We start from the raw sequence: 144179 nt of genomic DNA on the forward strand, positions 1-144179 counted from the left end.
GCTGTACTATCATTTCTCATCCACTGCAAGGTTAGCTCTCTAGCTTTATTACATCATGAGCATTAACTCTCGTGTTCGGAAAGGATCTGTTTATCTCCAACATAAATTTTTTGTCAATGAATGAATTATGCATACATTCCACTGTTCCTCTCACAATATGTAACAATGAGGTTCATATCCATTGTAAAAAAAAAAATCTATTTGGCACAACAATCTCATTTGACCTATTCTTTGGTTCTTTCGGTAAAGTCACGTATAAAGATAAAATAATAAATTAAATAATAGCATACTACGACGTTTCGATTGCAACACAAGCAATCATCATCAGGTATTAAAAAATAGCAACAAAAATCTAACCAGAAAACTATAGACAGACATATAAGCAGACAGACATCATAAAGATACACAGAGAGAGAACACGTATCGGCACAAAGAGAGAGGTCGTCTCTGTGACGGGGCCTTAAATATAGAGAGGGGGCGGGGGTGGAGAGAGGGAGGGGGCAGAGAAAAAATGTGCATGTCAATGAGTGGACAACGACGTGGTACGGTACGCAAGTTTGAAAATTAGGAGAAAGACACACTAAAATTAAATAACCTAGTAAAATATCGAAATGTAATGTAATGCAACACAGAGAGTCGGTCAACACACAATTAATGCATAGCCCGGTTGATTACGTATTTCAAAGATTGCTAAGTTAGAATTTAAGTGTGAAAATTTTTGTGTCTCTTTCTCCTGATTTTCAAGCTTGCGTACCGTACCACGTCGTTGTCCACTCATTGACATGCTAATTTTTTCTCTGCCCCCTCCCTCTCTCCGCCCCCGCCCTCTCTCTATATTTAAGGCCCCGTCACAGAGACGACCTCTCTCTTTATGCCGATACGTGTTCTCTCTCTGTGTATCTTTATGATGTCTATCTGCTTATATGTCTGTCTATAGTTTTCTGGTTAGATTTTTGATGCTATTTCTTTTATACCTGATGATGATTGCTTGTGTTGCAATCGAAACGTCGTAGTATGCTATTATTTAATTTATTATTTTATCTTTATACGTGACTTTACCGAAAGAACCAAAGAATAATTCCTGCAGTCACGAAAGCTCCAAAATTAAGATCTCATCTGACCTGTCATGGAAAGTCTCTCTTACTAATCAGGCTAAAGCAGGCATTATAATAACTTGTTTTTATTTTTCGTGATAAAGCCTTCCTTCACCCTGAACAATTGTAATGACGACTTGATACACTTCTATTGAGATGGCACTTTATGGAAGACATGTTCACTTGACATCGGCGGAGATCCCACTGCAACAGCCCCGAGTCTCCCGCGCATCTCCCTTATATACCAACCGAGGCCACGCCCCCTTCCCGAACCGTCTCGCTGAATCTCGACGCTCGTTCCACCAGCAGACTCTACCCTCCTCTTCCGTCACCTGACCACGCTCCCTTCTCGATCATTCCCGTAGCCACCAGTCCATTCGTGCTCACAACTGATGCCCCTGTAATTACCTCCCATGGCCACCAGTGCATTCGCACTGTAGGCTGACTCCCCTGTCATTACCTCCCGTGGCCACTCGTACACTCACACCGCATGTAGGCTCTACTATTTTTACACAATTATGAACACGATAAAAGCACAAATTCGGCGCAGGATAGAATCCTGTTATCATATCTCGGGTGGAGCACTGAGTTCCTACCTCGCTGCACGGGCAGGATTCATTCAGAATTGCTCACTGAAGATCCAGCACTTACTGATTCACTCGAGTCACTTGCTCACCAGCGGTCAGTCACCTCCTTCTTGCTCTTCCATCGCTATTATCATAATTATCGTTCCTCTAACTTAATTTATTCATTTATCCACCCATTTTGAGTACTCGGTCTATCAGAAATTGTTTCATTTCATCCACATGGTGTTGAACCACCACACTGCAGGTCATAACAACACCACGCTCACACACTGACTTACACACTCCCCTATAAACATACCCACCCACTCATCCACTCACCCACTCACCCACTCACCCACTCACGTACAAACACACTCATTCACTTACTCACCAGCTCACTCATACTTACCTATTCACTCACTCACCAACTCATTCACATACTCATTCATTCATTCACTAACCACACTACAAGTCACAACACTTCTCTTGCTGCTTCTTTCCTCCCACTGCTCCACTTTGGAATTCCCTCCTATGGTCTCTTCTCCAATTAAGGACACTTGTTAATTCGTATATATTCCCACAATGATAGTGCTGTTTGTTTGCTGGCCGCTTGACGTTTTGTGATTTTGTGCCTCTTCAGCCACTGTGTAAAATAAAATCTGTTCTGTGCTTCCATATTCCAGGGAAGATTGCTAACGTGATGCAACGCTCTGCTGACAGTGAGTTCCAATATTATGTTTGTTTGGTGATGAGAGTGGTGCAATTATGTGTGTTCGTGCACGTACACAATTGTCAATATAGTCCCTAAATTTTATTTTGAATAGCAGTCAATTAGGGTTACATTAAAATTCTGAGTAGGTTAGCGGTATCGGAGCGTGTCGTAACAGGTAGCAGATGGTGGTGTGATGTGGAAGCATATTGCACTGTTTGTGTTTCATAATCTAAGCACTACCCGAGCCTGTGAGTTGCTGCTTTGTTTTATATCTTTCGTCAACAATAAATCACAATTGTACGTGTTTCCGAGTTAGGGAATAATTTGATGCATCATTGTCTGCCTGCAATGTAGATCAACCCGAAGTAAGTTAATAGTCGTGCAATGTTTACATTTCGTTTGTTACGACAGTTTTTAGATAGTGTGTTAGATCAAAGGCTAAAAAAACAAAACAATGGAGAAAATAGCTTGCCAATTATTTAAAGTGCCAGGTGAATGCAACGTTGGGCTTTTAATTCCGCGACTGTCCAGGTGGCACGTTAATTGTGACCTTAAATAATGTGGCATAGAATTTCCAGCGTGCACCACAGTGCTAAGTGGGATTTAGATGAGGATGATTAGATGATTCTGATTATCATTAAGTGCTGCCATTAGCATATGGGTCAAATGAATGTTAATCAACAGTAATTGCTTTGCCCTGCTGATCCCCACAATTTGTTAGATATACGTATTACAGTCACAGATTATATTTAGCATTCTTGTTGAGAAAAGCACGTAATGCCGTTTTCTGTTGTGACACGTGACTTTTATTTTTCATCGTTGATAAAATGTTTAACAATTACAGAATCGTGTTGCAGTATATTCTTGCGGCACGTAGCACGTCAATTACATTTAAAAATAAGCCATGCATCGCTTAATTAATCATACGTGATGCGATCAAAACTCTGCAGCGCAACAGTTCCTATGAGACCACTAGCTTCACTTTCCTTTAGGCTCACAATTTCTATTCCACGATATTTAATCTTCATTGATTGTCGCGGCGAATAAACGTAACAAAAAATAGTAAATAGTAAGACCTAAAAACAAGTAGCATCAGAGTTCAAGTCTAGAGTCAATGTGCATTCGAGCAGATACATGAATCAACTACATCTGGTGCAGTATATGCCTTTTACAGGTCTTCTTAATCAACACTCGTGATGAAATCAGAACATAATGGCTGACCCAGATGTTTTTAAATATTTTCAAACTGCATCAGTTGGTTATCTAAACCTTTATTACAATCCACGTAGATTTATATTTTTATGTTACCAAACTACATTAAGATAATATGGATTGGTAGTAACAACCATGGGAAGAGAGAATACAAGGTAATTATTTACCAAACAACTTTGGTAAGTTACTGTTAGGGGTATGAAAAGAAAGCTCAAAAGTGTGGAATTTACGGGTCCCAGTTTGTAACCCATTTTATTTGTTTAGCGAATGCAAAGTCCCTAAGCCAAGCGGTTGCTTCTGGTCCTGCTGTGTTGAGGGTGAGTAGTTTTCCGCTGAGTTTGTAGATTGGGCAGACTTCTAGAATGTTGGTAGATGGTTTGCTCCATTCCACAGGAACATGAGGGGATTGATATTATGCCCCATCGGTGGAGGTTGGCGAGGCATGGGTCGTGACCAGTCCTGAACCTGTTGAGTCTTTGTTTACAAAAGTTCATGTGCCTGACACCGTTGCAATCATTGAAGATTTGGTCCAACAAGGACTGAGTGCTGATGTACCAGCCCAGGTGAGACACTGCCTCACCAATACTTACTTAACCTGGAATGGGACATTCTACAAACAAGTTGAATGTATCCCAATGGGTTTTCCCTTAACTCCAGTTGTAGCCAAAGTTTTCATGGAAAAATTTGAGACAGATGCCATCCAGGCATCCACTCTACGCCCGTCCATGTGGAAGAGGTACGCAGATGACACGTTCGTGATCTGGCCACATGCCCGACCAGCTCTGAACCAATTCCTCAACCACATAAATTCCATACACCCAGCCATCAAATTCGCCATGGAGGTGGAGAAGGATGGCAAGCTACCATTCTTGGATGTTTTAATCGAAAAGAGACCAGATGGCTCAATGGGACACTCTGTCTACAGGAAAGCCACCCATATGGATGCCTATCTAAAACCTGACTCCCACCACCATCCATCCCAGAAGAATTCCCTCATCAAAACTCTACACCATAGAGCTTGATGTATTTCCGACCATCATCACCTAGCTAGTAAACTGGAACACGTACAAAAAGCTCTCAAATGAATGGATATTCAGACTATAAAATCCGTAAAGCTATCACCCCAACAGTTGGAAAAGAACCATCTGAGGACCAAATCAAAACCATTACCTTGCCATGCATAGCAGGAGTCACCAAAAATATTTCCAAAATCATATGCAAACACAAAATCCAGGTTAGATTTAACACAGGAAATAAAATTTGTGATCTGATCCCATCTGTGAAGGATGTAATCCCTGACATGCAATACCCCGGCATCTACAAACTAAGCTGTGTCTGCGGCAGTAGTTACATTGGGGAAACTAAGCGACATGTCTCGGACCGTGTTCGTGAACATAAGGCAGAACTGTAACATGGTAGAACCAATACCTCAGCCGTGGCTGATCATTGTTTTAATGCGGTGGGCTCACGCGAAATATATTTCTCTAAGACGAATGTACTTTGCAAACCCACTGGCTATCAACAAAGATTCGTTCATTAAGCCATCCATATATACAGACACAGACACAATTTCAACCGAGAAGATGGGTACAAATTGAGCAATCATTGGAAGGACGTTATCAACCAGTTTTAGTCATAACTGGCTGTGATGTTCCCATCCTTCCACCTTCAGATGTTAGTTGTTATTTTCGGCACTCCGATTGTACATTAACAGGTTAAATTTCTCATACTTGCACAGCCACCTTCTGCGATTTTCCATTAACATGCTAATCTCTCACATTAACATAGCCAGCTCAGCGTGCTCGCTGTGGAGGCCGCTCACTGATCTTACATTAACATGCAAATTTTTACCTGGCAGCCCTTTAATTAGTGGAAAACCCACCACCGTCGCGGTCGCCACCCACCACTTACATTAACATTAGCTGCCCGACCCATGCTGCTGACAATTGGACTACGCCCATTTCAAACCTTTATAAACAGTTTGCCTTTAGAATCTGACCCCCTTTTCCTGATGACGACTGCTTGTGTTGCGATCGAAACATTATAGTTTTTTGTTATTTTCCTTGAACCTATCTCTGTGACTTTACCGAAAGACCAAAAGATTATCTGGACCACTCCTTCCTGGGGAGGTTGAAACCAGGAGGCTTTTGTGTGGGGGTCGTAATGAGGTACTTATTTGCCAAGTCCAGTGACTCCTATTCATGTGTTCAGGTGAAATTTGTGTTGAAGTCGTGAGTGGGTGGCTGGGTCTTTCCAAATCGGCTTTCTTGAGGGGAGGTGTAATCTTTTGTGGGTTGAAGAGGTCCTCTTGGAGCAACAGGCGTGGGATGTTGCGGAATTTTTCAATCATTTTGTGGGTTATTGCGAGTCTCCAGATCTGTGTGGGGGGAGGGGGTGATGTTTGCCAGGACATGGAGCCAGGGAAGCGGCGTGGGTCGAAGTGTACTAGTGGTGATTCACAATAGTGGTGTTTAACTGTTGACTCTATGTGTGTGACGACCATGATAAGACAGGTGTACAGTTTTATGCTGCTGAGAATGAGAGTGCTATTGCCGAGGTGGTGGTAGTGGCACCGCATGTTGAGCCAGCTAGTTTGGAGATGAGGTTGTTCCTGGTTTGACCTTGGCTGCTGTTATCCTCAGATGCTCCTCGAAGGTGAGTGACCTGTCCAGGGTCACCCTGAGGTATCTGGGGTTTGTGTGGTGCTGTAGCTTGTAGTTGTTCATCTGGATATTGAGCTATTTATTGGCCTTTGCGTTTTAGAGGTGTAATACACTGGACACAGTTTTTGCAGGGCTTGGTTTGAGTTGCCTTCTTCGAGTTTTGCTATTTCCTCGTTGAGGGTCTGATCCAGGGTGTCGAAATTGGGAGCTTGCGTTGCCAGGCAGATGTCGTAAACGTGTATGCATTTTCAGGAAGTGGTTCCTGGGAGGTCATTTGTGTAGAGGTTGAACAGTGGGGGCCAGCACTGAGCCTTGAGGGTGACCTTTGGTCTGTTTCTTCAATGTGCCTCTCCCAGGTGAACTCTAAAATGTCTATTGCTCAGTAGTGTGGTGATGATTTTGTTGCCCGTTGGGGGAGGGATTGTGGCAACTTCATGAGGAGGCTACAACCTTCTCTGCTGTGATGTGGCCCTTGTGGAAACCAGCCTGTTCCATGCTGAGGACTTCTTCAGTGGCAGGGGATATGTGATGGAGAATGCAATGTTCTAGGATTGTATATCAGACTGATAGGAGAGAGATTGGGTGGTAGATGAATGGATGTGTGGGGTCTTTTCCTGGTTTGGGTATGGCGATGACTTTTACTGTCTGCTATTTCTTTGATATGGAGTTGGAATTTACAACCATGTTGTAAAACCGCGTCAACCATGTGAGAGTTCGGGCCAAAGGTGTTTAATTAATTCTGGTAGGATGTTGTCGTATCCTGCTGCCTTGATATTCTTTAGACCCTGTATCAACTCCTGGAGTTCTGTAACCTCAAAGGGGTCTGGGCTGCTTCGTCCTCTGTGCATCTGGAGTTGTTTTCTAAGGTCCCTCTGCACCTCTATTTTGGTGGTTTTATCCAGGGGTGCCTTGGCTATGGCAAACAGGTGGCTGGAGATCTGGTTTGGGGTGATGGGGGGGCATTTTTGGGTAGGGGGCTTTTGAGCAGCTCCCATGCAGCGTATTAAGCTGCCAGCACTTCCTGCTGGAGAGTTTGTAATCGAGCTCTGCTATGGTCTCATCCCATTTAGAATGGCGTGCAGCATTTAGGGACTCGATGATATGGTATGCTATTTCAGGGTCCCCTGATGCTTCATATTCTTTTAGAAGGGTAGCATTTTCTTTGTACAAGCATGGTATGTAGGTGGGTTGGTAGCTGTGGGAGACTGCCAAGCAGGCAGCTTTGTTGATGGCTCTGCAGGGGCGGTTGTATGCTTTGTCTACTGTGATATTTTGTAGTGAGATTGTTGGGATGCTGCACTCCAGGGTATGACTGTATTTTGTCCAATTGGCTTTCTGGAAGTCCAATCTCAGATTTTTAAGCTGTTGACTGTTGGGACAAATAGGCATGCATGAATGAGTAGGGGCGGTGGTGACTGTGCAGGAAATCATCAAGGAAGGGGGTTCCTTTGAGAGAACTGACCCAGCACAGGCCAAGTGAGTAGTCCCTGTGCCATCTTGCAGAATGTAATATCTATCGTTGGTTTGGGTCGTGTATGGGAGCCAGGTCATTTCTTGATGCCCAGTTTGTAAGTGCTTCCCCATCACTGTCTGGCACTGGGTAGCCCCAGGTTGGATGGTGGCTGTTAAAGTCCCCTACATATATGGCTGGGTGGAGGAGGGTGGCCAGAACTTGCTGTTCCCAGCTCGCGCTGGGGGCTGGTATACTTTGGCTATGTGGAACCCGCCAAGAAGGTGGGTGTTGCCAGGTGATTTTCTTGGGCGGTATCGGTTTAGACATAGGTGCCGTGGCTATGCTTGGCGTGTAGGTGGTAGCACAGGGAGGTCGTAGCCTTTGATGGAGTAGTAGCCAGCCTCTTCTGTTCCAATGTGGGTTTCTTGTAAGGCAGATGATATCTGCCTGCCAGTGTTGGACAGCAGGCACTTCAACGAGGCTGCGCTTGGTTGCCGACAGGCCTTCGACATTGAGTTGGAGTATTCGAAGGGCTGGTCTGACTGCAATGTGATCTTGAAGCGGTGTCTTCTTGGCTTTGTGACTTTAAGGCTAGTCTCATGAAGCTTCTCTTAGAATTTAGTCTGCTTATAGGATCATTCGTTTCCCCAGGCGGACCTGGGTACTGGTGGGGGGCGCGACATGAATGTTGATAAATTACCCCTCCTGGGACCCATAACTCAGCCCCACACCCATAGTAATCTCTCATTAGATCACAAATTACAATTGGTTTCCTATCACGTTATCATAAACATCATTATGTGGAAATGATATCGTTGCAATTACAAATCATTAAGGTAAAGATATCCTCCATCCGATGATTCCAAAAGTCTGGCCCATAAGAAATATCACTCGACAATGATTCCTTCCAAATATCTGGAAAGAAAATGACAGGCTGTGATATACGCGAGGTAGAATGTCAAAGTAAGGAGCTGAGAATGTTGAAGACTGAGGAAGCGCTCCTTCTTTACTGAGGATAAACTCATGATTTCCACACACATTTTCCACGCGAAAGGGTTATTTCCATCCCATGTTCTTCATGAACGAAAACAAATACTGCACTGCACTAGTCACTGTGTGCAGAGTACATCCAGCTGCGTGGCTCTGTGGGAAAGCACCTGACTTACAATGGTTGACTCAACACATCATCCCTACAGAGGTGCTAAGCAAAGTCCCACTTTGGTGGCAGCAAAGAGCGGTCGAAGATAATCATCCTCACCACATGTGTGAGGAATATTTCACCACTTACTCAGCCCTGCCAGTGGAGATGAGCACCACCCAGTGCTTGTGTAGTGTGGTGTTTATTCACGTGGACAACTTCATCTTTTCTCCTGTGTCACTTTATTCACAGCATCCCACACGGATGCTCCTCTTGTTCAACACCACGTACTCCTGTCGCGAACTCTTCCTCTGCTAGCCTGCTAGTTCAAGCTTACTCCATCTCGCTCCTCTAGCCTGTTACTCCACGCTCTCCTAGCCTATCATGGACTCTCTCTCTGTATACTCTGCTAGCTTCTCAGCCTGCTAGCTGATCACACTCAGACTAAAGATTCCGCTAGCCTCTCCACTGCTAGCCTATCGACACCCACACCTCCAACTTCGCCCGTTCCCCCAGTGGGGGTTCATCCAACACTGCTGGGGAGGATAAGGTGTGGAGAGCGAGGTCCCGGACTTCTCTTGAATCTCTTCACTGCTTCATCTCCAACCAACTCAACTCAACTGCCTCACATGTTTCCCTTATGTCCCCCTCCTCATTAAGTGCTCTCAGATGGCCCTCATCAAGCTGATGTCCTTCCGCCGTCCCTTGCACGTGTTCTCTCCCCTATCGCCTCTATCTCTCGCCTCCTTGGCGCCTACCCCACGTTTCCATTTGCAGCCAGCAAATCACTGCCTCTTTCCCTCAATTCTGGCATCTCTCCGTCTGCTGTCACCCAGGCCACCCGCCTGCACCTGCTTATCCTAAGCTGACCTCACTGTTTGCAACCCCGTGCTTGAATGCCACTGCTGTTTAAAAACCCTGCGCGCATTACACCACTACACTTGTTTAGCCATGTGGCATCTAACTTTGTCTTTCATGTTTTTTTTACGAAGAAGCTTTCCCAGGTTGAAAGTGGTTATACATGAGCTCTGTCCACCCATTATCCACCCATTTCCCTATAACAGGGGGGGGGGGGGAGCGGGGGCACATGCACACCCTTGTTTTGTTAATCCCTAATTGAGGCGCATTCGTCTAGGCAGAGCTGATTACCTGACCCGCATTGTCTCATCAAGCCCTACAGACCCACTACTTCCTGTGCACCTGGTGCAAGCGCGACCGTTATGATCACTAACATATCCTTGGTAATCACCCAGAAGACACATTCATTGTAAAGTCTTACATATTCCATGCCTATGCATCATTTTTCTAACTTGTTATTTTGGGTGCTAGAACTGGGCTGTAAGGGTGGGTTGGAAGGAGTTATTTTATCATGGTGAACTGTACTTTTTGAGCTGTGTAAATCGAGTTTGATACACATGTGCTCAGTGGTACAAAACCTCTTCTGAAACCAAACCGTTGTTTGGCCTCTAACTTGACCATTCAGTTCGCTATAAACTTCACGAAGTGTTTACATCACAGCCATGATCTATCTCCTTTTGGATGAAGGCCTCTCTCTCCAAGCTTTTGCTATCCCTTATGATCGTACAATCCATCTAGTTCCTACGCACGAGCTGATCTCATCACTCCATCTGGTCGACGAGGTACTTCCTGGCCTGTCGCCTTCTTTGGCTGCCACTTCTTCATCGGTCTCGACCACCACTGGACATCGTTCCTTCTCGCGACGCGACCTGCCCAAGCCCACTCATTTTCCCAACAGTCAATACAGTGGGTGTCTCTTGCATATGCTCTCCGATCCCCGTAACAAAAGCACTTTTTTACAAAAGCGAAAAAGTCGGCAATCACGAAGCATGGTGAATTATTTTCTGCTATTACACCGAGCCCAAAAGGAGAACAGGTTGTATATGTGTCTTGCCTCACGGCAGATGTGGAGCGCACGTTCACAGGAAGTTCCTGTTTTTTTATGCTAATTTTGGTCACGTGACCAGGAAGTCACGGTGTTAGATTTTTAGTGAACCACGCGGGCTTCGGCCATCTTACTCATAATTCAAGATGGCGGCACGCATCGCATCTCAGTGAAACCACAGCCGCACTTGTCCATTGTGGGAGCTTAAGAAGCATTGTCTGTAAGTTGTTTATATTCCTATAATATTGGCAATGGTGTTGTAATGTTGGAATGACCGTTATAGTGATGTAAATGCCTTTATGGTGCCGTTAAGTTGTTGTAGTAAATACGAGGCCTAGTTAGTAACGAAGCCTGCGACTTTCCTTATTGTGGATGTTACTTGTGATTTAGTAGGTCGAGTCAGACTTGTGCCTATGTTGCGATCCTGAGAGTAAAGATGACGAAGTATCTCATCCACAGTTTAGTGTTATGTGTAATGCTGTACTTTTGGGGTGCAGTGGGATGAATACACGATGTGGCTGTATGCAACGCACCGGCTTGTGCTTTTGTCTAGTTGTTCAGTGGTAATGTAGGGGCCTGGTCCGTCCAGGATCTATTGTTATCTAAGACAATGTTCTGATGCTGTGGTGTTCATTGTGTTGGTGTTTCCGGATTATAACAGATGCTGTATCTGTGTTTTCTCACCAGTTTTACCTTGTTACAATCAAGAAATGACGATTGGAGTTGGACGTTCATCCTGGCTCCGAGGGTTTATTGAACGCAAGGTTATCTACTCGACTAGCGGTGTAACGCAGCGCACAGTGAGGCCGAGATAATATGGATGCATTATATATGTACAGTATCGTGAATATATGGCAACATGACCGACGTACACAAACATTAGATGCAACCTTTAATACTGACACTTTGTTAGGTCTTGGACACTGGCTCAGGACTTGCAAAGCAGGAGTTGAGCACCTTCCCCATGCTCATTTGAGCATTAAAACACACACACTTTTACATAAAGTATCTTGTGCCGTCTGTGCAAGTGTATGCCTTGTCTTTGTATTCCAGTAATATCACATCTAATGTGTAAGCGCGTGCATACGCACACATTCAAATTCAGTTTCATACGATTGGACAAAGGCACTCCGTTGAAGAGAGATCCAACTTTGTGTAATTTGAGCATGTGGAGGGTTCGCGTGCCACAGTCAGGATACCAAGTACTGCTGGATTCTTCCTGTTGTGTAAAAGTATCTCATTGGGCTTCATGATTTATTTTTAATACATGACATGAGCTGCAGTGTTATCAGTGTTATTGCAATCATGATGCCCAGACCACCACGCAGTAGGACCTGCATTCACCCAGACACGTATCTTTTTAGTGGGCACCGTGGGATTTATTGATTTTTTTTTCTCACTTGGACTATGCCTGCTGGGCATGCGAATTGCTACTGGTGCAATTGTTTAAGCACATAAAGCAGCCTCCATGCTATGGGAAGAGTGTTGCCGTGCGCAGGCCAACATCCTCCTAGAGGAGACACTGCAATTTATGAATCATCCTCATTGAACATTAAAAATTCCTCTAACCTTAAAGACACATAAAATACACTGCTTTAAATAACGATGCCTTAAAATAGCATTTAAAATAGAATAATGAGCAAGATGTGATGAGTAAGTGCTATGTCATGGGAAGATAACAGTGGTTGATCTATAGACTGGATCCTTGCCTACGAATGTGAAATTTCGCCCTCTGCACCTCGTGAATTCCACTGGAGATGGGCACCGCCCAGTCACGTTGTAAGAGCGCCTGGACATTTTGATTTCGACATTGACTATTATTCCTGAAAATATCTGACCAAATTGATAAGTCAATTACTTTTATAATGCAAATTTTGACCTGTAAGACTGGGCCAATACTTTGATGGGCATATGAGATGCCTCTGTCACCACGGTGCTGCTTGAGAGATGATCTTGACTTTCCATCTCGAGGCCAGGGGTCGGAAACCTGCGGCTCCGGAGCCGCGTTAATCTCTTTAAGGACTGCTTTGTGAAGTAAATTAAGAAGGACCACCGTCTGGTAAACACCACACAGTGCATTGTGGCTCTTGAAATATTGAGGAGCCTTTTTACCGAAATTTAAAAAAATATCTATTCCTGTTATTTTGCTTGCTGACCCCTGCTCTAGGAAATGATAATCATGACATATTTTAAGAACCGATTCGAACATATGTTATAATTTTATTTTGCATGGATATAGACACCACAGGTTACATGTTTACATGTTCTGCATACTGTATACATATCTAACCAGGTGGCACCGTGGTGAACGTACTGTAACCCCGTGACCTCGGTCCTTTCCCACATCGCTCTCTCCCCCATCGCTCTCTCACCCTCTGCAACCACAGGGAAATTAACCTAATTGTTTTATAAACAAGGTTTAAAATATGCTTGAATTAGATTAGGCTATATACAGAGCTAACCCAAATACCGTTTGATATTTTCTATTTACTTGTGTCCATTTGTCCCAGTGTCTCTCTCTCTCCCTGCGTTGCTCTCTGTGTCTGTCCCCCATCTGTCCTCATGGTTCCCATTGTATATCTTCCTTTAACTCTCTCCGCGTGTCTCTATTGTCTCTCACCCCATGTATCTCTCTTCTTGTCTCTCTCCTTGTCCCTGTCTTCCTATTCCTGGCTTCGCTGTGCGTGTGCCGTATGAATATATGTTGCGCATTTGGGGAGCGGTGGCGCAGCGGTTAGTGCGCTGTGCTACGAACCAGGCGACATGAGTTCAATTCTCGCTCACAGCCACCACCTGAACCGGTGTTGGACCTCACCTAGGTCGACTTAGTCTCAATTGAGTACCTGGTGCGGTGTGTAAACATCGCGATTGGGGCGTTAAAGGTGGTCAGGCGTGGTGCTGGCCACCCACCTCCTCGTGTGCCGTACCGCGGCCTTCATAGGCGCTCGTCAAAAGCACTTGTCTCAACATGATCGTGCTTAGCATGTGTATGTGTATCTGATATACGCCATGTGTGTGCATTTAAAAATATATACGAATGTGGCTGTATACATGCTTTCGTTCCAAACAGGAGTCGCCAACCTGAAATGCTTGCTGAATTCTTTCAACTTATCGAGTAAAGCCACACACGGGTGTGTTTGACGAGCAAAGCTCAATATATGGAGCAAATGTGAGGACACGCAAGATATGTATAATGTGTATGTTGTAGCAATGTAAGTTTACGCTCCATAGAAGCCACTGAATGACGTGACCTCATTGGGTTTGTAGACCCTTTTAGAAATTAAAATCCATGGAATTAACGAACTTCAAAAATTAGAACAGATCTATCTGGGTTTTATCATATCTGGCTTTTCATCTGGATACATAACTTTACTTTAGAGTGACACACTGAGCCATGCGCTGCTAAGGGAGCTCCTGTCCTATTTGCTGCTCTACACGCTGCTGTCCCTGTCGGATTTATGGGTCAGCACTTCAGTCATTTGCCACCTCTTGCGTGGGTTGATGCGATTCAAACTATCGTGGCTAGCACTGGCGGAGCCAGTGGAGAGGGGGTAGGGTGGCACGTGCCCCCCCAATAATCCGATCGAAATCCTTAATTTCGATCGGGTCATTGGGGTTTATTAGTAATAAATCATAATTTTGCGCCCCACACTGCCATATTATTATGTGCCAGGGACTCTATGAGATGATAGGACAATAGTCTGCGTCCATAATTGGCAATAAGTAACGGCAAAGCAGTTATAAGTGACTCCGAATTGTGCGCAGTTGCGTATACAGTACACGACTTCCCTGAAGGCATACCTTCAGCGAGCGCGATGCCGATCACACACGGTTCGAATTCAATCCTCGATCGATGGCTGCGCCATCGCTGCACACACATCGAATAAAAAGCAAAGGACAATTCCTTACTAACAACTCCAATCATTTTTATTTGCTGGAGGGGTTGCCCCCCCCTACCTGAAAATCCTGGCTCCGCCATTGGTGGCAAGCATTGTCCAATTGAACCCAACTTGAGTGTTAATATTTATATTCACTCGCATTTCTCCGTAATGTGTCACCTCTATTTCCCCGGTTTTCCATTGATACATTTTTTTTTATAATTGCCTGGACCGAATAAATTATGCAAAATACGTGGTTGTGCCCCAGCAAGCGCAGTAGGAAAGTGTCCCTAATTACATACAATTAGCTCTCAAATCACCGGGGCAGCATACATAGAGCATGCGGCTAATAATACCCACGTGCAAGTGTTTGACAGCATACAGACATAGCAAAACAATGAATGGTAACTGCTGTTCACTTTACGATGGGATTGCAGACAAGTTAGGATTAATAGTTAATGTTAGATTACAGGAGTAGGGTAGAAGTGCTTTTTAGGACTCTTTTTGTCCGATGAAAAGTATAGCCTTCAACGTCACATTAAGGTGTGAAACTGCCATTATTCATATATGGCGTTCCATCTCGCTCAGAAAAATACATTCGAGCATTTCTGGTGAATTTTAATTTGGTTGAGTTGTAGGTATTTATGGAAATAAAGAGAAAAAAAAGTTTTTCTTTAAAAACTAGAATACTGTATCTTATCTTACACATAAGTAAGTCAACCTAAGTAAAATACAGTATAAATAGGGGGCACGTCTTGAATGCAAATTGACGGCAGTTAAACAGTAATAATATTGGGAAAGACTTATCTACATAATGAAGCGTTTTTTTCTGTCTGAGCATATTAACCCTTTGGATTATAGTACGCTTAACCTTGGAATCTGTTCGGAATATACATGGAGTATAATATGAATTCATAATCCATATTTTAATGTATTGGTTGTTCAATCATCCATCCATCTGCTCCGTGAAAGGCTTAAATGAGGTTATATAGACCTCACCATCTTCAGTACATTTGCAATGGAAAGCGTTGTCATAGACAATGACGAAGTACAAAAACAACAATGACAAGTGGGTTTTTGATCAACACTACCCGCTTAAATTTTTTACAATTGTACTATTGCTTCCTTCACCTGCATCAATGTTACCTGTGTGCCATTGCTTCAAAAGAGCCAGTCTGAGCTGGACAGACATACAGCAGATCTCCTCTTATCCATAATGATGTGAAAGAACATTGTTGATGAATGTCATTGAATGCCTTATCTGCAAAAAAAAAGAAAAAACTAATTGTGAATAGGATTCTGATGTAATTTTACAAATCGCATACCCTTGGACAACCCGTGAATTACAAAGAATTTGCCACGCGGCTCAAAATTATCCGCAACAAAAGATGCGGTTAAGAGGAAGAGTGTTTAAGAAGCGACTGAAGCATGCGGTGTACAATGCACAGCATGTGCATTGCTCTGTGCAATGAATGCCATCCGTTCGCTGCGTGTGCATGGGCACATACAATAGCTGTGTGCGTGCGCTGGGTGTTTAAATGTCATATTCGAGTGCTAAGGAATAGACAAATGCCCTTCAGGGAGCAGCAGCCGCAAAGCCACAATGCAGGGGTAGGAAAACCCGAGCGTAATCAAAACGAATAGGAAGAACAGGTATGAAAAAGAATAGGGTTTACCCTTTCTGGCAATAAAACAGGTGTTAAGATGTTCAAACACCAAATAAAAACGTTTTGCAAGGAATAATGTCTGCATTAACCACACGTACTTGTGGTGAACATGCAAATAAAACATGCTCTGATAAGTTTAACACGTAGGCTTTCACGACTAATATCCAGAATACAGGTTTTTTGGGTTAGATCGTGTGAATATAGAAATGTGTCGTTCAACCTGCCACCACCCGACACAGCCAATTAGTAAGGTTCGTCACGTAAAATAACATGCAACATCGTTACTAGTACAGCACACCAGATTTAGCTGTCGTTAGATTTGGCTGTCGCCTGATGAAGCTAGTTGTAATTACTGGCGAAACGTTGTATTCAGATTGTAAATGTTGTGGCTTTGCTCTCCAACACACCGGTGTGCTGTACTAGTAACGCATCGGCATGTTCTGTTTTACGTGACAAACCTTACTAATTAGCTGTGTCGGGTGGTGGCGGGTTTAACAACACATAATTACACGATATAACCCAAAAAGAAAACTGTATTATGGATGCTCTGGTAATATAAACATGCTCTGATAATAAAAGAACAGGGCTGCACGTGTTTTTTGCAGACACTGCTATACAGATGCTGTGGCTAAAGTAGTTGCTGATAATCGGGGCACATATAAGAGGTATATTCGTTTAAGGTGCAGTTAATCAACCATACGGAAGGACCAAACAAGATCTTGAGCCGTGAGTGGGGAGCTAAACTGTGACATTTCACGGGCAAGTTTAGCTATTGATTCAACAATGAATCATAATAATGTTACTTCTCACAACTTTGTAGTGTGCTTGGATAATGTTATATTTTTTTCCAAGTGGAAACACATTCAGATAATATATTTTTGGCAAATGAGATCTGAGGAACAGAGGGATTTGAACTCCCTGCACTCTTAGCGTGGCACCATCCTCCAAATCTGCCTTCCATGAACGCAGGTTGATTAGTGTGAAGCACATTAGCACCTCTCCAGTTATTCGCATTTCCCAGCCGTCTAATGAAATGTGACCAACTGCATTATCTCCGGCTCTCGTAACACCGCAGGCATTAGAGCAGAAGGTTTCATAATAATAATGCCTCCGACAGCTGTTTGTCATCTTTTGTTCATTGTTATGCAGTGGTCAGGTTATGAAATGTAAATAGCTTAATGCAGAGTTTGTACTCTTTACTTAGGACACTGCTGGTGATGTGATGCTGAACGTTCTCTCATAAAACGCAGATCCTCGTGGGAATTGTATGACGTAATATGGAATTATTAACTCAATGAATATATTTACTATCGGTTTATCTTCCAATTGTCTGTATAAGAATGCGTTTGATAGTATAAGCAACGGTGAGCATATGTAATATTAAAAACTGAACACATTGGTCAATAACAGACTTGAAATATATACTTTTTTTGCAACGTGTCAGGCAATTGCAATGATCCTTCTTCAAAGAACGATACATTGAAATTTAGCACATAAATCAATTAACATGTTCAGAAGATGGGTCATTGCCCAAAACGTCAGCTATTGTTTTATTTTAAGGCAGTCTTATTGACCACTGTGTTGTAGTTTTTGTTGTTGTTTTTGCCTATGTACCACTGTCAATGCATCAGCATCACCAACGTAATTTGTTTAGGTAACGTTGCCCTCAAGGGGAGAGCTGTAATGCAGTGCAAACACCACAACTGCATGTTTAATTCCCGGCCAAATCTAACATTAACAAAAAATGTTATCCGAACCTGTGCTGACGCCACCCTCCCTTCCACTCCCTTCACTAGCCGGCACTGACCAGTATCGTGAAGTACGGACTAACGACTCCCAACGTTCGGTATGGCATGAATTGACAAAACACTAAACATTTAACCCATATAGTATTGCTTTTTGAATGTAACACATTGTATGCGGCTTTGTTATCCATCCCACTCTTTAGTTGGCACACATGTTTAATCATTACACATTGAATCAATAACTGCTACATTAAATAACAATGCTCTTTAAAGCATTCACTATTGCTTCTGTGAAATAGCTAGAGGCACTCACTGACATAATTTGCAGCTGAAGGAAAGGTGCAATTGTATTTAAAGTATCCAGAGAGTTCATAACAATTAGGTAACTACTACTGACAGATGTGTGAATTGTAATACTTTGCTACAGGTTTTCATTTTCGCAGTGAGGGGAGTTTCCTTGATTTCATAACATTAATGTGATATCGCGACTGAAGTATCATAATCTGGGTAGCACACAAACACACAGGTCAAGACGTGCTGTGCTATATAATATGGATATATATATGGAACATAGTAATGGTCATTCAGGGAAAAAAATTAAACAGAAATGTTAATTCCATCGCCTGGTATACATGGGGGCATGGGTATGATCCCTACCCCGACACCTGTATATTTGGTGTTTGTATGATCTCCCTGTGGTTGCATGGATTTTTCTCCGGGTCCTCCGGTTTTTACCCTCCACTTGGCTTCCATAACTCTCCACATGATAAGCCACTTTGTTGCGCTTTCATTTGTGGCCAGGTCACTTCTGGAAAAGAGATCTATAGTTCAATGGGCCTCACATGGTAAAATAAAAACGTTTAGTTTAAATCTCTGATTTTTTTAATTAAAGATCAAGGTAACAAAATGTTTCAATAATTTTTATAGTTGTAAAAAAAAACCAAGCTTATTAAAAGACACGCATAGGAAAAGGCACGAAAAAACTCGCACACACATCGGTCGATTCTTGCCAATATTGTTTATTATATAAATAATTGATTTTATAAATTGTTAAGAGACCAAGAGGATGTGAAGTAAAGTTGTATAGCTAAAAGGTAAAAACAAATTAACATTTAAACCAAATCCAACGTGAATAGTTGGGTGGCCGGTGCTCTATTCGCAATGTTCACCTGAAAGACAGCAAACAATCTGTATAAGTTCACATTTTTACTTACAAACATAACATAATGATCACACACACGTACAAACGTACATTAAACACTTCAAAAAATAATTCTAAATATTTAAACATATTAGCAATTAATTTCAAAGCCTGCCAGTGACTCGTAACAAGTGTTTTGTATCCCAAAATATATAAATAATTCCTCAGATTTCCAGAATGTACTAAATGATTATGTATATTTTAATAAATGTAGGAATGAACAGAGAACAAAGGTCAATGACATTTATATATTTTGAAGCAGTCTACGAGAATGGTATATTCAGGTTTTCCATGTGAACAGTGTTCGGGCTCCCTTTTGAAACAATGGAAAAAAATCACATCAAGAGAATGATGTCATAAATTCAGCTCTACATTTGTCCACCTTACTGGAATATTATTTACGTCAAATATCGTGTCCAGGGACACAAATGAAATGCAGCATATAATTTATTGTGCGGTCACAGTAGAAGCATGGGGTCACATGCCATTACAGGACAAGATAGGCAGTAAATATTTAAAAGGCATTACATGCATGTGACAGCATAGTAAATAACATAAGTTTGGATAAATTACTTATAACAGTGTCAGTACATCCATCACGCTCCTTGGACAATCCTATAAACATTGTGGGTGATTTGGTGGATAAGGGGTCTTCTCAGCCAACATTATAAGGTACTTTCTAAGGTCTCAATAACCCAATCAACAATTAATTGCATCGTGAATCAAGCAGAACTAGTGTTGGTAGTAATGGGACATGCCAAACACATCTCGACAACTTTAAAGCAACGTGGTAATAGACTTGTGCGTTTACTAATAATCGACACGCAGCGATGAAACTTCAGTTGAGATACTGGTTGATTAGCTTTAAGCATTTATGTCTATTCAACTATGGAATGTGACAGGTGTTTAATGGTAATGACTGAAGTTACACTGTGCACACATAGCATACATTTGGCATGCCCACTCTCACCCTTGCTGTTTATGGAGGTTGCATCTCTTACGATGAAAATTATTTTCAACAAAGTAACTTAATGTGGGCTTATCAGTCTATAAATGTTTCACTTTAACCAAGTCTAACACAATGTCCCTTCACACACAGTTGGCAATGCTAAATGACCCGTACAGACGGAAAACATTCCATCCATGCCCTGTTTCTGTGACTGAATGAGGTGTGATCATGTTCATAAATGCGTAGACGCATTCAGTTTTCTTAAATGTAAAGCATATCTATTTAGTCACGACTTCAGAGGGATGCAAAAATGAGCTTTAGAAGAGACTTACCTACCAAGTAGTTTGCACCTGGGTACAACAGTACTATCGTTCTCCTAAAGCAAGAAAAAGTGCAAAATTTAAACTCGGCACAACATTCAATTATTTCGCAAACATTTAAGCACATTATTGCCACTATTCTAAAGAACAATGACAAGCACATATTATCTATGTAAACCCATCAGTCGTATCATGTAATCATTATTTTAGACGTAAGATCACAACAAATTGTAAACAATCTGCAGCAGTGCATTGGTATGTATTGCATTCATTAGATTTGTATTAATACAAATTATACTGTGATCCATTTTAAAGATATATTTTAAGATAGTAGCATTATAAACAAGTGTATTATATTTCATGCTCGCTGGAATATTAACATTTAACATGGCATGTATTAAGTTGCTTTTAGTTTGTATTACCTTTAAATTAGTACCACTGGTATTAAGACTCTTCCTGTTGAAATATCAAGTTACATTTTCTTAGTGCATCTCGTAATTAATGTTTTTTTTTACAAATCAATTAACAAAAATTATAAAGTTTTATGCGATTAAGACAAAGTATTAGGGTTACCTTCTATTGCTGAGGTGCTTATTGCTTTAGAGATCCTTTGAAATCCCCTAAATTCTCATTCGAATCAGCATGGATTAATCAAACGCGCCTGCCTATAGATATGTACGAGGGGGGTTAACTAGCGTTGAGACAACACAAAGGTAACTTCGTTTTAGCACAGCGTTAAAGTTGGATTACTTGCAGGTGACGTTTACATTTTGAATAAACCGTCGAGTGCAACGGCAGTTAGGCTGCGATATAATTTTCCGTGAATTTCGTATACTGTACAATAATACAACCGTTAGTCAATAGACCAGTGTGATTCTCTGAACGCAATTATTTTGCAATGTTTCAAAGCAAAGTGTTTACGTCACTTATAAGATTAAAGTATTAACCGATATATTTAAAACAGCACACATAATTACGTAATAAGATTACTTTTATTCATACAATAACATTTTATGCGATCGATTTAAGCAAATATGATTAATTCAGCATTATAGATTACGATTCAAATGTAAATTATCTACAAAAATTATCTTACTTTAATTCGCATTTAATCATTATTGATAGCAGGGTACTTACTTTATATTGAACAGTAATTGTACCATAAATAACATTTGCCTTTGCTTTTAAATTGCATCTATTTAAGTATGAAAACAAAACTGGTATTTACTTAGTGTAATTGTTTAAAAATTATTAGATCTTCATGCTTGCCATAATTAGAATACACCTTAAAACAAATAAGGTTTACAGACAGCTTGCGTTTTAAAAAGTTGTTAAATTGCTCATGATCGTACTTATTCATCCGACAAACTACATACCATAGACGTATAGGTTTCATTATTTCACTACAGACAAGCGATAGCTGTAACAAAATTTGGCGCACGCAAAATGCAAAATGTACACCAATTCGTAGCAAAGTACGCGAAATGTGTGCGTCAGCATTACAGCCACAAAGTCTAACACTACATTTTGAAAAGGACACGCGATGAAGTCTAGAACAGCAGACAAATATTCAGTGCACAACAAACAAGATGTCAATAGATACCATAGGGGTGTTCCCTGTTGGCGCCCTTCATGCTCCACACTGGCGCTGCTTTGAGGAGGCCATTGGTATTGGACCACCCATTTTGACCTACAGCAACAACGACGACCGACTCAACGTTAGGGCTATGTGATCACTTGGTCCTGTACACGTTACAATACAGAATGAACGTGGAAGCGTGGCGAGTAAATTATGCGTTATTCAATGAAAGGTTTATAGAAGTGATTTTTTGTTAGAAAAATGACGTGCGCTTCATTCTCCCGGAACAATTTGTTGATGTGCTGACAATGTTTTATCAGCCTTCTTTCCGATTCTAATTATTTATAGGTGTCTGTTTCTGAAGCAGAATGGTCTACTTTCTCATAGAAGCTTTGACCAATACATATTTATGTTGGTGACCTTGAATCAATCATGGAAATGGCAAGGGCCAGTCTATTTATACAATGCTAATTTTAGTTTTCACAAGTTAGTAATCATTTAATCAACCCCGGAGGCTTATATGAGCAGAAATAATGTCTGACCGGGTTTTAAATTTGCATGCTATGTGCACAGGAGCCTGAACTTCAGTCACTAGCTTTTACCAGACTGAAGGCACATCCGCTTTACGGCAGCAAAGCCTTTATGTGCTGGTTTCACTTGTTAATACGCTTCATCAGCACAAGTAAAGCGCTGCTTCTGACGCATGTTGTGCTTTGAGCTGTTATAGGGAACACATCCCCCCTTTCACTAATGGGCCAACAATGAAGGTGTAGATTTGTACTAAAATATCAAATAACATGGTCCAAGATGTCACAACAGTTTAAACTCTGCAAAGCAATGTGGGAAAAGGTCACGGTATTCTATTTCATGAGTTGCAATGTGCATGCATAGCAGAGTGAACATATAAACAATTAAATGCTGTAAGCATGGGCTTCTAAATGTATAATTAAAATGTTCATATAAGCATTACATTTGGAGCATAACACTGGTCAACACACTTTTTCTGGCATAAGGTATTCCAACGGTTTAAAGGTAATTTTGGGGTGCTGATTCCAAATCTTGCATCAGTTTTTGTCTATCACATCAGGTTTTTTAGATATCAAATATTGCATTTTCAATAAAAACTGCAGAAGAAAAATATTAAATAAATGTGGATATCTACATAATATGATATTATAAACACACTATCCTAGTAATACAGCACCATATTTTAACACTAAAGCAGTCACTGACTCGCAACAACTTGCAATCATAAGTGACAGAGTTAATTTCGGGTAAAATCAATGAAAATGGGGTATGCCGATAGCATAACAAGTAAACCCGTAAAAACAAAGTTATTCACTATAAATACTTTATATGCGTGGCATCGGGGCGGCTAGAGTCATCTCGTCCTCTGGCTTGAGATGGCTGCCACCTATGGGTCAGATGATTGTCTGGCAGCATTAAACAATTGGTAATTAAATATTTAAAACATTTCCCCTAAACAGTGTAAAATTTTGGAATTTTTTTTCACGAAAATGCATTGTCACGCACAACGAATCTGTGTGCAAAATGGCAGCTCGATTGGATCACGGGAAGTGGGTTAAAAAACGACCGAAAGATTTGCACGGTCCTAAGCAAGCAAGCGAACTTAATATAAAGGATTTAAAAATTAGATATGATAGAACAAATCTGAGATCAGATTTGGAATCAGCACCCTGAAATTAGTCTAAAACAGCTGCAAAAGTCAAGGCCAGAAAAAAATGTTTTTTTTGTTGACCAGTGTGAGTACGACTGTTACGATTGAAAACAATGTATCATCTCAAATGCATACCAGTTCCATATGAACAAATCAACAATGTCACGTAATTCACTGAATATGTCATCTCAAAAATATCAGATTATTGCACACTGAACGTGCCACCTAAATGGAATATGCAGTGTTGGATTTATAATCGTAACATATTAAATTCAATCCACGGCATAACTGCATGCGATTTTCAGTAAATGTATTCGGGCCGAACCCCTTGTCGATCCACTTCTGGAAGGCCCCTCCCACACGAGTTCAGCTATGGGGGAATTGTTATGACACTTCACCTTGCTGGTCAGTGTTAATTGGTTGAGGGGACAGGAGGGGGCCAGGTCTTGTTCAGATAATGCTCTCCACTGATGTTAGCCATGGCCAGCAATGAAACTTAGGTCACCGTGGGGTTCAGAACGCAGTGTAATAACCAGAGTACCACCGCTCTCCCTCTCCCCACTGTGAATGTATTTATTGACTACTATATTTACCCCCTCATTAATAATCATGAACAGGTTATATCCTCATGGGACCTCCTTTGCCAGTACCAAAATATGAGAATAGGTTTTCCCCTTTTTTTCTGGAAACAAAACAGGTGTTAAGATGTTAAAACACCAAACTGAACCATTTTACAAAAAATCATGTCTGCATTAACCACAATACTTGTGGTCAGAATGCAAACAGAAAACATACTCTGATAATATATGCATTGTCTTTGAAACTGATTGGTCCACACCAGAGACAGCTTTCAAACGAGTAACTGGTGTGGTGTGTGAATATCGCCACTGGGGGGACAAAGGCGGCCGGGCGTGGTGCTGGCCACCCAAACCCCTCGTGTGCCGTGCCGGCCTTCATAGGTGCTCGCTAACAGCACTTGCCCCCTACAATCTCACAGGCTAAACGGGGGGTCTTTGTCTGTATCCTGTGTGTGGGGGGGGGGGCAGCGACTGCGTAGTGATTCGCGCGCTGCACTACGAACCCGGCAACCCGAGTTCGATTCCCGCTCACGGCCACCACCGGTGGCGATTATTTGAACCGGTCCTGGGCCTCCCCTAGGTCTACTCAGCCTCAAACGAGTAACTGGTGTGGTGTGTGAACATCGCCACGGTGGAGACAAAGGCATGGTGAATCCAAGTCCCGGGCGAAGTCGGGTAGAAAAGCTAGTCATCAATAAAACTGAACATTTTGGGCCAGTCTATATCCTTCTTTGCGAGGCCTGGTGACCACGCTATGATCACATCTTCGCCCCACCTGTTCACTCAGTTTCATCTCGTTCTGCTGGACAGATTCATATTCGGGAGTCATCGCAGTGCCTGCTAAGTGTTCCACTAGCCCTTTAATCCACCGAACCAAAATTGGTGCTGTACATGTGGGTGTTTAAGCTCGGATAAAATCTTTCAATTCATTGTCTTTTTAATGTCCGTGTCAAAGTGCCAATGCAGATTCTCACCAAAGTCATCGTATTCTCCCAAAGTAAGGGTGTAGCTGTAGTCACAGTATTCTTCAGCACTGTATAATAAGAACATACCAGACAACCATTCATATGAAAAAAAAATGTCAAAACATTCAAAGTACAGGTGGTCCTCGGACATATGTCAGGTTATGTTCCTAGAAAAGGTGCCACAAGTTGAAACGATGTATGTCAAGAACTGTTTTCCCAGAGAAACAATTATATTGTTTATATTTGAAGAAAGTTAGATTTTTTTATACGAATACATATCGCATGTTGAATCGACTACCAATCATATATAGAATACAATATTATTACGAAAAGTTATTACCTTGATTCCTCGTAATCCTGGCTTATTTGGACTGAATACAGTCATGGCCTTTCTGCCATGCTCTTTTCAACACCACGAATTCACTGACCTTTCATTTCATCAGCCATTTTTAAGAATTAAATGAATAAAAAATGCGTTTCCATCAGCTAATAATGCAGAAGGTTTAGCACCGGAAGGCGAAGTCGGGAGGTAGATCGACTGGGTGACATCCTTCCCCCACACCTCCGATTAGCACGGTTGGCTATGTATGGTGCGAAAGATGTTTAATATACATATGCAATGAGCGACTTCCGACACACGTCGAGTAGAAGGCTTTTTATTTATTAAGAGCACACAGGGCGATACACTTCGTAACGCGGCTACACCTAGGCTGTCCAAACACGCAGCCCATCTCTGTCCTGCGCTACACTGGCTGGTTGACGAGTGTAGCGGCGGCGACAAAGCTGGTCTCGCGGAAGAACAGCCACGTGGTCGAAGACGAAGAGATGATGACGGCAGCGACGCAACCAGGACCCAGACCCCACACTAACAGCCTCAAAACTCTGGTTCTGTGCTCCTTATACGTATCTGCCTGGCATGGCCAAGCTCGACCTCTGGCCACGCCCCTTTCTAGAACCTACGAGACCCTTCGGGATGGTTCCCGGAGCTTCTCGACTGACACTGCCCTTAACCTTTACCCTAGATATGCCCTTTCATAATAAAGCATTATGTAATGCAGCTATAACTGTAATTACCCTTACAGACTGGCAGGTGTCACCCTGTCATTACACATACATGCGTACGTATGTTTGTTTGTCTGCAGAACCGGCGCCTGAGTCGGCGTCATTGCTGTAAGTGCGAGTCCAACCGCTGTGATTAACAACGCGGCTGTGGCGAATGGCCACCTGCCGAGAGTGTGGATCGACGTAAGTCGAACCGACTTAAGTCGAGGAACTGCCTGTATTGCTTAAGCATCAATCTTCAGTCGTGTGGCAGAAATACAATCCGCTATACAATAATCCACAAGTTTGCTGTAAATTTGGGGATTATTGGCGGTTCGCGACTGCTTCTGTAATACATAGCACACCTTGACGGATTGAAAGAGTATCGCGGACCGCAAAACGGCAATCCGTGGCAGTGGCAGAGGGGCTAACGCAAAGCTGCAATTTTTATATCTTAGCTTTGCATCTGCACAGACTAGGTGTGCTATTCTGGCAAATCGCCTGATGATGCTGGATGTAATTACCAGCGAAACGTCGTACTCAAATTGTAAATGTTGTGGGTTTACTCTGCAACACACCGGTGAGCTGAAGTAGTAACGAATTGGCGTTTTGTTTAATTGACAAATCCCTTACTAATTTGGTGTGTCGGGTGCTGGAGGGTTACGACACATTTATACTAATGCGATCTAACCCAAAAACCATTATTATGCATAATGTTGGTTTCGAAAGTCTACGTGTTAAACTAGGAGTGCTAATGTGACATGTTTTGTAGGTTTTGAGACTTGGATATCAAGTGTAAAAATGTTTTACAAATATTTTCACTTTATGAAAAAATTGCCTAATTGGGTCTTAGAAACACCCATAACCTTATAATCCACCAATTTACTGCAGATTAATTTAACCTCAAGTCACGTAGTTGCACTTCTCCTTAGTCCGCACATTATTTGTTGATTAATGGAGTCGCGCACAGCTTTTCCTTCCGTAATCCATGCCACACTGCATTCATGCAACATTTTTTGCAGATGATAGACCCTCCCCCAAATAATCCCATATCAACACGAATGTACTGTATATGATTATACAATGTACTGTATAATCATATAAAGTACATTGTGTATATGTTTTTACTTTTCTAAAACATAATTCTGCAGATATTTTAGGACTGGTTCATCATTTTATTCACAGCACAGGTTTCACTTTAATATACATGTATTCTAGTTGTATGATCATGTTATACCAATAATAATCATATATTTTTGATATCACACCTTTTCAACCCAGAGCCCTTCATTATAAAATGCGGTAAACAGTGGTATGACACTTCCAGTAAACTGCATTTTCACCTTACACACAAGAGTAAAGTACATTTATTCCCATACCTGTTAGTCTGGGAGGTACTGCCGGCACCATAGTCCTCTTCGTATCCATTCTCATACACATCTTCATAAGCCTAAGTAGATTAAGTCACATGTAAGTAAGTAGAAGATTATATTTTTATGCTGTATATGAAAAAAAAAGTTAAAGTTAATTTGCAGTGAAATGAAATTAGTGAGGCGTGAGAAGTGGTTAATGAGGAGTGTGGGCGACACGCTCGGTGGGGGTGATGCACGAAGGTCGCAATGAACCCTGCCGCGAGGTGCCACACGCACGCCCACATGGCATCTCATCTGCCAATGAGATGGTGACTCGAGTCGATTTCATTCGCAATTTTAGCAAGGGAGATGTGCAGCCCTGTAATTGCCTACTCACACCGCTGCTTGCGGAAGGAAATCCAGCGAAGGGAGCTCTGGAGAACCTATTCCACGCTGCTCATACGTCTTGGAAGAGCTTAGTGTACCCACACCTTACCCCACCATACATGATCTACCGATCGACTCATTTCCATTTTAATATATACATTATAATAATACCTCCCAGTATAAACCTTGGCTTGGACACACAATGGTCTATTTTTTTTACATTATGTTGCATCCATGGAGTAACACTAAAACGAAAACCAGAGGGAAGAGCCGGCTTCCAACCATTTTATTTTTCGGGATACAATCTGAGCCAATGATTTTTTTTGGCTCGAAATGAAAACTCCTCAAACAAGGGATGTGGTTACAGGTTTCAGAGCAGTCTTGCAAAAAAATATATATCTAAATAAATACTGCACTTTGCAGTTCAAATTGTAAACTAAGGTGTAAAAAAATTGCTACGACTTCTATAAGCCAATAACATGGGGCTGCAGTCGCTTGGTGAAATGTCTCATATATTGCACGGTCTGTTCTGGATGACCACAGTCGCACACTACTGGGTAGTTTTTAAGTTTTAATTTGTATATAATGTATCCGCATCTGCCATGATTTGTGTGTATGTGCTTTAGGGTGGACCATGAGCCCTCGTAGAAGATCAAACCCAGGGATCTTCTGTGTTGGGTCTTTCACAAGGTGTTTGTTTGTGAACTCCATTCAGCTCTTCAAGCTTCATCGGGGTTGAACTTGCATTGCTGAAGCTTAAGCGTATGGGTCCAAAAGGGCTTGCATGACTTCAAGCGATGAAGAGGGATATTGTTAAGGTCCTGATTAATGGAAAAACGACTGTTTCCCTCGATTTGCAAGATCGAGGGAAATAGCAGCTGCATCCAGGCCAGGATCCCACTTGTTCTTCAGGGATCACTGACTTGACGAGGGGGCCGATTCTCCAGAGCATGATAATGATTATGCCCTCCAGGAGTTTATAGGTCGTGCACAGGAGTGATATTGGCCTATAGCTTTTCGGGTCTCTCAGTTGGCTTACCCGGTTTAGGTACGGCAATGACCATCATCTTCCACCATGCTTTTTGGATGCATCCAGTTTTCATGTTTTTGGTGTACAGTTTTTCCAGTCATTGCAGTGCCCTAGGGTCTAAAATGATAGAATAATTCTGCAGAGGTATCATCTCTGCCGGCAACCTTGCATTTCTTCATTGCAGCCAAACCCTCTCTCAATTCCTCTGTGCTGATGGCGGTGGGGTTTGTGAGGAAATTGAGGCCAATGTCTGGGGTAATTGGCGATGGATCTCTCGCTTGATGTTTTTGTCGAGCGGTATTCTCCACTAGTTTGGAGGCTATAGAGTTGGGCAGGACTCTTGCGGCCCAGTATTCTGTTGGATTAGCAGCACCCAAATGTCGTAGTAGGGCCCTGGCACAAGGGCTGGAGTGTGTGAAGTCCAGCCTTCAACACACTCAATCCACCGCTGATGTCTGGCTAAAGACTCTCGCAGGACCTTTCTGTTGTCACCTTCTCACCAAGCTGCTTGGCGATGGTCTTGTAGCCCATTCCAGCCTTGTGTAGGTCTACAATCTTGTCCCTGACATCCTTGGAGAGCTCTTTGGTCTTGGCCATGGTGGAGAGTTTGGAATCTGATTGATTGATTACTTCTGTGAACATGTACCTTTTATACAGGTAACAAGCTGAGATTAGGAGCACTCCCTTTAAGAATGTGCTACTAATCTCAGCTCGTTACCTGTATAAAAGACACCTGGGAGCCAGAAATCTTTCTAATTGACAGGGGGTCAAATACTTATTTCCCTCATTAAAATGCAAATCAATTTATAACATTTTTGACACGCGTTTTTCTGGATTGTGTTGTTATTCTGCCTCTCATTGTTCAAATAAACCTACCATTAAAATGATAGACTGATCATTTCTTTGTCAGTGGGCAAACGTACAAAATCAGCAGGGAATCAAATACTTTTTCCCTCACTGTATATAGCAAACTGTGCTAATCGGAGGTCCGGGGGAACGACAACAAACTAATCGGAGGTGCGGGGGTAGGACAACAAACTAAACACAAAAAGCAGTTTTAAAGAAATGGCTCTTCAATCCAGATTACATCATATGCGAGAATACAGCAGTGAAAAATAAAAAGATTACGTATTATATTTCAGAATGGACTATAGTGACATGGAATGAACTGGGGAATATGCTTAATTTTGAGCCAATGCCTTGTGCACGATGAAGCAGTGCCTTCGTATGTTCACAGATTATTGTCAGTGAATAGAAGGCTATCTTAATAATTGTATCATTTTGTACATATTATTTCATGACTTATAGTAATAGATCAGTGAAAATCGTGTCCTACAATTAAAGCCACTTTGTTGCAAGCACATATAGTACTTGCCATGTTGTTAGAATTACAGGAAAAACTACTGAAAAATACACGCCAAATTACTATGCGTATAATACCCTCCTTTCGGTAAGCGACATGGCAAGCATATATAACTATATGTGTAATTCCTTCACAATATTAATAATGTTATGTATAAAGCGCCTTTCATTGAGGGCCTCAGATTGCTGTACAATACGCAGCAGACACAACATGGCAAATAACTCACGATAAAATAAACGGTAAAATAATTAAATAAATGTTCCTAAGCCATTCGCTCAATTATCTAAAAGTTTAATAAACGGAAGTGGACAGATGACATTTAAGACGAGCTTTCAAAATGTCTATAGACCCAAGATATCCTGATGATATCCTGATGTCTTGTGGGAGGGTATTCTAGAGTCTCGGGGCTGCTGCATGGCACACAGCTCGGTCACCCATAGACCAAAGCCTCAACCTAGCAACACACATGGGTGCAGTTTGTCTCTAAGGTAGGCTGGGGCAAGGTGGTTATATACTTTATATATTTTATATATTTAGTTTGAGTGATTTGGTTACATTTCCTATACTTTGCATGCATATTGTGTTTTCGTATTGCTTGTTGTGGTAACTTCCTGACCTGCCCCTACTGGACATTCATGAAAAAGAGCTTCAGAGCTCATTGGATTCCTCCAGGATAAATACAGATTCTGGTTCTGGTTCAGAGCTGTGTAGGTTAGCAAAATTATTCTAAACTGAATCCGACGTGAAACTGGAAACCAGGGCAGGCAGGCCAACATGGGCATGATATGATCTGAATAAGGTTTTTCTAGATCCTGCACAAAGTTAATAACATTCTCACTACACATTTTCAAGAGCACTGATATGAATATGGAATTGGTTATTATAAAAAGGTACTCAAGAGCTCCAACAATTCTAAAATGCGCTATCAAACCACTGTGCATCTTAACACTACTGTGTATTTCAAAGTTATTCATAATTTCTTAAGTGCAACTGACATCCTGGAGGTATGTTCACATACACAAGTGTTGGTCTGCTGTTGCACGTGTGGTTCTTTCCGAGCTCTACAGCATTGATACTGAATGAAATTATTTTTACAGGGTACGATTTCAAACAACTGGTTATCTAATCACCAGTACTACCGAGACGGACTGTGAAGCTGACTCACACACAGCATTCAGACGGGGCTTCCGGGTAGCTGCACGGTATATGATCCCACATTGGGCCACTATATAGTGCAATTAATTTTATGATAGATTTTTTTGTAGAAATACAAAACATTACTGAAGCTTTGCAAGCTTATTGGAATAATTTGGCCTGAGGCATTTCATTTTCGTTATATATGCATGAGGTCTTAAAGAAAATCACTTAATCCACCAGAGCACATTTTTAAAATCCAGCAGAGCATTCTCATAGAAAAGGGATTATATTACAGTCTTTTGAAAATTGTATTTATGGAGTTATTCATATTTTAGAATTATATACGTATCAGGCCATTCCTTGATTTTACCGACATCTCTTGCAAATTAACAGTAGCTCATTTTCATTTACATCTGCAAAGTAACCGTAACAACTTTCATTCGAAAAAATAGTTAACATTTCAACATAATTACATCTGAAAGTGGTGACAGAATCCATATATATAAAAACAAACAGCCGGGGTGGTATAAACTAATTAAAATGTGTTGCAGCCATATAGACTTTCATTGAAGTGAGAGTCTGCATAGACTATAAACAAAAAGTTTCGTCTTCAAACGTGTCAAGACATGTAGATGGCTCGTATTTCCCCAGTGTTATGAGCTTATCTTGCAATTAGAAATACATTTTCGTGGTACTTATTTGCAGAGGTGGGACAAAGTCATTGTTATGCAAGTCCAAGTCGAGTCGCAAGTCATCAAATTCATGACTCGAGTCTGACTCGAGTCCAAGTCACATGACTCGAGTCCACATCTCATAGGTGGGACAAAGTCATTGTTATGCAAGTCCAAGTCGAGTCGCAAGTCATCAAATTCATGACTCGAGTCTGACTCGAGTCCAAGTCACATGACTCGAGTCCACACCTCATAGGTGGGACAAAGTCATTGTTATGCAAGTCCAAGTCGAGTCGCAAGTCATCAAATTCATGACTCGAGTCTGACTCGAGTCCAAGTCACATGACTCGAGTCCACACCTCTGCTTATTTGTATCCAGTACACAACAAAGACACTGACCACCATGTAGTGATATTGAATGACAAATACCACCGTTCGTGAGTACCTACTGAGACTGACATGGTACAAGGACATGGGGGGGTGGTGTGCCCAACACTGCACTTTCGCTTCCGTGGTCTCCCCAGTGCTGATGTTCATGCACAACGGCGAGTACTTGTTAAAAATCTGACAGCGGGTTGAGACATTGTCGCTCGTCAAGGATGCGCGAGGCAGGGAATCAAACCGAGGTTGCCGGGATCGTACCCACCGATGTCCCCTCTGACATGTGCACGCTCCGATGCAATCTCATGTTCCCAAAATAAAATATCTCATGTCAACAAAATTAGGAGTCAAACTGGGAGCGGTATTTAAAATAAGTCACACTTCGCCTCCAAACATGTTTTTTGGTCCCAAAATTGTTGACACCAAAACACAACCTGACTACCCTCTTATCACCTTTGCAGCTGTGAACAGAAGCAATGTAAGAAATGCGTTTCACGTTTCTTCACTTGCCGCAGTGAATGATATCATACACAGCACATATGTAGTGCCGTATGGTTTTACTTTTATTTAAAACTTAAAAATACATTCCTTTCAGATTGTATTGCCAATTTATTTTCTGAGTTGTAATATCAGAGTTGTGTCCCGAGACGTGGAAACGTCATTCTGGACTTTCCCCGGTCAATGGAACATCACGTCGTGTCAGGGAATGTGGCCCTGCAAGATGACACCAGAGAAGTAATTCTGCGGTCATTGCAATAGGTGTCCCTGACTACGACACTGGATAGAGGGTGCTCTTTCACCGTCTTCAAAGCTGACTCCCCACACGTGTCCTAATTCAATTCAATTCATAACCACAAGCTGCGATCGACCAAATCAAGTGAATATAATTAACTGACTTTTTTGTGTGCAGTTATTGGTGACTGAGTTGAGACCATCGGCTTGATTCTTTAGAAAAATACCTTCCAAATCATAATAGTGGTTCGTTTTTTGTGCCTACGTGCAACATGAAAGTGGTAATGAGCAGCCGAAGGATATTTACCAACTCACACTCCCACTCACACGCATTCATGTGTGTTTGTGTGCCGTCAAAAGTTGGCAGTGTCTTCTTAGTTCAACGAGCATTAGAGGCGTACATTCTAAATTGCTAAAGCAGATAGTTGTTCCACAGGACACCAACTACAGTATTGATTTGGCCTAAAATTGGTGTATATTTTATTGACTCAGCAGGGATGCTGAGCTGAGTCAACCCAACAGGGATTTGAACTGTTAGCATTGTGAACGTGATAAGGGTGCCCTGCCACACTTCCACTCGGTGTTATACATGTTCAGTGGATACCCTAGCGAGCACCTTGTTTAAGCTGGAATATCAATAAGCACATTTTTAACGTATTGTACTTGTGTAGGGGCATAGTGTAGTAGCATAGCGCTGGCTGCTGGCAGGAAAGCGGATCTGCGGCGTACGGCAGCCCTGACGTCAGCAGGCCAGGATATACACCAGAGGGGGATCTAGGGGAAAGGCACAGAAGGGGCACTCCAAGAACCGCGTGTAGGTTCCAGAAAGGGGGCTTGGCTGGGGGCGGAGCGAAGCCATGCTGATAGTATAAGATGGGCCCCTGTAAGGGGCCCTCGAGGCTGTTGTTGGAATGGGATCCCCGTCATGCTGCTGAAGTCTTCGTCACCGATCTATTCGTCGTCCTCACCATTCTTCTCATCGTCTTCACCATTCTTCTTGTCATCGTCTCCATCTTTACCCTCTAGGGGTGCCACCAGTCAGGCAGCCTACCAACTGAGTAGCGTCGCCGACAATAGATGGACTAATTATTAAGAGTGTTAACCCCGATTGCTAATAAAGAAGTGCCTCCAAGACTTATCGTCTCCGAGTTAGTCACTACACTTGTGCCAATATTACAGCACAGAGGCTATGATGAAGGTGCTATTGTGCACAGATAGGTATAGCCTGTCAGTAGGCGGTCGATGTTATTACGTGGTTTTATCCACTTAAGTAATTCACGAGTTATTATTTTTTATTTGGCAAAGTTGGACCGTGACGCTGGCACACATAACCTACACTATTTTTTTCAAATAACATCATGTGATCTTGAACATCCACTGTGAAGCAGACTACACAGATTTTTGTTTAACACATCCATAGAATAACCAGGGCAGCTGCAGGGCTCGTACCTCTGCAAAAACGTGACTTGCCACACAACACCGCCTTTTCTCACTTTCCTTCCAGTACTAACTCTGACTCCCTGCTGCACTAGGTATTCATTTAGACTGCAATAATGTAGGAAAGGCCTAGACCAGGCACCAATTGCCGGTGGTGATTTGAACACCAAAATATCTAAAACTGGGTGACCAGGATCATAGAGTGAAAGGTCTTAATCACTGTGCCTTCTACTTTGCAGTGCATGTGAATTCAGGAGGTAGCAAATCCACTCTCTGCCACATTAAATTTTTCGTAGTATACACTCTGGCAAATAAACACGACAGAAAACATCAAAACCTCCGGCATACTTGCCCAGTCGATGTGTAACTTATAATGGCCGGCACAAGCTGTGCATTACTCTGTGCATTTACCAGAAGGCTCATGTCTTTCCACGCTCCATGACTAACTTCACCTCAACCACCCGATGTGATGGCAAGGCTTTGCCTCATGTGCCACCCTGAGGATTATGGTGCACGTATGTAATGCACAAACTTGGAGACATGGCCATAATCAGACTCTTGAGAGTGTGTGGCCAGTAAACTCCATCTAGATGGCACAAGCTTCATCAGGCGACAGTAATTACAACTAGCTTAATCAGGTGACAGCTGTCGCCTGATGAAGCTAGGTGTAATTGCTGGCAAAACGCCGTACTCAGTTTGCAAATGTTGTGGCTTGGCTCACCAACACACCGGTGTGCTGTACTAGTGACGAATTGGTATGTTCTGTTTACGTGACAACCCTTACGAGTTGGCTGTGTCGGGTGGTGGTGGGTTTTAACGCCACATTAATATATTTACACGATCTAACCCAAAATCTCTATTATGGATGATTGAGGCATCGTTCAATGATTGGGGTATTTCATTTCTAGGTAAACATTTCGTAAATAGGTACACTAATTGTGTTGCATCTTCCGGATGCTGCTGCTTTGATTATTTACGGTTATGTCACCTGGTCCAGGAGCTTTCCCTTTTTGTCACACAGTTTAAGCAGTGTTTATTGTTTCACATGAAACCTCTGGCACTTTCTCATCATCATCTAAAAAAATGGGTTGATTCTTGGTAGTGGGAGAAATAAATCCTGTCTGTCACCTACAACGCGGTAGTTGCGTTCCTGTAAAATACCGCGTTATGGAAACATCGCGCTATGATATATAATAATGGGTAAAGCACAGTCCGCGATAACACGTGAGATGTGTATGCAGGCTGAACAAAGACTGAGGCATGTGGGTAGTATCTATAAGCATCCAACAGCATCCCGCCTCATGTGGCGCTACACTGAGGCAGCTGTACAACTGCTTATTCCTACCCGCACGATGTAGTTCCATTCACTCAATCGCGTTATGTATAAAATATGCGTTCCCCAATACATTCATGGCGTTCTATCCAATTCGCGTTATGCAAACAACAACACACAGCGTTACAGGAGAACAAACAGACTGTGTAAGGTTTCCTAGCGGGAGCCATGAACGAGCAATGGCATCAAAAGGAGTCCAAGGATCGTAAGCACTCACGTAGTCCTCCTCGTAGGCCTCCTCAGCCAGCGGGGGCGGCAGCGGAGGAGGTGGCGGCGGAGGCGGCGGTGCCGCTCGATACGCGGCCACTGGCCGCATTCTTTGAGGTGCCGGGACTCCCATGCCGGCAGGGAGAGGGGGTGCCAGTGCCCGGGCCAGGGCGAGGCCCCGCGGGGCGGCCATTCTCCGGGGAACCGCTGAATGTAGCCCGCGGCTGCTTTGAAAAGAAACGATCGGAGAAATGAGACGCGGAGAACAAAAAAACACTTGCGCAGCGATGAGTGTTCCCTTGCGCACTATGGTGGAGCCCATCAAACCACTGAAAATGGACAACAGGAAAATGCTATTAATAACAGTTCGACATCCATCAATGTGCAAATTGTATTAGTCTGAGTTATTTAATGTTTATTTTCTAGTTTTTTTTTTTACAGCCGTCTGTCAGTCCAAGCTGAATGACGGCCTCCAAACACCCACAGACCGATTTGGTCAGGGGGATTGTGTAACCGCATTTTTCCCACATGAGTCTGTGTTGTGGGCTGGTAAATATGGAGGCACAAGAGTGTTTCAGTCATCACTCGCCATTGCTGTTAACCACAGCTGGACTTGGTGACATTTTTCATACTCGTCAAATTCTCAAATGAAGCCCTCCATGAAGGCTCTTTACAGTACAGTGCACGTGCCACCATGCCACAGCTGCAACCCTTTTCATTTGCTTACTCTATAAGACTTTAATAAGCTGCTTGCATTTATTATGTTTCCTCAGCAAAACATTACTATCCCTAGACTCCTGGATGATAATATATTTTTAAAAATGTCAATGAAAAAAAGTTAATGTAGTGGGATTACTCTCCAACAGACCGGTGTGCTGATAAATCCCTACTAATTGGCTGTATCGGGTGGTGGTAGGTTTAGCGACACATTTATATTTACACGATCTATCACCAAAAACCTCTATTACGGAAGAAAAATATAACTTGTCATACAGCAGATCACTGTTGTAGAAGCCAGTGTGGAAAGACTTGGTATTATTACCTGGCTAGGGCAGAACTTAACCGACTATGAATGTTACGTCTGTGTCCCTGCAGTATGTAATCTTGCCGATAAAATCCTGAAGACCCTGCTCTATATCCCAGCCCCCTGCCCTTCACCGCGAGACGCTTCAACACGCTTCTGAACACATTCGTCCTTGCTGTAAGTGTCAGAGTTGCAGTTGGCTTTAAAAGCTTTCCACAAAAGCCCAATTGCATTCTAATTGTAACACTACCTCTGTAAATTCAGCAAGTCAAATAGGCGCCAGTGAAATACACAGACCACTTTCTTCTTCCGGGGGTAACGTGTGAGTTTATCCCCATGTATGTTCACCTAATTACTGGCCTGAAAGAGCAGGATTAAGTATTTGAAGAAATGAAAAGTTGGCGGCGTGGATATTCATAAGGAAACATTTGTGTAAATACAATTACGTAACATGGCACAAAGAGGCAGGCTTCCTGCTTTAGGTATTCTAAAATAATATTCAACCAGAAACAGATCTGAAATCATATGAATCGGCCACTTTGTCAAATACATAAATGAAAATCTACTGTACATTGGGGTTAGTGACTGCATTACCCACATTTATGTATGTTCACATTTAAATATCGCGATACTGATTCTGAGTAGAATAAACTATAGAGTATTTCCCCTGCATGGATATTATACATAATCCGAAATAATTTTCATTTTTATGAAAAAAAAAATTTTGACTGTTGATGTGAAAGTTTGACGTCCACTTCCCTTGCCGTTTTTTACATTTCAAATTAGTTGAATGTTGTAGTTAAAACTCCTTAATCTTACACCGCACTCTTACCTGGGAACACTGAGTTAGCAAAATTCAAATGGATCATGGGCTTTAGAATTATTTCATTTTAAACTTGCAAGTTGAACTCTTCCCATGATATATTGACTCAATGTTATTTTTTTATATGTAAATATGTATATATATATCCACATATATGAACAATTAATCGATGGAGAGAGAACGAAATGCATATTGCCAATTATGTAGCGCATTGACAATTCGATTTGGAGCACGTGTAATAATACAAGCACAGACCACGAATAAGCAAAACTAGACTGGCGTTGGTGTACGGTGAAAATATTTGCTTCTCATGATCCCCCCTGTGCATTTGTGGAAGGTGACCTTTCACAACGTGGATGCGCTGTAGCACTGCCCACCGTGTGAGCATCAGCCAAAGTGCAAAAATTGGAAATGGGAGCCCGATGTGCAGCCTAAGCCCACCGTGCAGTACGATACAAGATCAAGCCCAGAAAACAGGACTTCCTCACCTTCAGCGTCTGCAAGGTTGAGGACTCGTCTCAAAAAGGGCAGCCTTCCTGGCAACTACCATTAAGACTGGGCTACATGCAACGTGAAATGAAACGCAGCATTGCCGCATCGACCTGCAGCGTCGCTTCCGCAGTGGCTAAGCAGACTCGGGCCTGGTTAACACTTGGACGGGTAGTTACCAGGTAAAAGGCAGTGATATTGGACACAGACCGTTCAGTAGGGTATGTAGTCCCTTTTAGCTAGCGATCAACTCACGTTCCAGTATGGTGCCCGGGTGGTATCGTGCTCTATTGAGGTGCCAATTTTCAGAATGTTAAATTTAAGTCCGGTCAAATTACTTGTGCCATAAGATCTCGGACTTGGTAACATTTTTCATTCTTCACCAATTCTCAAATAAAGCCCTTCATCGAGTCTGGCTGTTTACATCCAAGTGTCCTGTCTGAAAACCTAAAAATACCATAATGTAAGTAACAATTTGAAATTTCCAATTTGAAGAGCCTCGCTGAATCTCCTAACATGTATTACGAGCCTCTTGCTTGGCCTGGAAGTCCAATTCCTTTAAAAAAATCTGTGCGTGTGTAAGAGAAACCACAAATTCCTAGACGAAGTCCACACCTACAAGAGAAAAAACAATGAAGCTGCACAGAAACATACTCACTGTCCTTCCCTGGTAGGTTTGTTATTGCCCAGCATGTGAATGCGTTGCACACATAATCGCACCACTTCATCTTGGCATGAGACCATGGATTCAATCGTTACGTGATCCACTAACAACTACCTCCAGGACGCCGGATTGAGAGCGTGCCTCAACCGCACCCCATTTTGATTTATGTAAAATATTAATGGCAGTGACGGCAGTGATTTTAGATCTGGTGGGTGGCGCAGTCAACGTACTCAATTTAACAATGTCGACGTGTAGCAATTGTTATTTTGTCACAATGCTGCATGGCATACACGTGCAGTAACAAGGTGACACAGATGCATTGGGTGAAATCAAAAAGTAGGCAAACCGAAATTAATCAATTAACTAATGAACTATATCCTAGCATTACTGGCATAGCTAATTGCACAGTAAATGTGTTTGGTAGGCATTGCCTTCCTATGCATTTACATTCACAGTGAGCACATGTGTGCAATTGTGGTTATCACTTTCATGCATCAGTGTGCAATTTGCTAAGGGCCTATCTACTGTGCTCCTATATCTCAGCATTCTATGCAATGGCATGTAAAACGGACAGCCAATCTCGCTAGGTCGCAGGTCACCGTCTTTCCACGGGGTTGAGACGAATGTCATCAATTACAAAAGAACCCCGTCCCACAGACACTGCTAAGAATGACCTCGCCTAAGCTAAAAGGTCCCACCTGTTTCCAGGTCTTCATTTGCCAAAGAGACAATGGCTTCTCCCCTCCGGTTGTCTGAATGCACAGCTGCATTAATTGAATGCATAGCGGCATAGTCTGCTTAGGTTAATGCAGTTTTACTACTGTATTTCCAATTTAACACCATCAAGAGTGTTAATTGTATTGTATATCATTGACTAATAACGTACCTGCAAATGAAACATACATATGCACATATACATTTATATATGCAATGTAACGGCAGTATGAAGAGTATTAATAAGTGCATGCTTTGTTTGACGACACCGCCTGAGGATTCAATGTGTCCCAGTTGTCTCCATTCACACACCATTGATACGAGAGAAAAAAAAATGGGCATGACACACACTTGCTGCTGGAGAGAAACGGAAGAAGGTAAGTGGGAAAAGCCAGTGGAGAGGAGGTAAGTGAAGCCTGGGATTTCGGGCAGCACTGCCCTAGCATCTGTGATGTCAACCGTGGAAGCTCAATTGTCCGTGCACGGTCGGTACCTGGCAAGGGCATGCTGCAGCGATGGGAGCGGACGGATGGGGGGCAGAGGCACTGGAGCAGGATGGCCCCTGGCGTGGCCGCCTCTCCCGTGGACCCCAAGCCCGACCTCAGCATCGTCCTCTCCTTTGAGGAAGCTGAGTTCACGGAGCTGTTGCTGTCTGATCTCGTCATTGTAGTCCTGTGGAGGCCACGAAGACAGCATTGTAAATTTTGTACCGTATTTATATAGATCATTGAAATATATATTTAAATATTTAATACATCGGCCAATAGTCATATGTGTATTACCATTATACATGTATTATTGATATATATATTATTATGTATTGATATATATATAATTATCACAGCGGCCAGTAAAAAACACTATTGAAGCTGTAATGGGTCAAGCATAAATGCATTGAATTGAGCAAGGCGAAACGAGCTTGGGAAAAAAGATGAGGGAAATAAATTCCAAAATCGAGCAGACTATTGTTTATAAAAAATTGTACGATTGTATAACGATTTAATATACAGGTAATGTTGGCATCCATTTAATCAAGTAACTAAATTAGAATGTGGCCACTTTATATTTACACAAAATAATTTCGTAGTTCAGTGCTCTAATATACACACAACACTTTGTTTTTGCAGTGTCAGCCATTTCCTCAGAGTGGGAAAAATACATTATCAGGGAATTTAATTTATGCTTAAAAAGAGAAATGCTGCCTGGTTAGCTATACTGTACAGCCATTAGTTTTTTTTTTTTCAAAACTGCATATACACAATTATATCAAGTTTTGTTCCTTTATGTTTTCATAATTTCACGTAGTTTATTAAGTTATTATTCATTTCAAAATAATGTTCGATAGTGGAATGTGGTCCATTGTTGCTTTTAACTTTAAAAAATGCAGTGTAGCAGCATTGATGAGCGATTAAAGACTGCGCAAAGCCGAGCGGGCTAAATCTCAAGACAGCCTTCAGGCATGTCAGTCTTTAACATGATGTGCAGCATCAGTCATCAGCCTGACTTGTTAACCTCACTCTTGTTTTGCGGTCTGCACGCACTTAAAAAATATATAATTATTTATTAATGTGGAAATATATCACCGAGTAGCACAGCTGATCTTTTTGTGATGTTTAGGCAACACCTTGGTCGTTAATCATTTTGTTCTTTTGGGAATTTGGAGCACCCAAAATAAATCCTACGCATAAGGTGGACAACACTGAAACCTTCGCAAGTTTGTCAGAAAACACACGGTCTTTGCTATGAGTGTGTCACTGTATGTGGGTGATGCAGGGATCATCTCTATGCGATGTACCAACCCTGCCTCATTTACCAGATACATCACAACGTAATCAAGGCTGATGGCAGTGATGCCATCACCCTTCAGCACAGCCACCTTCCATCTGTTAAATTTCACAGCTGTCACACAGTTGACACCTGGCCTGAAATTTTCGTGCACTTCACACCACTTTTCTACTTGTCAGTGACGGGTTTGCGGCTTATTACGGCCTGGTCCCACTGCAAGGGGATTAATGCCACCCCGCCTTGAGTGGCGGGTGAGCGGGCAGTGTGAGCACGGCCAAGGCACAGGTGGGGGGCGGAGGAGTGGGTGCTGTGAGTGCCTGCAGTGGTATGCGTGTGTATTGACTTGACAAGCTTCTTATGAGATGGCACTTTATTGAAGACACATTCACTTGACATCAGTTGGAGATACCACTGCAATAGCCCCGAGTGTCCCGCGCATCTCCCTTATATTCCAACCGAGTCCACGCCCCCCTTCTCGAATATTCTCGCTGACTCTGGACGCTCGCTCTACCGGCAGACTCTACCGTCCTCTTCCGTCACTTGACCACACTCCCTTATCTTACATTCCCGTAGCCACCAGTCCCTTCGCATTCACAACTGATACCCCTGTCATTACCTCCCATGGCCACTAGTGCATTCGTACTGTAGGCTGACTTCCCTATCATTACCTCCCATGGCCACTAGTCCCCTCACACAGCATGCAAGTTCTATTGTCATTACATCACCCCCCCCCCCCCTTCTTAAAAATATAGCCATCCCAGCTAATATCAAGACTTAAAAAAAAGACAAAAAATGCAACAATTAGGGCAGAATGGCAACCCACAGCTGCATGGAAATAACCTGTCACTCGACCACAGAAACCAACAACAACACAACATGACGACTGAGTGGTGCAAGTCGCCCCACGCGAACAACAGCAACCGCACCAGGGTACACACACAAAAAACAGTTGGCCTTGGGAGTTGCCAGTCCACCTCGTGGCTTGGAGAGACGCAATCGCAGCTGCTAAGCTCTTGACCGGGCCCCTGACGCCAGTCCATCGCACGTGGCGGAGTCCTGTGGACCTCTGAGAATCAGAGGGTCGCATTTTGTGGGCGGCACAACACATCTCCCGGGTTGCACAACCATCCCGGACGACTACCCTGGCATGTCGGACACACCAGACATTGGCCGCTCTGGACATGGATATGAGATGTCTGGGCGGGGATGGACGTATGGTTTGAGATGCGATGGTGGACAAACCAATGTTGACGCCCCACCTATACTTGCATGCACCAAAACCGATTCACTTCCACAATCTCGACCGGTCCCCACTATAGTTGTGCTACTTAGGTGATATCTGCAGCGGCACATACGAGAAACGCAGCTATGCTTTGTCACCGACACTCGCCCGGACGCAATCTGCCACGGCACGGTTATGTCCCGCATTTATTTTTTCGAAGCCGCACCCAGTTAAACGGTATGGGGGGGCCCGTGCTCCCGCTCGCACATCAGAGACGGAAACAAATATAAACTAGCACTCAACAACGCGCCCAACAAATCGTCCACACGCTTACTAGGCATGCACCAGCCACCACCTGTTCACATGTTCCTTCTCCACCAGACTCATCCGATATTAGTTCTGGCAAACAGGGCTGTGTCTCCCGTATCAATATGGTGCAGCAATAGAGAAGTACGACCGATGTCGCACTTGCTCTTACTGAAAACATCTGAAATTACAGCAACAATGACTTCAATTCGCCGCGTTGTGCTTTAGGCAAATCATGATTGTCGCTACAAGTGCTTCCGCCCACGTTTCATCTGACCCAACTCTCTCCCCCATCGTTTCCGCGATATCTGTCGCCACTGCCCCGCAACACGCGGACTCTCACCTCCATCGCTTCCATGATATCTATCGCCACCGCCTCGCAACATGCGTGCTCACGTAGGCCAATACGGTAAGCCGCTGGGACCACAGCTGTCCTTCCACCCACATTCAACACTTGCAGGAATGGCTCTTGGCCCGCTCTTAGGATCGTCTGTGCACCCGCCAGTGTAAGCTCACGGGCCACACTGTTGGACGGCGTCAGGAGAACTGCCATATCTGGGTCGGCCGAATGCAACAGCCTGCGGTACCGCTAGGGAACCAACATCTGTTTGTCCGGAGGGATCTCTACCGACCCCATCAACAAGGCCTGAATCGCGACGTAGCACCCGCCTCCCTTCCAATAGGATCCCAAAAAAATAACTGCTGCCCCGACAACATCTCTTTACACATCTGATCCGTCAATTTCCGAGGGCATTCAATTCAAAAAGTCGGTGTCCCACAAGCATGGGATACCCCACATTTATGAAATCACAACAGGACCTGTCACCGCAATTTCCCCAATTCTTCGAAACCCGTCACTCACCCGCGACCGACACAACCGACATAACCGACACAACTGAAACAACCGATGAAGGATGCAAGGTGATAATGGGGCCTGGGAGACACACCTGCCTAGATGTGTGAGGTGACGTTTCGGGCCAGGTGTCTGTGGTGTCGCGACTTGTCTGCCGCCGTTATGGAGTGGCCGCCGGTGGGAAGACAGATGCCGATGACGCCGCTGTCCAGGCGTCGCTCTGACATCCCGGCGTGATGTGCCCCGGCCGACCGCACCTGAAGCAGGCCATGGCAGGCCCTCGCTGTGGAGCAGTCACCTCCCCCCTTGGTCCCCAACCTTGAGGCCATAGCAAAGTCTCCCCCTGGCGTCGAGCCCACCCGTGTACCTCCGCCGTCACCTCCTCCCCCAACTCCAGACCCTCCTCCATTGGCGTCCCTGCACTCCTTGTTGACCTGACTGTCGAGGCCTTACCCGACATCAGATCACCCGACCATGCCACCACACAAGGCCACCGGTTCATCCCCTCATGCCTCTCACCGCTTTTGCTGCACTAACTCCGTGTATTCGATGGGGGATCGAACATGGCCGCCATTTCACCGTACACCTTTTGTAGCATAGCCCTTCGGTCCTCCGGCACAGCTCGGAACACTGCAAGGATGTCGTTGTCAAGGGCGGTAGGTAGGGCTCTCAGTGCTTCCTCTTCCGACCATCCGTTGGCTTGATACGCTGCCTCAAACCTTCTGGTGAAGGTGGCCCAGTCGCCTTCCGCTGCTACGAATTATTTTACAGGCGTCATCCGCCGCAGCTGGTCAGTCGCTCTTTCCCGTGCCGCCAGAGCTGCAGTCACCTCGGCCGCCATTTTGCCAAAGCACGAAATGGCGGCCATCGGTTGAGTGGTTTCCACCGTGGGGACTCCAAACGTGCTCTCCGCCACTCCTATTATCGCAGTCGCGATAAGCTGCATGGTAAGCTGTCGGCCAGCCCCCTCTCTCCTCATTACCGCCGCCCGTCCCTCTTCACCGGAAGGGTTGTTCACCGGGTCCCCGCCACCCGGTGCTTGTTGCAGGGGGTCTCCTCTCCGTCCGAAGTCGTCGTCAGTGAGTTCTCCTTGCAACCATGCCGCGGCATGATGACACCCCACTTCTGACACCAGTTGTAAAGACGACTTGACACATTTCTCTTGAGATGGCACTTTATTGAAGACATGTTCACTTAGCATCAGGTGGAGATCCCACTGCAACAGCCCGAGTCTCCCACACATCTCCCTGCACCTCGTGCGCCTTTTGGCGTCATCTGGTCCAACACCATGTGAGACTAGGCTCTAAGGAAAGCTGTCTGGGGTGTGGACCAATCAACTTCAAGGACAGTGCATACATTATCAGAGTTGTTTTTTGTTTGCATTATGACTGCAGGTAAAGTGGTCTATGCAAACATGACTCCTTGTAAAAAAAAAGTGTCAGTTTTGTTTGCCAGATAAAAGGGTAAAAAAACCAATTATCAATTCCTTATTTTGCATATAAAAATTTAATATTCCCTTTGATCTATAATTTCAATGAAATTATACACAGCAAACCAGCGTGTTTGAGGAGTGCGATATTAATGGCCGTATCTTGCACACAAAATATAATTTAATCACGTTTTTTTCCATGCAATTATATTCCAATTGTGTTATCAGAGTCACGAGACAAAAAATTATCATATTCAAAACCAGAGCACCACTCCATGTTACAGAGGATCAAAAACATATTCATCAACAACAACATATAATAGGCAACATTATGGGCAATGGCCCATCTGCATAGCAGACAGATTTATCTTTATTTAGGTCATTTATATTTACAAATATGTTGAGATTTGTATTAATGAATTATGCTTATGCAAAAAAAAACGTGTTAACTATGTTAGGAAATGGCTTTTATAAGGAAAAGCTACAAAACTGCTGCTGACATCGTATTGGATCGCCAATTATCTACACGAGGGACATTGTTACTGTTTTGTTCATAACAATCAAACCGAAAATAGTTTTAGTCATCAGAGCTGGAAAAAAAACAAATTTAATTGAAACTCACTTTAATTTGATGGCTTCTTTGTGCATTTATATGCGACACATTGTGTACTTGAAAACCTGGATTAATCATAGGTGGCTGCCCACACTCGAACCACATATCTCAGCTGTGCCGGCTCAGTACTAACACAAAGTATCAGCCCTCATCGGACAACCCAGCCATCTCAATTTCACACACGTTATTTTATTTCTTGAAAAAGAATAATATCCATTTTAAAAACAAACATTTTAGGGTTATTCTACGCTTCTAAATTGAAATCCAGAATTCCTGAATAAATAACTTTGTGTCAAATTTATTTTGGCACTCTTTTTGTAAATTGCATTATCTCATGTTTTCACAAGACGTTAAAATATTCTCACTTAAAAATTGAGCCAACGCTGTGTTGTGTGTGACACTTACCGGAACAAGATATTTTTTAACTTCATCGAGAGCGTGACCCATTCGTCTGTAGGCTTGTGACGGTGGTGCAAACACCTCAATTAGTACGTGCAGATCCTCATTCAAATGCACATACTTGGCTTCGCCGCTTTTTCGCAGATCTTCCTCCTACAGGGTGCAATATTTAAATTCATTATCAAAAGAAACAAAACCACGTTCCGTGTTAGCTTTTTCACTGCATAAAGCACAAAGCAAAAATTAGGTTGGTGTTGCAAACAATAATTTTAATTGAAAACATTTTTGCACACAGTTTAGTGAGTGCGTAAAAAATGGGAGAAAAATGGGAGAAGAAATGTAAATCGCTATTGAAAATAAACCCTTAATGAGGTGGCTGGGTTTCCTAGGGTACTATTGTAACCATGCTGTGATACTCTGTATGAGCCTCAGTGTAAGCCTCAGGGCAAACTAAGTAACATGGCAGCCATGTAAAACCGCTTTAAGCGTTTCTCCTCATATTCTTAAGAATTATTGACGATTTTCCTCAGTGATATAATTTGATTATTGGTGTTTTCACAATCATTTAATATTCCATGGTTTATTTTGGGGCAACTCGTGTTGGCTGGCCCATGACTTCCGAGTATACTAACTGAGAATACATGTGTAGTGACATCATGGATGTCACTGTGTAATGCCGGCCATAGAGAGGCACGGCGTGGGATGTATTGACATCGCGGGCACCACGTATATGTGGGTGTAGTACTGGCCCTAGAGGGGCTCAGTGAGCGCTGCCTGGCAGTGCTGGATGGCACCACGCTCTGCGTGCAGTGCCGACCCCTACAGGATAGGGTGTGAGAGTGCCGGCCATGGGAATGGGGTTACTAGGGGCCATGGCACTCTGGTTGACCCCTAAGGACACGTGACTGGTAAAGTGTACACAGGGCCCCAGGTGGGGGCTAGGGGTGGTCCACGTGTCAGGCACGAGATCTTGCTCGAGGATTCAATAAGGTGGTCGTGGCTAAGGGCGGAGCCAGCCACGCCACAGAGGATATAAGCCAGGTCCCCGAGAGGGACCGGCTGCTGTTATTCATCCTGAAGAATCTACGTTCTACGTTCAACGTCCGACAGAGTCTCAAAAACGTGGACCTGGACCCAAGCTGTGGTCCAGTCCATTGTAGCTAGTTATGGTGTAATTAATGTAGTTAGCCTGGCGGTCCACCACCATAGCTTGTTATCTGGTTAAGGGGCAGATACCCCTTTGTGTTGGTATTAATAAATGTGTTACCTCCAAAGAGTAAGTCTGCGACTCAGTTGAACTCACTACACATGTATTCTTATTAAAATTGTTTAATAATGAAGGTTAAATAGCTCGAACTACATTTTAACACCGCTTTTTTTTTACATTATATTCAGTATCCCCATGTGGAGATGTGTTTTCATGAACATCTTTCCTTCGGCATTTTATTAAGACTTTTAATACAGTGGCACTCACATAAGTTGCAGCTTCATACTCTCCCGATATTTTCAACTCCAAACACAATTTGAATCAAAGTAAACTGAGGAACACTTGTGAAGTAAAGCTTTCCGTGGTTTCTTGGAAGCGAAGTTTGCCTGTGTTCGTGTCCAGAGGGGGTTCCACATGTGCTCGGTTTTGATACAGCACCCAGCCAGGGTCACCACTGGTTGCTCAAAAATCTATGCTTTCATTTTATTCAATCTCACAGCAGTGAAAATCCTGGGGTGATGGTGTCATAGTGGCTGTTCATTCATCAGTCCAGCAGAGTGCCCTCTCCTATCCCAGAAATAGAGGTACATATATGGGTCACTAGGGTCAGAATTGATGATGTTGCCAGTGCCCTATCCACCAGTAGCGGAAATATTGTCCTTTAATAAGGGCATAAGAAGTGTGTGCATATGATACCTCCCGAGAGTTGGTCATACATGAAGCATGAAATGTGGAAACATATATTTTACTTTTACGTATTTGTAATGCAGTGACGGATTACTTTATTAATTATTACATCGTATATATTTTTAATCATCAATAAAGTCAAGTTGAAAGTGTATCCATGCTGATACAAGTGTCGTGCAGTGCTCACGTCTGTTGACAATCCAGTATCAATGGTGTGAATTCTGCTGTCCCGTAATAATCTCCATTCTCTCCATAGCAATCACTTTCTGAAATCCTATCAAATGGTCGTTGTATTATGTAAGAAATATAAGAATGAAGGAGTAAGTCATCTACCCAAAATAATTATGTCGACCAAAACATCGCAGCTATTCTATTGTCTAAAAACATTGCTCTACATCAACATCAGCCATACAACGATTTGAATGTATGCATGTATGTTGAACTTCTTTTGCACTGTACGTAGCCAACCGTTCTAATTGGAGTCGCCAACCGTGCTAATCGGAGATTTCCACATCGCTCAGCTCTGTTGTTGGACTTAAGTCTGTGAAAGAAATTCCACATTCCTATACCAAAACTAATACTTCCCTCTGAACAACCACTCATGAATGCCCACCGAGTGGTGAAGACTGATTCGGTGATACCTTTTTTACAAACCCTGAAGAGATTATGTGTTAATTTATACAAACTATAGAGTCATATAAACTAATTGAAAGCTTGACGTTATCTTATTTATAAGGTATGCAATGCCTTTTAATAGACCTGCATCTGTTGTGGCCAAAGATGTATTAAGTGTGTGGAGTACAAGATCCGACCAAGTCCGCCGAGTGCTCGCCGAGCTGCATTGCCTTCCAGTTCTCGAACTAATACATTATAAGGTTACACTCATTACACAAAGTTCTTGCCACAAATGAACCATACTATCTTGCTTATCTCTCCGGTCATTCTCGCAGAAGCTTTAGGATAGCCATCGAACAAATATGGTCACTGCTTTCAGATGCTCTTCTGCAGCTGTCCTTCCGATGTTAGGAAGCCATTGGAGCTATGCACTTTTAAATCTAAATTGAAAACTCATTTTTTTAACTGCTTTTTATGTTTGGTTTGTTGTCCTTCCCCCGTACCTCCGATTAGCATGGTTGGTAACGTAGGGTGCAAACGAAGTCCAACATTCATATAATAACAATATACATGACTAAACTCTATTTACACTTTATTCAAGTAATATAGAAATTTATCCAGGAATTCCATGTTTGTTTGGTAAGTATTTATTTGCAACTTGATCTTATCTATTGTATATTTAACATGATTTTGGAATATATTGTAGTTAACTCGAATATAAGTGCACTTTAATTTTGTAATTGTTAAGTAAGGAATATAGTTCAAAATTTGACTGACATTAGAATGTCAATACTTTTTGCATTTACATTTACGATTGAGACTGTTTTCTTGTATTAAAACTCATTTATCCAGGAAAGTCTTACTGACAATCAAGATTCAACTGCAGTAATTGTGAATCATTTTCCTTTTGATGTTGTGTTATGGGGATGATTACCTATTTGAATAGCTTCACGTTTCTGTTGTTCAAGACGTCTTAGAATTTCCAGAAATTGGGATACTTTGCTATTTAATTGGTAGGGCTTTATGTATACAGGAGGAAACCAGAGTATCCAGAGAAAACCCATGCATATGCTCGAATGACAGTGACAAGTCCACACATATGGGTTAATTAACCCACCTGCTCTACTGTTCTGCCATCTCCTACCCACCCAAAGTCCTGTGCATTCAGTCTTGAGACTATTTTCAGAGACTTTGGCTAAAAGATGTGTGGTGATTTCATTATCGAGTGTTTTCACTTTTTCACAACCCTAGTGCCCAGCAAGAATTCCACCCACGAGATGATGACCCTCAAAGATGTAGTGATGAGTAAGCTATGTTCTGCAATATAATTTACTGGCCACCTCATGGCTCTATTGGTGAGTGTCTCATGCAAATTATTACGTTTTCATGATCAACCAACGACCCCCATCTCAAAAACGCTTGAATGCAGACACACACATACACCACAAGTTTAGGTGTGCTTGAAATGTAAACATTATTGGTACATTTATAGTGAAGTGTGTCAGGTTACTTACAACCAAAAAGCCATGTTACCCACCTTGTCTCTGTCTCGCATGGAGCCTTTACCAAGGATTGAGAGTTTTGTCCCAGTTTCTTCCTTTAGCCTCTTTAGAGAATTCCCTCTTGGGCCCAACAGCTTGCCAATAAAATTAAACTGCAAGGGGAAAAGGAGAAGAATGCATTATTTCAAAATAAATGTTTGAATAATGCAGCGTGCTTTTTTATGATTACAATTTATCATTTGCAGTCGTTATGATAAAAGAAAAATAAATACACCATTTGACTTTGTGATAAAATAGTATGGCAATCAATGGCACAGCTAAAATGCAGTGATTGTGAACAATTTACCTTTGGATGTTGTCTTACGGGGATGATTACCCGTTCGATTAGCTTCACGTTTCTGTTGCTCACGACGTCTATAAATTTCCATCCATTCTCTCCAGGAGAGTTTCTTCCCTTTTGGCTTTTTTCCACCTCTGCAATAAAAACAACATTGACAATTATAATAAATTATTCTCCAACAAAAATATGTAACGATGTACTTGCATTATTTATCATCGTCTTGCAAAACCACACTGAACTTGCAAGTACCCGTGTGTATACTTATACCAAACAAAAAAATCGGCAAGTATGCTATGTTTCTTCTTCTTGGTTATTTCTGTAAAGTCACGTAGAATGGAAATAATAAAATAATAAAAATAAAACATAATAAAATAATTCTCACGACGTTTCGGCCACAACGCCATCCTCAGGTGGAGAACAGGTCTGTCGAGGAGACAGAGTCTGAATCACAAGCCCCAGGCTTGGAGCGACTATTTAAGCTGGGATGGAGGGGCGAAGAGCGCCTTGACAAAAGAATTTGCATATCAAGAGGAATTTAGCATATTTATGGGAAATGCAGATATGTGATTAGTACTACTTGTGAAATGCGTAGGAGGATTGGCGAGGGGTTTAAAGTCATTATGCCCGTGCATTATGCAGGATTAGCAGCATCAAAGGGAGGGGATAGGGGTAGCATTATTAATGCTACCCCTATCCCCTCCCTCTGTCTCCTCGACAGACCTGTTCTCCACCTGACGGCTACTTGCGTTGTGGCCGAAACGTCGTGAGAATTATTTTTATTGGTTTATTTTTATTATTTTATTATTTCCATTCTACGTGACTTTACCGAAAGAACCAAGAAGATGATTCCCTGTAGTCACGAAAGCTTTAAATCGAAATTTATGCTATGTTTATTCAAGGAAGGATAACATTTATTTTTCTATGAGAGCAACGTGGTGCTTTTGTTGTTGCACATTTATCGAAATATCTAAAAATTCAACTGACACAGACGCTATCATCTTGTATGTGTGCTCCATAAAATATTCACCGCAGGAGGAATATTCAAGCTGGCAGCACGCAAAATGCATCTGTGTTAGTTCAATGCCTTTATCACTTTGCTCATTAATAACAATGACATTTGATCACTGCATCGATTAACACTGAGGCAATGTGTGCACAGCGCACAACACAATACAATTTAAATCATATGGACAAAGACCTAACTCGACACGGTATTTCTAAACAAATACATGAAGGATAAATAAATATGCACGTAACACATTCCAGGCTGCTAGAGTGGTAGTTGTGTGATGCGGGATTTGTGCACCTAATGGTATTTAGTTGCACATTATGGCAGCAAAACCATCAGCGGTGCAAGATGGTGTTAATTTCAAGTGCTCCCCAATGTAGGCGCTACGAATAATTAGTTGTTGTTGAAGGCAGCAGTTCAGTGAGGGTATCAATTGGCTTACAGACACATGCTGCTTTGAGACGAAGTAAGCTTTCGCGACCAATATTATTCATAATAAGGGTTTTTTAGTTAGATTGTGTAAGTATAAATATGTCGTTAACACGCCACCACCCGACACAGCCAATTAGTAAGGTTTGTCACGTAAACAAAACGTGGCAGTTAGTTACTACTTCAGCCCACCGGTGTGTTGGAGACTAAATCTCCAACATTTACAATTTGAGTACGAGATTTTACTGGTAATTAAATCCAGCATCATCGGGCGATTTTGCCAAAATTGGAAAAAACCAGCAGTGCGCTAACTAATTGGCACGTTTGGTTACGTAACAAACCTTAATAATTAGCTGCGTCGGGAAGTGGCAGGTTAATGACGCATTTATACTTACGCGATCTAACCCAGAAAAAAAAACTTTCTTATGAACGTGCTGCTTTATTTAAAAGACAATCACGGAATAATAATGTCCGCAAGGAAGCAGGCAAAGAAGTTTGAAAGGCTGCTCATGCTTGGTGTGTTTGGCTGCATGGCGTCTTCTGAACTCCACCGCTGAGTTAAGCATCCTGCGGGCATAGTTCATCTTGCAGTCAATACAATTACTCGACGGGTAGTAAAGTTTACGTGAACTTTATAAACTCCAGCTGTGATGTCATGGGGGTGAAAATTATGAAAATGCACATTTGGAGATAGTCACTGCATTAACATAGCAAAGTTTGCATAACAAAGTCTGCATTTTACAGCATGTGTGTGCAATTATTGGGAAGATTCCAGTAACATGAGTTTTATTCTTAGCCATGCATACCCAATGGAAATTAGTACCTGAATATTTCCTGGACCTCTCCGATGTCAATTTAACATCGAAAGAAGGGGGTGCTTCGTGCAGCACACATTATTTCTGGGGAGACAAAGGTAGCTCGGGGTGGTGCTGGCCACATTACTTCCTCGTGTGCAATTCCGGCTTTAATAGGATATTGTTAACATCACTTACTCAACAGTCGATTAAAGTATATGGGAGAAATTGGGTTTGTTTGTTGTCATTGCGTGTAGATATAGCCACAGTGGTGTAGTGGTAGCACTCTTGAACTATGAACGTGATGACCCAGCTTTTATATCTGGATAAATCTAACCGGTGGCAAGTGGTGGGTGAACCAGGCTTTCTTTCCTCATTGGTTAACTCAGCCTAAACTAATAATAAAAATACATACGTGAAAATGTCCAGGTGAATAATGAGTGGGACTTACTATTGTTATATGTCCTTAAAATAATACTTATACTGAGAATGACCACTTATAATACCTGCCGGTCATTCACGATGACTGCATGAGAGAAAATGTCACAAAACCAAGATCGTGTCTCGAATGATGGATACGGGATTTTTGACTGTAAGGGTAAAACATAAGGAAACATTTAATGAGTTAAACATTTATGCTGCTACTCTTCCTCAGGAGATGACTTTGTACTCCAAAATCATTGCCGAAATATTCACACTCGAGTCCTCAGTGGACACACAGGGATGGATTCTGGCAAACAAACCTCTGGCTTTCTTATCGCATTCACACTGGAGTGCTGCCATATGTGCCAAACTATTCTTCAGCAGGAGATGGAGGAATATTGAATATTTTAACATGCATAATATATTAAATAATGTATTAAACAAAGTCTAAACATAGTCTTTGGGTCTTTCAATAGTCACGTAGATGGTTCAAAGAAAATAACAAAAAACTACGACGTTTCGATCACAACACAAGCGATCGTCATCAGGAGGAAAGACCTCTTTCCTCTTTCCTACGTGACTTTACCGAAAGACCAAAAGAATATTAATTACTGCAGTCACCAAAGCTTTAAGTGAAAGATGTAAACATTTGGGGAATTGGATATTTTAAGCATTCACACCTAATACTAATATGATTTTCAATACGAAAACCTCTAATGTCAACGCAATTATAAATTATATGTTATGATAATTGCACCTCCGATTAGCTTATTTGGCTACATTCGGTGAGAAAGAAGTTCAACGTACATATATACAGAGATAGATTTCACAATGAAGCCTAGTCAATTTGAAAATATTATGAGTTAAATAATTAAGCATAAGAAAATATATTTTTTTCAGTAACTTTAGTTAAAACTTTTTGATTCCTGCTTTTCCATGTAATTATTAAATAGTGAATTCGTGTAAATTCACACGAGTTATAATACTTGAAAAAACCCCATATGGCAATTGGGTATATCTAAAATATATACACATTTCTCCCTGTAAAAGTGGTGCCTGTATAAATTTAACAAGGTAATATTTGGTATTTATAACGCCATTGTAACATTTCCTAGAGGTTTAATCTGTCCTGAATTTGTTCATATGTGTTTGTCTGCTTATTAAAAGCTGGTATTTATGCACACTGTGCACTAAAAGTTATTTCCTAGCCAAATGAAAACACAGTAACATGCCCTTTTCAGGTTTGTAATAGCAAACCTTTTATTAAATACACATGAGATTTTGGGTTTTGAGTCAAGTTTTGAAGTTGAAAAAAAAAATCACCCAGGATTATATATAAAAGTACATGGACAGGAAAGCATCTATAATCAGGTGAGTCAATTGAAACTACAAGCCTATGATTAAAATTAGGCCTGGGTTGGACAAAACAAACCACAACTAGAAAACGGACAAACAAAAACCAGAGTGGATCGGTGCACATTTAGACCATTTAACAACAGTTCACACAAGATTAATAGCGAGCATGTATGTATGTTGAACTTATTTCGCACCATACGTAGCCAACCATGCTAATCGGAGGTGTGGGGAAGGACAACAAACTAAACAGAAAAAGCAATTCTAAAGAAATGAATTTTCAATCTAGAATTAAAAGTAGATAGCTCCAGTAGCTGCATAATATTGGAAGGAAGAGCATTCCAGATGGCCACAGAAGCGCATCTGAAAGTGTGCGATGCAGTGACCATCTTTGTTCGATAATTCACCAAAAGCCGCTGCGAGGATAACCGGAGTTTTCGTGATGGCTTATGCTCCTTGATGAGATCAGCAAGGTATTGTGTTTTTTTTGTGGCAAGCACTACGTGTGTAATGAGTGTGACCTTATAAATGTATTCGTTCGGCAACCGGACACCGATGCAACTCATCTTTTTTTTTCAATTTAAAGCTTTCGTGACTGAAACTCAGCGAGCACTGAATAGACATGGTCGGATCTTGCAGTACCCATCACACGTGCCAAAAAAAATTGTACACGCTGCAGCTTGGTAATGTTTTGCCAGACATCCTGTAGAGTAGTGAGTTAGAATATTCGAGCTTTGTCGATAGTATGCTACACTCCGCTGTGTTGGCTATGCCACGACTTGGTAATCGTGGAAAATAACCTACAGATAAATTCAAGTACTCTAGAAAATATATATTTTTTAAAGAACTGCATTAATACTGAGTAACGAACCCAAAAGTGTATTGATGAGTGAATATGTGATGAATGCAGCCCTGGTGCATTGTTATTTTCCTTGTAAGGAGCATCAAAACTTAAAGTGGATTCACCAAATGTAGTATGGCAATGACGTTTGGGATATGGCATTATAATAAAAACACATCTTAAGTTTTGAGGGTTTGCTATTGGAATTAACAAGCTAATAAATGGCATGGTAAAATATTAGTGAATGCATAAAATACAAATTTCGACCAATGCATGTCTCGTCTAACTAAATCCACCATGACTGTGATACACTTTCTAGCCTTGCGGCGTTCACATAATTCAGTCCAGCTTTGGTATTGGTGTAAACACACACACAGCAGTACATTTGTAGCAGAAGACATGTTATACCTAGTATTGTTATGCCATGTTCCCACAACTACTGAGCAAACTGGCTCATTAGCCTAGGAATGGTCCTGAGCCATTCCAGCACAGCTTAGATTCTGTCCCAACGTTCAATGAGCCACATATCTCCATTGATGTCCCCCCACCTCTCGCTGTCCCCTCCACACACGTCCCTGCCTTGCTGCCAGAGGAAAACGACATTTATTTGATACAATGTAATTTATTTTTTATATATACAGTAAAAGCTATCCCAAACAACAATACTGGATAGTATTATTATTTACTTTTAAAATGCATTTTCAGTATTTTGGACCAAAAACACAGCCTTTCCACATTAACCCAGTATCCAAATGTAAAAGGTGTGGGTGCATGCAGCCCCAAAATTGCTCGCTCTTGCCAATGCTGGAGGATCTCCAATAGAGTGGGCTCTAGAGGGCCCATCTAGAGGGCAATCGGCTTACTCTGCCACGTTGGTCAGATGTCTGAAACAGCGTGGCACAGGATAGGCCAGGTTAGCCTGGGCAAAACGTGTTTCTGCCAGTGGGCCATACAGGCCAGTTAACAAACGACTTTGGTGCTGCGGGAAGACTGCTTCCTGTACGTGGACTCAGTAAGGGTGCCGATGCATTGGGGGCCAAAAAAAAACATGCTAGATCGCGTCCTAGTATGAGTTTATAGTCCCTTGCTCCCAAGAGCATACATTTCCCAGTTTTTAACCTGAATTGTAAATGAGCCACAACTGCCCCATGGGATGGATAATAAGAGATGCTGGCACTTCTCATGGATAGTCTACAGTGCTCCAGGATAAGATATCAGCCTATCAATCCAGCGCCAGCTCCAGATCTTCTTCCATAAACAGCGTCCATCCCTGTTTCAAGAGTGTAAATCAGATTTCCAAGAAATAGCACTAGCTGTTTTTACACCACTGACCATTTAACACCACCCTTTCCATATCACGCGAGTGCATTCATACAGTACGTTCACATATAATTTATGGAAACAAGTGGCATTGAAGGGATAAAGAAATGCACTCTGTCCATATATTTGGGTACACGCATGTGTTAACATCATTAAAATGAAAATAAAATGTGTCTCCACGCTCAAACAGGTGTGGGGCAGTGCTTTGTCTCCAATGAAGAGCGGTGGCGCAGCGATTATGAACCTGGCTCGCGGCCAATATCGGTGAAGAATGTATGAACTGGTTTCTGGGCCTCCCCTAGGTCGAATCGGTCTTAAACGAGTACCTGTTGAGGTGTGTAAACTCCAGCGTTGGGGAGAAAAAGCGGCCAGGCACGATGCTGGCCGGCCACCCCCTCGTTTGCCGTACCGACCTTAATAGGTGCATGCTCAAAATTGGTAATGGCTATATGGGGATCTTTGTTTCGTCTTATTCTCCAATGGTGGCACTAGTAAAATGTCCTGCATTCTTCCCATGTCCCTCCACAGAATGACCACTGGTCACTTTCCACAAAGTTGCTACTCTTCTCATCAAACCCTGGGGGGGTTATGAGTTTGTCCTGCGACCAGGACCTAAACATGTGGCCTACTATGGTACCTCCTCACTGGGCCTATTCTAATCTTGCAGATGGCAACGTGTTCAAGGAAATCAATGCCAATGTTGAGGTCTGCTAGCCACGAGAGGGTTGGTATTAGTGCTATTCCCCATTGAATGAGCACAGATGACAGCGTTTTACTACTCTTTGGTTCTTTCGGTAAAGTCACGTAGAAATACATTATTATTTAATTTCTTTCTACGTGACTTTATCGAAAGAACCACAGTAATTCCTGCAGTCACGAAAGCTTCGAATCTAGCGTTTTACTACTACATGGTGTATGAAAGGCGATGAAGACTACCAATTTAGAAAGCTGATCAAGTAATGTACAGGCAGTCCCGAGACCCGTTCGTTTCATCGATTGTTAGTATATCGGAATATTTACGGTCAGTGTTATAAATGTTCTGCTTAAACAAAAAAGGAAAGCATTGTTAAGCGCATGAGAAGAAATAGTGTACATTCGTATGTAATACTGTAATACATACTGTATAGTAAATAAAACATAAAATAAAGTAGCATGAATAAAAATAAGTTATATTTTCACTTAACTTGAGCCCTGATGCTGGCTTGCTCGTCGGAACGGGGGGGGGGCAATGAGTCACCACAATTGCACACACACTGGGCAAGCACACACACACCGACACACACACACTGGGCAAGCACACACACACCAACGCACACACAGGGCAAGCACAACAACCGCCATTCGCCACTAAGTGGCGGTGACGTCACCACGACGCTTGTGCCAGGCCATGTGCACCTTGAGGCCACGTGAAGTGTCGAACGCCCGCTGGCAGGTCATGGGGCAGACCCAGGTGCCACGGGTCGACTGACCGAGATGACCAAGATGACTGGCTGATGCACCACCTGTGCCCCCTACTGTGCCAACTTGCTGTGCTTTAGCCACCCGGCGCTCCGCTCGTTGTTGTGAGCGTCGCTCCTCCGCCCTCTGTTGTTGCTGGAGGGCGACTGCCTCCAACTGCCCAGCAGCGTCCTTCACGAGCCTCCTCCACAGAGGCCGAGCTTCACACCGCTGGTACCAGTCATCGGCAAGTCCACTCAGCTCCACGTACTCCTGAACCACATCACTCCATCTCTTCTCTAGCCCGTGCCGCGCCCGTTTAGCCCCCTCGACGGCCGAACAAAAGCTGTTTAGGCATGCGGTGGCTGGGCATGCAGGCTATATGACCCAGCCAACGCAGCCTTGCCTGCCGGAGGAGCTCACCGATGGGACTTTGCCCAGATTTTTCAAGGATTTGTGAGCTCACACAATCCAGCATGGTTAAACCCAGGATGGACCGTAGGCAGGCCAGCCTAAATGTTTCCAACCATCGGACACTCCACCCCCACAACTCCCAATCGGCAAGCACACACACACGGGGCATGCATGCACACATCGACGACAACGGCACCCCCCCCCCCCGTGTGGCATTAACACTGTTGGGATGAGTGTTGTTAGCGAGCACCTATGAAGAAGGCCAGCACGGCATACGAGGGGTTTGAGTGGCCAGCACCACGCCCGACCGCCTTTGTCTCCCGAGTAGCGATGTGTAACACACCGCACTAGGCACTCATTTGAGGCTGAGTCGACCTAGGGGTGGCCCAGGACCGGTTCAGATAATCGTCACTGGTGTTAGCCGTGAGCGGGAATCGAACCCTGGCCACCGTGTTCAAAGCGCAGCGTAGCGCTAACGCTACGCTTCCGCTCCCCATACACTCGCTTTCATACACACTTTTAACCACACACGCACGTACACGCACTCCCCACGCGAGGCTGACTCATTACATCTCGCGAAAGCTCGACCCGCTGAACAAAATAGTTCCGCGGTTCAAGTTTGCAAGTGCGAGTTGGCGTTTGAAATCACTGTTGGAAATTTTTTTTTAAGCTGGTTCGTAAGTGAGGGTGTTCGCAAGACGGGTGTTTGTAAGTCGAGGACTGCCCGTATAGTAAATAAAACAGAACATAAAGTAACATGAACAGAAAATAAACTTTGATTTAAAGCTTTCGTGACTGCAGGGATTCATATTATTGGTTCTTTCGGTAAAGTCACGTAGAAGGGAAATAATAAAATAATACAAACATAAACAATACAAAATTCTCACGACGTTTCGACTGCAACACAAGCAATCATCATCAGGTGTGAAATCCACAGCAAGATAATTTGATTTTTTTTTATTGTTTTATATTTGTATTATTTAATTATTTCTCTTCTACGTGACTTTACCGAAAGAACCAAGAATATAAAATAAACTGTTTTATTTTCACTGACCTTGAGTGCTGATGTTGGCTTGCTTGTCAGAAGGGGCATTTCTAGGAGACTCATTACATATCGCGAAGGATCACTCTGCAGTTCGGTTCGTAAGCATGACCGAACGTTCGCAAGTTGGATGGTTAAAAATAACATCTTATGGTGGTTCGTTCGTAAGTAGGGATGTTCGTAAGTCGGACGTTCGTATCTGGGTAGGACTGCCTGTATTAATTGCACTAAAACTTACTGCCACCGTGGTGCTGCCTGAAGAGCGCCTGTTGACACAGCAGGGGCACAGATTTCACACCAGGAGTGACATGTGACAAGCTTGCTGCGGACCACATTCTCTCTTGGGATATTGTAAAAGCTCTGAAGCAATTGTCACCCTCTGCTTTTTCAAACAGGAACGAGTTCCTTCGACACTCATCTCGCACTTTGTTGAAGTGGAGCTGGGATACAATTATTATTTACACAACACTCCAACATGAAACTGCTATATTTTGTTTTGCTGCGATGGCTGCTTTACGTCAATTACTGCGCACGTTTGATTTTTGTGGAGGTTACAACCGGATTCTGATGAGTAAAGGAAAGGAATAATCTATAATAACCACAGGCTTCCTGAACTGTGCTTACAAAATATAATGCAGGTCAGGCAGTTGTAGTAAAACTACACCACGAACTCTAAAAGTCAAGTGCACAGGCTCACAACACTGCTAGCAGAAGGGGCTCCACCAGAGGGAGCTCTATAGAGCCCATCGAGAGAGTATTTGGCCTACTCTTCGACACCACTGGGCATTTGTGCAAAAGAGCTTCATAGCTCATCGGATTCCTCCAGTATAAATATTCTGAGATGTCTTGGAATGAGGTGGGAGTATCCACACTTTACCCTACCTACCGATCGACCGACCTTGCTGTGCTCATTTATGCTGCTGGGTTGAATGTGGCACGGTTGGGAGGAGGTCAATTTAAGAAGCTTCCATTGTTTCCTTTGCAGCACAGGGAGATTGACCCAGTGATGAGTGGATTGTAAGTACAGTGTGTTAACAATTACCACGGCAACATCCCTTCACTCACCTAACTATATTTAACTTTTTTTTCTACTACATGAAGGACATATACGATTTGCTTATTTATTTTGTAACCTATGTTCTCCACAGCGACACTAATTATTATATTCAGTTATGTATTACGTAATTTTGCGTCCAACTCGGACCCATATGTTCAAGAGAGGGTACTTGACTAGGACATCTGTAAGTTCATCAGCATCGGTTCAAGTAAGCCTGACTCTGCTGATGAGACACTGTAGGTCAAAACCGGTCCAGATGAGCATTTGATTGAAACAATGCTGCTGCCAATTTGCATTCCCAGAATGCATTGTGGTTGACGGGAAGTCAAAAAAAGTATTTAGTTCTTTATGTGGAGGGACAGATATATGAAAGCGATACATTGTCTGCTTACTTATTTTTTTTAATGTAATCAGCGTTGTTAATATTTTGTGTTGAATATATAACAGTATATTTTAAGCAGCCATTTTGTGTTGCTTTCACACAAAGATGATCAGTTTTGTAAAAAGGTAACATTTTCTGTCCCACTCTTAACATTACTTGTACACTTGTGTTACCAAACTGCCCTTGCAGTTCACAACAAACTGGCATGAGCTGTAACAGTTCAACCTCTGCGCTCAAATTCCTACATCAACATGACTTTCTCCGGTAGATAACTTTCAAATGTAGCATGAGCAGTGTTACTGAGAAACAAATATCAATAACTCTCATCATTGTTGCTGTCAAATCGCAAATTATACAACGATCTATGCATCCATTTGTCCATTCAGAAATGAAATTAGCCAGGACCCTCCCGACAAACATAATCTTGATTCTCAGTAAGGCTTTCCGGAATAAAAGTATGCCCTTATTCTAGATTAGAAGTTTTGGTGACTGCAGGGATACATACTCTTTATTTCTTTCGATAAAGTCACGTAGGTATAAATTGCAATTGTTTCTTGCTGTGGTTGGCCCACCTGATGACAGACGCTTGTGTTGCGCCCGAAACATCGTGATTTAATTTATTTTATACCTACATGACTTTACCGAAATAACCAAAGAGTATGGCATTATTATTATCTTCCTGGATAAACATATAGCATTATTATATAAATTACATTAAGATAACATAAGATTATTATCATCATCATTTGCCCATGGGCGCACATTTCAGGGGGCATTTTCTTTTATCAAAGCGCCATTATAATTGTGAACAATGTCCTGTCACATGGTGTGCATTTCCCATACGAGGTACATGTCGGAGCTGTATAAGAGAAGCATGGACTATGGTTTTCGAGAAGGGATTATGATTGCACGCATGTTGAATGTGAAATTTTAAAAAGTCGAGTTTATCTTAATTGTTTTGAGAATAATGCTTTCTTGAATATCGACTGGCAGTGCAGCACATTGCAGAAGCCATCATCCACACGTGTATGAACAATTCGTTGATTGATGAAGCCAGTTTATATATTTTTAAGAACAATTGTGTGACGCTAAGGTGTAAAATCGTCGTTGGATCAGCTGTAACTGCAAATGCAGACAACCGGGGATCCTTGACCCATGCCACATTGAAAGGGGTAAAACTGATTTTATGACATAAGAACTCTATATAATTACATCTCACTGGCTTGTGGGACATAAGATACTGTGCTCAAGATTTAATTTGGAAACTTAAAAGTTTGCCTGATCGGGGTTATTGGTTGGTTGAATTTGAACAGAACTTTGACATTTGACTCACGCGATGTGTGAACATCTCAAATTGACTGTGTAAATATACATTTTTCTTTTCCTCCCTTGTGAAAATGTGGCAGCAGGTTCCAGGATATAAAAAAGTGATTTACGGTATTTATAACATTCAATGTATAGATGGGACTGAGAAAGAAAACAACATTTAGGCCACCCCTCTTATATGTGTGGTTATCTGTGTGTGCATTAAATAGCAGATTTAACGAAAATAATAATGATATGGTATTTACTGTCACTGAGGGAAGGCAATGTTTCTGCCAACTGGCCTTCTCCAAGAAATACTCATTTAGATAACTATGTGTGTGTTTTATATTTGAATTCCCTTTCATACTGTGACAATATTCCAGTCATTGTAAAATGTGTTTCCACGTGTGTGAGAATACAAATTCGTTGTGTTCATACAGAGCGTGCAATGTTGACACGATTTTAATGTTGGTGAATACAGTGCAGTACAATGTCGCATATTCACCTCAATGGGGACATAGGTTTAGCCGGGTTTGCGCAAGTGTTAGATATGTGAATCTAAATTTACAATTACATCATGCGCAAATACGTAACTGGGCAAAAGCAAAGCACAATGTGCTTTAAACACAGGGAAATGTTGCACGGTGCTTTAGAAGTAAGAGAATGTGCTTGAGATTCAGAACACATTACTCGATGTTAAAAGGTCAGATTTGTGAAAATGTGTACAAAATGACATTTATACCCTCATGCGCAAATACTACACTGAGTGTGGGGAGTTACCTGGTCAGGTGGGATATGTGACCTTGTACTGTATATACATACTTTTCACCAAACAGTATACTCTCATTTCTTAATAGGTTTCGGTCGTATATATTATAAAGGAATTAATCACTATTCACACATCAATTTTTTTCCCCACACGCACTATCTATGCTTTATGAGGGAAACTATGTAATCACGAGTTAAGTATTACATTCACGCATGCCTTGCAATATTTAAACATTGGAGATTTGACGTTATCACAATGGTTCACAGTGGTCATACAACAATAGGATTAACAATAGCCAAATAAGCATGCCAACGTGGGGCTAACGTTGCCATGTTTGGTTGGCCCACCGTTGTTGGGACCAACGTTGCATGTTTCCTGGGGGTGTCTTGTCCCCCCCCCTCCCATCTTGTTATTTATGCCTGGGAGAAAAAATAACATCACTATTCAGCATCAATTATCACCGACTTGCTTCGCGGCAGCAATTTGAGTCGAGAGCTGTTGTCAACAATCCAAAAACGAATGCACACGTTCATATTAAGTTATTTGTGTAGCTTATGAGGCAAAAAGTGAGAGTTGAACGTTTTTATCCGTGAAGTGCGAGTCTTCGAATGAAACGGTAGGTTCAATGAGTGCTTCTTCATGAAGGAACGCAGTCACTAGTGCCCTGAAGTGGAATTAAATGCACGGATATAATTGCCTCAGTGTTTGCTCCGGGGCCAAAGATGAAAGTATTTCACATCCCTCCAAAGGTGGTGCGTGTACACACACGCACATAACTGTTATTTTCATAGCCACAAAATACCAACTACAACGGTAACAGATACCAGATATCACAAATATGAAAACAGTGTAGACCTACAATTGTAGCCTATCATTTAAAACTGTTACCTCGTGTATTGATGTACTATGAAGATGGGCCATTGTCTGAAACGTCACCGTATATATGTTACTTTTAAGGCAGTGTGATTGACGAACGTGTTGAGTTTGAAGGAAGTTTAAATATTTAATTAAATATACATTGTCTCAGAAAATAAACGTTAATGTACAATCGATGCGCGTGCATTAATGGACAATCCGTAAATGCCCCCCCACTGAGGACATATGGCTGACAAGGCAGCCCAGGTATTTAAGCACCAGGTGATGGTAGCGGGGTGGTTCACCGCTGTCTCTTTACTCTCAGAGTTGCTTGCTGCCGATACACACGTGAGGCCGACTTGCTCGCCACCGATGAACCCTACTCATTTGTTCCTATGCACTTTGCCACTACAACGGGTGTTACGGCGCACGCAGCGCCACGGCGCATATGCATATTTCATACAGGCTACAAGCAAGCGTGCACGTGTAAGCATACATAATGTAATGCAATCAGTGCTAAGTGCTGCGCACATTGCTTCCGTGACCCCATCGCGGTGACCTTTGCAAGCAACGGAGACGTGCCTTTTTTTAACAAGCACACCTGGCTTAGTATCCTTTCACTGAAAGGTCCCACAGTTCAGGATATTCATTTGCTTCGAGACGTGCATACACATGGCACCGCAGCACAGTGCCATTAACTAATGTGTTTTTGGCTGATTTACGGGATCCATTCTAATGCCTGATGGTAATGGGCTCAGGCTGTGTGGTTGTTTGAGTCATGCTGCTGCTGCTCGTAATGCGCTTCTTGCGCAGTGCTTGCGTTTTTCGTTGTGTGCGTAAATCGTCGCTTTCCACGTGCTTTCTTGCGGCCCTTTGTGTATAGTTTTCCCCATTCGTTATTTTGAACTGCGGTTCCACCACGGCACATCATTAAAACGTAGCCCTTGGAACGAAAGCGTCTCCCTTTGCTGGCGTCGGCTGCGTATCATTGTTGTGTACAAATATGCCCATTGTTTACTTAAGCCGCGTCTTGTCGAGTTCGCATATCTCAAACACGCAAACATTATTCACTTGCTGGGTGCTGGGTTTTGGTAACGTGCGCGTGTGTGCGCGTGTGCGTTCAGGCTGTATTCGCGGAGGGGAATCTTTGTCTTTTCGTGTGCATCGTTTGTACGTGTGGTTTGTGCTGAGAACTGTGAGTGAAGCGTATAAAAGCCACTCTGCCTGCCCGCTCATACACTCACCCACCCATTCACTCACCCATCCACTCTCTCACCCACCCACTCACCTGCTGACATTTGCCTGTCCGCGTGCCCCAGCGATGCGCTCTCCGGGCTGCCTTTCTCGGCCGGTGGCGGTGAGGGCAGCAAGTTGCCACCCTCGAGCTCCATGGTCCAATCGCCTTCACTGCAGGCGCCTTTCTGCCGCCTTCCCTTTCTTCCCCACAGCTCTGTTGTCTCCTCTCTCGGAAAACAGCCTCCCTATACCCCCTCCTCTCCTCCTCGCTTTCCACGGCTCCCACGCGGGACCAGAGCCCGCACCCAAGCGGGACACGCCGGGGGCCAAGGTCCCTCTTACTTCACCGCTACCTTGCTCCCGGTCGCTCTTCTCTCGGAAGACACTCTGCGTGCGCTAAAGCTTCGACCTTAGCGCCTGTTTAGCTTGAGCCTAGCTTCGGCAGCTCGCGTATGATGAATGCTGGCCGGGGCTGCGACTATTCGCTCGTCGCCAGCTGTTGTTGTGCGTGCTTGTGTGTGCTGTGCGCTCCCTATACCCGCCCCATGCACGAATGTAGCAGCAGCCCCTGATAACGCCTTCCCAGCGGATGCTGGATATTCATTACCAAGTCCGTCCGCTGCGAGGAGTAAATACGCCTCCACGCTCATCAATGTCGTCTCCTTTTATTCATTTATTCCGTCCGTCCTTTATTTAAACATAATATCCCCAAAAAAAGAATGAATGCATTTGCCCGTAACTGCAATTGATGTCTTATTTTTATTAATTTGAATTGTTTAAATTGGGAGTGCCTATATGTGAATGTGCATTGCGGGCATGCACTGGTTTCTGCTGTGGTAATAATAATTATTAAAATAATTTATTTATTTGATCCATGTGAGAGCTTACTTAGTATTGCAAGGGGATATGATACAAAAACTCTTGCAAAAAAATGTATTTGCTCTGAGTAATTTTACATGCATGTATGCGTGCTTTGGCTTGATACTTGTTATATCCAGCAAGTATATGGGGGAAATATATAATTAATTACGTGTACATACATATACACTTTAATGTATACACCTCTATGAGCAAATGTATGTACAAATATTCCAAATACATTTACTTGTAGACACTCATGGAGAGAGTATCAGGATATCTCTAACAGTATATCTACATCAGTAAACTGTATATCTATACCAATACTCTATGTGTGTATAACACATAAACTCCACACATTTGTCCATACCATTGCCCTAAAATGGCCTACCTCAAGTTTCCGTACTAGCACCATCACTATTTAACATAAGTGACCTGCAATGTACACCATCTCGCAAATTAATATGTGCATGTGACATAGCCCCTTTGCTGCACAGGGCACAAACCTCAAGAACATTGCCAGTACTCTCACAGCTGATCTTAACATCATTGGAGGCATATTTCTGTCGCTGGAGACTCCGACCAAATCTTTCCAAACCACCGCAAGCACTTTCCACTTGAATAATCATGCAACGGATACCAACCTTTATGTGTCCTTCTGTGGTAGCCCAGTGCGCTATGACTGCCCTGCAAGATATCGAGGGGTTTATAATGAACAGAAGCCTGACGTTCAAGCCCCACATAAAAAAAAGTCTGGGAAAAGACCAAACCAAGAATTTCCCTGCTACGGAAACGTGCAGTTACGACCTGCGGCACCTCAGCCAATCTCCTGTGAACTGCCATCCTCTCACTGATCAACTCAGTATTCCTGCACTCCAGCCTGGTCCTACAGCTCTACACAAAACTGCTGTACGCACAATTAAATAACACATGCGCATTTACTGAAACTGACACCAACCCCTTGGGCTCCCTGTTCTAGCAAAAAATGTTGCCACCAAATATCCACAGAGACATGCAAAATGCAAGGCAGTTTTCTTGCCAATGACAACCTATCCATTAACCAAGGCCTCAACAATGTACATTGCCACCGACTCGAGTCCCAATCCTCCTTCTGGGATGGCGCTGCTTTTACTCTTCTACAATCTCATCAAAATCCATAAGAATGTTGGCAAACAGATTGGTACAACGCAGGCTTCCAGAATTAAACACCTTATTCGAGACACAAACATCACACCTCGTGGCTTTCTCAACAGCATCAGAACATCAACAGGCCGATGCACACAGCTTCATGAATAGAACATTTAAGATAAGCCACAGTGAGACCGTGGCCATGCAACCAAAACTCCCGCACTGCCGATTAGCACGGTTGGCTACATGCGGTGCAAAATAAGCTCAACATACATACATAAAAACTATGGACCAAATCGTGAACCACTGTAGTCTGTGCTCCATCAATGGAGGAAAAGCAAAACGATGACAACTCTTTGCTGAAGCCATCTCGTAGCTAGCAAAACTCGACATTGGTATTTAGCTCCTGACTATTGCCATACAGAATATAATATCATTTCCCTAAATTGGGAAAGGAATGCAATAGGTGACGTTTTGGGCAATCAACATTCTTCATAGCACACAGTATAAAACATGTTATTAATGTGTGTGTGTGTGTTCCACGGTATGAGTGTATGTGCGGCGACGTCTTTATTTTAGCGAGACGCATGCAAGTGGCCGGGCACAGAGAGGGCCCAGCCGACTGTGGAGTGCGGCACGTATGCAAGCTCCCACTGATCGTCGGCGAGGCGAAGGAGGTTAATTATTTTATATGAAAATACGTTTGCCCACTTCTGCCAATTGCTTTGATAATTAGTGCATAAATATCATTTAATTCACGGAGAGAAAACAAATGCACACGGGAATGCCATACTGTACATACACACCCTGTATTGGATTTATGAAGGAATGCACAAGTGCATATGATTTGATGTTCATACAACCGTGCAATGGTCTGCATATATGGTAGACACAAACAGTGGTGCTGTTAAGCTGATGCTGGACAATTTTACTCAGCATCTTTGTCTTCTCTACATGCGTATAATGGGATATATGCATTGAAGTGTGTACGTGTCATGAATGCCTCCTGTTAGATTGTATATAATTCCCATCACATGTTTCGGCTTATTAAAAAATAAAGGTTCACACTGGCATGCATTTTTATGTTAAACGTTTATTTCGGCTGTAAAAGTATAAGGAAGATATTTATCGCAACTTGCGGCGAAACCGAGTCACTACTAAACGCGTTTTTACATTTACAGCGGTCATCACGCGTGTATACTTTAGACGGCGGCGTGAAGCGCTGCGTGATGACATTAATTTCACCTTCAAGCTCTCAGGCGCATAGTTCCAATGATGTTCACTGAAGGGTCGTTTATCTTTGATGGAAAATGAACATCTAACTGAAAGGAAACCGCCCCCTTTCCCAAAACAACGTGCGTGTACTGGCAGTGTCAAACACGGGGTTGGCACATATATGCTCATGTGTTATTTTAATGTTTCATAAAAAGTATATTTTTTCGTGGATAAAGCCATCCGCTATGCGTTTTAATAAAATAACCATGATTACAGTGAAAGTGGAACACTGTGTTCACTATTAAAAAAAGGATATAGTAAGTTCTCTCCTCTGGTCTGGTAATGCTGCATACAATACATTGCAACACACCTTTCCCCCTGGTGTAGTGGTGCATTTCCGCAATTCGTCGGCTCGGTGATGGGGTTAGTTGAGCACCCAGAGATTGATTTTGTCCATGAATCATCTACACGCATTGTAGCAAGATGTCTGGAATGAGGCAGTACAGCAAGTAGGCTGTACACACATGCTGAATTCAAATACCCACTATTTGTCCCTACGTTTTCTTCAGGCATTCAGGTTTCCTCCCACATTAAAGGAATTGGATAACATCACACACCAGGGCCAAATGAAAATAATTGGAATATTTGTGAAACTATCCTCTGTAAAACATGAGCCTATTAATGTGTCTCTGAAACAATTATTGAGATCAAACCTCCACTTAAATGTCAACGGTAAATCTGACTGCCAATATATGGTAAAAAGGTGCAGCTCTGCAATTGCTCATACCACTGCTGTCAGAAAGGCCTCTACCAGATGTATTTAGCCTCATTACCCATACTGGCCAGCCATCTTGGAAGAGGTGGGAGTATCCACATTTTATCCCACCACACATGACCTGCCGATCGGCTAACTGTGGTGTACCCATCTATACTGCTGAGTAGATATACAGTGAGGGAAAAACGTATTGGATCCCCTGCTGATTTTGTACGTTTGCCCACTGACAAAGAAATGATCAGTCTGTAATTTTAATGGTAGGCTTATTTGAACAGTGAGAGACAGAATAACAACAACAAAATCCAGAAAAACGGATGTAAAAAATGTTATAAATTGATTGGCATTTTAATGAGGGAAATAAGTATTTGACCCCTTCTCAATCAGAAAGATTTCTGGCTCCCGGGTGTCTTTTATACAGGTAATGAGCTGAGATTAGGATCACACTTTTAAAGGGAGTGCTCCTAATCTCAGCTTGTTACCTGTATACAAGACATTTGTTCACAGAAGCAATCAATCAATCAGATTCCAAACTCTCCACCATGACCAAGACCAAAGAGCTCTCCAAGGATGTCAGGGACAAGATTGTAGATCTACACAAGGCTGGAATGGGCTACAAGACCATCGCCAAGCAGCTTGGTCAGAAGGTGACAACAGTTGGTGTGATTATTCGCAAATGGAAGAAACACAAAATAACTGTCAATCTCCCTCGGCCTGGGGCTCCATGCAAGATCTCACCTCGTGGAGATGCAATGATCATGAGAACGGTGAGGAATCAGCCCAGAACTACACGGGAGGATCTTGTCAATGATCTCAAGGCAGCTGGGACCATAGTCACCAAGAAAACAGTGAAGGACTGAAATCCTGCAGCGCCCGCAATGTCCCCCTGCTCAAGAAAGCACATATACATGCCCGTCTGAAGTTTGCCAATGAACATCTGAATGATTCAGAGGACAACTGGGTGAAAGTGTTGTGGTCAGATGAGACCAAAATGGAGTTTTTTGGCATCAACTCAACTCGCCGTGTTTGGAGGAGGATGAATGCTGTCTATGATCCCAAGAACACCATCTCCACCGTCAAACATGGAGGTGGAAACATTATGCTTTGGTAGTGTTTTTCTGCTAAGGGGACAGGACAACTTCACCGCATCAAAGGGACGATGTACGGGGCCATGTACCGTCAAATTTGGGTGAGAACCTCCTTCCCTCAGCCAGGGCATTGAAAATGTTTCGTGGATGGGTATTCCAGCATGACAACGACCCAAAACACACGGCCAAGGCAACAAAGGAGTGGCTCAAGAAGAAGCACATTAAGGTCCTGGAGTGGCCTAGCCAGTCTCCAGACCTTAATCCCATAGAAAATCTGTGGAGGGAGCTGAAGGTTCTTGTTGCCAAACGTCAGCCTCGAAACCTTAATGACTTGGAGAAGATCTGCAAAGAGGAGTGGGACAACATCGCTCCTGAGATGTGTGCAAACCTGGTGGCCAACTACAAGAAACGTCTGACCTCTGTGATTTCCAACAAGGGTTTTGCCACCAAGTACTAAGTCATGTTTTGCAGAGGGGTTAAATATTTATTTCCCTCATTAAAATGCAAATCAATTTATAACATTTTTGACATGCGTTTTTCTGGATTTTGTTGTTGTTATTCTGTCTCTCACTGTTCAAATAAACCTACCATTAAAATTATAGACTGATCATTTATTTGTCAGTGGGTAAACGTACAAAATCAGCAGGGGATCAAATACTTTTTTCCCTCACTGTAGGTGGTGGGGGGGGCGAGATTTAGGAATCGTGTCCTATTGTTTCAACTGCAAATATATAAGGCAAACAGCAATGACCCTCGATTGAAGACTCCACACCAAATCGACCCGATATTAATCACCATTGGATTGATTATAAACATAGGCATAAACGTGCAGAAATTTGACGTAGTTCCCAACGTCTTGTCCTGCTGTAAACTCTGCGCAGGGTGGGGAGGGGGGACTGTGTGCGTTAGATTGTGCAAAGGCAATGGCGCAGCTCCATTTTATTAGGGCGCACGCCCATTGCTGCAGAATGTGTTGGCACCTATAGTTTTGGTGAAGGCTCAGCGAGCTCAAACAATTTGCATACGATTTCGCAACAAGAAACTTGCCACTGGCAATGGCTGGCTATTTCTGCATCCGCGTGGGTGTCTCATGGGGTCAACCAGGCATGTTATTGAAATTGCTTTTCCAGCCTAAATGGCACAACTCTCCTGCTCTTAAAAGAATGTCCGTATTGGCTGCTTCCCACTCTCATGACACCCCAGTTCATTAGGTTTGGCACTGCAAGACAGCAAAAGATAATTTTTACACATGGAGTAACCACAATTAGATATCACTATGGACATGACTGTCCCATCCATTAATTTTGCTTCATTACTCCTAAATACATTCCCACTCTTGTCACAACTTAGCATCCAATGCAGCGTGTGTTATCTGTGTGAATTTTCCCTGTTTTTTAGTAGCGATCAATGCATTATTAATTAAAAATAGTGTTTTTGCAATATCAATCCTACTGTACTGGTAAGATTGTTACTACAATTCCTGTGTAGTAATTTAAAGTATACCTGGATGATTCCTTCAGTGACAATTAAATAACATAAATTTCCCATTTTATCTCTCAATGGCTTACATATTTTTGGTACCATATAACTAAAGTATCTGTATTGTTAAAATCAATTACATCGATCGTGATGGATAGGATATGAGCAATTCTCATTCCATAAGCTCGCTGATGTTGTTAGAAAGCATTGACAGAGGGTTAGTTTAGCCACTAACAAATTATATGGGGGTAAATGTTTGAAGGACAGCCAAACGCCTTCTGCCACTGAATTTATTATTGGATAAAATTCTGCATTCAAAACAATCTCTCACGGAAACTGTAGCTAATTTAAACATTTACCTTTGGCACAACGTGGTATACATTTGGGGCATTGTGACAGTGGAACGTGTCGAGAAAAGAAACACATCCATCTATGCTTAAGTATTGTTAATACTTACGGGATCCGGGGGTAGAAATACCCAAAGGATCCCAGGTTATTGTTAAAGATGACGTCACGGACGAAAGGAAAAAGAAGGCGGGGCGTGAGAGAGGGAACGCACAGGAGGAGAGTGGTGACGTTACCGGATGGGGTGATCCCTGGTGGGATTTGGAGTGGTCGCACGCGGAGTGAGCTCATGTGGGAAATAAAGATGAGCTGTGTCATCTCAACCTTTGTCTGGTGGACTCATTACACTTATATTGCAACGTATTTAAATATATATTTCCTAAATACAGGCTTTGCTTCACACCGACACTCTTTCATGTCCAGGTATCATGGACAAATGTGCGCTCCTACAAATGAACTGCACCATCGCTGTGTGATCAAACAACAAGCTCTCTGAAAGGGTCATAGAAGCTCAACATAAATCTTCTCAGGTATTGCTTGGTTGAGTTATACTAAATACAGTGCACACTTAGAAAACGAACGAGCTCTAGGAGCGTTTTTACACTTACCAGCTAACAAGTTTTAATTAATAGATATGTGCATATATTCTTCTAAGGCTGTGGGTGGTTGAGATTCCATCCTGCATCAAAGTAAGTTGCAACTTAATAAATGGTTACGTTTCCTACATTTACTTTCACGTATTCCTCGATTTATGAACTTTAGTGTTTCCAATATTTTGCATTCATGCAATTGACAATTTGATTAACAAAATTGAATTTGCACGTAAACTAAATTTCACGATGGCAAGCGCCCATGAGATAAACCACGAAGCACCCAGGGTGCTGCATCATCCATCCGCGACAGAATCATAATCAGAATCTTTTACTGAGACTGCGGGAGGAATCCGATGAGCTTTGAAAATTATTTTTTCACAGATGTCCAGTATGGGTACAGGGTCAAAACGTTACGACAACAAACAATATAAAAATACCATAGGAGCTCAAAATATAGAAAAGGCGAAGCAGGTCACTAGATACAAATACATAACAAATGAAAAGTCCGATTTATCAAGCTTTGGCAAGGCAGCAAAAACAACAAAAGTCCCAGAACACACCAAGATAACACACAACCCCCCAATAAAGTGGCACATGAACATTGAACTATCGATACAGAGGTATAGATCAAAGTCTCAAATCAAATTGGCAAATGTGGATATATACAGCACTAATCTTTTGCTTCAGGATATTTTTTGAAGGAAGATTTACGATGTTAATGGGAGGAAACAATATTATCCCAAAACGACGATGCTGCAACAGCAAAGGCTCTATCACCTAATCCAATTCTTGTCCTAGGGGTAGTTAAAAGGCAATTAGATGGACGACTTATTTTTCTTGGGTTTGACAACAGGAATAACGAATAAGCTAAGTATATCACTGATTTGCCAATAATGATTTTATGGATTAACAGGGCCCAATGTAGATATCTTCTTGCATCAAGTGATGAGATATTGTATTTTAAGCAGAGATCACAATGGTGAGTCCTGTGTGGTACATCCAGTGCAAATCTAAGAGCATAAGGATGAAGTGGGTTTCGTCTGTATCAATATAGTGCAAAAGTAACGCCTTCAGATCACCTTTCCAGTTATTCCAACATGTAGATGTTGTGCTAAGTTCCTGAAAAGGTTAATTATTTTAGTTTCAAATTGACGGTTATTTAATTGTTTTCATATTTACGTGCTTTATTATTATTATTGTATTGTGAAAAGTGATATCGGTATATATATATTTTAGCAGTCAAGTTGGAATGACCGTCCTAAACACATCCCTCTTTTTAAATCCTTTATATTAAGTTCGCTTGCTTGCTTGCTTGCGTGCTTGCGTGCTTGCGTGCTTGCTTGCTTGCTTGCGTGCTTGCTTGCTTGCTTAGGACCGTGCAAATCTTTCGCTCGTTTTTTAACCCACTTCCCGTGATCCAATCGAGCTGACATTTTTCACACAGACTCGTTGTGACAGACAATTAATGTTCGTGAAAAAAAATTCCCAAAATTTTACACTTTTTAGGCAAAACAAAAATATTTGACATATATTCAAATAGAACTCATTCATCGCTTTGGCTGAACGTCACAGTATAAGAGCCCAGAGCGTAACCCCTCCACAGGCCGTGGCGGAGTTGCGCAGTTGGTAGCGCCCTCGTTTCCCATGCCAAAGGTCGCGGGATCAATCCCCGCGTCCTCCACAGGCGAATATATTTTTTAATCCTTTATATTAAGTTCGCTGCCACGCATATAAAGGATTTATAGTGGAAAACTTTGTTTTTACGGGTTATACTTATTAAATCCTTTATATTAAGTTCGTGTGCTTGCTTGCTTGCTTGCGTGCTTGCTTGCTTAGGACCGTGCAAATCTTTCGGTCGTTTTTTAACCCACTTCCCGTGATCCAATCGAGCTGACATTTTCCACACAGACTCGTTGTGCCAGACAATTATTGTTCGTGAAAAAAAATTCCCAAAATGTTACACTTTTTAGGCAAAACATTTTTACTTTACATATATTCAAATAGAACGCATTCATGGCTTTGGCTGAACGTCAGAGTGTAAGAGCCCAGAGCGTAACCCCTCCACAGGCCGTGGCGGAGTAGCGCAGTTGGTAGCGCCCTTGCTTCCCATGCCAAAGGTCGCGGGATCGATCCCCGCGTCCTCCGCAGGCGAATATATTTTTTAAATCCTTTATATTAAGTTCGCTTGCTTGCTTGCTTGCGTGCTTGCTTGCGTGCTTGCTTGCTTACGACCGTGCAAATCTTTCGGTCGTTTTTTAACCCACTTCCCGTGATCCAATCGAGCTGGCATTTTCCACACAGACTCGTTGTGCGAGACAATTAATGTTCGTGAAAAAAAATTCCCAAAATTTTACATTTTTTGGCAAAAAAATTTTATTTTACATATATTCAAATAGAACTCATTCACAGTATAAGAGCCCAGAGCGTAACCCCTCCACAGGCCGTGGCGAGTAGGGCAGTTGGTAGCGCCCTCGCTTCCCATGCCAAAGGTCGCGGGATCGATCCCCACGTCCTCCACAGGCGAATATATTTTTAAATCCGTTATATTAAGTTCGCTGCCACGCATATAAAGGATTTATAGTGAAAAACTTTGTTTTTACGGGTTATACTTATTTGTATTATAACAATGTGAAAAGCCATTCTGATTTACGAAATTACATTTAACACGTTTTTTCAAAGAATGTATTTCTTTCCTAAATCGAGAGATACCTGTACTTTGTTATTTTTTTTCGTGTACAGTGAGGGAAAAAGTATTTGATCCCCTGCTGATTTTGTACGTTTGCCCACTGATAAATAAATGATCAGCCTATAATTTTAATGGTAGGTTTATTTGACCAGTGAAAGACAGAATAACAACAAAAAAAATCCAGAAAAACGCATGTCAAAAATGTTATAAATTGATTTGCATTTTAATGAGGGAAATAATTATTTGACCCCTCTGCAAAACATGACTTAGTACTTAGTGGCAAAACCCTTGTTGGCAATCACAGAGGTCAGACGTTTTTTGTAGTTGGCCACCAGGTTTGCACACATCTCAGGAGGGATTTTGTCCCACTCCTCTTTGCAGATCTTCTCCAAGTCATTAAGGTTTCGAGGCTGGCGTTTGGCAACTCGATCCTTCAGCTCCCTCCACAGATTTTTTTATGGGATTAAGGTCTGGAGACTGGCTAGGCCACTCCAGGACCTTAATGTGCTTCTTCTTGAGCCACTCCTTTGTTGCCTTGGCCGTGTGTTTTGGGTCATTGTCATGCTGGAATACCCATCCACGACCCATTTTCAATGCCCTGGCTGAGGGAAAGAGGATCTCACCCAAGATGTGATGCATGGCCACGTCCATCGTCTCTTTGATGCGGTGAAGTTGTCCTGTCCCCTTAGCAGAAAAACACTACCATTGCGGGCGCTGCAGGATTTCAGTCCTTCACTGTTTTCTTGGTGACTATGGTCCCAGCTGCCTTGAGATCATTGACAAGATCCTCCCGTGTAGTTCTGGGCTGATTCCTCACCGTTCTCATGATCATTGCATCTCCACGAGGTGAGATCTTGCATGGAGCCCCAGGCCGAGGGAGATTGACAGTTATTTTGTGTTTCTTCCATTTGCGAATAATCACACCAACTGTTGTCACCTTCTGACCAAGCTGCTTGGCGATGGTCTTGTAGCCCATTCCAGCCTTGTGTAGATCTACAATCTTGTCCCTGACATCCTTGGAGAGCTATTTGGTCTTGGTCATGGTGGAGAGTTTGGAATCTGATTGATTGATTGCTTCTGTGAACAGGTGTCTTTTATACAGGTAACAAGCTGAGATTAGGAGCACTCACTTTAAGAGTGTGCTCCTAATTTCAGCTCGTTACCTGTGTAGTGTTGTAAGTACGGACTTCTGGACTTCTTTATGGCACACACTGTTTATTATCTTAATACACAGTCCCTATCACACTAAGGGGTATATGGTCCCCTCACCCGTTACCCTCAGAAGGTACAAGCCTCCGGACCCTGCAGGCTATCTAATCTCCCTGCTCTCCCAGCGTCCTCTGGCTGGACCTAGGGGATCTCTCCCCGACCACTGGTTACTCTGAGCCCGAGCCCTGATAAGGGCTGGAGGGCTTGGTCCAGGGTCCAAGACGTCTTCGGTCGACTTGGGTCTTCGTGTAGCAGAACTCCACCAGAGCTCTCAGCGCTCTGGCTTTTATACTTGTTCGTGACCAGGTTGTCCAATCCCTGGCCATCTTGTGGGACCCTCTGATTGGTCCTTCCCAATCTGGGTTTGGATCCTACCTCACCCCATTTGACCCTGACCGTTTGATTGAGCGGGAAAACCTTGTTTACGATCTGCTCTCACAGTTTGTGAACAGCGAGTGGTTAACACCACTACACCTGTATAAAAGACACCTGGGGGCCAGAACTCTTTCTGATTGAGAGGGGGTCAAATACTTATTTCCCTCATTAAAATGAAAATCAATTTAAAACATTTTTGACATGCGTTTTTCTGGATGTTGTTGTTGTTATTCTGTCTCTCACTGTTCAAATAAACCTAGCAATAAAATTATAGACTGATCATTTCTTTGTCAGTGGGCAAACGTACAAAATCAGCAGGGGATCAAATACTTTTTTCCCTCACTGTATATATGTGGCCCATGGAGCCTCAGGATATGAACCGAGTACCTGGAGCTGTTGCTGGGCAATTACTGGGCCACTCTTGGACTCGGCATACATACATTCATCTGTACCATTGTCAACTTTAAATGCGAGAATTGTGCAGTCTGTTGTCTGAGAATTGTCTCAATGGTTCTGAAATGGAGGGAGTTTAATTCAGTGTGGGATTGTAAAAACACAACTGAGACAGTAATATAATACTGGTATGTAGCAGCCCAAAGTCAAATGAAAAGTCCAGAAAGTGCGAGCTTTTGAATGTCATCATGATTCGTGATCATGTACCAATTTAGTGACGGGAAAAAAAATAATGGCTTGGCGCATTAAACAGCCTTCTGTGCAGGACAAGAGAGAAAAATTTCGTTTATATTGTCCTCAATGCATTATCAGGTTAATCGAAAACAAAGAAAGATTCAAAATCGTTTCTAATTCATATTAAATGTCAAGTACAGTCCATATTGTAATGTGGTTACAGACAGAAAATATTTAGCTTATTGAATAGTACTTTGCATTGTATCAATAATTGTGGAGAATACAATCATCAAACAAAATGTTTGTGCATTATTTTTTCTATGCCTTGTGTTGACAATTTACTAAAGAGCATAGGTTATGTTATTGTATTTTTAATTAACAAGAACTTCTATTATTGTAGTTGCAGTTTCATTATATGAGATTCAACGAAATTAAAAGCAATGCACCTCACTTTAAGTTCATTGTGAAGGGCCAGGTGTAGGCCATTTAATTAGTGCAAATCCACGTGAACTCGGTAATGGAACAGCATGCCATTTCTAATTTGTACCACTGCTGGAAATGACATTGGCAGTACAGCCGTTAAGAATTGTCTTAAATTTCACGTGGTGATTGCTTTCTTTTTTTTCATTCTGTAAATGTAATGCATTTTGAAGAATGTAATGTGGGGCCATGTTGCTTGCTTGACTTCCCTTTCTAAAACGTAATGTCATGTAGTTGTCATAATTGAGTTATTATAATGCTACTGGACGTCATTTAAAGAGGGAGCCCCTTTGCATTGCTGTCAAAGATAAGCCTAACATGGAACACAGCATGTGTGCAGCATTTAACAGTTTTTTACTCCAAATAGGAAATTGAACTTGCTTTAGTATACCTATCGTGTTTTCCTGCAATCATTGATTTGTAGGTTTCAAGTGGAGTCCCATGGACGGGTATTATTACGTTTTACGGAATGATTTTATAAAGTATAAAGAATATTAAATGTATTACATTTAAGCAACCTCAACTTTTTAGTTATTATTCACACTATACATACCACGTACACACATTTTTCCATAACAAGCAGTGGCATATTATAAAATTTTGTAAAAATTACTCACCGACGGTTTTTGGTCTAAACTTAGCCAGCTTTCTATCCCGTTATGATTGATGGCACACGATGTGCCCATCTAGACACCACTGGGCTGGTTATTCTGTCTAAAACTGCCTCTGCAATCAGCTTCTCACTGGGAGGGAGCCCTGTTAGGTGGTACATCATGTCATTCCTACAGTGACCCCTTTAGGCACAATAAAGTAGTTGCATTACTGTATTTTCGGGTGAAGTAGACCAAGAAAACTGTAGTCAAGAATTTCATTTAATTAATAGAATTGTAGTGGTATTTATTCACGCGAACAACTTATTTTTCTCCTGTGTCACTTTATTCGAAGCATCCCACATGGATGCTCCTCACGTTCCACCACACGTACTCTTCTCGCGAACTCTCCCTCTCTTTCGATTTAAAGCTTTCGTGACTGCAGGGATTCATCTTCTTGGTTCTTTCGGTAAAGTCACGTAGAAGGAAAGTAATAAAATAATAAAAATAAAACATAATAAAATATTTCTCACGACGTTTCGGCTACAACGCAAGCAGCCGTCATCAGGTGAAGAATGAAACGCCACCAAGCTTGGAGCATATATTTAAGCTGGGTTGGAGGGGGAAGAAGAGCGCCTTGACAAAAGAATTTGTATATCAAAAGGGATTTAGCATATTAATGTAAGATGTGTAGGAGGTGGGCGGGGGGTTTTCAAAGTCATATTATGCCCATGCATTATGCAGGATTAGCAGCATCAAAGGGAGGGGGTAGGGGGTAGCATTAACAAAGGGAGGGAATGTTAATAGTATGTAGAGGCAACAAAACATATCAATGGGAGAGCGGTGAGAGGAGACCCGCAGCGGAGCAAATCATCCATTTCCTGTGGAGAACACAAGATACACAGTCAATGCCAGTGAGTGGACTGCGGTCTGAAAGTCACCATAAACGTGAACACAATCAGTTAAGATCCGAAATGATTTATTACGTCCTTCCAATGATTGCTGAGCCAGAATCCATCTTCTCGGTTGAAATTCTCTGTGTTTGTATATGTGGATCGCCTCATGAACGAATCTCTCATGGTAGCCAGATGGCTTGCAGAGAACCTCTGTCTTGGAGAAGTCAATGTCATGTGAGCCCACTGAATTGTAACAGTGATCTGCCACGGCTGAGGTGTTTGTCCTACCGTGTTTCAAGTCTGCTTTATGTTCACGGATGCGGTCCAAGACATGTCGTTTGGTTTCTCCAATGTAACTGCTACCACAGAGGTAACTTAGTTTGTAGACGCCAGGGTACTGTATGTCTGGAACCACATCTTTTACAGACGGGACCAGATCATGGATTTTATGTACTGTGTTGAATCGGACCTGGATCTTGTGTTTAATCAGGATTTTGGAGATCTTTTGTGTGACCCCAGCAATGTAGGGTAAGGTGATGGTTTTGAAAGGCTCCTCAACAGGATCCTTCTTGATGGTTGGAGTGATGGCTTTGCGGATTGTGTAGTCGGAGTAACCATTAGCCTTAAGAGCTTGGCGTACGTGTTTGAGTTCACTGGCAATGTGTTCCTGGTCAGAGATGCATTGGGCTCTATGGTATAGAGTCTTGATGAGGGAGTTCTTCTGGGATGGATGGTGGTGGGAATCCGGTTTTAGGTAAGCATCCGTATGGGTGGCTTTCCTGTAGACAGAATGGCTCATTAAACCATCAGGTCTCCTTTTAATTAGGACATCCAAAAGGGTAGCTTGCCATCTTTTTCGACTTCCATGGTGAATCTGATGGCTGGGTGTATGGAATTGATGTGGTCGAGGAATTGGTCTAGAGCAGGCCGGCCATGTGGCCAGATAGCAAAAGTGTCATCTACGTACCTTTTCCAAAAGAGGTTACTCCGACTACACAATTCGCAAAGCCATCACTCCAACCATCAAGAAGGATCCTGTTGAGGAGCCTTTCAAAACCATCACCTTACCCTACATTGCTGGGGTCACAAAACATATCTCCAAAATCCTGATTAAACACAAGATCCAGGTCCGATTCAACACAGTACATAAAATCCGTGATCTGGTCCCGTCTGTAAAAGATGTGGTTCCAGACATACAGTACCCTGGCGTCTACAAACTAAGTTGCCTCTGTGGTAGCAGTTACATTGGCGAAACCAAACGACATATATCGGACCGCATTCGTGAACATAAAGCAGACTTGAAACACGGTAGGACAAACACCTCAGCCGTGGAAGATCACTGTTACAATTCAGTGGGCTCACATGACATTGACTTCTCAAATACAGAGGTTATCTGCAAGCCATCTGGCTACCATGAGAGATTCGTTCATGAGGCGATCCACATATACAAACACAGAGACAATTTCAACCGAGAAGATGGATTATGGCTCAGCAATCATTGGAAGGACGTAATAAATCATTTCGGATCTTAACTGATTGTGTTTACGTTTACGGTGACTTTCAGACCGCAGTCCACTCACTGGCATTGACTGTGTATCTTGTGTTCTCCACAGGGAATGGATTATTTGCTCCTCTGCGGGTCTCCCCTCACCGCTCTCCCATTGATATGTTTCGTTGCTTCTACATACTATTAACATTCCCTCCCTTTGTTAATGCTACCCCCTACCCCCTCCCTTTGATGCTGTTAAACCTGCATAATGCATGGGCATAATATGACTTTGAAAACCCCCCGCCCACCTCCTACGCATTTCCCATAAATATGCTAAATCCCTCTTGATATACAAATTATTTTGTCAAGGCGCTCTTCTTCCCCCTCCAACCCAGCTTAAATATACGCTCCAAGCTTGGTGGCGTTTCATTCTTCACCTGAGGACGGCTGCTTGCGTTGTAGCCGAAACGTCGTGAGAATAATTTTATTATGTTTTATTTTTATTATTTTATTATTTTCCTTATTCGTGACCTTACCGAAAAAACCAAGAAGATCTCCCTCTCTTGCTCCACTAGCCTGCTACTCCGCACTCTGCTAGCCTGTCATGGACGCTCTCTCTCTGGCTCCGCTAGCCTGTCCTCCACTAGCTTTTCACCCCACTAATCTCTCACTGAATCTCCTGCTAGCATATTCTCCGCTAGCCTAACACACTCACACTAAGGATTCCGCTAGCCTCTCCCCCACTAGCCTGTTACTCCACCCACACCTCCAACCTCGCCCGTGCCCGTAACGGGGGTTCAGCCAACACCGCTGGAGAGGATGAGGTGTGGAGGGCGAGGTCCCGGACTTCTCTTGTATTGACTCTTCACTTCATCTCCAACCAACTCAACCCTATTGCTTCACATTTCCCCCTTATATCCCCCTCCTCATTAAATGTCCTCAGGTGGCGCTCATTAAACCAGTATCCTTCCAACGTCTCTTGCACGTGCTCCCCCCTTATCGCCTCCTTGGTGCCTCCCCCTTGTTTACATTTGCAGCCAGCCAACCACTGCCTCTTTCCCTAATTGCTGGCGTCTCTTTGTCTGTAGTCTCCCAGGCCACACGCTTGCACCTGCTCGTCCTGAACTGACCTCACTGTTTACAACCGCGTACATGAATGCAACTGCTGTTTGTAAACCCTGCGCGTGTTATGCCACTACATAATTACTATTTAGAGGTGGCTGGGTGGTTGAGCAAGAGGAGCTATTGCCCCGTGCCAAATGTTGAGCGGACCTTCTAGAATGTTATAGCCAAGCCCCGCAGTTTTCGAGCAGAGGAGCAAGAAATATGAACATCTCCTTGAGCGTTTGAATGGATTGTCATTTGCAGTGAGTGATCATAACCCTGACATACATACGACCGTACAAGGATTTGGGGGGAAAGGAACAAACGCTGACATATCGTTGCGCTTGATGCAGTTAACACGCAGCTGTGATACTTTAGAGCGGTGAGACAGCAAAATATTTCTCAACTTGTTATAGGTGAATGGCAATATGTTCTCTTATATTGCAACATACAGCTTAAATTATAATTCTATTAACACAAAGTGGCATTTAATATTTGTTTTAACACATTTTAGGTTATCTTACATTATTTGCTGGAAAGCAGCACATTCGAGTGACCGTTTTAATCCGGGTTTTAAACATTTCTTCCAGCGAAGGGCTTTATCCAATTTAAAGGTGAAGTGACAAGGCGTTAAAAAACCCATTTAGCATTGTACAAAAACATTCCAACGCTCTTCTGGCTTTTTTGTTTTTGTTGTGTACCTTGAGACTGAGATCATGGCGTATGATTTTTCTCTCAACGGCATGCATATTCTGCACAAATCCAATAATGTTGTCACAATTGTAGATGGGAGTGACACGCACAATCAATGAAACCCAACACTTTAACCGTTCATTTTTTGTCTCCATATGATGCTCCTTGTAAGGAGCAATAGTATTGTTAAACAGGAAGGCACGTTTGCATTTGTGTCTCATAATCGAGATTCAAGAAGTGGAATACAGTTGTCATTTTATACCTCGGGTATCGTAACCTTTAAAAAAATCACACGAAGCCCTTGGCTTTGAATTTATCGCGTGGTATTGCCCAAATTCATTATATTACAAGTGGCAGTAAAGATAATAAACTATCGCCATAGGTAATATTGGACTTTAAAAAGAGCCGGCTGGCTCAGGGGGCTAATGCCCTGGATGTAAGATTTCTGATCCAGCTGTGATACTGTCATCCGGGGCTCAAGCTCTTGAGTGGAAAGCTTAACGAGTAAAAGTAATTTCTGTTCATATAGATGATTCCTTACATACACTAGATATGGATTTTTTTCACGCAACCGATGACAATAGAAAATTGAACACAAGATGAAAACCATGCATTGCATTATCGGCCACCTTCTATCCACTGCTCGATGGAAACATCAGCATGCCATCGTTATCCTCATTTTACGAGGCCAAATCAATTTTGCCCCTGTGCATGAGCTGATCTCATCACTCCAATTGGCAGACTTTGTGTTCTCTCTGATACGTCTCCGCCTTTTCGCTGCCATTCCATCACCAGTGTCATCCACCTGTTATCATCTCTTTTAGCAATTTATCTTGCCCAAGAACACTTACATTTCTTAAGCCGCTAATATGAACATGCGTTCCTCAATACCTTTCAGTGTAATTCCCAAATCGTATTTCTCCACGCTTCTTTTCAATGTTTTCTTTTTATTCCACGATCATTGTCAGGGTCCACATTTTTAAACATGTATCGTGCACTAATATGCTATATTTTAGTTTATTTCTATAATCAAGTTTATTTTTTGCCAAAGGCACTCAAACCTTGACTTAAAGCTTTTGTGACTGCAGGAATTAATACTCTTTGGTTCTTTCGGTAAAGTCACGTAGATATAAAAATAACTAATAGATCACGACGTTTCGATAGCAACACTATTGGTTTGGATGGGACATTTCTCTCGACACCATGATGGCCGATAGACAAGACTGGTTGCAAAATGGCAACCAAAGGAAGGAACGTGCTCACGAGCACGACCACCGTGGAGATGAAGTGATGAGATCTACTCTTGTGCAGGAGCGAGATGGTTGAATCATTACAAGACCACGAAGGATGGTGAGAGTACGGGAAGACATCCATTAAGCAGTGGATAGACTTTTGGCCGATAATGATGGTGCTCACGCTGACGAGGTTTGTACATTCTTTGCCCAGCCACTGAAGATAGCACTGAAAATAAGATTTAAAAAAATTACTTTACACAAGCAAAATTGACATTCGGAGTAAATTTTGTTATTCTATTTGTGCATATTATGACAATACGTTCGGGGGCTAAATGCCAATATCGAGGTCTGCCAACCACGAGATGGTCTCCAGAGAGAGTGTGCACAATTTTGATATACTGCCATTGAAGGAGTGCAGAGTACAGTAGTTTAACATATGGTCCATTGTAAATATAGTTATACACTCAGCGAAGAGAATACGATTTGTGATGGGGAAACATAAGTTATTTCTAGCTGATTGGCCTTCGAGGGTGCACACTGGAGAGCCACGAAGAACACTGCTTATATTGATTTGGACAGCTGGAGAAGTCCTGTTGTGCTTTGATGTGGAGCCTTGCCAGATTGAAATGTTCTTGAAGCTGTGACTGGGAGGCTCTGGAAGCCAAAAGTCATCCAGAATTTCCATGTCGCCAATTGCTTCACATCACACATTCACAGCAATACAATTAATACATGAAAGGTTAAGAATGGAGGAAACATCAAACAAGTACTGGCATTTAAATGTATTCAAAAACTCTCATGTTCCTTTGTAAGTAAAGGGGAGCAATTGTGACGAAATATTAGCCATTTTTAAGTGTATTGAAAGTGTTCCGGATATAAATAGTTAAAGTGGGCAAAACTATTTGAAATACCTGCTAGCTGGATAATGTTCAGTCCTTAACTATTTTTTTGTCTTGAGTGTTCAACAAATTATGACGTTGGGTCACCACAAAGGACCTTAAGTAAAAAAACGACATTGATTATTTTGCATTTGCAGAAGACATCCATTGTGCACACGTGCATCAGGAGCCTGCATTGACTCCCACACAGTGCACAGGAATCAATAGCTTTTTTATTATATGCTCGCATTAGGAGCCACCCCTGTGGCACGCTGACCGTTTGCGGGATGGTTAATTTTGATATGATAAAAGTAACAGTCAACGCTAACCAAAATCATTTTGGCTCAAAATAATAGCCACATTAGAGTCCCAGTGTTTATTGATTGGCCTTTAAGGATTCTGGATTTACCATCAAAATTGTTTCGTACAATATGAACACTTACATGTAATTTAAACGCATTTATTGGCAGGTGTGTGGCCCGTGTCTCAGAGACAGTGCTTAGATCGTGTTTCACAACTCTCAATTATTTCAGCTGTGTGAAATTTCACAATGAGTTTCATTATAAGGTTAACACATTTGATATGTCACATATAAAATGTTGGAGTCATAAGCAACACAATCTATAATAATAATCAAGAGGTCAAGGGCAGTATCTGACGTTACGGCTGGGTACAGCTAAATAAACATCGTCATTTTACTGTAATAAAGTGAAACAATAAAAGGATGAAGACATTTCAATCAAAATCCAGATTTTTTTTTGTTACCAATTGGGGTAAAATAAAAATCTGAAAATTTGCAAAGCACTCCTTTACCCGCACAAACAAGAAACACCTTTTTGTACAGCAAATAACGGATTTTTATTGATTGACACACTGAGAGGAGTCTGATAGTGTCCTATTCCAGGGCTGTTTTCTGCCAGGAAGTGTTGCTGTTGGTAAAGGTCTGTAATGGATTACAGCCTAGCCATTAAGTGACTGCAGTAGTGTAATTTGTGAAAACATATATAAGCTAAAATAAAATGAAAAGAAGATCACAATTGAACATCGCTCTTGTGAATTTTATTTTGCCAATGTGGCTTGTCTGCCCCACTGGGACTTTTGATCCACTGCTATCAGATTCTAGAAATTTGCACCGATGTACGAACAAATGCACTATATGCATGCATTAAACGAACCGCGTATTGGAGGAGCAACTTCCATTAGTTTTAAAGATACAGCTGATTATCTGCTCTCCGCAGCGACCGAGGAACAACAATGCATGCCAAGGAGCAGCCTTCCTGTAGTCTGGCCTTGGGCCCCATGTTGAGATCACAGGTCCATGCACATCAAAGACTAATCGGAAGTGCGCTGTCAATACAGCACATAAAAGGAAAGCATATCTCCTGCCGCTAAAAGCGATGACAACAACCTTGAGGGTCACAGGAAGTGAAACATCACTGGAAGGTTACAATGAGCACATTTTGTGCCAGCAGATGTATTGTGCTCCAAGTCGTGACATCTGGGGCATTACCTTTGAAAATGTAAGCGTAAGGAGAAATGGCCACAAATTCGGGGATGTTGTATTAGTGACAATATTTCACATTTTAAATGCTTTGCTTGATGAATGTGCATTTCTACCTATCACAGAGTTACACATAAACTCATGCAGGCAAACCTCCCGTTGACTGCAGTTCATGTTTAATATGTTTTTACGTTTTAAATGTAAATATGAATTCAAAATTTGACAGCAATTCTTTAAATGTTTAAAAGCATGTATGTAAGCCATATCAATGTTTATATCTCCTAGGGTACATAGTGTTATTGTATCCAAGTACAATGTCATTTTCTACAGATATTCATGAATATCTGTAGAAAATGACAGTTACACCATGTACAAATATTGCACTGGGTGTGGGAAGTTAATTGATCAGGGTGGACACGTGATGGTCGGTTATATGGCATCATACTATAGTATTGTGGTCTATTCCATTTTATCGTGAAATATTCTGATATCACAATTCCATATAATTATCAGTCTACCTTCCTTATAAATATATTTGTATTTATCATCAGACTCTTCTGATAGTCCCCCATTGGGTGGTCCATTGGGTAATTTAGAAGCACCTCTCTCACGAGCCCGTCGCAAGCCCCCTTTCTTTGTCGGCCTTGCTCAACGCCCTCCCAAGGGAAGGACTTCAGATCAACCGACAGCCACAGCCCGGCTCGCTTCTGCGACCACCCGCCAGACAGCGTCAGAATAAATAGGAGAACGGGAAGGGGTGGGTTATCTGAACCGAACAGTTTTTGAATGGGCCCTCGTTGCGGGGCCACCAGGCGGGACAAGAATAGATTTCCCAGGGACCCCGGTGACGATTTGTAAATGGCCTGACGGCCGCGGCCCCTCCCGGGAAGAAGATAAAGGGGAAGAAGAGGAAATGGGTGGCGGTCATTCCGTCCTCCCTGGCCTTCCTGTGGATGGTGCCGCTGGTTGTTCCGTGGTTGTCAGACACTGGAATCCTGTGGGTGGAAAAATAGAATCCCATCTGAGGCGCGACCTTCGTGACCGAACGCCCGGGCTTGTCAGACTACATCAGACACCCGGCATTCAGGTAATGGGGATGAAACGACCTCGCAATATGTAAAATAGGGTTTCAGTCATGACGGGTGCACATACCAGCGTCTGCGACCGACCTGGATCCGTACACACTGCGGCCTCCTGACCTCAATCACCTCCACCGGGCTATGGTTATGTAATTTAGGGGACGTGCCCAGGGGAACCTGCGGGCAATGCAGCCATTCCTTGTTCCCAGGTTTCAAGGGGTTTCCAGATCCCTAAAGTCCCACCAACTTTTCATTTGCTGCCTGCTGTTTCTCCGAATTACCCCGAGATGCTTCCCAAGCTTTCTTCAATCTTATCAGGTTAAGGTGCATGGGCATAGGTACAGTAACTTTCTTCCTGCTCAGCTTTATGTCTTAAACTGAGCCTCCACGGGGGGGTTGTATTCCCTCCCCTACATGAGGAAAAAGGGGAAAAACCCAGTGGAGGCATGAGGGGCATTCTGTATGAAGCAAGAACACCTGGAATGTGCGAGTCCCAATCGGACTGCGCCTCGTTGACCTGTTGGCACATCATGGCTGTGATAGTCCTGTGCAAGCGCTCTACCATCCCATCAGTCTGGGGGTAGTAGGGTGATGTCCGAATCTTTTTAGTCCTAAGGGAGTCGCACACCTTTTAATAGATTAGAAGAGAAATTCCGACCTTGGTCCATAAGGAGACGTTCAGGGGCCCCTTTGTCCAAAACATACCCGTGTGAGAACGCGTCCATTATGGATGCGGCCAACTGATCTGGCAAGGGCCAAGCCACTGGCCATCATGCCAGATACTCCACCCCGACGAGCAAAAATTTGTTTCCCCTCGGAGTGGTGGGAAATGGCCCGAGGCTATTGAGGGCAACGAGCTCATTAACTTGTGACATCTCGATGGACTGTAACTGCGGCCGGTTCTGCCTCAGCGGGGGTTTGCGGCAAGCACACTCAGCACACCCCTTCAGCATATTATGGACATCCTCTGACATCCCGGGCCAAAATATGTGGCGTTTTAGGGTCAACAGAGTTTTATGTACCCTGAGGTGCATCAATCGCACATGGACAGCCCGTGTAATCCTACCCAGCAGAGCAGTCGGTACGAAGATGCAGTAATGCTGCATCTCCCCATCTCACCTCATCAGCAGCCCCTCATGGAGGACCATAAGGGGCATACTTGCTGGCCCTATTCTACCACCCATTGTTCTGATACGCTGCTGAATTTTCAAGAGGGATGTATTGTCGCAAGCAACTGTTGCTGTGGTTGGTGGCTCATTAACCAATGCTGCGATGGTGCACGACAATCCCACAACCACAGGTTTACAGTGGCCAGCACCCATCAGGCATGCACACTGGTTATTCGGCGGCAATCGCGACAACGCGTCAGCGTTACAGTGGCGTATACCCTTCCTGTAGATGACTATAAACAGATCGTCTTGTAAGATTTCCAGCCATCGGAAGAACTGGCTGGATGGCTGGTCAACTCGCAGTGCATATTGAAGGGCTGCGTGGTCTGTACCTACAACAAACTGTCTACCATAAAGGTATGGACGGTATTGACAAGGCCGTCATGCAACGTAACGAAAGCGGCCTCTTCCTCCTCCCCCCACCGAAATCTTTGACCTTTCACGGTGAGAGCGTGGAGTGGTTTCACAATCATAGAAAACTTGGGCACAAAGTGCCGGTAATACGACGCGAACCCGACAAAGCTGTGAACTCCACCCACCGACGTGGGGATCGGCCAAGTGCGCATGCACGCAAGTTTTGTCAGGGTCCGTGGCTATCCCGGACTCGCTAATGATGTGACCCAAGTATCGAAACGATTTTTGCAGGAGGTGACACTTTTGGGGTTTAAACTTGAGGTTGGCTGCCCGCACTTTGACAAACAGCAACCGCAGCCTTTGCAGGTGCTCCTGGAACGTGCGTCCAAAAACGATCACATTGTACAAATAAATAAGGCACGAGTCCCATTGGAGGCCTGCTAAAACCAGATCCATGAGTCTCTGGAACGTGGCCGGGCTGAGTGAAGTCCCATGGGAAGGCAAATGAATTGAAACAGACCCTGTGGTGTTCAGAACGCGGTTTTTGGTTTGGAACTCTCATCCAAGGGCAACTGCCACAATCCTGACAACAAGTCAAGGGTGGAGAAAAACCACACACCGGACAGGACATCCAACGAATCGTCCATCCGTGGGAGCGGGTATGCATCTGCCACGGAGACTTTGTTCAATTTTCGAAAATCAACACAAAATCACAAACTCCCATCAAGCACAATGAGGGCTCCCCACGGACTTGCAGAAGGGGAGATGCCTGCCGCGAACGTCTCGTCAACTGGTGAACATGGTCTTTTTTCTTGGGATCGAGTCTATATGAGTTTTGGCATATGGGAGCAGCGTTACCTGTGTCAATGTGGTGCTGCATAAGGGATGTGCGGCCAATGTCATATTTGCCTTGACTTAAAATATCCCAAAAATCCTATAGCAATGCACGCAACTTTCTTCACTGCTCGCCGGATAAATCAGGATTTTCTGAACATAGCGCGTCCATCCATGACTCATCCGGCTCACCACACTGTTCCACTTTGGCCATGACCTTCATGGTTACATCGCTGGATTCCTCGTAACACGCAGCCGTCGCGTGGGTGAGAACCATACCTGCCTGGATAACCGTAGCGCCCAGGCCAACATTTAATACTTGTAGAAATAGTTCCTGGTCCCCCTTCACTATAGTTTGGGCCCCCACCAACGTGAAACCATGACCTGCTCTATTGGAAGGGGTTAAAAGAACTCCTCCCGTGGTGTCTGACCGATCAAGCTGCTTCCGCAGCTGCAAGGGCACCAACATTTGGGTCCCGGGGGGAACCGTGACAGTTTCTTTCACGAGAGCCTGAACCGTGGTGTTGGCCATACATAACCGAGTTGGAGATGATAAAAACGCCTATCGATGCCCCGATGGCAGCTCGATGCACCCCTGAATTTAAGGGTCATTCTTCCCAGAAAATCAGTTCTCAATAGACAGTGTACAGCCAACGACTTTGAAACCAACATGGGGCCCTCCAGTTCAATGTCCCCGATACGTATTTTTGCCGATATCTGACCCACAATGCCCAGACTCCTGCCATTAGTGGCAACACATGGTCTACCCACTGGACGAAGACAACACAATTTTTGCGGCAAGGTACTGTATACCAATATATAAATAGTGGTAGCAGATGCTCCCGTATCGATGAGTACAGCCTCTTGAGCACCAGAGTCCAGTCCCGCCTGCTCCATCTTCGGAAATGCAGTTTGCGCAAGTGACAGCAGCTGTGGAAGTCAACGGGCGTCTTGGTCTCCCCCCATCTTGGCATCAGGAACATTTGGCACAAGTTGGACGGCGGTTCGAAAATCGCCGCCATTTGGGCATATGCCTGTGACAGCGTCGCCCTGTCCGCTGGTGGAACAGCGTAAAATGCCGCCAAACCGTCATCATGCAGGGTGGTGGGAAGAGCCAGCAGCGCCTCTGCATCAGTCTACTCAGCGAGTGCTCAAGTAGTGGTGAAGCGGCACTGGAAGGCTGCCCAGTTGCCCCCCTCGGCTACAAACTCCTGAACGAAGGGCAGCTGCTTCTTAAGAGACGGCGCCTCTGGGAGTGAAATTAGCAGCACGCTAACTTTGGCGTGAAGTGATTGCCATGCGACCGACAAAATGGCGGTCATTTGCGCAGGCTGGAGCTCCGCTGCCTCCCGCGCTTGGCTGGTGGCGGTGGTGGAGCTGCCCGCTTGTGGCACTTGAACCGCCGTTTCTTCCTCCGGCTTCTCCATGTCCAACTGCGCGATCAGCACAGCCACCGCAGTCAGTAAGTTGGTGAGGCACGTTTTGCGTGCGCTCCATCTTCCACGGGTCAGCAGCGGCGCAGAGTTAGCATCCCCTGCGCTCTGCTCAGGCGGGATCGCCTCTTCGGGACCGGTCTCCGGGGTCCCTGATTCCATGGCTGTCTGTGGAATCACATCACCATCATCCTCTTTATCCCAGGACACAACGGTAGGAGCCTTCTTTCTTGAAGACTTTGACATCGTGATTCAACAGCTGTACCCTACTCTACAAAAGTAGTGATGCACTTTAGAGGCACTAGTATTTAGGAGGCACTCTGTTTCTTATAGCCTTCACAGGCACAGGAAACTATATTAGGGTTAGGACAGCAACAAGCTGCCTGACCAACAACAATGAAGATGATGTCGAAGGTGATGATGAAGACTTGCGCAGCTCCACGGATTCCACTCCAAAGAACAACAAGTCCTCTCCAGGATCTCCCTTTTATCCCCCCAGCATATCCTCGCTTCCCCCTAGGCCATGCCCCCTTCTAGAAACTACTTTAAGGTTCCCTGCTTACTTCACCTGCCCCCTCTGTCATCCTTCCCTCACATTCCTTCCTCCAGTCTATCCCTTGACCCACTGACTGACAGGGCTGCTTCAACAACAGGTCCCCTTTTTGCCAGAAACCAGCACTACACGCCATAATGACCTATTCCACGTCACTACATATTCATTAAATGGAGCATCTCTTGTCACTGTCCAGCAATAGTCTGCAAGCATTGATGTGCTCCATTTGCCTTGATAGCGTTTCTCTATTGTTGCAATGTCCTGGTGAAATCGCTCGCCATTCTCATCGCTCACTGCTGCACAGTTCGGTAGGTAAAATTCTAGATGAGAGTGCAAAAAAAATATCTTTAGTGACATGTTTAAATCAAGGCTTTTGTTTGCCTTGAGGAGGTTTTTCACCAACTCCCCATAGTTGTCTGCCTTGTTGTTTCCGATCAAATTTGTTGATACTAACTGGAAGGCTTTCCATGCTGTTTTTTCCTTGCCGCACAGTGAGTGCACTGTCAAATGCATCATCTCGAAGAAGTTGACGAATCTGAGGACCAACAAAGACACCTTCCTTTTACTTAGCTTCACTTAACCTTGGACATTTTGCAAGGAGGTACTTGAAAGCTGCTTGTGTTTTGTCCATGGCTTTGATAAAGTTCTTCATCAGACCCAGCTTGATGTGTAAGGGTGGTAACAAAATCTTCCTTGATTCAACAAGTGGTGGATGCTGATCACTTTACCTCTCAGGCTCCAATGACTGTCGGAGTGACCAATCTATATTGATGTAGTGGGAATCTCTCGCACGACTGTCCCATTAGCAGAGAAAACAGCAGTAATTTGTGTATACAGTCGGCAGACTAAGCAGGAGTGCAACAGCCTTCAAATCGCCACAAAGCTGCCACTGATGATGGTCATAGTTCATGCACCTCAAAAGTTGTTTGATGTTGTCATAGGTTTCCTTCATATGGACTGCATGACCAACTGGAATTGATGGCAACAATTGCCATTTTGCAGCAAACCAGCTTTAAGACTCATCTTCGATGAATCGATGAACAGTCTCCACTCATCTAGATCAGGAACGATGTTGGGGGCTGCAATCACACCATCAATGATGTTGCAGGCTACAAGATCACCTTCAATGAAGAAGAATGGGACAAGATCCTTTTGACGGTCACGGAACATGGAAATCCTAACATGACCTACCAGGAGATTCCACTGCTGCAATCTGGAGCCCAACAGCTCTGCCTTACTCTTGGGTAGTTCTAAATCCCTGACAAGGTGTTCAGTTCACCTTGTGTTATGAGGTGTGGTTCAGAGGAGGAGGATGGGAGAAAATCTGGGTCATGTGTCTTTGATGGTTCAGTACCAGAAGTTTCATCCTCTTCCTCGTCTGACTCAAGTGAGAATGATTCTGGTGCTTCAGGAACTGGCAGTCCTTTTCCGTGGGGTACTGGGCGTATAGCTGATGGAATCCACTATGAGATCTCCTTTACCAGTGGCAAAATATAGTATAAAGGTGTCAGATTTTGTACCAGTTAAAAGGGTAATAACCTATTACTATATTTTGCCACTGGTAAAGGAGATCTCATAGTGTAAATGCTTACCCCGAGCTCTCAATACTCTGATAGTGCACTGTCTTTGAGTTGTACGCCATTGATAAAAAAGGTGAACACACGTTTTGCTTCAGCGGCCTGTGATGATGACAGAGTTCCTGAAATTATGGTCTCACGAGTGTCACGGCTCCTCAGGGCCCTGTGGTCTCTTGAGAAATCACCACCTTGTGACACCGGAATGATGGCGCAGTCACTCACACTTCCCCGTCAGGACCACACACTCTGGGTGACGTAAAAATTTTACTTGACCACATTTTGTTTTCTCTTCGAAGACAAATACCAATGCAGCGAGGAATTGGAACTCCCTGGGTTGCCATTGCTTTACCAGGTATGGGCGGAACCTTTGGCTTTATTTAGCCATGATTATCACATGGCAGGTGTGATAGCTAAGTAACTGAGTGGACCGAGGTGTATACATGCTATGGAGCAGAGAAAAATGAGCATGGTTTTAAACAACTACAGTAAAATGGAGGTGGCTTGGTAGCTCAAAAATCAGAGCGCTGAGCCGACACTGTTGCTGAAATTTCGGATCTCAAAACGAGGCAGCTGCCTATCATTAAATCGAGCCCTCAAGTGTCGTGAGTTGTTGGTCTGAGCTCAGTCATTTATGGCTGCACAGAAAAACCAAAACATTAAATATATCTTCGCTTAATTTGGCAAAATTCCAGCTCTGAGATTTGAACGTCTTTCTGTCACGTGACGGCCAACACTTTCATACAAAAAAGCGGGGTGGGAAAATACTGCACTCTAATTTGTGGCCCAGAGGTAATGTGAAGGGATATCAGAGGTGGCTCTGTCATATCTGCTTCCGTGGGAAATTTTTATCTAGCACTACATGATGCACTGCTCTGCTTGAAATTTGAATTAATTCTTGATCTCATGACACAACGCCGGTAGCACAATTTGGAAAACAATACCAGAAAAGTGTCACCTGCTTATCCTTTTTTTATGTGGTGGTCATGTGCACTTTGCTGCAGACCCTCGAGCTAATTTAAACAATATGGAGTGGTGCTGCATTTTCCACACTTCATTGATAGTGATGACTAAAGTTGATCCTATTACCTGAGTTATCTCAAAATCACTCTCCATCTGTGGATAATGGGAATAGTCACAGATTGTCTTGACCCTGTGGATAATTGGTTATGATCAAATATGGATCAATAGATCGAAATCTTGCACTCGGCATGTATGAAGTGAGAGTCATTTACAGTCAAATAAAGTAAGAGAAATACATTGATACATTTTAAACTCGGGTTTCGAGTGAAAGTCCAGTGCCTTCAAAATACAAATACAACTTTTTAAGATTGTCAAATTTGGGTCGGTGTAATGTGTGTGCTTCTGTTATTAAACATGCAATTAAAATATGAATGTGGTCATTGACTTCCACGTGTGATTAGTTTTTTTTACAATTCCACGCTTTTGTCAATCGGATATTTAGTCAGAGCACATTTCTTTTTTGACTGAATTAATGTGGATGATTCACACAACCACTAAGCTGTTTTCTTCATACTTATTTCGAATGCCAAAGACCGTGGTCATCATCGTCAGCCATGACATGCCTCCTGCTGCTTGAAGGCCTCTCCATGTCTTCGCCATCACCCACAGTCTTGCAACAAAACATCCAGGTCCTGCACACGAACTGAAAAAAATCTAACCACAAAACAATATAAAACCAACAATTTCTCGAACATAATATTTTTAATAGGGTGTTATTACCCAGACATTATAAAAAACGAATAACTTACAGTATAAAAAATATTTACAAAACATGGTTGTGTTTGATCTTTTAATCGTGTGGTCTTCTGCCAAAAATATGTGTAATTTTTTAAGGCGAAGAAACCCACTCCCATATACATTGAAATAATATGGACGATTTTGTAACAAAAAATCTAATTTGAAGAGAATAATATGAGATGATTAATAATTTTTAAAAAATTATTACCACAATATACATTACAAAATTCTGGAGGATGATAAACTTTGTGCCAAAGAGAAGTCTCTTTTAAAAATTGCCTACATTTTGGGATCTCACAGATTTGATTTTTAAGTGTATGTTTGTACGCAATATTGGCTAAGAAAGTTTTTTTCACCCCGTATCTGCAAGGAGAGCAGTGGCCAAGATGAAATGACATAAATCATTCATCCTATTATCCAATGAAAAAGTTAAAGGGCAGTTAAGAAGGGTACCCTATAAATTGGTGGCAAATGCATCCTAATATATGCTTATTTTTCAAAATGTCAAGCACATAAGAATAAAAAATGCACAAATAATCATAGATAATAGGATCCAACAGTAGGGTTATTTTATTGTGAGTTTAGATCAAATGAGTTCTACAAAGCGTCTAAATGTCATATCTGAAGATTATGTACAAGAGGGGGAATGTTATTCGCAGAGGGGATATGCAGTGATCAGGAGGGAGGGAGGTCTGGAGTTTATATAGCAGGAAAATCTTAAAGATTATCATTTGGGGTGAAGGGGGCATAGTAAACACAAAGCTGTGTTCAGGAAAAGAGAGAATAGTCAGTGATAGGTGGGGTAGAAGAGGAATGTTCTAGACAGAAATGGCAGCAGAAGTGCAGGGCAAGAGACTTCTCGTTGAAAGGTTGGCTAGGTGCAGATAGATGACCTTACTTGAGTTATTGGGTACAAGAAGGAAGGGTACAGTTAAGTGAAATGGGAGACATTTCTAGAGAATTGTTAATGGGGGGCATTTTGAAACACAATGGTATTATCCATGATGATATTGGGGATCAGTCAAACAATCTAAAGAGTTGAGCGATGCGATCTTATTCATGGGTAGGGATAATAAATCTGACAGTTGCATTCTGGATCATCTGGACTTCAGGGGTAAAGGGTTTAGGGAGGCCATGGAAGATAATTGCATTCGTCCAGGTGAGAGGGGAGGAAGACTCAACGAGAACCGTGAAAGCACAGTGGGTTAGAGGAGAAGACGGTTTCCATTGCTGCTGTTGTCTGACTTAAAATTATCCAAATTAACAACAAAACCGTTCATACTGCAATGGGTTGTTTGTGTCATCATTGGAAAATAGATTTAGACCATCAACTTGCCACATAGAATCGTATATAGCTCACCTGTCATTCAACCCGGGGTCTATACAGTCTTAGCTCAGTGCTCTTGCATAGCCAATAGGTTATTGAGCTACCAACAACATCGATGTGATGTTAGGTTTCATCATATATCTCTTTTTTCACGTGTTTTTTTTTTCATTTAAATATAAATGTAGTTCTGGCCAATTGCAATGAATTGCATTGATTTTTTCCCACAAGATCATTCCTCAGTTGTTGTTTCTCAGCTTCTAATGACTTTATTGCCATGGAGCTTTCAACATTTCCAAAAAGAGCCACGGCAGCCTATTGCTATACCAATATTATATTCCAAGAGGGTAATATTTTTGGGTGGATATATGAAATATGATAACAAAACAGGGCAATATAACGGCACTTCTGAATATACAACCATTGTAGAGGACAAATGCTTGAAAGGGAGATATCTGAAGTCTGATACTATTTTTCAAATATGAATAATGAATATGTACAATGAAATTGCTAACATTTTTCTGACGGTGAAAAAAATGCTACAACCTTCCTGACACTTGATCCTGATGCTAAATTTGAAAGAAAAAAACATTTGCTTGACTTTCATCGTTGTTGTGTGGGTGGAAGGAGATAAAGGGCTTTCAATCAGAGAACACACATGACCTCTGTATGTGCCTCTCCATTCAAAAACTGAACACATGGCTACCTAGACCCACACAAAGATACCATTCAAATCATCTGGAAATCCAAGGGTGGGGTATATAGTGAACACAGAACATCGTGACAGCTCGTATTAACATGCACAACTCTAATCTTATTTCAATATCAGCCATGTCCAACAATGATTGGACATTCTTTGCTGCAGTACTGCATTTATTACAAAGTTAACCCAGCGATGAAGATCAAATGATTATCACTCGCTACAATCCATCCCAACTGGGATAAAATGATATGGCTTGTTTGGTAATTGTTCAGTAGTGTGTTTTAACAATTGGGGAATCTGTTCAGTCAGTGAGCAGAGATCCTAGATCCGAAAGCACAAAGCAGCCTACAACAGAGAGAATGAGAGTAATGATGGTAGGTGAGATTTGATAAGCTTCTTGAATTGAGTGGGGTTACACGAGGTTAGACAGACAGATTAGAACATCTTGAAGGCAGGTTGTTTGAGGAAAGAGGAAAATTGTTCAATTCCGCAGCACGGCAGCTGCACACATTATAGATGGCAGAATCAGCCAAGCATACAGACCACATGCTATAAATCAGCAATAGAATCATAAGAAGCAGTTTTTGAGACCAATGATCATAGTAGCAATAGAAGAGAGACAAGGAGGCAATAGATTGAGGGATATAGTGACTGCAGCAAATCTGAGCTAAATATTAATATATAATTAATAAGCTTGAGAGCTTCCAGCATAAAAAATCCGATACAATAATTGTAATTTACAGCCATGTTTCAGTCAAATGCTCGGTGGAGACTTCCTAATGTGATGTCGTTCATGGGGGCGGTTTGCTCATACTTCACCGTGCTTGGTCAGCGTGGGTTGGTAAGAGGCCAGGGTGGTTTGAAATATTGCTCGTCACTCATGCCAGCTGTGTCCAGGAATCGAGCTGCAGTGTCCAGGCTTATTGCACAGTGTGTTAATCGCTGCACCACTGCTCCAACCTGATTCTACAGAACGTAACTCAGAATAATCATATAACAGATGAATATACTTACCAGGAGCTCCATGCCTAATATATATTTACATTTTTGGCCAACTTGTGGATTAGCTAGCAGTGGAAGCTATTATGGAGTGGAAATTAAAATTAAAATACAAGTTTTTTTTGCCATTTCAGCATAATTAATGAGGTAACCACCTTATGCTAAGTCTTATATGACTGTGATACCAAATAGATTAATGGATTTACATTGTATGAGATCACTGTTGTGGATAGTGATAATTAGGGAATTGAAGTAAATGTAGTTTCTTTGTCAATCTTCATTATCGACCAAGTTTCGTTTTTGTTTGTAAAAAAAGTAACAGAATTTCCACTCCAGATTTTCTTATGTAAATCAGTGGTTATCGATGGAGATGTCTCAGCAAACTGAACAACCAATGACCTATCACTTTCACCTTGCGATTTAAAAGCATGCAATTAATGGCAAGTACTGACATCTGCTACCGAATGCGCGAGAAGTCTGGGGGGACGTAACAGATCAATCGACTTTCTCAACGCAGGCCTCCCCACACTGTGTCAGTCGTAGGGCTTGTTTAACCATACTTCGCCATGCTTTTCAGGATAGACTGGTGGAGGCGGGGAGGGGGGGGGTTCAGGACTGCTTCAAATTACTGCATGCAATAAGAACTTGGAAGTCAAGATGTGATTTATCCGGGCACGTTTTCTGATGGACTACAGTCAACCACTTTTGGGAAAGTGGAGAGATTACATTTAGTGTATGGATGATATTAGACACATGAACAGAGCTCAAACACGTACCCAAACCCAAGTGCACTTTCAACATAAGTTGGAAAGCATAAAAAATGCAATACTTATTTATATTATGAAGGTAAATAACGCAATTAAGTTACTGTAATCATAATTTATTTTTGCATTCTGCTAAATGCTCTTTTTTATCCCAGGGTGAAGCAGATACCCTCCTTGCTTCGATCTCCGACTCGGCTCCATGGGTCAGACCTGAGATTGCCAGGCCTGACCTAACCTGTATTCACCATGAAAGATGTGTGCTGTCATTATGTTTAATGGCTCGATTAATGTAATATGTTGCCTCTAATTGCAAAATTTTGCAATTAGAGGCAATCAAGTAGCGTTGTGTTATGTTTGACGTCCAACCTTTGTAGAATGCAACGAAGTTAACGTGAAAAGGTTAACTTCTTAACTCGAACTTAATACTCCATTCCCGATGCAGGGAAGGAGTAAACCGCAGCTTTGGCTACCATAGGAACATAGTCCCTTTTCTCTTCTATTCACCCAGGCAATTGCACTCACTAAACCCAGGGCAAAATATTTATCTGGTAAACTCTGGATAATATGGAGTACAGATTAATGTGAAACTAATTAACATGTTAGGTAACTTGTGAACATGTACTGTATTACATTGACAACACTACTTCACACCTGTGTCAGGTAAAGGTAAAGCACTGATGTTTTTTCAACATTTCACATGACATTACTGTCAAATGCGTGTGACCTTAATCTAACCAATCACAATGATGTTGATGTTGCATCATTTTTCATTTAAACAAATACATTTACAAAAACCTCCCATGTGAACTAATGCTGATCTCGTAAAGGAACGTAAACCATCATGCCAACTTTGCTCATCCTCGCAGCTCGGCATCGAATAAAGATGGTCACTGCAGCGCAAACGTTCAGATGCGCTTCTGCGACCGTCTGAAACGCTCTTCCTTCCCATGTTAGGAAGTCACTGGAACTATGCACTTTTAAATATCGATTGAAAACGAATTTCTTTAGAAGTGCTTTTCGTGTTTAGTTTGTTGGTCTTCCCCCTCACCTCCAATTAGCATAGTTGGCTACGTACGGTGCGAAAGAAGCTCAACATACGTACCCCAGCTTTCCCACAGTGAATCCTTGGTCTACCTAAAGTACACACCTTACACGAATAGTTTTCATGTGGAGGGATGAATGTATGTATGCGGGTGATGTGTTGTACCTTTACCTATTGTTATGTTACGTTGATATTTATGTTACTTTTGCATCACTATAGAAAAGCCCGAGACCACCATGAAGTTTAAGAATGCCTGACTCTGCTGGTGAGTCATTGAATGTTAAAACCGGTCGAAAGTTTCCCTTTATTAAACCAATGTTGCTGAAAGCATGCACTCCCAGAGAAGGTCATGTGGCTGATGGAATGTGTACAAATATCAACCTTTTTCATGTGGAGAGGGGGGAAATGATCAATATCTCGATCAGAAACTCAGCACGTGAAAATGCATTGCAATAAAAACAATCTTATCTATAAAATGACAAAAATATGTTTTCTGTATTACATTTGAGAATGGTCAGCCAGTTTTTATTATTATTATTAAACTCTTAAGGGGTCAGGCCAGAATAAAAATCCACCATATTCAAGCAAGACACATCATTCTTGATAAAGTCAAACCCACGTGACCCCATGCCAACTGATGTAGCCGTTAAACTCCGTGTAACCTCCATGCAGCTTATCAGATAGTGGATTCAGAAGGATGGACAGATATGTGATTTAAAAGTCATACCAATGCAATAATTTCAGTCTGGTTGTCCAGAAGCGCTCAAGCAAGGTCATATGGCTAAGCACATACTTCATGTGAAATATTTAGAAAAATGTGTTTTAAATTTGAAAACTGCCATATTGTGACATGCAAGTCTGTTGATGACATAAATGTGGATGTTTGTTGAGATAAAAGCTCAGAGCTGACATTAATTGGATTTGAAGAGGTTAAGGCCTAGGTTCTAGTTTTCTACGCAGGATTTCCCGACCAAAATGATTCATAATTGGTTTATTTTTGGTTAGATCTTATAACTATAACCATCCATCATCTGCCAGAGCCAACCAAATCACGTTGTCACGATGGAAAACATAGCAAATGATTTTGGTTTTGCAGCAAACTGGAATATTGAGAAGCAAAGCAAAACGTAGACAATTTTATACAAGCGACATTTCGCAGATGATTACACATAGCACCATCAGGTGTAAACAAAAATCTCTCAAAAAATAGTTTCCTGAACGGGGTCCTTAAGTACAGCATACTAAAATGATTATTTGAAGTTCATAACAAGCACATCAAATAGGTACCTGATATGGTGTATAGTTAATTTATGATGATATCTGATTATGTTGGGTCCAGTTGACCTGACATTCAGTTCAGATTTGATCCACATTATTCTGGCTAAGAAAAGTATAGGTACAAGAAGCTGGAGAAAACAGAGAATTAAGTACATAAGCAATTTGAACAATGGGATGCAACTGGGAGCATCCAATGCAACGTTTTGAGTAAATATATATATATATATCATGGACAGTACCAAATGGAAGGAAGGTCAAGATCGCCAATGTGTTTGATGAAGGACATCATGGCACAAAGACAGATTTTGTTCCAATCGGCTGGCAGCAACATTCAATTGGAAATAAATTAATCTATATATATAAAATCGCAAATCTGTCTGTCTGTCTGTGTGTGTGTCTGTCTGTCTGTGTGTCGCCGGACCATACGCAGTTTCATTGGACGAAATGTGAGGGATTTGCGAGACACGATTGGTCCATTTGGTTTCCCACGGCGGTTGCCCCTGGCAACGGGTAGCGACGCATTCGCTGCGGGGTGGACGCTATTTTTAATTCCCGTTAAAAATATGCGCACGCATTAACACGCGACTCTGAGGTAAATTCATCAAAGTTTCACGTCCTCTTCACTCCCCCCCCCACCCCAATGTGTGCAATTACTATTATAGGGTCGGTAGATAATAAAATTATAGCGATTAGACAGTATTATTGTAGCGCGGGGGGGGGGGGGGGTAACGACCCCAGTACCCAGCCTCAGCCGGGTGGGAAATTTAGGCGAGGCCGGAGGCTCTGCACGGTACTAGGCCTCGACACCCACCACACTATAGGCCGTACATATTACTGCACAGCGGCCGAGGAGATCGTGGCTGGGGGGGGGGGGGGGTAGCAGCCCATCTGTGTATATATGTAAGGTTATTAAGAAATATATTTTTCACCCGGGCAACGCCGGGTACTTCTGCTAGTGTATTTGTAAATTAAGTAGTGTACTAAAAACTGAAACAAAAAAAATCATCAAACTAATAAATTACGTTTATTCCGAAACCAAATTTAGTTTATCCATGCAAATCAAACAAAATTAGCCCCAAGTGGTGGATGTCTGGTCCACTGCAGTCTCTTGCCATAGATCACAAGTAACAGACCTAAGTGCCAACACAATTATATGGGCATTCAACGGTCAACATGAATCATTGTAGGAGATAATATGTGGGTGTATGTGTGTGGTGGAATCTGCAGTTAATGTAATAACGTTCAAAAGCCATGAGCACCCAATCAATGTTACATTTGAGAGTGCAGATTCTGATGTATGCTGAACTTCTTTCGTAGCCAACCATACTGATCGGAGGTGCGGGGCAAAGACAACTAACTAAATAATGCTGAAATACCAGAGCTACCAGCCCAGGAGGAGGGTTATGGTCTTCCAATCCATTTAAGGGCAGATCAATCATGAACCACGGTAGTGGTAATGACCAAAGCAGGCCTCAGCCAAGGCAGCTTTAGCAAGCTTATGATGCTTTACAAAGGCTCCTGCAGCAGACCATGTGGCTGCTCTAACGATGATGTAGCCAGAGATCAGGTGGGTAGAGTTGCTCTCCTGTTATGAGCCTGGAAATAATTGGGAGATGTGTTCCTGCTCCCATACCAAAATCCCACATCCAGGATGTGATATGGGTTTTTGTAGCAGTCTGCTCTAGACACATTCAGCTGTCCATCATTTAAAAAAAATATTCAGGAAAGCCGCACTGTGTCTCAATATTATTTTGAGGAGGGTCTTGCCTCATTTTCACAATAGGGGCGACGCTAGCTATGCATTTGTTAAGTAAGTAATTGTCTTATATTCTTGTGTCTTTCGGTTAAGTCACGTAGATAGGTTCAAAGAAAATAATAAAAAAATAACAGAAAACTACGAAAACCAACAATATTATCACTGATTCGACATCTTTGAACGAACCAGCCAAGCGGTTTTCCTTTAAACTCCCTGCCGCTCGACCACCCAGATTGTATGGCTTACCAAAAATTCCTAAAGAAGGGACACCCCTTCGTCCTATCGTCTCCACCATTGAATCACCCACCTATAAACTGGCCCGATTTCTGTCTGAGACCTTACAACCATTCACTGGAAAGACCACCTCAACTGTACTCAACTCAGCTCACTTGGTATCGTTAATTAAGGATATCTCACTATCTCCAGGTGATTTGCTCGTTAGTTTTGACGTGGTATCTTTGTTTACCAAAGTTCCTGTGCTTGACAGCATTGTAATCATTGAAGATTTGGTCCAACAAGGACTGAATGCTGATATACCGGCCCTGGTGAGACACTGCCTCACCAACACTTACTTCACCTGGAATGGAACATTCTACAAACAAGTTGAAGGTACCCCAATGGGTTCTCCCTTATCTCCAGTGGTAGCCAATGCTTTCATGGAAACATTTCAGACAGATGCCATCCAGGCGTCCACTCTATGTCTGTCCTTGTGGAAGAGTTATGTAGATGACATGTTCGTCATCTGGCCACATGGCCGACCAGCTCTGAACCAATTCCTCAACCACATAATTTCCATACACCCACCCATCAAATTCACCATGGAGGTGGAAGAGGATGGCAAGTTACCATTATTGGATGTTTTAATGGAAAGAGACCAGATGGCTCAATGGGACACTGTCTACAGGAAAGCCACCCATACGGATGCCTACCTAAAACTTGACTCCCACCACCATCCATCCCAGAAGAATCCCTCATCAAAACTCGACACCATAGAGCTTGATGTATTTCCGACCGTCATCACCTAGCCAGTGAACTGGAACACCTACAATAAGCTCTCAAGATGAATGGATATTCAGACTACACAATCTGTAAAGCTATCACCCCAACCATTGGGAAATAACCATCTGAGGACCCAATAAAAACCATCACCTTTCCATACATAGCAGGGGTCACTAAAAATATTTCCTAAATCAAGAGCAAACACAAGATCCAAGTTCGATTTAACACAGTGCATAAAATTCGTGATCTGATCCCATCTGTGAAGGATGTGATCCCTGACATGCAATACCCCGGCATCTACAAGCTAAGCTGTGTCTGCAGCAGTATTTACATTGGGGAAACTAAGCGACATGTCTTAATTTTGGAGCTTTCGTGACTGCAGGAATTCTTCTTTGGTTCTTTCGGTAAAGTCACGTATAAAGATAAATAATAACTATTATTTAATTTATTATTTTATCTTTATACGTGACTTTACCGAAAGAACCAAAGAATAAGCGACATGTCTCGAACCGTGTTCATGAACATAAGGCAGATCTGAAACACAGTAGGACCAATACCTTGGCTGTGGCTGATCATTGTTTTAATGCAGTGGGCTCACACGAAATTGATTTCTCTAAGACAAAGGTAATTTGCAAGCCCACTGGCTATCAGCAAAGATTCGTTCATGAAGCCATCCATATATATAGAGACAGACACAATTTCAACTGAGAAGATCGGTACAAACTGCGCAATCATTTAAAGGACGTTTTCAACCAGTTTAAGTCATAATTGGCTATGATGTTCCCATCCTACCACCTTCCAATGTTAGCTGTGCTTTACGCCCATTTCAAACTTGCGCTTTCACAGTCACTTCGCGCACTGACCCCTTGGTTGCGGCTCTGCGATCTTCCATTAACAGCTAATCTCTTTTTAACATGCTAATTTTCACCTGGCAGTCCTTTGATTGGTGGAAAACGAACCACTGTCGAGATCGCTGCCGAATTATTTAATTATCATGGGCTGCTGACATTTGGGCTACACTAATTTCAAACCCTTATAAAAAGTTTCCCTTGGAAGCTAACCCCCCTTTTCCTGAAGACGACCACTTGCATTGTGGTCGAAACGTCATAGTTTTCTGTTATTTTTTATTATTTTCTTTGAACCTATCTACGTGACTATTCCGAAAGACTCAAGAATATGAATTCCTGCAGTCACGAAAGCTTTAAGTCAAGATTTAATTTTCTTATTTTTTATTCGACAAATTGGACCATAACGCCGGCACACAATGGTATATCCTCTACTGGTCTTTCAATAATGTCACAAGATCTTTGACATCCACTTTTTAAGTGAACGACGTCCTTATATATTGGTTAATTCATCTGGCACATGAATTAGGGTGGCCTGTTTGATTCGAGCCACGAACCCTTGTAGCGAGCCGTGGGCCACGTCACCACTGGGCCATGTCACCACCCCAATGAAGGACGACACTTGTTTAGTGTTCTTGTGTAGTGACTCACTTCAGAGACAGGGTTAATTAAGGCATCTTCTTTATTCTCACACATCAGGGAACTACAAACACCCTATGTGCTTACACACTATTCACACATCCGTCTAATTTTACGGCACTATCTAGCTAGTACAGTTGGCAGGCTGTCTAGCTAGTGGCGTCTAAGGATGGTCAAGACGGCAGTGGAGAAGGTGACGAACAGTGACACAGCAAGGGGATCCACTTCCAGAAACAACCCTGAGCACTCGCCCCGGGCCCCCCTTTATCCTCCCGGCGTGGCCTTGCTCCGCCATCGACACGCCCCTTCTCTGGAACCTACTAGTAGGTTCCCGGAGCTTCCAGATGGACCTCTTGCTGAGCTTCTCTCTAGTTCCCTTCACCCCATATATACTATCTCTGCTGGCGTGTGTGATGCCGCCGCCACGAAGCCGCTCGGCGGGCGCCCCATCCCTGACCTCGCCACCACCAAGTGACGAGCCGACCCCCGCGTCCCCCCACCTCACCTTACATAAACACACCCACACGCATTCCCCCCCCCCCCATAGAGCTCCGAGGGGAAGTCACCTGGCCAACCGGTTTTAATCCGAGAAGCCCTTATCGGGATAACTTTCACGGTTTCCCGTGACCAGGGAATTGGACGACCTCCCCCGATGCTACTTCACGGCGCTGTGACCGGCATTAAGATTGCATGGTCGCGGCGAGGGGCATTCGGCCACCGCGGTTGAAACACATCCCCCACACACACACCCACGTATCGACGAGACAGGCAGAGGAGGGACGGGACGGCATAATTTAGCATGACAAAATGGGCTTCAGCGCGCAGGCGCCATTATTAGGGACATTAGGGAAGTAAAAGGATAAAGCTGAAATTACGGATAATCAGAGGTGTGCGGAGGTCCATGCATAAATTCCCACGGCAAGCTTTTGTGATGGGTGCCGCTGCATAATTAGCATGATAATCAGAGGTACGTGGAGGTCCGTGCATAAATTCCCACGGCAAGCTTTTGTGATGGGTGCCGCTGCATAATTGACATAACAAAGGCCTGCATGAGAATGGGATGAATTAGAATATGCGCCGCGCATGAACGCGGGAGGGAGCGAAGAGTGCTCGGGGAGGCGGAGCCCTGGGACGGGGAGATAGGATAAAAGCGATCGTAGCAAGGTAGAGGGGATCTCACTCCCAGCTCTGCCCTCCGGACGTCCGTGCGACGTGTCCAGACGAGCATTGAGGAAAAGCCACAGGACGCCGAATACTTCGAACCGTAACAAGGTGAAATAGTATCGTAAGGAGATAAATCGGGAATAGGCATAGAGGTATCAGCGTAGGCCAGCCTCGTCGATTCATACTGACTTAACAGTAAAGTGCAGTCGCCGAGAATAAATCATTAATAGCTGATCGTGGCCTCGTGTGATCTCGCTGAGAAGTGTGCACGCGTGTGGTGCTGTGTATACAGTGGTTCGCCACGTGGGAGCGCTGCGCAGAGCGGCGCAAGAGAAGGGTTGCGTTTGGAGTGCGCGGTACTGTGTATACGTAGACTCAAAGTGAGTGAGTGCCGCGCAGAGCTGTGCGCGTGTGTGCTTACGTTCGCTACGTGTCTGATACAGGTGCGCATTGGTAACGTGGTTATTCGGCGTGGAGGCGAGTGCTGCACAGGGCTGTAGACGGGCATACGTATACTCGTAGCGAGTGAGTGCTGCGCGAAGCTGCGTGAGGGGGAGTATGGCGTTTGATTGATGATGCTGTGCGTACGTACGCTCGCAGCGAGGGAGCGTGGCGCGAGGCTGTATGAGTAGGGGCGTCGCGTTCGAATGCCGGCGAAACCCTAGCGGGTATTAGGGCGGTGTGGCAACGCAACCAGAATAGGGGATGCGTGAGGGAGAGACCCCGGGGGCCAACGGCCCCCACACGTGTATACTGCCGTCTGCTTTCAGTACCTTTTTTCCATCAGCAGCCAGCATTATTACACTACACTTGTTCCAACATGCCGTGGGTGTAAAGAGGCTACATGGGTCCACAAATTTCCCTCTCCTTTTGAAGGATAATGTGAAGGGCAACACGAGGCCTGCAGCTGCTCCGCGTGCCAAGCAGAGGTTGGCTGCCACCAGTGGAACGACTATCCAGGAAACACATTGCAATGGTACGGAAGACATGACGCTCAAAGGGTGGCCGACAAAGAGCATTAGATAACTAAGGAAATGGACCAGGAAAGGTCCCAGAACTATGGAACAGCAGGGAGGAGAATTCGCCACAAATAATAGGTACAATTTATCTTGTGGATGATATAGTTTATGCCCAATATATTCTGACCACAGTCAACACGTGTCACGGTTAATCGGATCAAATATTACATGAGATGGAATGCACACACTTTGTCCTAACCTCCACTAGAGGCTGCTGCTATTGACGTTATTTGTCACTTATCACCTGACCTTGTCTAACCTTCCCTCCTCACCCGCATTGTTATTGCTCTTCATTGTCTTCTATTCCCCTCTTCGCCATTGTCTCGTCATTGTCATGTCGACTGTTTTCTCAATAGCCTCACCTGTCCACCACCTGTCCCGCACTCCATCGCCTCGTCAGCTCTGCCGGTTCGCCACCCACTCAAGAAACCTTCAAACTATTCGCCAGGAACATTTTCATAAGACACGAAGCATTTGTACACATAATTGAGATTTTTGTTTTTTGCTGTACAATCGTTTATTTTAATTTTAAAAAATTATCCGATGAGCTCATTGAACACATTTTGAGTATATGACCCCATCTGAATTAGGTCACATTTTTATGATTACACAGTCTGTTTGATTATCCATTCTGAGTACATGTTTTGTAATTCAATTCTAAACCAAATGAATCATGAACCGGTAGTGCTTGCATAAAAAAAATAAAACACACCTGAAAATACTCTTTCGTTCTTTCGGTAAAGTCAAGTAGGTATAAAATAAAATAAAGTACATCACGACGTATCAGGCGTAACACAAGCGTCCACCATCAGGTGGGAAAGCATGATCTGCTGCTGAGGCAAGCTGATGGTCCTGAAAATGTGTCTACCACTTCTGAATATGGCAAACATTATTTTTTAATGATAACCACACATTTACCAGAAGCATGACGAGTGATTGTCAGCTGTATACATCTGATGGGTAAGTCATCTGTTCATTACGCACCTCCTGAAAGACCATCAGCTTGCTTAATGGGGATAAGTTTAACATCATCATGGCTATTGGGACACCTAGGTTTGTAAACATAGCTGTCAACACCTGACATATTTTTTTCGTGACACGAATATCTCAGGGTTATAAAGTATTTTTTCCCGTTTCAACCATTTTAATGGTGTTGTCACTATAGTGTAAACTGAAAACTGAAAAACTGAAATGTTAACCGAAATCTTGTCTCCAACTCCAGTTTCTGTAGCAATGAGAGCATTAGTGAAACAATTACAGTGAGGGAAAACCGAATTTGATCCCCTGCTGATTTTGTACGTTTGCCCACTGACAAAGAAATTATCAGTCTAAAATTTTAATGGTAGGTTTTTTGAACAGTGAGAGACAGAATAACAACAACAAAATCCAGAAAAACGCATGTCAAAAATGTTATAAATTGATTTGCATTTTATTGAGGGAAATCAGTATTTGACCCCCTCTCAATCAGAAAGATTTCTGGCTCCCAGGTTTCTTTTATAGATTAGGAGCACACTCTTAAAGGGAGTGCTCCTAATCTCAGCTTGTTACCTGTATAAAATACACCTGTTCACAGAAGCAATCAATCAATAAGATTCCAAACTCTCCACCATGGCCAAGACAAAAGAGCTCTCCAAGGATGTCAGGGACAAGATTCTAGACCTACACAAGGCTGGAATGGGCTACAAGACCATCGGCAAGCAGCTTGGTGAGAAGGTGACAACAGTTGGTGCGATTATTCGCAAATGGAAGAAACACAAAAGAACTGTCAATCTCCCTCGGCCTGGGGCTCCATGCAAGATCTCAACTCATGGAATTGCAATGATCATGAGAACGGTGAGGAATCAGCCCAGAACTACACGGGATGATCTTGTCAATGATCTCAAGGCAGCTGGGACCATAGTCACCAAGAAAACAGTTGGTAGCACACTACGCCGTGAAGGACTGAAATCCCGCAAGGTCCCCCTGCTCAATAAAGCACATATACATGCACGTCTGAAGTTTGCCAATGAACATCTGAATTATTCAGAGGACAACTCTGTGAAAGTGTTGTGGTCAGATGAGACCAAAATGGAGCTCTTTGGCATCAACTCAACTCGCCGTGTTTTGAGGAGGAGGAATGCTGCCTATGACCCCAAGAACACCAACCCCACCGTCAAACATGGAGGTGGAAACATTATGCTTTGGGGGTGTTTTTCTGCGAAGGGGACAGGACAACTTCACCGCATCAAATGGACGATGGACGGGGCCATGTATCGTCAAATCTTGGGTGAGAACCTCCTTCCCTCAGCCAGGGCATTGAAAATGGGTCGTGGATGGGTATTCCAGCATGACAATGACCCAAAACACACGGCCAAGGCAACAAAGGAGTGGCTCAAGAAGAAGCACATTAAGGTGCTGGAGTGGCCTAGCCAGTCTCCAGACCTTAATCCCATAGAAAATCTGTGGAGGGAGCTGAAGGTTCGAGTTGCCAAACGTCAGACTCGAAACCTTAATGATTTTGAGAAGATCTGCAAAGAGGAGTGGGACAAAATCCCTCCTGAGATGTGTGCAAACCTGGTGGCCAACTACAAGAAACGTCTGACCTCTGTGATTGCCAACAAGGATTTTGCCACAAGTACTAAGTCATGTTTTACAGAGGGGTCAAATACTTATTTCCCTCATTAAAATGCAAATAAATTTATAACATTTTTGACATGCGTTTTTATGATTCTTGTTGTTGTTATTCTGTCTCTCACTGTTCAAATAAACCTACCATTAAAATTATAGACTGATAATTTCTTTGACAGTGGGCAAACGTACAAAATCGGCAGGGGATCAAATACTTTTTTCCCTCACGGTATAAAAACGAGCTGAGTAGCAATGCATGCCTGTTATCCAACACCGTGGAGGCAAGGGTTGGTGGATCACACACAAGTTGTGAAACTACCTTCCCGTGGACGCCAAGGTGCCATGTGCTGGCTTGGCAGAAGGCGGTACAGCAAATATGGACTCCACCTGTCCCATATACTGTATGTATGAGATCGAGTGTTTCCCCCTCACATGCATGTGTAGTGAGTCCAACTGAGTCACAGATGTTGTCTTGTGAGCAACACGTTTTTTTAAGCTCTTAGCACAACATACTCCAAACTATTGACACAACATACTCTCGGGTGGTGACCACCCAACTAACCATGCTATGGCAGAACTAGACACGGTTCCACTATCCTGGTCCGGACCACAAGCTGGGTCCCGGACCGCACGGCTGGAGGCTTCTTCAAGCTTGACGTGGATCTCCTGCCTCTCCAACAGTAAGAACCCCGAGCCCCTCTCAGAGCCCTCCTTATATCGGCCGGGCTGGGGCTGGCTCCACCTCTCACCTCGCCCACCTCTCGAACTCTCTCGGCCTTCCACGAAAGCTGCCGTGAGTTCTTCTTGGACCATGTGACCGACCATTGGCCCTCTCCACGGGTGGCCCCCCTCCAGTATCAACCGGTCACATGTCCCCAGGTCAGCCAGAGTATCATGCCCCCAACGTAACCCTAGCTGGCTGACACTCTCTCGCTCTCTCAACGGGAGCCCGCACCGCACGCTGTGCGTGGTCCCACCACGCTTAACCAGCTCTCACCCAAGCCCCCACTAGGGCTGGTACTACACCCCGTGTCCGGGGTGTACACACAACAGTTTCCATCCCGCCGTGGCCTTCCCAGTCACTACACTTGCGTTTTTATTTATCTGGGTACTCTGTTTTCCTCCCAAATGTAAACATTCAGAGCTTGAGTAATTGTTGATACCGGCTTACCACATGGCTGCCTGCGGTTCCTCCTCTCTCTTCGACAGCGAGTGAATGCTGTGTGGCGCATTCCAAGTTGGAAATTATAATTAATTATTCACAAACGTCCATCACACCTTTCTTTTACGCATGGTGTTCACAAAGTATTTATCCAGGGTCAAACCTGCTTAATGTACGTGCTTTGCTACTTTTGGTCGGAAGTCACTGACGTTTATCTGCATTTGTATAGTCTCTCTCTTAGGTGCACATTGCTGGATTCAACACAAAACGCTAGCAAATATCAACTAGGCCAGGCACCCCTTGGGAAATCAAATCCACAAGTAAACAAAAGCCTTGAAAAAAGCATCCTTTAAAACCATCAATGCAAATCTTTTTTATTAAATGAAAGGAAAACAGCTTGTCAGGAACACCAGATCTTCATGCCATGCTCTCAATCATGTGGCATAGGATAGCGCTTGAATGTTAATACTGTTATTATGCTTGATAGGTGATCACAATTTATAATTCCTAATATTGGCCAGGTTGTGCCATTGATAGAGGACATGGCACATTACGATAAGATTGCAACTTCAAATCCAAGTAAAAATCGGACTGCCATGGTAATTTGGAAAGTCCACAGCTGACTCTTGGCTTCCAGTGTCGATGAATGCTTCTCCATTTTAAATATTCACAATGCCTTGAGTAGATCATTCTTTAAATGTAACATTTTTAAACAAAAGCAAAACAGGTATACAGTAATAGCTTAGTACAGTTTGCATAAAAAGTACAAATGACACAGAAAACAAAATATAACTAAGCATCATTGTGGAGAATGTTAATGACAAAAATAAATAATGCCCTTTTTCATATTTGTCTCCCCACAAAAAATACAGTTCCCAAAGGTCATACAGCCTTCTGAGAGTACACCTCATCAGCAGCATTGGGCCAACACAAGAAAACTCTAGACCAATACGAATATTAATTGTCTCATATTGTATAGACCTCATTGTAGTATATAAAAAGCTAAAAAACATAATGATATGTTTCACACTGTTTTGTGTACAGGTATTGTCATTTATTTCCACGGGATTATGGTATTTTCCACTCAAAGCACAAGCATGGCACAAATCCCCTACTTATAATTCGGACCACTTCTGGATATGTCACATTCCAATGTTAGGGCTAAGTCTGCTTATAAGACAATTTATGTTGCCTTCGAGTAGTACTATACCGATTTTATTTACCCGAGAAAAATAATGAGCTGAGTTGACAAGTGTTCAAAATTAACTTGCAAACATTCTGATTAGAAGCCATGCATTCTTAACTACTGCGCCACTTGGCAGTGTGACTGGAAATTCCATGAGGGGCCTGTACATCTTTCAACCATATTTAAATTGTCAAATATAAATTGAGTAAAGTGTTACTGTAATTGAGTGTGTGTAATGCTCACCTGGAATACAGCGACTTGGGGGTTTGGGTCGGTGGATCAGCCAGATTGAGCAGTGATGTGTCAGAGACACCCAGATACGCAGCGCAATGAGGTCCCATCTGTGCCGTTTGATATTTCTTCTCTCCTCATGTGCATGTTAACTTGTTTTGACTTCCACATTCTTTCTTATTTCCACAACCAAAAATACTTCATATATTGCAGTTGAAACTCTATCAGAAACATGAAAACTGATAGAAAAAATTTGCAAAATGCTTTAAAATATTTAATTCTTGAAGATTTAAATAAGATACGACATAATCTATGTTTTGATACTCCACTTGTCCATATTCACAATAAGTATGCTATAGTTAACAGTTTGATAGATATATTAACATATTGTCCTCTTACCTATAAAAGTATTTTTTTTGGTGTGTGTGCGTGTCCGTCTGTCTGTCTGTGCATCTGTCTGTGGGCGCAACTTGCGAAGAATTTGGCTCTCAAACCGTGGGGTTTACATTTAAAAAAGAGTAGCCAGGTACCACGCCGTAAGCCCGTGGTGAGCCAGCACTATTCCGTTTTCCCATCCATCAAATTTAAAGTAGTTAAATTAAAAATGTAGTGCGATGTATTATTTTATTATTTCTTCACGCCCCTCCGCGAGCGACACAGCACGCATTTGCGCATGCGCGAAACGCTGACCGGATGTTGCCCCTAGCAATGCACATATGCCATCGGTGGAGGGGGGGAATTCTCATTCGCGTTAAAAATCCAATGAAAATACACAAAACGCCGAGGTAAATTCTTCACAGTGTGATGTCCTCTTCCCCCACCCCCCACCCCAATGTGTGCAGTTACTACTATAGAGTCGGTAGATGCTACTACTATAGGCCGTATATATTTCTTCAGAGCGGGCGGGGGGATCGTGGGTGGCGGGGTTTAGCGGCCCAGCCCCCAGCCTTCCAAGGTGCATCGATATGTGTGTGTGTAAGTCTATATGGCATCGACACATCCACACATCATCGATGCATGCCGGGTCCAAGCAAGAACATCTGCTGGACTACATAGTGACGGACCAGCGGATGCGAGCCCATGTCCTTGACACTAGGAACTACCATGGAGCTGATCTGCCCTCTGACCATTGACTAGTCATCTGTAAGATGCGCCTGCCATTCTTCCACTCCGGTGGTAGGTGTACACCCAGGACCCCATTCGAACCTAAAGTGGCCTGGTCTCAGTTAGCTGATGAAAGTTGCAAGCAATAATTTCACCATCGCTTACAGCTGGGGTTGGCATCGTCCCCCACTCCTCCTGATGTCGAGGGTAAATGGGTGAGGTTTAGGACTGTGACTCATGCAGCTGCAATGACTGCTTTGGGTACGCGGTCCAGACCTCCCCAGAGACCCTGGCTGACAGAGGAGGTGTTCAGGATAGTTGAGAAAAAGCGACAGGCACACTCTCATTGGCTACAGCATCCCACGTCAGAGAATGAGGAGGCTTACCGCAGCCTTCGCTCGGAGGTTCGGAGAGCCGTAAGGCACTGCAAGGATGGGTAGTGGTCGCGGGTTGCTGAGGAGATGGAGTCTGCCTCAATGGCCCGTGATCACGGATCACTATTTAACTCCATCAAAAAAGTAACCTGAGGCGCCACACCTATTGCCATCATTGGGGGAAAAAACGGTGATCCAATCTCCGACCCCCAGGAACAGGTTTGCAGATTTGCTGAGCATTTCTGTGAGGTCCTGGGGGAGGGGAAATCCCTCAGCCAGGAAAACATCATGGCACAAAGTGGGGATAACCCTGCTGAGGCTGCGGTGCCTAAAATATTGGAAGAAGTCACCCCTGTGAGTGGCTGGCCGAGGTGCCATCTGTTGAGGAAGTACTAAAGGTGATGAGACCAGGAAAGGCACCAGGCAGAGATGATCTCCCAAGCAAAATGCTGAGGGAGGGTGGCATTTGTGCACAGACTGCCCTATATGACATCATAACAACAGTCTGGACGGGTTCCGCAGGATTTGAAGGATGCCCTGGTGGTCCTCCTCTTTAAGAAGGGGGACCGCACAGGCTGCAACAACCACAGGGGCATCTCACTCCTCAGTGTGCCGGGAAAGGTCCTGGCAAGGATCATTCAACATCGCCTTGCTAGACACGCTGAGGAGAGGCTTGCGGAGCCCCAATGCAGTTTCAGGAAAGGGCGGTCCTGCACAGATGCCATATTTTCTGTCCGTCTGCTACAGCAGAGGTGTAGGGAATTTCAACAAGACCTATATCTCTGCTTTATTGACCTGGTCAAGGCCTATGATACTATCAGTAGGCCTGGGCTCTGGGTTGTTCTTCGTGTTTTCGGAGTCCCTGACCCTCTGCTCACGATCATTAAGGACCTTCATGATTGTGAGCGGGCCCGGGTTAAACTATGTGGCCGGGAGTCAGAGCCTTTCCCTGTACACGTTGGGGTGCGACAGGGATGTCTTCTGGCTCCCACATCATTTACCATCTATTTTGACGACGTAGTTCGTGAAGCCTTCAATAGCTGTACCGGGCCATTTGGTACAGATATAATGGGAGGCTGATCGATGCCCGGGTGCGATCAAGGGATGGCTCCCTATTAGTCAACCACGTTATGTATGCCGATGATTTGGTAATAGCTGCTCATTCAGAGGAGGAGTTGGAGATGCTGCTGCTGAGACTGGAGCGTGCCACTAAGAGGTGGGGCCTTACCATCAGTCCCACCAAAACTAAGCACCTGCCTGGGTATTTTGTACAATCGGACACTCCACCCCCACAACTCCCAATCGGTGATGGGGCAGTAGTGGAGAGAATGGAGAGTTTCCCATACCTGGGCAGTGTGCTTATTACCAGCTCCAGTTTAACAGCAGATGTCTTACTCCGAATCAGTCGAGCGGCAATATCTTTTCATCGGTTGCGTAACGCTGTGTGGAAGCTACCTGGTCTGTCGCTCCGCACGAAGCTTCAAGTCTTCTCGGCCACAGTCATTCCCTCCCTTCTCTATGCTTGCGAAACGTGGACCCCCCTAATGGAGCATCTTTGCCGGTTGGAAATATTTAAGCTGGCCTGCCTACGATTCATCCTGGGTTTAACCAGGCAGGATTGTGTGAGGAGCTCACAAATCCTTTAAATATCTGGGCAAAGTCCCATTGGTGAGCTCTTCCGGCAGGCAAGGCTGCGTTGGCTGGGTCATGTAGCCCGCATGCCAAGCCACCGCATGCTGAAACAGCTTTTGTTCGGCCAGATCGAGGGGGCTAAACGGGCCGGCACGGGCTAGAGAAGAGATGGAGTGATGTGGTACAGGAGGATGTGGAGCTGATTGGACTTGCCAATGACTGGTACCAGCGGTGTCAAGATCGGCCTCTGTGGAGGAGGCTCGTGAAGGACGCTCCTGGGCAGTTGGAGGCAGTCGCCCTCCAACAACAACGGAGGGCAGAGGAGTGTCGCTCACAACAACGAGCAGAGTGACGGGTGGCTAAAGCACAGCAAGTTGGCACAGTAAGGGGCACAGGTGGTGCATCAGCCAGTCATCTCAGTCAGTCGACCTGTGGCATCTGGGTCTGCCCCGTGACCTCCTGCCAGCGGGCATTTGACACTTCACGTGGCCTCAAGGTGCACATAGCCTGGCACAAGAGTCGTGGTGATGTCACCGCCACTTAGTGGCGAATGGTGGTTGTTGTTGTAACTCAATGTGTGTGTGTAAAGTTGATGTCTGTGTGTGTTAGTCCATATATGTGTGTGTGTGTAAGTCGATGTGTTTGTATGTGTGTGGGTCGATGTCTGTGTGTGTGTAAGTCGGTGTGTGTGTCTTTTTCGCCCGGGCAACGCTGGGTACTTCCCGTTCTTATGCAATAAATTACATTCACAGACTTTTGATTCCTTGTCATCAGCACGTATCTGCACACCGCAGAAAGGGTAGGCAAACAATCTTGATTTTAGAATGTTACTCAGTTTTACGAGCAGGAAATAAGTTTAGGCAGGAGTTTCACAAAATAACTTGTCTGATTTGGGAAAAGTGCTTGAATGCAGTTTCCCGTTTCAAATTTAGGAGAGCACCCAAAAGCTTTCCGAACAAGCACACAGAGCAGGGCAGGAGGTGAAACATCTGATTAAGGTGGTGTTGTGTTATTTGTTTTTGGCAAGACGAACGATCCGCGAGTTCCGCTTACATCATTAGGAATAAATAGTGGAAGCTGGAGTAATTTCAGCTCGTGACTTACGAGGCAATTTCCTTTTTCGCCCGGGCATGATGCATGTTCCAGACGCGGGACCCTTCGCTGAGTGGTACGCCAGTGCAGTGTGCGTGGTTCCAGCAGGCCATTCCATTATTCATGAGCGTGACCAATTAGCTGTAACGCACTAATATTTAGGCAGGTTATACATCTGCAAAAATACTTTTTTGTTTAATGATGGGAATTAACCTGTTTACCTTTAATTTCCCACGTAGCGAGGGGGGGGGGTATAGCTAAGTTATAAATTACTCTTGATTTGAATTACTATTCATATGCTTTGTAAATCAGATTTTGTTTACATTTGCGAATGACTGAGTGGGGAACTGTTTCATTTACAACCTTGAGAGAGAGTTTCCAGGCATGTACGAGCATAATTATCTCAACGCGTTTAAACAAACATGGTAATCAATGGCATGAGCAGATATTCTGAGTGAAATGGTTAAAGAGTACAGTGAAGCTGAAACAGACCAGTAGCAGATGTAATGAGCTGAAGTTTGCAAAGCTCACTCAGTTAATCACTTAACTAGTTGCAGAATGTTAATTACGTTTATATTTAGTGTCATAAAAATGCAATAGATGATGCTCTTGCAATCACGGGCGATAATTTATTTTACATTGGACATAGTGCATGGTATTTTCTTTACACAAGTAATGTGACATCTTATTTTTCTGCGTGTATATACAACAGGTACAGATACAATTGAAAAATAATATATATATTTTTTAAATCACCCACATACATATTTCAAATGTGTTCCGGCTGTACGGTGTGTGCGGTTGTGTGGAAATATATACTGAATTTCGGAGCTATTAACTGGAAACACTGCATAAGTAATTGTCAGGAACTCCATACGATGGCTAAATGTATCTGGAATATTATTAAAAACTAATGTAAAGTACTCACTATGCTTGGAATGCAGAGGTCTTCCTTTCACCAAACTCAAGTCCCCTCGTCTCTATGGACAAGTTGAATAGAATGTTTTCTGCTAAGTTACTTCACTTCCCGCAGGGCAGAGCTCCACGATAGGAGGCCGATAAGATAAATATAACAGATACACATATTATGTCTTTGTATAACCAGGTGAGGCTAAAAGTCTATTTTACAAAGAAAAAAGATGTGTAACATGTAATGTTGGTGAATGATTCTTACATTGAACACAAACCTCTTTATTTGTTCGTTTGATTTATTTTGCTGTGAAAAACTTTATTCTTTGGGAAGGCATTGTGTATTTAAACAATGTACAATCCTGATGAGAAAGCATACCTCTTACAAGAGAGACCAGAGGAAATATAGGCATGAGAATACATGTGTAGTGGGTTCCACGGAGGCACATACTTGAACTTAGAGGCAACACTTTATTCTACAACCCCAACAGGGTACTACATAACGTACACAGGATAACGACATAGGTGGTAACTATCAGGATTAACTGAAGCACAACGGGGTAACTGCATAACTGGGTCAGGTCAGAAACATACTGCCTGACCCATGATGCCAAACGTGACAACCGAAGAGCGAAGAGACATAGCCCGGCGGGTTGATTCTAGAAGACAGCCCCGCTCGGCTTTCAGGATCCCCTTTTTATCCCCAGAGCGTGGTCTCGCTCCGCCCTCGGCCACGCCTCCTTCTGGATCTTCCCAGAAGGTTCTGGGCCCTACATCACCTGTTCCTCTCGTCACCTTTAGGCCCCCCTCACTACCTTGTCCTGGTCACGTGCCTTCTCGGGTTCACCTTGACTGTCACATCCTCAAGTGCCCTCTCTCTGACAGTCACCAGAAGCATGCCTCCGAGGGCCCCCTTCTATGCCATATGTACTCTGGTGCCAGGGAGAGGCTCGAACACGCACAGTTTCCCTCTACTTGCAGTAACTGGTGCTCAACGCCGTAGTGACCCAATATACGTCACTACACATGCATTAAGATTTAGTGAGATGAGGCTGACTTTGGCACATCACGATGACGCCGGGTCATTAAGATCTGCTTGACAGCACCCCGTACCTGAGTATTGTCTTGCACACATTTTTTGCAGTCCAGTAAACATGCAACGTTGGCCCAACGTTGCATGCTCACTCGACAGATATGAAAATTGGACGATCTATTATACTCTCTGAAATCCATCGCATTCGGGAGAAAAAAAACCCACCGATCTTTGTAGCCAACTTCTCGTTGAACATTGCTAATTATATCCCTCTCGTCTGGTATACAGGAGGTCGTGGATTCGATCCCGACCCTGACGCCTGTATATTTGGAGTTTGCATGTTCTCCCTGTGGTCGTGTGGATTTTTCTCCGGGTCCTCCGGTTTTTCCCTCCACATTTACAAAAACGTGTCGAGAGTGTTTGTCTGCTATATATTCCCACGTGATGGTAAGCCACTTCGTTGAGTTATAATTTGTGGCCAGGTCGCTTCTGAAAAAAGAGCTATATAGCTCAGTGGGCCTTACTTGTTAAAAAAATACTTCAAACACAATCTTCCTAAATGTTAACAGTGACCTCGTAATTATTTTCTACACAAAAAACCCACGGCGCATGAGATCATGATTACTATCATCACATTGAGCTGCTGGTCACGGACCCATTAATTGACCTCGACTGTTACTCCAAATTGTAATTGGTATAATTTATTACATGTCCTCGTGAGATGTGTGTAATGCTTCACTGTAATTGTTTGTACAACTGTTCTCTAGTTATCTCATGGAAAGATTAGTCCAGCTGATATCTATAACAAACCGTTTCGGTTTTGGAGAGTTCCCGCGCCATGTAAATATCGTAAAAATAATTTATAAAGCAGCGCAGATGCTGATACTAATGAGCCTAAACATATAATACCATAATAAGCCTGTTATCTATACTATTCAAACCCATCAATACATCTACATCAGCTTATAGTTATAGTTCTGTCTCAAGGCCAAACACAATTGCGGCAATTCTAGTGCTGTCGTTAGTTTTCTGTCTGAAGCGAGAAGTGGTGGTGGTATAACTATGTGGGTTGCTTTAGATGGTCTAAATAATCATTTTTCCAGTAGTTCGTTTTAAGGTCACAAAGTCACGTATCCATGTCGATGGACAAATGTCCCGGAGACAATTGGCTTTGTAGGAACGGAGCTGTCATAGACAATCATTCACTGCGCGAGAGGACAATTAAATATTCAGTGTATTATAATGGCATATGATAAAGAAGAAGTAGCGAGCGCAATGTTAACTGTATTTTGAGAATAGTGTTTGAGCTATACCTCGAAATGTCAATGTCAAACTCACGTGAGTTAAAAATTTAACAGAACAAGATCAATTGTGGATATTTATTTAAAATACAGTATTTCTTTAATGTCTACATGGAATGACTATGTATTTTATGTATGTGTTTATTATGCATCATGTTAAAGTTGCTCATTAACATGAATATCAATAAGTGAGCAATAATTGCAAAGTTCAGCATTATTTAGTTGCCTTATAAATCTCTACATATATTTCCAATCTCACATCATCAGTAGCCATTGTCTATCCACCACTGGATGAAGGCTTCCTCACCAACGCCATGTTCAGACTCCAGTGCTGCTACCACCACCTCTCTCCTGAACTGACCTCACCCATCTCCACGCTGGTGGAAACTCTTGGATGCAACCTCTCCTTGGGTTGCTGTTCCACCGTCAGTCTCGTCCATTGGCCATTATCCTGTATAGCGGACAAGTATCAGGGCATTACACCCACCTTATATATAACATTATGCAGTGTCTTTTCGAATTATTATACTCGTTATCGTTCCTTGTCCAAAAAACATGCACTCAGAATATAGAGGTTGTGACTCTGTATGTGCAATGTTGCATTGCACAATTGTCCAAACTCTGCACCGAATAATTTTTAAGTAGCATTCTTAGTTATGAAGAAAAAATAGAAAAACTGCAATCTATGGGTACCAAAATAATTAACCACGATCATTGTGCTTGTTAGATTTCAATATAGGCCAGTTGACATTGACAGTCTACCCTGGTTAGTTACAATTATTTGTAAAGGAGAACACGTGTTGCTACACGGTGCTTTTTTTGCAGTGGTCAATTCAGCAGACGCAATATTGATCAGTGACTTCTATCTGTTTACAATTTATCTGGTGATGCTGCGTTAAGCAGTGTTGCGCGAGCAGCATTCACAAGAAAAACTCAACACTATCGTCGATAACAATGCATTAACAGATGTTTTTTTTATATGATAGGAAACATTATGGCAATGACCATTCTTGATAGCACATACAATCAGTTTAAATTGTTTACAATACCTGGCTGTCTAAAGGAAATGCACAGTTTTGTAGCATACCACCATCGGTGCAAAACCTTGCTGTGGCGTAATGGTTAGCCTACTGGATTTACAATGAATACAATGGGGCAAATTTCTTAAAATCTTCCAGCCTTTGTTCGCCAGCAGTGTAAACGGGTTCACCACAGTCAGTCGATCGTCAGGTCGCGTGTGGTGGGGTAAAGTGTGGGAACACTCATGTCTTCTAAAACATATGGTCAATCTGTAGCGACATCATTCATTGGATGTTGTTGTGTGTGTGGCCAGCCTGGCAAGGGCACGACACACAATGTCCTCTCAACACAGACAACAACAACAACCGCCATTCGCCACTAAGTGGCGGTGACGTCACCACGACGCTTGTGCCAGGCCATGTGCACCTTGAGGCCACGTGAAGTGTCGAACGCCCGCTGGCAGGAGGTCACGGGGCAGACCCAGGTGCCACGGGTCGACTGACCGAGATGACCGAGATGACTGGCTGATGCACCACCTGTGCCCCCTACTGTGCCAACTTGGTGTGCTTTAGCCACCCGGCGCTCCGCTCGTTGTTGTGAGCGTCGCTCCTCCGCCCTCCGTTGTTGTTGGAGGGCGACTGCCTCCAACTGCCCAGTAGCGTCCTTCACGAGCCTCCTCCACTGAGGCCGATCTTGACACCGCTGGTACCAGTCATCGGCAAGTCCACTCAGCTCCACGTCCTCCTGTACCACATCACTCCATCTCTTCTCTAGCCCGTGCCGCGCCCGTTTAGCCCCCTCGATCCGGCCGAACAAAAGCTGTTTAGGCATGCGGTGGCTGGGCATGCGGGCTACATGACCCAGCCAACGCAGCCTTGCCTGCCGGAGGAGCTCACTGATGGGACTTTGCCCAGATCTTTCAAGGACTTGTGAGCTCCTCACACAATCCAGCCTGGTTAAACCCAGGATGGATCGTAGGCAGGCCAGCCTAAATGTTTCCAACCGGCGAAGATGCTCCACTAGGGGGGTCCACGTTTCGCAAGCGTAGAGAAGGGAGGGAATGACCGTGGCCGAGAAGACCTGAAGCTTCGTGCGGAGCGACAGACCAGGTAGCTTCCACACAGCGTTACGCAACCGATGAAAAGATATTGCCGCTCGACTGATTCGGAGTGAGACCTCTGCTGATAAACTGGAGCCGGTCATAAGCACACTGCCCAGGTATGGGAAACTCTCCACTCTCTCCACAACTGCCCCATCACCAATTGGGAGTTGTGGGGGTGGAGTGTCCGATGGTACAAAATACCCAGGCAGGTGCTTAGTTTTGGTGGGGCTGATGGTAAGGCCCCACCTCTTAGTGGCACGCTCCAGTCTCAGCAGCAGCGTCTCCAACTCCTCTTCTGAATGAGCAGCTATTACCAAATCATCGGCATACATAACGTGGTTGACCAATAGGGAGCCATCCCTTGATCGCACCCGGGCGTCGATCAGCCTCCCATTATATCTGTACCAAATGGAAATTCCCCCGGTACAGCTATTGAAGGCTTCACGAACTACGCAGTCGAAATAGATGTTAAATAATGTGGGAGCCAGAGGACATCCCTGTCGCACCCCAAGGTGTACAGGGAAAGGCTCCGACTCCCGGCCACGTAGTTTTACCCGGGCCCGCTCACCATCATGAAGGTCCTTAATGATCGTGAGCAGAGGGTCAGGGACTCCGAAAGCACGAAGAACAACCCAGAGCCCAGTCCTACTGATGGTATCATAGGCCTTGACCAGGTCAATAAAGCAGAGATGTAGGTCTTTTTGGAATTCCCTACACCTCTGCTGAAGCAGACGGACAGAAAATATGGCATCTGTGCAGGACCGCCCTTTCCTGAAACCACATTGGGGCTCCGCAAGCCTCTCCTCAGCATGCCTAGCAAGGCGATGTTGAATAATCCTTGCCAGGACCTTACCCGGCACACTGAGGAGTGAGATGCCCCTGTAGTTGTTACAGTCGGTACGGTCCCCCTTCTTAAAGAGGGGGACCACCAGGGCATCCTTCCAGTCCTGCGGAACCCGTCCAGTGGTCCAGACTGTTGTTATGATGTCATATAGGGCAGTCTGTGCACAAACGCCACCCTCCCTCAGCATTTCGCCTGGGAGATCATCTCTGCCCGGTGCCTTCCCTGGTCTCAGACTCCGGATCGCCCTCAGTACCTCCTCAACAGCCGGTACCTCAGCCAGCCACTCACAGGGGGTGACCTCTTCCAATATTTGAGGCACCGCAGCCTCAGCAGGGTTATCCCCACTTTGTGCCATGATGTTTTCCTGGCTGAGAGATTTTCCCTCCCCCAGGACCTCACAGAAATGCTCAGCAAATCTGCAAACCTGTTCCTGGGGGTCGGAGATTGGATCACCGTTTTTTCCTCTAATGATGGTAATAGGTGTGGCGCTGCAGGTTACTTTTTTGATGGAGTTAAATAGTGATTTGTGATCGCGGGCCACTGAGGCAGACTCCATCTCCTCAGCAACCCGCGACCACCACCCATCCTTACAGCGCCTCACGGCTCTCCGAACCTCCGAGCGAAGACTGCGGTAAACCTCCTCATTCTCTGACGTGGGATGCTGTAGGCGATGAGAGTGGGCCTGTCGCTTTTTCTCAATTAACCTGAACACCTCCTCCGTCAGCCAGGGTTCCCGGGGAGGTCTGGACCGCGTACCCAAAGCAGCCATTGCAGCTGCATGAGTCACAGTCTTAAACCTCGCCCATTTACCCTCGACATCAGGTGGAGTGGGGGACGATGCCAACCCCAGCTGCAAGCGATGATGAAATTCTCGCTTGCAACTTTCATCAGCTAACTTAGACCAGGCCACTTTTGGTTGGAATGGGATCCTGGGTGTACACCCACCACCGGAGTGGAAGAATGGCAGGCGCATCTTACAGATGACTAGTCGATGGTCAGAGGGCAGATCAGCTCCACGGTAGGTCCTGGTGTCAAGGACATGGGCTCGCATCCGCTGGTCCGTCACTACGTAGTCCAGCAGATGTTCTTGCTTGGACCCGGCATGCATCCATGATGTTGTGTGGATGCGCCGATGCCGGAAGAGCGTGTTGGTAATTACAAGCCCATGGGCTGCACAAAAATCTAGCAGCCTCCTACCGTTATTATTGAGCTGATCTGGCCCATGCCTTCCAATCACTCCAGACCAGGTGCCAGTATCATGACCAACTCGGGCATTGAAGTCACCCAACAAGATGACTCTGTCCCGAGTGGCCACTTTAGCCAGCACCTGTGACAGGAGGTCATAGAAAGCGTCCGACTCATCGGCTTTGCCTGCATCCCTCCACAGATGTTCGTCTTCGGTGGGGGCATAAGTAACCACGACCACCACTCCTCGCCTCTGGTTGATGGGAAGGCGAGCCCAAAGTATCCTGGGGCTTACAGCTTCCCACACCTCACCGCCACGCTCACACGCCCCCTTCATTCTTTTGTTCAGAAGAAGAGCCACACCCTGTTGTTTGGCAGTCTCCTGCCCCGAGTAGAGGACTGTCCACCCCTCATGGTGGCAGGAGCCAGAACCGGTCCACCGGACCTCCTGAATGCCACAGAGATCCAGGCGGTACCGGTCCAGCTCCCGACAGAGGAGTGGCAGCCTCTCCTCCGCAGTGAGCGTTCGAACATTCCACGTGGCCATCCGCAATGGTTTTTCGTTGTTTCTGGAGGAGCCCCGAGGGTTAAAATTCAATCTCCTGGCTCCGCCAAATGGGGTTTGGCCAGGAGACGTCATAAAAGCCTGACCCCCCGGGGCCTCCGGCACAAGCTTATTAATTACAGGTTTATGTTTACTTCGTAGTTTAGTGGTGGTTAATTGAAGGTGGAGGGGTTACCAGCCCCTCGCACCCGTCCAGAGCCCCCGTTTAGCCACTGTGGTGGTCACAGACGCCATGAGGGGAGAGGCCAATGGGCATTGGCCCTCCCCCCACAGCACTGCCCACGACAATGTTACCCGTCCGGCACCGCGAGGAGGTAGGAGGTTGTTTTGCCGGACCCACACAGACACCACCGAAGGCAGATGCAGTACCGGCCCTAGCGGAGCTCGAGGAGCATGGACTGCCCACAACCAGTGGCACCCTGCACTGGGTGCAGTGCCAGCCATAGTGGATAGGGTGCAAGGGGGGTGTTGGCTTCGGGAACGGGGTTCCACAGGGCACTCTAATTTACCCCGGGGGCCACGTGACTGGAGGCGTCTACCCAGGGACCCCAAAAGGGGGGCTGGGGGGGGACCACGTGTGACGTGGAAATCCTCCTCGAGAGTGCGAGAAGGGGGGTTGTGGCTAGGGGTGGAGTGAGCCCTGCCACAGAAGATAAAAAGCCGGTCTCCCAGTGGGACCGGCTGTTGTGGGAATCCTGAAGAAATCTACGTGCTGCCTCTGCCTCAAGAGAAGACCAGCCCCGGACCCGGACCCACGCCGGGGTCCCGTCCATTGTAGTTACTCTTCGTGCAGCTAGTGTAGTTAGCCCGGTGGACCACCACCATAGGTTAACATCTGGTAAAGGGGCAGTTACACCTTTGTGTGAATAGGGTTGGTGTTAAATAAATGTGTTGCCTGCAACCCGTGCGTCTGAGTGTCCGTTTGAACCCACTAGTGACATAGCGCTGACTGTTGTACAGCAGCTGCAACTGCAGGTGGGCACTTACCACACACGCCGCTGAGCATATACGCGGGTTTGCCGGCAGGGCAGAGGAACTGGAGTAAAGGTTACGGTAGACCTCGTCTGGAAGCCCCTGGAATCCTCTGGAAGGTTCGAGAAGGGAGGCGCGGCTAGGGCAGAGCCAAGCCATGCCGAGGGGAATATAAGCAGCGGTAGAGCGAAAGCTCTGGGCTGCCGGTTCTGGGATTGGACTCGTCTCGTTGTCGCTGTTGTCATCGCCACCCTCGTTGCTGCCACCTTCGCCTGATCATTGCGCGGCCAGACAGTAGTTGGTTGTCCCGATCGACGCCATCAGGGCAACGTGGACAAGGTCGTGTCTGGGGATAGGTCATGCGGCAGCGTGATTGTGAGGGAGAGAGAGAGGGGGCTCGGGTGGTGGCGTGAACCCATCAATAACAATAAAGGGGAGGACGGTGCCTCCTGCAACTACCTTGTCTCCGACCAAGTGTGTGTTCTACGCATGCCACCTGCACACACAGACGACACTACAAATGTATATGAGTAGGTCATAACACCCTCCAGCGTTCACGCTAGTGGATGCCTGTCTGCTATCAGTGTCATGAGCAAGTAATTGCAGAGCCGCACCTTTACATTTACAAGATGCCACGGTGGTGAGATGTTAACTACCTTGCCTGGAATTCAGGAGGTTGTGGGTTTGATCCTGACCCTGGCGCCTGCTGTATATTTTGAGTTTGCATGTTCTCCCCATGGTCGCAGGGATTTTTCTCCGGGTCCCCTGGCTTTTTCCCTCCACATTTAGAAACATGCGTTTAAAGTATTTTTTTCCTATACATGTCCACATAACCCACCCGACAGCATAACAAAATGTGGCTTAATCCTAGCTTGCTTATCTACTTCCGCCATCTACATCACAAAGCCTCAGTTTCGGCCCCAGTCGTTGCCTCCCAGCGCACCCTCGGCTTCCCAACTTTACTTCCCAGACCACACCCCGCCCCCACACTCACCATGCCCCCCCCCCCCTCTATGCCCCGCGACTATATAATCCCTCGTCACAGCCATCTCTGAGACACACTTAAGCGTTTGTGCTTTTGCTACGTTGTCCCCACCTAAAGAAGGACTCTTGTGTTGCGCCCGAAACGTAGTGATTTAATTTAGTTGTTTTAATTTATATATTTTATTTTTTACCTACGTGACTTTACCGAAAAAACCAAAGAGTATAAGCCACGTCGTTGAGCTATAATTTGTGGCCAGGTCACGTCTGAAAAAATCTATATAGTGAGTGGTCAATATCTGGTAACATAAAATGTGTTTAGTTTTGTTTGGATGCTATAAATTTCCACGTGATAAGCCACTTTTCTGAGCTATCATTTGAGGCTAGGTTTCTTTTGAAAAAGAGCTATATAGCTCAGAGAGCTTTACCTCATAAAAAAGTTAAGTTACATTTTAACTTATTTTTACATCCTGAATATCACTGTACTAAAACGATTGGATGATGAGAATCAACATACCAATAATGTGCCGATCCTAGAAGTTTTTTATGAGTATATATTACCTGCCGTGACAAATCATTTGAAAACATGAACATTGACGTAGGGAATTGAGCAAGAGCTGAACAGTCTGCAACGAAGCATGGAGAGGTGCATTGGTGGAATTGCACTGAGACAGAAGAGGGTACATGGATCAGAGAACATATTATGGGCATTTCTATTGACTGTGAAGAAAAATGTAGTTTTAAGGGGAACATTGGTAGAAAGGATATTTTTGCAGTGGTCGAGATTAACGATGGACTGGCAGCCAAAGGAAGGAATGCCCAGGAGTAGGTTCAGCAAAGAGATGGATCGGAAGAAATCAGTTCCTGTGCAGGTGCTAGAAGAATTGTTGCATCACGAGACGCATGAGGAATGGTGCGATGGTTTTGGAAGGCCTGCATCCAGCAGGGAACAGATTGTGCCTGAATATGATGATCTAGCTACAGTGCTTAGCGGAATAACAAAACACTGCACTTTCAGCAATTTAAGCTCGATGTTTTATGGGAATTTAACAGATAATGCTATTATATCACTTGGCACTGATAAAAGGCTTCTGGCCAAAACCAAAGTTGGCTTTAATGTTTTTCTAAGCACATTTTAAATTTCCATTTATGTTTGCTATTAACAAAGTTTGATATTATAATTTGATACAGCTCGGAACATTCTGATAAAAGTGTCCCATAATCCCACAGCCTTTCAGTAGCCTGAGAGATCAATATATCACAGTTTTTCCACCTTGTAGCTAATGTTTGTGTGCATTTATTTCTCAAAAGGTCATCAAACAAAGTGTGCCGTGCTCAGACGAAGCAGCTTACCCTGTGCATGCTGTGTAACCATTAGCTTGCACAATTAAATAATACAGTACCGAAACACCTTGCACACAGTTACTTTAAAGAATGTGTGCAATGATTTGAGATATATCCCCTTCATATAAACAATAATATTCACACGTATACAACCACAGTCCAACTCATGGGGATAGCAGTGCACACACACTCAGGTTCACAATCCATTCTAACAATTACACGTGCAATTTGTCACCCAACTCTTAAGTTACTGCGAGCAAGGAAAGGGAATGCTTACTTATACCTTGCAGACATGGAACTCCCCCTTAATACTGCCACGCAGGCACAGTGACTAAACGATGATGTATGCCACCACACACCAGCTTATTGCACCAAGTACAATTTCCACTCGACAGCAAGCACAACCACTCATCGCCCATCATAATTAAGCATGGAAATGTATAATACCCGCGTGTGTGTATGCAGCAAACTAATACTGCCTGCACATCTAATAATCAAATACATTCTCTGCTCCTATAACGTGGTAGTTGCGTTCCTGAAGAAAACCACGTTTTGGAAAAATCGCGTTATAATAACCATTGATTCAATGCGAATTAAGGGGTTAGGGGGTAGTAGGTTTCGAAAACACCAACATGACTGACATTTTTCATGATAATTTGTTATATTGTTGATTTTTATGTGTTCTTTTAAAATTAGTATGTTTACGATGGGTAATACAATGAATTAGACATCCCTGACATGCAATACCCGAGTGTCTACAGACTCAGCTGTGTTTGCGGCAGTAGTTACATTGGGGAAACGAAGCAACGCATCGCGGACCGTGTTCGTGAACATAAATCAGATCTGAAATAAGGTAGGACCAATACCTCGGCCGTGGCTGATCATTAAATCCTTTATATTAAGTTCACTTGCTTTCTTGCTTGCGCGCTTACGACCGTGCAAATCTTTCGGTCGTTTTTAACCCACTTCCCGTGATCCAATCGAGCTGACATTTTGGACAGACTCGTTGTGCGTGACAATTTATTTTCGTGAAAAAAATTTCCGTAACTTTACACTTTTAGGATTTATTTATTTATTTAATTACCAATTGATTAATGGTGGCAGGCAATCATCTGACCCATAGGTGGCAGCCATCTCAAGCCAGAGGACGAGAGGACTCTAGCCGCCACGCATATAAAGGATTTATAGTGAAAAACTTTTTTTTTAATGCGTTGGGCTCACACGAAATAGATTTCTCTAAGACGAAGGTACTTTCCAAACCCGCTGGCTATCAACAAAAATTTGTTCATGAAGCCATCCATATATATAGACACAGACACAATTTCAACCGAGAAGATGGGTACAAACTGAGCAATCATTGGAAGGATGTTTTAACCAGTTTAAGTAATAACTGGCTGTGATGTTCCCATCCTACCACCTTCTGATGTTAGTTGTTATTTTCAGCTCTCTGATTTTTTGCATTAACTGATTACATTTCTCACACTAATACAGCCACCTCGCGCGCCATCCTCGAGGTTGCTGCTCAGAGATCTGCCATTAACATGCTAATCTCTAAAATTAACATAGCCACCTCAGCGCGCTCGCCATGGAGGATGCTCGGCGATCTTACGTTATCATGCTAATTTTTACCTGGCAGTCGCTGCCCACCACTTATCTTTAGAAGCTAACCCCCTTTTCCTGATGACGACCGCTTGTGTTGCGATTGAAATGTCGTAGTTTTTGTTATTTTTTGTTGTTTTCTTTGAACCTATCTACGTGACTTTACCGAAAGACCAAAATAACATTATCAATCAGTACAGTATTTTATAAAAGTTAACTCTGGACCAGTTTTGACCTTCTGTGTCTCATCAGCATAATCAGGCTTACTGGATTGCCACAGTTATTGAAAATAGCATTTCATATTCAAAGGCTAATCGGCTGATTGTCTAAACGAACGATTTGCTTTTGTATGTGGACACATCACATAGTTCTGCTTATATTAAATGTTACCCACAATGCTCCATGGCAATACATAAAGAGTTAATTTTCAATTATCTCGGTTTGTCATTTTTCTAAATTATTATTTGATAAACGTTGAGGACAACTTGAAATGCCTAAGCAGTGGCGATGAAAAACAACTAACAAAGAAAACGGTGGTTTCTGCTCTTCACGTGACAATTAACGGTTCAATGAATGAAAGCCATATGCCAGCGGCGACCTTGCTTTCACCTTCGTGTATTTCACTGCACGTGTTTTGCTTGTTATGGGGAAATGCTGTAGCTAAACTACTCTGTGCCTGTCCATGTGTTTTACATTTAGGGTTAGTGAGTCATATTCAATAGCCATAGACACTTTGAATGTGTTTTAAACTCCAATTAACAAAATATTGACGAATGCCATGATCCGACAATAGCAAGAAAACGTGCGGTTAATTTCACAGTTACATCAAGCAAGAAAGAAAATGCACGAGTTCAGGTTATGAACACAGGCATGGTTAAAACAGTCCACAATGTCAACATTGATACTTGTCTCAGAAAGAGAAGATATTGAATGTGTATGCAAAGCTGCCCAAGCACAACAAACTTGGGTTGTGAAAATACATCAGTGACATCACCTGAAGATGCGTGCATTTTATATTTTACCTCCGTGCTTCACCCAAGTGCTGGGTGAGGTCATGTGATAGGTGGCGCTGCTGATATTGATGACCGTGCAATAACACTGAGTTAGCACCATTGAGAGCCTAAGTTTGAGTCAAAGCAAAGACTCATGGTGAAACTGCCAGCTAAAGTGTAGCAGATTGATGTTGTCAGTCCAGTCAACGATTACTGCACAAAACTGTATTAAATGCAACTGTTAGGCTTGATTCAGCCAAGCCAATATCTGAGGACAGATATTACAATGCACGTTTGGATGAGTGACATGTGGTCAGCCGCTCTTTGGAGGGTATGAAGAATCACCATTTAGTATTGGATAACTGAGGTGTGCAATGCTGCCATGGCGTAATGATCAGCACACTGGAGTTGCAATCCAGAGGTTACCAGTTACATGTATATCTGTTGGTGTGGAAGTAAACAAATGGGGAAAGTTACTTAACCCCCCCCCCTCCCATTCTGTCCATCCAACAGTATACATGGGCGCACCACGGTTGGTCGGTCATGTGTAGTGGGTTAGAGTGTGTGCAGTCTCACGTCATCCAAGACATTTCGCCGGCGTGGAAGAAATATCCATAACACAGGGGCACTCCAGAGCTTCCACTATTTGCGGCCCTTCCTCTCGCAGTGGCAGGCATGGTGAAGAAATGTCAGGGCTGAACCTCCACCTTCTCGAAGAGGTCTATTAGAGTGAGAGATAGAGGCTTTCTGGGCATCTTCCTGATATGAAGCCATATTCCACCAATTTAAAAAGTTCAGAAAGGATTGTTTGCATCTTACATAAGTTTATGCCTGAGCACAGCACACTTACCTGCATGTTGTAGATCACAAATAGATTAGTAATGAATAAAATTACATTGATTTTTGAGGTATCCTATTTTTAATAGTTACGGGACCTTGTGAAAAAAGTTCAATTGTGACAATAGAAGTTCTCCCAAAGTAATCACACAACAATCGCAAAAACATGTTCGGTAAATAAAAATATAATACTTATAACAGATATAAACCTATATTCATATGGACATTAAATATCACTTCTTCACTTATTACCATTCATTCCTTGATGCACTGTCCTGTATTACACAAACGTGGTTCCTCAGCATGCGATCGCCTCACTTGATTTTGATATTTGGTATACATTGTTGTTATCCAAACAGTGCGGCATGAAGCTGGGTTCAAGCACTAAACACATTCGTTCAAAATACCTCAATTTTTACAACGTGTACGATTACAACATTATTTTCGCAATCGCTTTCACAACACGAGTATATTTCCCCACCAGAGGAGAAAAAAAACCATGACATTGCCTCAAGACTGCCATTGATTAGTCTGTCTCATTATGTATAAACGTTATTGAACTTTTTTTATTATTTTTTCTGCTCGGTAAAGAAATACAATGCCTACTGGAAATGGGGTTCATCCATGCCTAACTCACTCCACCTGCAGGCTCTTTGACAGCAGGCAGAACGAAAGCCAAATCATGCCCTTCTCGGACTAGATTCTAACCCATATTCAAACGCCTCGGCTTTGTTCACTGAATTTGGGGCTTAGCCAGCTGAGCCACCCATTCGCCTTATGTGCAATTTTTTACAGCAGATGGACCAATAAATCTTCCACTGCAAGTCCGTTGCAGCGTTTATGTCAATCTCTTTTCCATTCATTGGATTCATAACTTTACAGAAGGGGTTTTCTTTTTCTCATCCAATTTGATGCAAAGAAGGGGCGTTTTTTTGCTTGCAGCCAGAGGATGATGAGGATTTTTGTTTGACGAAGCATGGGCCTTTATGTTTAACGCATGGGGGCATTCGACCTTATGAATAAAAAATGCAATGTATACATTATAAACAATTTAAATGTCTTCCAAGACCTTTCCCATTTCACTGCATAGTTAGAATCAAAAGCACGATGCATGTGTTTTTGCAAACCTAAAAAAAAATTGTACCACTGTACATTATTTTATTTGGAATTATATATGTTTTGTAATCTACCACCGGTGTACTTCTGCACCTAATGCATTGCATGCGGTATGATCATAAGCTTCGGGAAAAAAAGTCATTCCACATGAAAGCCTTATGTACCTAAAAGTATTTTGAATGTTAATGGAAATGTAAATAGGTTTACAAATAAATATATCTGTCAATCATTTGAAGCAATATGCAAATATTTAAGCATTGAGCATAAGTCATGGATCTTCGTAGAATTACCATTAAATTGATGTGTAGGGTATTAGGTAGTCCGAGTGTAAAGAACTGGGCATCTGGCTCTGATGCATTCTTACACATTTGAACAATACTTTCCGAAGTACAAAGTAAAGCATGTGAAATTATAAATAATCCACTGTGGTTAAAGTGACACCACAGCCAAATTCATGCATTATTTAAATTCCCGTCACGAGAGTTATATATATATATATAAACACATATATAAAACCTTATCCATCATTTGAAAGAAAACACACACACATCGCATAGGGCCAGGGTGCTTGGTACGTAATTACTTTTACAATTTTCCAATCCAGTGAACTGTTTCTACTTAGCATTTCATATGCATTAACAATATACTTGCCAGACTGAGTGGGAAATTCCATGCAGACCTGCAGCAGAAAAAACTACTATTATTTACGCCTAGCTGCTGGTGATGGTTTGAATTTCTATTTGATTTATGAAATTATAATTGTTTGAGCTGCTATTGAAAGTGATGTGCAATGCATAACGTTGGATAACGAAGGAACAGTTTTAATGAATTAGGTTGCCACTGCCCTCTTTATCCCACGTTAGCATACCATCTAATCCCATCTCTGCTGTGTATTTCGCAGCTTCGTGGATGTTTGTACGTTATGTTTCATTGTGTAAACTGCTCGTTAAGAACATTCTGGGCAGAGGAATTGTTGCGTGTTGATGGGGCTTCTACAAAACAATCACATACTATACTGTATTTTAGTATAGTATACGGGGTATCACCGACTTCATTTGTACTACTTATTTTAAAATATAAATGCAGAAGAAGAGACTGTGCCCAAGCGGATGTCCACCGCAGAGATGGAGAAATGTGATCAGCTCACATCCGAGAGTAAGACATTGTGGCATTACAGGACCATTCGGAGGGCAATAGTGTGGGAAGGCCTTCATCCAGCAGTGGTTTATCCATGGCAAAATAACTCAGAAACTATATCAACAGAGCCAGTGCGTTGTTTTGTCAACAGTGTGACAGTGCATGGAAGCACACAGGCAAATAACTTGAAACGAAGATAAAGGATGCAACTACAGTGGTGCTTTTTGATCAACTCTCTGGATGCGAGACCACAGCCTGTTATATAAGTATAGAAGCCACGTTAAACTCCTGGACAAATTCCATCTGCCGTCGCCCAAGTATGTACATTACTTCACATTGCATGGCAAGACAATGTTTGCAATAACGAAACTCTGCAATACAGCCACTCCTCAGGAATTGAAGGCAGGTCATTTCAGCTCAACTGGCGGTGGACTTGGCCACGTGTTGAGGATTGATGACACAAGGTTATCAAAACAACTGCTGCACAGGGATCTAAAGGAGGGAACCCACTCACACGGTGGCCGCAATAACCGCTTTAAAGGCACGCTGATGCACAGCTTGAAGCAGCTCAACATTGACGTTGGAGGCTGGGAGTCATTAGCACTGGAGAGGTCACACTGGCGCTCAGCAGTTCAACATGAAGTGGCTCTGTGTGAGAAATAACGTCGCGCGAAACAAAAAGGTCAGCTTCGTAAACAATCTAAGTCTCAAAAGGCAACCACCATCGCTTGAACATCAAGCTCCAATTGCAACCAACGTGGGAGAGACAGAGAGGAAGCTGCGACTGCGGTCTCCACGGCCACAGTTGCACACACAATGCATAGCACGGTCAGCAGCGTCGTCTTCGCACACACTGGACAATGTCGACAAAAAATCCACGGCTAATAATGGTGATAGTGAGTATGCGTAAACTGTATATGCATTTATGTATGCATACAATATCTGAATTTGAGGGATGCTTTGGCAATGATAAAACATGGTGGGCCTAAAATACATTACTATCACCATTAGTAACTTAAACTGCCCAATAATGCGAAAAATATTAATACCAATGGTAATGTTTTACAATTTCCCTTGTTCAGGGCATGGCAGGGAGGGCTGCATATATTGTATACAATTCCGTGCATGGTTCAATCACCATGACATTACAGTTATACCGTACCTACTATGGTGTGGCCTACATCAACATGGATGAACAAAGTTGGTCAGGGATAATGGGTCTATTAACCAGGAAATGTGTACCATCTGCTTCCCAGTGAACGTTAAAGACCTTGTGACATCGTTCGAAATGAGTAGGCCATTATTGACAACCTTAAGAATGGCGCAACTACCAAATTAGCTGAATTAGTATTATTATTATAAACTACATTATTAAAAGCTAAGCATTTTAAAATCTTGATTTAAAGCTTTCGTGACTGCAGGGATTCATATTCTTGGTTCTTTCGGTAATATAATTTCCCTTCTACGTGACTTTACCGAAAGAACTAAGCAATTTTGTATGTGATCAGGTAAGGCCCACTGAGCTATATAGCTGGCCACAAATGATATCGCACAACGAAGTGGCATATCGCATGGAAATCTATAGCAGCCAAATACTCTCAACCCATGCTGATTCTAAATGTGGAGGGAAAAAACAGAGGACCTGGAGAAAAATTCACGAGAACACGGGAAGAGAGACTTACAAACTCAAAATATACATTGGGCGGCAGGGTCTGGATCGAAACCACGACCTCTTGGATACCAGGCGAGGTCGTTAACATCTCGCCACCATGTCGCCCTGCACACACGATATCAGACCATCGAGTGATTTTATGATTTTAGGGGTAACTTGGGACAGTGGTGTCAAGTAGTAATGAACTGAAGGTGCAGTCCTGCATTTGCATGCTCACGTGACTGCTCACCATAGGAGCCTCCACTAGAGGCAGCGCTAGGGAGCACCTGTTGAGGGTATTTGGCCTTCGATGTCATGCTGGCCAGACGTCTTGGAAGAGGTGTGAGTACTCACACTTTACCCCACCACACGCAATCTGCTAATCAAATAACTGTGGTGTCGCCATTTATACTGCTGGGTGGGCAGATGCCGGGAATAAACAATGAAAACCTTTCAAATTGTTTCAACTGCCATGTCAGAAGATCGAATAGGCCACCTTTGAAAAGTCCAGTCTACTAACCAATAATGACAGCATCCGAATGATAAATACATCACGCAGAAATTCCAGAATCATGGATTCAATTGCTAGCCAAGTATGTCAGTCGCTATTGATATTATAATCTGGGGGATTAGCATAAATAATATTGCCTCCTGCTAGCATATGTAGTGTCACCTTGAATTGGTACTTCTTATAGATATATCACTTATTTTTCCAGCAAAAGGTTCTGTATTGGGATGTTTGTAAAGTTATATTTTAAGAATGTTTTTTTCTTAATGTGGAAAGAAACCGGAGAACACGGAGATAAATCTACACATACATTGGGGCTAACACTTACATGTCCATAAATTCAGGTGGTAAAAAGCAACGTACTTGCTGTGCTTCGGTCTCCTGATCATCTCCCAGCCCAGCAGGCTCGATGGTTTCACAGATGTGGCTGTTTCGCCAGCGGAAATTTTCTGGATTACTGGCATATGGCTAACGTGGGTCTTCTTTGTCTTTCGCACGTTCAGGACTGTAGCAACGTGAGAAGCACGCATATGCTCTTAGAATCTCCTATGCAATGGAGACGGTGGCATAGTCGTTAGCGGCAAACTGTCCTGCAAACTCGGTGGCCTGAGTAAAATTTCTGGCCATGGCTAAAATCAGTGAAAAGTGAGTGATATCAGATCCTGACATAGGCACTACTCATTAATGAAGCCTTATATAAGCACCTGGTCAAGTTACTAAACATCACCTCTGGGGAAACAGAGGTGGCTCGATGTGGTTGTTGTGGTGTTCACACCACTCTCTTGTGTGCAATACCAGCCTGAATATGTGCTGACTGACAGCACCTGCTCCAAGAGTCTGTTAAAGGCGTTCTTAAAGTTATATTACATCCCTTTGTACCTTCTTCACATGGCTGTTGTTGACGCAGAGCAACAGCTGTAAATTTAGATTGAGGTGGTTGAGCCAGATAATTGCATCAGGAGTAGCGGAGTGGTGAATCACTGTAATACTTCCGTCATATTTTGTGAATCGGGCATTGAGTTGTCATGTTCCGTGGTCTTTTCTGGATGACCACAGTTGCATACCGGAGCGCTTTTCATTTTACAATTGTGTATCAACTAGCCGCATCTACAAAGGTTTGTGCGTATGCGGTTTTGGCTTGTAGCACATAAGCATTGTGGAAGATTGAAGCCAGGGATCTTCTGCGTGGGGCTTTTCACAAAATAATCCTGGCTTCCATCTTACACAAAGCTAATGGGCAGCTAGAAAAGTGCACCTAACCTGGTTCAACTGGCATGGTGATATCACCACTTCTTAGTGACGAATGATGGGTGTAAGGAGATCAATTGTGTTTGTGTTGGGGGGCAAGTGCAGGCGAAACGCGAGACACTAGTCTTTGTGTACATATTTGTGAAATGTTGTGTACACGAGTAATTTTGCCGAATGCAAAGAAATACAACTTGCAGGGTATGAGATATTGGCACCTCTTAGTTTGATTGATTTGTTTGAGGAGAATGTTTGCTTGGTTTAATTTAAGCCTTTTCTGGTTTGGGGAGACACTTGGAGGTCACTGGCTATGCCTGCCTTGTGTAGGTCAACAGCGGAATGTTAAATACTGTATTTCTGATTTAGAAAATCCAATAGCTTTCAAACCTGACACTGCACAATGGGTATTTTCTTTTGCATGAACATTTGACAATATAATGCAACGTGTATTTTCATATAGCTCTGGAAAACCATAAAAGCTGGTTCATCATCAATGGAAGTCAATGTAAGCATGCCAATTTTGGTTTGTGTAATATTTAAATATTCTAATATTTAACATAATTGGGCATTACATGTACACACAGTGATCAAAATGGAAATGTAGTATGTATATATTTTGAACTTCATTCGCACCGTATATAGCCAACCGTGTTAATCAGAGGTGTGGGGAAGGGCAACAAGCAAAATACAACAAGCAGTTCTAAAGAAATGAGCTTTTAATCTATATTTAAAAGTGCAGAGGCTTCCGAATATTGAAAGGAAAAAAGCATTCCAGATGGCTGCAGAAGCGCATCTGAAACCGATCAACACAGTGGCCATCTTTGTGCGATGGCCAGCCAAAAGCCACTGCGAGGATGACTGGAGTTTGCGTGATGGAAAGCACTTTGTGTGTAATGAGTGCGACCTTATTATGTATTCTTTCGGCAACTGGTATGAAACAGACTGGTCCTGCAGCAGCCCACACTTATTGCCGTTCCCTCTCTGCACAAACATCGTGGCATCGGAATGGGAACCGTTCTGGGAAATGGCAGTATTATTGTTTGGTGTTCTGAGAAATGCCGTTATGGCATACTGGTGTATACCTGGCCATTTTGATCACTATGTATAAATACATTAATGAATAAAAAACTATCATTTCTTATATATAAAAAGGTTTGGTTTGGTATTGGACGTTTCGTCAAGTTTGTCCTTTCTGTTTACGTTGCAGTTTTCACATTCAACATGTGACCACAAATACTGGAATTACTGTGTTATATTCATCTGGTATTGTAGTTTGAGCTGCAAACGACCTCGTTAAAATGTTGCCTGAGAGATAATTCTCTCAATATTTAGAAGAAAACATTTGTTTGTCCAACTTTATGCCAATTTCACCATTTTTATATCCTAAAATTGTCAGGAAGTCTATTTCGGCCTTGCTGTGCGCTGCATTGCACCGCTAGTCGAGTAGATAACCTTGCGTTCAATAAACCCTCAGAGCCAGGATGAACGTCCAACTCCAATCGTCATTTATTGATTTTAACAAGGTAAAACTGGTGAGAATACATAGATACAGCATCTGTTATAATTCGGAAACACCAACATAATGAACACCACAGCATCAGAACATTGTCTTAGATAACAATAGATCCTGGACGGATCAGGCCCCTACATTACCACTGAACAACTACACAAGAGCACGAGCCGGTGCGTTGCATAAAGGCACATCGTGTATTCATCCCACTGCACCCCAAATGTACAGCATTACACATAACACTAAACTGTGGATGAGACACTTCGTCATCTTTGCTCTCAGGATCGCAACATAGCCACCTGGGCACAAGTCTGACTCGACCTACTAAATCACAAGTAACATCCGCAATAAGGAAAGTTGCATGCTTTGTTGCTAACTAGGCCTCGTATTTACCACAACAACTTAACGGCACTATAAAGGCATTTACATCACTATAACGGTCATTCCAACATTACAACAGCATTGTCAATATGATAAGAATATAAACAAACTTACAGACAATGCTTCTCAAAGTCCCACTTATATGTGTAATGGCCGACGCCCGCGTGGTTCAGTGGAAATCTAAAATCGTAACTTCCTGGTCACGTGACCAAAATTAGCATAAAAAACAGGAAATTCCTGTGTACATACCCCCCCCCCCCCCCATCTGCCGTGCGGCAAAACTCCTGCCGTGAGACAGAACAAAGTCTATTTCACTAACACCTACATCAGGAGCATTGAGTCATGCTGCATTTTGTTTTATCTTGTGCTTTCAAATGCTGTTAATGTAAAAAAAGAGAAATATGCAAGTACGAAAAATACCACATTGGTTAAGGCGCTGAACAAAGAATAACTTTGTAAAGCAGAACAGCGAGATGAGTTGATAAGAAGGATGGCAGTGCATGATTATGATGATGCATGAAATAAACTATGATGAACGTGACAGGCATTCAAGTAGTTTAAAGGAGAAAGGGAGAAGGGAAATAGGACAATAGTTATCAGAGCAAGAAGTATAGAGAGATTTTTGTTTTTAAGGATGGGAATAATTAAGGCAGATTTGAAGTCCTCTGGAAAGGCACTGGATGAAAGGAAAGAACTGAAGAGGGAAACGATGTATGGGGAGAATCAACGGGAAGAGATAGGGTGTGAGGGAGGAGGGGACAGGATCGAATGGACAAGAAGTAGGGTGGGCTTTAGATATGATGGAGGAGAGTTCATAAGTAGAGGTATGAGTAAAAGATTACCAAGTGGAATCGGTTTAAGATGCACCTGAGGAAAACTAAGGAATGAGACAGTGGGGGATGGGGAGGATGGAGTTGATTTGAGAAGTGAAAAAGTTAGTGAAATCGATGGTGAAAGGGAGAGAAGATAGGGTATATGAAGCTGGATGAGAGTGGTGGAGAAAATGTATAGAAGTGTGTTAATGCTGAAAAGTGTGTTATCTGAAAGTAATATAATACAAGAAGATATTTTTTACTCGATTATAATTCATCATCATAATCAACCATGGTCAATCCACTGTTTGATCAATACCTCTACGAAGCCGCTGCCACCTCTCACGATTGTGAAATGTAGTATTCCACCCAGCACCTACAAACAAATAAATAATACCACTTCATCTCCCCACTGAACGCCTTCAATGTCTGTCCGAGTTACACACATTCTGGTGATTCCAGTTGTGTTATCCGACCAGTTAATTTAACGTCCCGTTTAACAGTAATACTTTTTTTATCTACAGTTGTTCAAATATGTAAAATACTGAATTTACAAAAGTAGACCTCATATCTTCGACCTTAAAGTCTTACCCAGTTTGATGATCCTTTTTTGGGCTCGGGTGAAGGTAACAGAATTGATGTGGTCACAGGTAGAAAGCACATTTCCTATATTCAGCTTTCTCACGTGGTTGAACGGATTATATGTTGCCCATTATTATCTTCCTAATAATCTCCATAAACCATTTATATATGTAAAATACGAGGGTACTGGATCTGTAATTCTTCAAGTAGAAAATGATTGAGGCATAATTTCATGATCAAGGTATTACATTTTTGTTTAAACATGGATTAAATATGTAAATTAATATATTTTCAACAAGTGTCTCCAACTTTCTTGATAATGTCATTCTGTCTGATTAATAAGTGGAAATTGATGCAGTCATATAAGCTTTCACAAACCGAAGGCTAAATTAAAATATTTGTAGAAACTACAAGGGATTATTTACGATAAAAGAACGTCAACACGTAGGCTTTTACGACCAATATCATCCATAATAGAGTTTTTTTGGGGTTAGATCGCATAAATATAAATGTATCGTTAAACCCACCACCACCCGACACAGTCAATTAGTAAGGTTTGTCGCGTTAACAGAGCATGCCAATTCTTTACGAGTACAGCACACCGGTGTGTTCGAGAGCAAATCCACAACATTTACAATGTGAGTACGCCGTTTTGCCAAAAATTACAACTAGCATCATCCAGATTTGACTGTTCGCCAAATATGGATGATGCTAGTTGGCTGTCTGCCATGAGCATAAGTAACTATAATTCACCATTAAGTGATAATATCACCGCGACGTTTGTGCCAGGATAGGTGCATTTTGAGGCCACGTGAAGTGTGGAAGGCTTGCTGACAGAAGGTTACCTGACAGACCCAGGTGTTATGGGTTGACTGACTGAGATGACTGGCCACGTAGCGTGCATGCCGATCCACCGCAAATCCAAGCATATTACGCTTGGAAGGATAGAGTGGCCTAAACGGGTACGGCACAGGCTAAAGATAATGTGAGTTGAAATAGTACAAGAGGATTTGGAGCTGATTGGACTTGCTTGATGGCTGGTACCAGGAGTGTCAACATCAGCTTCAGTGGATGAGGAGAGTGAAGGATGCTGCTGGGCAGTTGGAGGCAATTGCCCTTGAGCGACCATCCTCACACGAGCACTTGTGCAGATACACACGAGTGTACACCTCCACGCATACAAATATCGAATTCCCACACAGTCAGGATGAGTCTACCTCAATTTTCGTTTTAAGATCACTTGCTTCCCTCACCGCCACGCTCACCACCCCACTCATATTCGTATCAATTATAAAAGCCCAGCGTTCCGTTATTTTGTCAACTAAATTATGAGAGCCTTTCAGAAGGCGCAAATCAACAAGTTATAGAAAGTGGACCCCCCCCCCCCCAGATGTGTGGGTAAAAAGTTGATCCAACAGCTTTCCAAAAATTGTCGACCCTCCTCCTCATATATGTTTTTTTCTGTTGTAGGAATATATGCCTACATCTGACTGTCCTCCCCTCCCCCCAATGTTCAGACATATCTCAGTTTGACTGGCCGGGTTCGTTTGGTCAGGACTGGTGGTAAAAATGTGCTGCTCTTTTTAGATAGTACTGCGCATCTGTACTAGCGAGGAAAATACCTTCACAGAAAATAAAAATATTAAAATTGATCTTTGCATCAGACGCTTCAAAATTTCAGGAAATCAAGATGACTCATTTGGCGCTTGGGAGACTGACTCATCCCACAGCCAGTATGATCAATCAAATTATTGTTGCATCCATTAACCAGAAATACATAATGTTCTATTAATTAAGCATTTATTTACAGTTGTGATAGTTGCGGTCATGGATGGAGGGTGAAATTTAAAACATATCTTATGAACTTTGAGGTACAACCCAGTAGTATCTGCACAAACTGGGGGGGGGGGGGGGGGGGTTGGGGGGGAGGGCATCAGTGGGGACAAAGGGCGAGGTGCGAAGCATCAAGAAGCCCTTCACAGGAGCTAAAACAAGGCGGCCACAGTACGTTGAAATTCTAGTGCATGAAAATGCATCCCCGTGTACCTCTTTTAAAATGTGTTCCCACTACTCACTCTGTCTCTGGCTTTCACGACTGCCAAATATGTGCTTTGGGATTTCCGGCTGCTTTTTTGATTGGCCACCACGTATTTATCACAGCTCCAGAAGCACGTATATATATTCTGTCAGTGTATTTATGTTCCTCAAACTATAGCTGTTGTCGCAATGGGTTTTTAACGAGAATTCATGCCAGTGGGCCGTGAACAGTGCTGTCTCGGCTGCTCTCTTGGGGTGGGGGGGTGCCATCGGCTCGGAATTGGATTCGATCCCATTTTTGCACACACAAAAACATGAGAATTGGATCGGATCAAATGTCGATCTTATAAAGATACGATTGACACTGTGGGCACCACAGTGGCGAGATGTTAACCACGTTGCCTGGTATACAGGAGGTTGTGGGTTCAATCCCGACCCTGGAGTTTGCATGTTCTCCCCATCGTCGCATGGATTTTTCTCCGGGTCTCCCGGTTTTTCCCTCCGTATTAAAAATCAACATCCGTTTAGAGTATTTTGCTCCTATACAATTCCACGTGATAAGCCACTTCGTTGAGCTATATTTTGGGGCCTTACCTGTTAAAAAAAAAATAGTTAAAAGTTGACGTTCTAGTTTAAGAGGTTGAATTTGAACGAATCTAATTGTGCAATGGTTGGTTACGTACGATGCGAAAGAAGTTCAACATACATACATCTGGGAATTAAAATAACAATTTGAGGTCTTCATATCCTCTTAGTACAAAGGCAATACCACGACACTCCCACTATTCTCTCAGTCACAACCGAACAAAGTCTAAGCCTGCTTAACCCGTCATATTCAAATGAACAACACAAGAATGCTTGCTGCTGAGTCGGGGGATAAACAAACAT

General features: G+C 43.3%; 1 protein-coding gene across 3 annotated transcripts; it reads right to left on the reverse strand.

Annotated features, from left to right (window-relative positions):
* Positions 1-19034: 19034 nt before the first annotated feature.
* LOC144722343 (KH domain-containing, RNA-binding, signal transduction-associated protein 2-like) lies at positions 19035-66214 on the reverse strand. 3 transcript variants are annotated; one of them, XM_078600531.1, is made up of 12 exons: positions 65763-66214; positions 51051-51178; positions 50740-50856; positions 46700-46846; positions 40580-40758; positions 36383-36596; positions 27722-27792; positions 25311-25369; positions 22105-22191; positions 20924-20957; positions 20514-20557; positions 19035-19200 (listed from the first exon to the last, which is right to left on the reverse strand). In XM_078600531.1, exons 1-10 carry the CDS (start codon positions 65863-65865, stop codon positions 20926-20928), a joined length of 1137 nt encoding a protein of 378 aa, XP_078456657.1. In that variant the 5' UTR covers positions 65866-66214; the 3' UTR covers positions 19035-19200; positions 20514-20557; positions 20924-20925. The 3 variants fall into 3 exon arrangements, with proteins under 3 accessions (XP_078456657.1, XP_078456656.1, XP_078456655.1); XM_078600530.1 differs by having other exon boundaries at positions 20518-20557; positions 36383-36599; XM_078600529.1 differs by having other exon boundaries at positions 36383-36599.
* Between the last annotated feature and the right edge of the window lie 77965 nt (positions 66215-144179).

This window comes from Lampetra planeri, chromosome 14 (genome assembly GCF_965212315.1).
Source record: "Lampetra planeri chromosome 14, kcLamPlan1.2.h2, whole genome shotgun sequence".
Lineage (NCBI taxonomy): Eukaryota > Metazoa > Chordata > Hyperoartia > Petromyzontiformes > Petromyzontidae > Lampetra > Lampetra planeri.

Excerpts from the sequence above, each read along its gene's own strand:
- LOC144722343 (XM_078600530.1), bottom strand. The coding sequence starts at position 65,865 with ATGGAGCTCGAGGGTGGCAACTTGCTGCCCTCACCGCCACCGGCCGAG. Across the intron at positions 25,370-27,721 it reads AGTACCTCCCAGACTAACAG|TGCTGAAGAATACTGTGACT; the intron begins GTATGGGAATAA and ends CTTATTATACAG. Across the intron at positions 20,958-22,104 it reads CAACAGGGAACACCCCTATG|GAAGAGTCTTAATACCAGTG; the intron begins GTATCTATTGAC and ends ATATTTCAACAG.